Source organism: Mastigoproctus giganteus, chromosome 10, assembly GCF_048544385.1.
Source record: "Mastigoproctus giganteus isolate SK-2022 chromosome 10, ASM4854438v1, whole genome shotgun sequence".
In the NCBI taxonomy this organism is placed as follows: Eukaryota; Metazoa; Arthropoda; class Arachnida; order Uropygi; family Thelyphonidae; genus Mastigoproctus; species Mastigoproctus giganteus.
The window spans coordinates 13,212,569-13,356,747 of NC_143584.1; the positions used below are offsets into that span (position 1 = coordinate 13,212,569).

The window sequence follows — 144,179 nt, forward strand, 5'->3', positions numbered from 1 at the left end:
CATAGTTATTTATTCATCCATGAAATGGTGTATGTTTATTCTCTGGATCAAACGTTAAATTGATGATACCAAAGGATATCGAATTAAGGGCCAGAGAAAGTTTCATGGTTATGGGGCCACTGGTTGCCCCAAATTTTTGCTGCCTACAGGATTGCTGAGTGGATAATTTTGTTCATATGCTTAGCAGTGGCATCGTAACTAGAGGCCTGCAGTAAGTGCTGCCTTGTCTTATTACGGAACTCTTTGCAGATAGGTCACATGATGGTGCTCATCATCGTCATGTGACCCATGATGATGATGGCCACCATCATCATCATCATCATTCAGATCTGCTACTCCCCCGTTTGTGTGTGTACAGGTTGCTATGGTGGTTCAGATCAGCCTTCCACTCACTATTTTCTTCCATGCTCTTTTATTGTCTTCACCCAGAATCTCCTGGACTCTGGAGTTGTGGAAATCCTCGTTGTGGAAACCCTCTCCTCCCATATACTGACTTTTAGCTAAAACTTGAGATTGAGTGGTTGTACGGTGGCGATGTCATTCCTCGAGTTGATATCCGTATATCTCTTTGGCTAAACTCCTCTCCCATCCTCTTCAAATTGCTGTACCATTCTACGTTTGCTTCAATTGTTTTATTGGATGTTTATTACCAAGATTTTTTCTTAATTTCTCAATTGTAATTTGGTCTTGTCATTGCTTTCATCTGTTAGTTCCATTTATCATTTCTTAAAACTCCTTTCTGTGGTTCCAAGTTGTGATCAATCCCTTTATATCTTACCGAACTCTCAGGTTAAAAAGGACTCTAAAGTTGGTTGATGTTTCTCTTATAATGACTGGGATTTAAATAATTTTATTATAACTGAAAGGAAATTGGAGAAAAAATTGTTGAAACTAAATTGAGTTTATCCAATGATAAAAGAAGTTGCAAAAAGAGGGAGTTGAACACCATAAACCGTACTAATGGGAATATCCTTAGATTCAGGGGAGAAATCCCAAGAGGTCGGAGATATGCATACACCTCTCGAGGCTTGTTGGGAAGCAGGTAGGGATGCTGGAACAGATGTAGAGAAGGGGTACTAAAAATTGCAGCATCTGGAGACTGGGCACCCGCGAGGTGACTGATTGAGGTTTTTAATGCTTTCAATAGATTGAGCAAACTCAATGCTCAACTCAGCCACGTTGTTAAGGACGCCTATAACAATTCCTCACGTCATCGACGGGATTCGAACTCAGGTGTTTTCCACCCGGTGTTACGCACGTGGCCTTCAAGAATAGTGTACAGAGTTCGTGCAGTGGTGTTCCAATACTTTTGGTCATACAGTGTATAATCTTAGGTTATCTCATGGATGCGAATCTTTGTCAACACATTTTTGATGAACCGCCCTTCGATGTTGAGTTCAATGGTTAAATTAAAACTCATAAGATTCCTGCGAAATTCTACTGAAGTGTCATCCAACCGATCAAGTCCAGCGTCTTGTTTCAGCAGACGCTCTAAAACATTTTGTCCCGCGTTGGCAACAATGAAGCTCGCGCAGTGGAGTCTCGTGAAAGTGCGCGCTTGGAATTGTAGAAATTACAGGAAATGAACAATATGTCCATTTCTCTGGAACTGTCTGTCTGTCGCGTGCAAGTTTCTGAGCGGGAAACTAAAGGAAGGAATGCGAACCCATCACACGAACGCGGCAAAGTGCGTTTCATCGTGAGCCGTTAGTCTCGCTCTTAATTCTGAACTCCGTCACTGGTCTTTGTGTGGCAACGAGGCGCCACCGCTGATGAATCGTCTGTCAGGGGGTGTCTTAGCGGAGTAAATCGCTGTCCGTTAATTAAATGCTACTCTTTCGTAGTCTGCAATTAACAGATGGCTGCGTCAATACCCGCTAATGCGAACACAACGTGCCGAGGTCACGTGATTACCCGCACGATGCTTAAATGACCCGCCAACCCAGGAAAACCCTTTCCATAGCGTCTCTTCAAACATTACAACCGAAAATGTTCGCGTGTTGCTCAGATGCGCCCTCTGTCTGCTGGACTGCGTTATTTTAATGGCCTTCTCTGTTTCAGCCAATTTTCACACTTCTCGGTCTGTGGATGATGACTCAAAATTGAATTTTACTGCCGGATGCCCTTTCTGTTATAAGAAGCATTTTTTATATTTATAAATTTTTATGGTACTTCCCTATAATTCATTATAAGTAGATAACTGACCATATAATATTCTGATTTTGTAATTTAGAATACTCTGATGAAAGAATTCGTAATTTACCCTTGAAACTTCTTTTGTAATTCAAACTTTTGTTTAAACATTAGTAGTTATGTCAATGGTGAGAAACATTTTAGATGTTTGTGTGGCAGCGCGTGTAGTGGTTTGCGCGAATGAACTCCCGTTTGGTGTGGCGCTAGTATCTGTTTTGTTTTACCTATATGGACTACGGGCACATCTTGTGTTGATTCACCTACAGATACGATTCGTGCAAAACTGCAAGATTTACAAATGTGGATACGAGGACAGAAAATAAATTTCATGGGCTAAAAATCTTCAAGTATCATAACCCATTGAAAGAAGTTGATGGATACCTAGAGTTTTTTTTGGTTAAGAGACTAACCATCTCTTTAACTTCATCAGACTCACGTCTTTTTCTTCCGAAATGTTGCGTGGAGCCAAATCTGACATATAGGGAGGATGGAGGACAACTTCAAATCCTGGTTATGAAATTCTTGTGAATGTTACACGGATGCAGAAAGGCTGTATTAAAGGAACATTGCTGTATTGCCAGGTCTAAGTCATTATTTAACTTGTTGGATATCTCAGTATACCACACTCAATTATTTTAGTCCCTTTTTGAGATTACCAGCTACGAGGCATTACTTTATAAACCGCCCTCGTATTAATTTCAATCTTTTGATATTTCTCTACCAATATTTTTGCCATAAAGCATTGTCCAACCAATAATAATAATTATAATAATTTTTAAAAAATTGTTTAAATCAATTTTTTTACTTTTTCTTTTCTTCATTTTATCGAAACAAAATTAAGAGCAAGTGAAGATGATCCTGCCCTTCAAGGGCCCGTGCACTAGGAAAAATTGTCTCCTATAAAGAAACACGTGATTGATTTAATAGCTGCCAGTGTTTCGACTCCGGGGATTAGTGTAAAGATTCTTATGTCAACAGTAAGATGGATGGGTTAAATCTACCAAGTGGATTCTTTAGCTTACCGATTCCTGTAGATTATCGGTGATTTGATTCCCATTTCTCTATCAAGGCGCCCCCTACAGGTCACAAAGTATTACAGCAATTTTGACACAAGAATCAAGAGAGGTACTTTAAACAGCATTTATTTCTCTTCAAAAAATTTCTTTCTCTTTAACTGTGACGGTTCCAGAACTTCCAGGCTCAAATTCAAACCAAAAATAGCATTTTATCCAAGTCCATACTCGCTTAGTACGAAACACGCTTAAAACAACCACTAGACAATGCATGAGAACAGATTCTGATCTTCTACCATCTACAAATAAATATAAATTAACATCGTTGGTGAATTCCAGATAAAGTTTGGTGATTGTTCTAGAGTGCTATTTTCTTTCTATCCTAATACTTATGTCTAATATTAGAATGTAAAAATGTACAAATCATTTACAATTCTTAAGAACAAAAGCGCATCAAGAGATCAGTTCATTGGCGTACATTGATTTAAGCAATCCGTCCTGGATCCGCCACAATATAGAAACTGCTTGTAAATCTTAGTATAATCTTATCAAATCATACAAACATTTCCGGTGAGGGGGGTGTACAAAGAAGCTGCAGTGAGAAAATTAAAAAAAACAGTTCAGTAAACAAATATTTTGGTAAGTCATAATACACAAATGAACTGTGATATGGTCACGCCCATAAAGTTCTTTAAAATCCTGTAATCTTCGCACTTTACGATGTGGTTGGATGGAACTAATCACATGTCAATGACGTAATCCAATGACACGTGTTATTGTGGTTGGGGATCATCGGATGTAGAAATTGTCCCTTTTCTTTCTACTCAAGACCATCACGGGTTCGTTGCTGGTCTCTTCCAACTCTGAATGAAAAATGTCTGGAAGCCACTGTATCAAAAACACCATAGAAGAGGTAGCCAGGGGTCCACACAAAAATAGTTCTCATTACAACCCAACAAGTCCAACGCGATATTTCAATGTCCAATCCAATGGAAGCAAAACTCAGCCGATGCTAGTTCTTTCTGAGTATTTATCTTCTACAATTTCGTCTATTCGGTCGAGGGTAACGAAGAATGCAGTCCTTTTTTCGTCTCTGAATCCACCATTACTGTCCTGGACGGAAGCGGAGTCATAGGGTCCATCCGATGAACGCTCTTCTTCGTGGGTATAGTAGACAGCCCCTTGCTGTCTGTACATAACTATTGTAATGATAATAACCAGCACCAGAAGCAGGATAATTGCTACCGCTACAATAACACCGACATTGGAATTGGCAATTAATACCCTGGACTGTGGTGAGAAGCTGGAACATGGCTCGAGGTCACTGGGTCGAAGATTCTGAAGTATGCTTTCCTCTAGATGAACAGGAGTGGCACATGTTAGGCATTTACTGGATTCGGAATCTTGGTCGCATTTGTTTTCAAACAATCGCGAGGTTGATAGCCAATTGAGGAGCGATGACACTTTGCAGGTGTAGCAGGACCATGGGTTCGAATGCAGATGTATGCTATAAAGCGATGTAATGTTCTGCAGCTGCTCCAGAATTCCTGGTTCAAGGCTGTCGAACTCGTTGTTAGAAAGGTCAAGTTCCTCCAAGTTTCTTAAGGGTGTAAACAGCTTACCGGATATGTTATGCAAGTGATTAAAAGACAGATCCAGTGTTTTCATATCCGCATTGTTTGAGAAGGTGTCATCAGGAAGATCATTTAGATTCAACCCGGAAAGAGAGACTTTTGTAAGTTTTGGGAGGCTACCAATTAAATCAGCCACCATATCGGATGAGATGATATTACGACTGATGTCCAGGCTTTCTAATGAGTGGGCAATGGGCATAAGGACATCGGCAGTTAGCGACTCCATGTGATTGTCAGAAAGGTCCAGTTGCTGGACAGTTAGATTGCAAAAGGCGCATACGGAGAAGCTGTAGATTTTATTTCTGGACAGTCCCAAATGACGAAGATTATGGCCATCAAAGGTCTTCTCAACCAACACTGTAAGATTGTTGCCGTCAAGGTGGAGATACTTTAACTTTTTCAAATGTCGAAACTCTTCTGGAGAAAAAATTCTAAATTTATTGTCTCGGAGGTCTAGCTCTTCCAAATTCGGAAGCAGTTGATAAATCAGGGAATGAAATCTCGTCAAATTACAAGAAGCTAAATGAAGACGCTTTAATGGTTTCACATCCTTCAGATTTTCGGGATCGACGTCTTTTAGCGGGTTTCCACTTAGATCCAGCCTTTCCAAATTGGTCATCAGATAAAAGAAACGTGGTACCAAGGCCTGAAGTCGGTTCCTGGCCAATGATAGAGAAGTCAAACTGGACAGAAGGCGAAAAGGTGCTGATGGAGTGGCTGCTATATTGTTAAAACTCAAATCAAGGATCTCTAGATTGCTCAACCCATTGAAGTCCTTGTCCCGCAGAAAAGAAATGTTATTATGGCTCAGATCCAGAAGTCGCATTTTCTGACCTGGCCAGAAGGAACTGTCCCCAATGGCTGGGAGATTTGAGTAAGTGATCCTCACTTCCTCTAGATGATGAAAGTCCAAAAAGATTCTCCCAATCGTTAGTTCGTTAAGATTATGAGGAGGCGCTGTGATCACCAATACTTGTACTTCGGTGTCCATGTATAGCGTTGGGATTTCATTCATCCCACCCTTATCACAGGTGACTTGTTTCCGAGAATCTTTGTCATCGCACCTGCAGTTAGTGGGGCATTTACACCATCCAAGTGTCCAACAGTGAAGACAGAGGAGAGCCACTAAAGTCCACACTGCTCCATCCATCTTAGCTGCTCGTGAAATCAGGCCATCCTATAATTGAAAAGAAAACAAATCAGTTTCAGAGGACAAAAATATTCATTTTAATTATTAATTAACTTTGATAAACAGAGATTGGCGATTATTAATTAAACATTATTGTTGACAGAAAGAGGATGGCTGAAAATGTTGCACACATGCAGGAAAATCAACGGATGGAAGTTGTTGTTTTAGTGTTTTGGGCAGATCAGCAATTTAGTCTATTTTGTGCTGTATTAATATGTCTATGAATTGTGTGTGTTCTGTGGTCGATTTGCTGTTTGCTAGACGAAAAACCCTTCTTTCCTGGAGAAAAAAACGATGTTACCCTCGCATGAGATCGATTAACTCAGCCATGTTGTGAAAAAGGTCCATTAAAATTCCTTGCGTCTTTGAAGGGATTCGAAGTAGGGGTCTTTTCCATGTAGTGTGGCGTGGGGGGGGGCGATGATTATACTAACAGTGCTACTCACGAGGGCTATCAGGGGTCGGAGAAAACTTGAATTGGTTGTTGGGTTTTTAGGAGCATCAGCAACTAAGGCCATGTTACTCTGTGTATACTGTCTGTGAATTGCGTGTGTTCTGAGGTCGATTTTCTGTTTACTGGAAGAAAAACCCGAGTTTCCTGGAGAAAAAACCATGTTATCCTCACCTGAGACCGATTAACTCTGCCACGTTGTGAAAAAGACCCATACAAAATTCCTCCCGTCATCGATGGGTTTCGACCCCGTGCTATCCACGAGGGCAGAGAACATGGAAGAAACATTTTTCCAAGATGGGACAAGATGCAGTTCATTTCATTACAGAACATTTTAACTAGAGGGTCATCTCTAATCCATATAGGTTGAATGGTCTCTTGTCCATTATACTCACTGATCCCTCGATCTATAGACAACTATCTGGGACCCTCGTGGGTAGCACAGTTGGTAGAATCGCAGTCTTTCCCACACCGGATGGAAACGAATTGAGTTCCCGTCGATGAAAGGAGGAATTTTTATGGGCCTTTTTCACAAGATAGCTGAGTTAGTCGGTCTCAGGCGAATTTAGCGTGGTTTTTCATCCAGCAACAGAAAATCAACCTCATGCACATTCAATTTACCGACAATATACACGTAGCAATATGGCCTTAGTTGCTGATGCTCCTAAAATCCTACCACAACAACAGCAACAATTGCAAATGTTCTTCTAGAGGGAAGCAGCCAATTAACCCAACTTCCACAGTGCACAATGAATTCAGTCCAGAAATAATCTAACAGCATGCTGTTAGAGGGACACTGATGCAAAGTAAGATTTTAAAAGACTTTTTCTACAATGACACAGATCTTTCATACAATGTCTTCACAAAGAGTTTGCCTTGTAATTGCACTACTATAATAAACTCCATCTGATCGTTTGGTGGAAAACAAACCAAGTGGAATTACAATCCAGGCAAAAGCAAAAAGCACTGCTGAAATTCCGGATGTTATAGAAAAAACGATTTCCAAACAAGAAGATTAGAAGAAACCGGGAGAGTAAACAAATGATAGGCAGGGTGGAGTTACTAATGGTCGCCTGTGTCAACAGACTGTTGGTCTCGCTACTTAAGAGCAGACGCCACCCTTCTGCTCTCGTCTGGATAATCCTCGACAGACAGTGCACGGCTATCGGTAAGATGCCTGACCTAAATTGATTCGAAAAGAATCTTTCTCTTTTCCTTTCCGAAGGTGAAAATGGGAGTGGAATGATATTTCAACCTCCATCAACATCCATAACGATCAGCGCGAAACACACCAAGAAGAATATCATTGTCAGAAATGTCCGCCCCTAATTACCCCCGAAAATAATATTCCGTTCTGAATTTTTTAATTGCTTTTCATTCCAATTTTCCCTTCCGATGAATCCCCAGAAGTGGACTCATAACAATTACTCTGCTGCCCTAGAAACAATGGCTAACGCAAGCGCCATCTGGTGTCGGATAATTCGCTTCGAAAGATTAATATCATCTAATTAACTAAGGCGGAAGTATGGTATTAATTATCCTTGCTGCTAGTGAAAACAATATCCAGTTTGGAATGGAAAGATAATTGGATGTTCATTTTGATCTTCTTTTCAAGGATTCTGTCCAATCAATCAATAAGAAACCTTTTTTCTTGATTCTCATCTGTCAGCTTTTGTCAGTGAAGATACCAATTTTCGGTTAAATTATAGAATACGTAGGTTTAGTATTATAATTAGGAATTTTCTCGATAGGGGGAGCAATGATCGTTAAAATTCTTTGGTAGTAAACAAGTTCCGATTCAACAGGAAAGGAACAGAACAGCAACAAGATACCTTGCCACTAATTCACGCGTAATTACAAACAGGTATTTTTTTTATGTATACTGCCATACCAAAATATTTGAGGACGTACCTTTCGAAAAGCGAAAGGTACGCTTTGTCATTGTCACAGAGAGGTGACACGTGTATTGGTGCAGACTGTGTCCAGGGTATATCAGTGGCTGTAGAATGGAAGAATTAGCAGCAATAAACAGAAAGTATTTCACTTCTTTCTTATTTAAGAAAAAATGCGCAGGGCACCATTCCTTCTGGCTAGTATGGTTCTACAGACATACTGGACCCAGAATGCATCATGGCTTCTGGTGGGCAATGTCTTAGGGAAGATTCTACCATTATACTTGATGTCTTCAACTCCTGAGTTGTGGACTAGGCTCTTCTTGCGCTGTTGACATTGCCCTCAGAGAAAGCCGCCCACATAGAGTAAGGACTGTGCTCATATGGTTTGATGGCCACTTCGAATATGTCGCATCTTCTTTTTCTCACGCCTCAGGATTTGAAACCAGTAGAGCACTTGGGATTATTTGGAAAGATGCATCGGAAGCCCTCGTGGATAGTACAGTTGGTATAATCACCGTCCTCTCCACACCAGGTGGAAAAGACCTGAGTTCGAATCCCATCAATGATGTGAGGAATTATTATGGGCCTTTTCGCATGTAGCAGAATTACTCGGTACCAGCAAACTGGTAAATCAACCACAGAACACACTTAATATATGGACCTTATATACAGCGCAATATTGCCAAATCGCTGATGCGATTAAAATCCTACAGCAACCAACCAACCATTGGGTTGGTTGGTTGGTTGTTTTTATTGTACAGTTTAGGCGCATCAGCTACAATAGATCATATTGCACCTTATATAATATGTCTGTAATTGCGTGTGTTCTTTGGTCGGTTTGCTTGTTTTTCTGGAGGAAAAAGGCGAGTTTACGAGATAAAAAAAAAACATGTTACCCTAGCCTGAGACTGATTAACTCAGCTACGTGTGAAAAAGGCCCATAGAAATTCTTTGCACCCTTTAGGGGATTTGAACCCCAGCCTGGTGTGGGGAGGACGATGCTTACATGCACTATGGCTACTCGCGAGGGCCATTTATCGTTTTTGTGGGAACAGTGGTTACAATCACTGTCCTCCCCACAGTGCGTGGAAAATGCCCGAATTTAAATCTAGTCAATGATCCTAGGAACTTTTATGTGCTTTTATCACTCTGTGCTGAGTTAGTCGGTCTCAGGCGAGAGTATCATGGTTTTTCGTTTGTCTAGTCTAGAAGCGATTCCAACAGACTGTTACGTCATCTGGTCACGTGATATTTTTTAATTGCTGTTTTCTGGTCCGGATTGCTATCAATTAGACATGCTTAGAGGGTTCAGAGTACGAGAAAGACAGATAACGAAAGAGGGCTATTAAGCTGTGTGATCAGGAGCCCCCCCCCCAATGCTGACTGAAGTCTTTGTAGCGAGTGAAAAGTTGAATTTCCAAAATATTGCGATTATTTAACAAAGAAAACTAATGCTTGGCTGAGAAAGGCTTTCAGCACATCTCTTATGAGAGTTTTCCTGCTTATCTCTTCGTTCATTCTTGGGCAAAAAAGGAATTACCGAGATGCGCCTCAATTATACGCTACTGTTGGCTTGCATGCAAGTCAATAACCATTAGAGTTGTGTTCTTTATCTTTTCCATTTGGTCCTTTCTCGACAAGACTTCGATGGGCTTCCCATCAGAATTCCCATTAAAAAAAATCCACGAGATTCGAAGAAAGCTTTTGTAAATAAACTCATAAAACATCAGAAGGACATAAATCGGAAATAACAAACAAAAAAGAAGATAAATTTGTATTAGTAGGCACGGCAAGACCAGTTATATCGGTACTCATTATATCTGCAAGGAAAGTGACAAGTTTATTGTGCAGAGCATTGTTGGAAAGTTTTTGCCAAACGAATATGTGAAACCAATTGTTTATCACAATCACAGAACACAATGGCCTCAGATATTTGGAAGACTTCTCGTTTAATTTGGAAGTCTTATCATTTCGTTTGGAAGTATGCTCAATGTCGTCCAGAGTATGACCTTGAGAAGGCTTACATATGACCTTGGAGCTTGATAAACGGATCATATATGCAAGGAAAGTGACAAGTCTGTTGCAGGCATTGTTGGAAAGTTTTTGCAAACGAATATATGAAACCGATTGTTTGTCACAATCACAGAAGACAATGACCTCAGACATTTGGAAGACCTCATTTAATTTGGAGTTTTAATCATTTCGTTTGAAAGTCTTCTCGAGATCATTTGTCGTCCAGACCTTGGAAGCTTGATAAACGGATCACATCTGCAAGAAAAGTGACAAGTCTGTTGCAGAGCATTGTTTGAATTTTTTTTTGCCAAACGAATATGTGAAACCGGGAAAATATGAAGGTTATTAGAATCACAGAAGACAATGACCATAGAGATTTGGAAGGCGTCTCATTTAATTTGGAAGTGTTATCATCTCGTTTGGAAGTCTTCTCAAGGTAACTTGTTGTTCAGACCTTGAGAAGGCTTCCAAATGACCTTGGAAACTTGATAAACAGATGATATCATTAGAAATTGGACGAGATTGCTGCAATTAATATATACAATGGGACTGTCATAATTGTGGCGCGGAGGATCGCTTCTCAATTAAACGGTTGACCCGCTAGCTGATCGGATACGGCATAATACGTTAAGTACACAGCAGGTCGTCTGCCGTAGCGAAACAGGTCAAGACATACCGGAGCGAATCAATGGAAGCAACTCACCCCGCGCTATCTCATTTATCTTGTGTGCATCTGACAACACACATGCGACCAGTTGTGTACGACTCCGCATCTGGGGGCTGTCGCTGCCTCGATGACGCTATCCGTCGACTCTGCAGATAATGTCATCTTGCATGTTAAACGGTGCCAGCTGGGCATAGCAGTGCGCAGGCGCAGACAAAGTACAACGTATAATCTGCCTCCGATCTACTTATCGAGTCATTATTAGCGGGTCACTCCAATCAATTCGCCGCACGAGCTAGCATGATTACCACCTATCCCCTTAGAGTCTAGACAAGGGGGCTACATTAATCACTTTCGGATATTCTGCAAACAACAGCGCCTTCTGTTGGAGACCAATGACTTTCTGCAGTTGGCAAACATTACCATCGCGTGTTGAGCCTAATTTAGATGCATCTGTATCATTAAGTCGTTTGTACATCTCTGTTATGACTTTGAAAGGCTGTTATCTCTCCCTTTTCTGTTCCCTTTGAGTAGATGCGATACCTGAACTCACTGCTCTCGAGGGAATGGGAGGGAATGTTTCTGGGTCTACTATCGCACACAGTGTAATTCGATATTCGGTCAGCAAATCTATCTGGAACTGGCGGATGACTCAAAGGACAGCTATTGAGGATTCATTAAGCTGTAAATCCTTTGTCTGCCGTTAAAGGGAAGGCTTGGATCCCTCTAGGGTGGTTCGGTATTGATCGATTGTTACGAATGATGACATTGAAGGGAAGTTGCGTTTCTGTACCTCCCCTGCATTTATATCTTTCCGATTACAAGCGTAGCAAATATTAAAATAATTAGCCGTGGGCCAACCCAATTTTCCTAACTTCCATTTGCAGAATTTCAACAAAAGATTCAGGGATAGATCTTCCTATCTGCTGACGGGTTTCTCAGGCGCATTGCTCGTAAATTGCGTGTGTTTCTGGTCAATTTGGTTTGTTGGACGAAAAATCCGAGTTTCTGGGAGAAAATGCCATGCTACATTCGCTTGGGACTGATTAACTCAATCACGTTGTGAAAAAGACCCATATAAAATTCCTGACGTCATTGATGGATTCCAACTCAGATATTTTCCATCCGATGTAGGGAGGATGGTGATTATACCAACCGTGCTACTCACGAGGACTATCGATGTAGTACCAGAAATTTAGTTAAATATTCTGATTGGTAAATTACCGATGTCTAACTGATGTTCACGAGATTTAGTGACAGGACTGTCACGCATATAGAATCATGATGCACCACGCCAATGCAGCTAACCTATGTGATTACTTCCCTGCACAGGTCATTTGCATATCCTAAGTCATTCGCACATAGTTATGCTAGAGCTGTTTGTGTTGCCATTGCCATTATCTTAAATGATCAAAGAGAACAAAGCATGGAAAAGCAATCAAAATGCTCTCCAATATTGAAATTTGGGTTTCAAAATTCAGAAACGAAAGGATGCTGACCATCTTCTTCAATGTTCCGTTTTTACTTCTGAAAGACCGCTTAAATCAGAGGAGTTTATAACTTATTTTTGATAATGCAACGTTACCATATTTAGCAGTCACGTGAGCTCGAACCGCAATCAAATCAAACATGTATACTGCTGCATCCTCCACGCTGACCAATCAGCTACAGCAGGCCCTGGTCCAACAAATCATAAGGAATTTGCTCCACCGGTGGTCTAGCCATCAGCAAACCGACCGAAGAAAAGTGCATTCTGATATGTTACATGATAGTTTCAAAGTGGCCTTAAATGATGTACTCTAAGCGTGAACCGTTGCGTGAGTCTACACTGTCCAATGGTCATTCTGTCAGCGTGGATTTGATTTTGGAGAAAAACAGAATTTTCTGTTTTTCTCCAAAAACAGAATCATCTTCAAATTATTACACCATGAGCTCCATCCATTCGTTGATGTCATTTGGAAAAATCAAAAACAAGAATGGGCCCAGTAAGTACCGACCTTTGGGACCTCAGTTCTTACGTTAGCCCAATCTGAAGAGTAACCATTAATCATAACCCTCTGCCTCTTGCCCTGCAGCCGTTCTGTCATCCATCTTAGAATCTTATTGTTACCCCAAAATGTTCCAGATTATGATTGAATCCCTCATTGAGGGATTCAGTCAAAATAAAGTAGAAACTATTTCGTACACCCAGTTCATGAGTCACTCTATCAAAATAGCTAACCAAGATTGGTTAAACATGATTTTCCCTTTATAAAACCATGCTGTGCTTCTTTCACAATTCCGTTTCTATTCAAATGATCCTGTACAGCAATCTTGATCTTTGGTTCCATGATTTTCCCTACCACTGAAGTCAGACTGATCAGTTGGTAATCACCCACTTCATTCTTAAGACTGCCTTTATGTATTGGCAATACATTGGCATTTCTCCAATCTAAGGGAACCTTTTCACAGTCTAGTGATGACCACATAATTAACCTTAATGGTTCAATGCACTCTTTTGCCGAATCCCTCAAAATTACTTGGTATATAACATAACCTCCAGGAGCCTTACTCGCCTTTTTCCTCGAAAGGTTTTCTAATAATCTTCTGAAATCTCAGTATCTCTAATCTCATGATTTCCAGCTTCACTTGCACAGTTTCCCCACAGCACGAACGGTTCTTCTGTAAATTGTCAATGCAAAGTACCTGTTGAATTCATTCATAACATCAGCTGAGTTATCTAAGACTTTCCAGGACCAATTACACAAGGGTCCGATCTGATTCCTTTTTGTTTCTTTGTATTCACATATAATGAAAGCCTCCTCGTCCCTGTACTTTGCTCTCTTAAAAAGCGATAACTCATTGCCTTTGAAAGCAACTTATTCTAATAATTAACAATACCTTGAAGATGTACTTCAAATACCCTCATCGATATCATTGAGAAAAATCTGAAAGAAGGTGTCCAAACACTGAACCCTGAAAGATTCCGCTAGTTACCATTAGTCCAATGTGAGCAATGCTTACTGATTACTACCATCTGTCTCCTTTCAATCAGCAAGCTATTATTTTGTAGCGATCACGTCCCACTACTTCCTGAACAGCCCCTCCACATAATATCGAATAATCCGTACAGGAACAGTAACACAAAATGAATATTCGAATTGTGACAGATATTTTGTAGTACCAAATATATAAACAAAGGCTACAGGCGCTCTTTGGGGATCAGATAAGTTTGAGGAGGGGCAGAAAGTGATCCTACCTAAGAGGTTATTAGTGACAAAGAACAAGAAAATCTTGCGAGTGAATGCAGACTCAAAACAATGCCAACTTATTTGGTCTTTTCTGGCAGACTTCCATTGCAGAACGCCCTCTATCCACTTTTTTGCCGGTAGTGTGCTTTTATTTGTGCATAATTAATCCATCAATCACCATATTGCCTTAGAACCACATCTTCTGTTGTTGAGTGGCGCGTGATAGCGGTTTAAGACGCGCCTGCCGCACTAATGGACCACATTACAAGCCAAGTACCACTCCAACCATCTTCGACTACATTGTCAACGATGTGCTCCCTCCGAAAACTCTTTGAAGTGATTATAAAGATTTTTACTTTATTTTTTGCTACCAGAAAAGCTTTTGGTATTAATGAGGGATGCATTGAGGCTTGCACGAAGAATAAGAAAATCCACGTGATAAAAAGAAAAAGGCAATAAGAAACGCGAACAAGAAAGTTAGGTATTACCAACTGAAAGTGTTGTCACATATTTTTAAAGTTCTTTAAAATACGCGATCTCCTGTTAGAGGTCCATAAATTATAGAAAGGATGATGCCCTCTAAAGAGCAACAAGATGGAAAACTTTGTGGATGAGGGAAACGTGCTTTATGTCTGACAACATTTATCCTATACTTAATGGAACGATTTCATACACTGCCCTACCAAAATATTACTGAATCGGCCACAACGCCTCCTGCCTGAGAATTCATTCATGACATTAGCTGGGTTATCTAAGACTTTCCAGGACCAATTATATAAGGTCCCGATCTGACTAGTTTTTTCTTCTTTGTATTCGCATATAATGAAAGACTCCTTGTCCCTATATTTTGAAACTCATTGCTTTTAAAAGCAATGAGTTTCAAAGAATTGCATATTCTCCTAATCTTTGGGTCTATCAAAAGTAATCTGTGAAGTCCATCGTGATATCTTCCTACACAAACTCAAAGTGTACATTAGCAGTCAGCAAGGACTATGATTGAAAGCGTATTTTTTACATTGACAGGCCGAAATATTAGAAATCTCTATTGAATTTTTAGTAGGGCCATCTTTTGCTCGAATTACAGCCAGTAGATGTCGTGGTATGGATATTCCATTGGGTGTCTGAAAGAGCCTGTCTCAGATTTGACCATTGTTCTGTCAGGATATTTGTCAGCTGCTTTTGTGGTGGAGAGCTACGAAGCCGAACTGTCCTTTCCAACATATCTCTGAACGTTCTCAATTGGATTCAAATCTGGACGAGGTGGCCAGAGTTGGAAATCTTAGAATGATCCTCGAACCATTCAGATAGACTTTTTGCACAGTGGATAGATGAACTAACTCAGTCCATACCAATAGAACATGCTTCTCACCTCCGCCACTTGAATAGTGGACACGAGAGTCCCCCATCAAAAATAAAAGATTCTACCAACTGCGCAACCCACGAGGGATTATCTCAAATATAAGTGATTATTTAACGTTTCTATTTTAACTTAAACTTCATGTGCAATCCTTATGAAAGTTCCTTGCGGTACAATTAAATCTCAAGTCTCCTGGTGTAGAGATTTCATGAGGCTAAGGATCCACACAGCTAGCATACTGATGGCTTAGGTTAGATTATCCCTCGTGGGTTGCGCAGTTGGTAGAATCGCCCTCCTTCCCACACCGGGTGGAAAAGACACGAGTTCGAGTCCCATTGATGACGTGAAGAATTTTTATGGGCCTTTTTCACAACATGGCCGAGTTAGTCGGTCTCAGGAGGTTAGCATGGTTTTACAGACGTTATACACGGCGCAATATGGCCTTAGTCACTGATGCTCCTAGAACGCAATAACAACAAAAAGTCGCTGATGCTCCTAGAACAACAATACAACAACAACTACAACAGCAGTTTACGTATTGGTAGAAATACTTTAAGAAATTACAAGTGCGGTACAAACATTCTGTTCTTTCGCGAACGCTGTTTATTTCATTTGAGTTGAAGGTTAATCCAGTGTAGGTTGAGAACGCGAAGCCTCTCGGAGGTTCCTTAAGTGAAATGAATGATCAGAGGGTAGTCGGAGATAAAAGGCACGTTTTTCCACTCTTTATTTGCTGTCACTATGAAACAGATATTTCGCCTTTCACCGGTCCTCTGGAGGTCCTTCCAACTGGAAGAAATATTGCCAAAGTTCACTCGGAACTTTCGAAAATCGATGGGGACACCTACACGTGTGATCAGAGCGGCTACGACCTTTGGGGTTTCACTCCCGACCGTAATGATTTGGTACTCATCGTTGGGATCGTGAGGGCGGGGTGTGGAAGGATAAAAAATTTATGATGCAATGGAAGCCCCAAAATAGAAACATTTTTGATGGAAACCGAATACAGACTGAACGTTATCTATCACAGGATATCACGTGGACCACCCCTAAAATTCTTATCGCTACAAATTCACCAAACGATATCGTCACTGTATTTGGTTTCCATGGTTACTATTAACAGCCGACTCTATCTCGTTTTACTCCAAGAGTTTTGAACTTAAACTTCTTCAAGATGGAGAGACATTGCATAAATATTGAGGCTGGATACAGTGAGTCTAATGATAAGCCAGCAAATGTTGCTGCCCATGACTGAACGCGGGATTTTGACTCGCGGATGAATCTCTATAAGTGTGAAGAAGTGTCCAAAGAAAACTTCTTTTATATACATTCCTTCAGAAATGGTATCCATATGAAATACTTTTAAGACATAGAGAATTACTAGGGATCACTCAATGTCACATAAAAGTCGTTTCTCTGCCTGTTTGAATAATTTAGAACTTTTATCGATATCAATAACCATGTAAACAACTAGATGAGAAGCATTTTTAGACAGTTGTATGAAGGCAGTTTCATTGTAACAGCAGTAGTGAAGCAGTACACCATTTACTGGTACCGTGCGTTTTTTCCCCGAGAGAAATCATCTTTATTTTGGAAAAGTAAAGATAATTTTCCAGCAGGACTCACAACTCCAGAAGAGGAATGCTTTAAAAGTGGTGACCCCTGATACATTGAGATTTTTCAGACACTCATATCCTTTATTTCCCCCTAGAGGGTATCACGTACCAGTAACTAACTTCCAAGTTTTATATGCTCCATGACATAAATTAATTACTGTTAGAATATTTTCGATGATCCTGATCCATAATTCATCAGTTACTGTTGTGGTCTAACATGTTCCACTCCACTTAATCACTCAATATGTGGTAAGGTGCGTTCACAGTTGCCATTTATGCCTTGACCTTTTGGCCTCTTGCTTTCTGCTGCACAGTAACAGTTAGAAATGTTAATGGCATCGAATATCGGGTCCTGTAGCGGCTCAATGGCATTCTGGGAAAGCTTTTTACCATCTCCAGGAGCATTTCCCACATAGGATCTAACATAGGAGCAAAGTCCCTGACAACCGCACTCAAGTCTTCAAAGGCTGTTCTCTAAAAGCTCTGTAAAATTCTTCGATAAGCTAGACACTGATTGTGAGTTCTACAAACCCCTTATTTGAGAACTATACTTGGATTTTTGTTTCTGGAAATTTAAAACTTCCGATTCATACTGAGCTATCTTATGATGATAAATTTTCACTAGTTTATACCATCTGTATTCAAAAATTGCATCGCTATATGCTAGGAATGGAGAGTACCTAAACCACTTACGATTTGCAGATGACATTGTGATCATAAGCCATGATCCCGAAGAATTAGAGGAAAATGGTACTCAAGGGGAGCTAAAAGAAAACCTGGAAGACAACAACGAAGATGGACATATGAAATTCAAGAGTTCGTGGGCAGTAAATGGATGGCCATTGCCAAAAACAGAAGGAACTGGAAAGTTGCTGAAGTGGCCTTCATCCTGCAGTGGATTGAAACTGATGATGATGTTGGGAAAATTTGTACGTGACCATGTTCTTCCCAGCAGTAGAGGGTGAGATTAAAAAAAAAAAAAAAGAGCCAAAGAGAAAATCCCTTGAAATAAAACTGCACAGGAGATAATTACCAAGAAGAAAACCCAATATCAGATGGGGACAGTAATCCAAGAGGATTTCGAAAATGCCTTCTTCTCCCAAAACTGGAAAAGAAGAATCAGAAAACTTGAAGATACAATAAAAGTTACAACTGAAATGAAACGATGAGCTACACTTAATGTTCACCAACCATCATAATATTAAGAGACACATGGAGGAAATTCATCATCCCGGAACCGGAAATAATGTCTAAAAAATCCTTTCAAGAAACATCTTGGCCTTGCTGAGAGCAGCAGTTAGCGCAAAAAACGAAATAAATTTCTCTTTCAGAAGATTTCCGAACAGAAAACTTAATGCACATCAGATATATTGTTATAGGGTTGGATAAACGGATTTAGTGCCCCAAGTGCATCAGGACCAATGCTCCAGTTTAGACAATTACAAATTATAAAAGAAACATCTCGAGAACGCTATAAATAAAGTTTCAAAAGATTGCTTCGGAGTACATTCCCGGGAGATATTTTCTCAGAGAAACAATTATTCTATATTAGCACAGCATTAGATTAATGAGACATTCCTGGCTATTCGAGGTAATTTATGAATCGTTGGAGACACTAAAAGGATTAGAGAGGTAGGAATTTTATGGGGAGGAAGAAAGCAGTGGTGGTGTCGCTTTTTATCACAATAAAAACGAAAACACAAAATAAACTGGATTACACGATATTAATCTGCCCCTCTCCCACTCAAAAAAGAAAAGTTTAAGAGAGGTACACCAACAGCAAAAAAATATAAATTCAGTTTTATTGTTTAAAATTATTTAAAAAAAAAAAGAAACTAAGAACGTGGCGTGGGACTTAATAAAAATCATCTTCACAATTCTTTGTTTTAATTTGTGTTTGCGTGAAAATGGTTATAAACTACGCTTTGTAATTTATTCTGGTTTTTTTCAGAGATGTTTTCTCAGAAAAGGATTTTTAAGTACATGTTGGAACACTATTAAAAAGGGGAGTGTGGTAAGGAGTCCACTAAACGCTCACCTCTCATTTTAAAAACTGATTTGCGATGGGCCTTCTACTTTACAGTCCCCTCTTCAGCATTCAGCAATAGTCAGCCATCATATTGACATCCCACCTTTCCTGGTACCCCTTGATGAAACCCATCAGCCTGTTCTTCACTAACACTTCCCAGATTTTCTGGGAAGTAGTCGAGGTGGATCCAAGTCTGGCTCCACAGACTTGGATCCACATCGACTATTCCACGCCATTCAGTTCCCTGAAAACCTCGGTCCCTCATCAATTTGCGAATTTGAGGTCCAACAAAAGTACCTTGTTTTAGCTTCTCTTGGGTGATCGATAGGAACTCAGTACAAAGATAGTTGAAGCAGGGATCTTTCAGAGGTAAAGCTTCCATAAACTGTTTCATCAAACCCACTTTGATGTGCAAGGGTGGAAGGAGGATACTTTTGGAGTCTACCAGTCGTTAATGAATTTTCAAACCTATTTTTTCTTTTACTATTTATTTTAATTCATACCAATATAAGTTATTTTGAAGTTGGCATTCTCCCAAATGTTGGTATTCTCCCATCCCTTGAAGTCTTAGATCAACCTGAAGGAGGACTGCTTAGCGCTGATCATTAACTACTCTCCCAATGTTAGTGTCATCTTAAAATTTTTATATCACGATTTCAATCCCTTCGTCGATGTCGTTTAAGACCATCAGAAACGATTCTTGGGGAACTCCACTCATGAGAGATTGAGTTCAATCTGTTGCTAAAATCGAATTAATGTCGACATTCGTTCCCTACATGGAGCTTGTGAGTAACTGTCAAAATAACTTACCAGCTTAGTTAAACATGATTTTCCCTTAACAAAACCTCGTTAAGTATCCTGCAGGATTCAATTTCTATCTGTTCACCCTTAGAGTTCTAAGGGTGGAATTTGCAACTATTTTACCATAGAGTTAAGGTGGGTAACTCTAATAAAAGTTACCCATCTTAACTTTTAACTTTTATTAGAGTTACCCACTTGGTCCTTAGAACCGTGATTATGTATTGGTGAGGCAATGGAACATCTTTAATCCAAATGAATTACTCTCAAGTCCAATGATGCCCTCATAATTAACCTTAATGGCTCGATGCACTCTCTTGTTGCCTTCCTCAGAATTACTGGGTATATCAACACTAGGAGGTTTACTCGCCTTAAGATTCAAAAGATTGTCTAATAAATTGAAGTGAGGAATTTTTATGGGCATTTTCTTTCACAACATGGCTGAGTAGCATGGTTTTTTCTCCCAGAAACTCATGCTTTTCGTCCAGATAATAGAGAATTTAACACCAGCAATTTACAGACAGTATATATGTTGCAATATGGCCCTAGTTGCTGATGCTCCTAAAACCTTACAACAACAACTTCAGAGATTTTCCAGCACGTGCAGTTAACTTCTCCATAAACACAGCTGCACAGTCTCAGTGCACGTACTAGAAAATAATAAGGGAGGTGACATCTGTATTGGTACAGACCGTGTCAATAGTCCCAATGAGTAGATACAACCGATGTCTCTAGTATTTTGGCAGGGCAGTGTATATATCGTCAAATTTGAATATTATTGATTCTCTAAAGCTGTATTTGAAACGGTAGCAATCAGTGGGCATTGGAAGCGCGATAAGTGCAGATAATCCAATCTCATTCGAAGAGAGACAATGGAAGCTGTAAAATTAAACAAACATCTAGCGACAGGCACGAGGAGAATGAGTGACCTGCCCTCCTTCGCGTGTGGCCGGCGATTTGTTTTACTGTCACATTAAGATCCGTTAATTGTTCCGTAATTAGTGCAGAAAGGGTCAGGTGATGTTGTTAGACCGCCCAAATCAATAGAAAGGTAATTAAACAGAACTGTGTTTAAAGCGTCTATACGGTTTGTGGGTTTTTATGGACAGATATGCAGTTGCTCCTTCCACTCCAAAAGAATATGAAATCTTATTAATGAAGAATTGTCAATTAAAATTACTGTTTTCATTTTCTGGTTTATAAAAAGGAAATAATTAGGCAAAATTAAAATGTTAATTGAAATTGTATTAAAATGAATCAAAGCTAATTGTAGTGAGATTTTTTCTCCCCCTAAATGGGGAGATAAAAACTACATCTTGACGAATAACTTAAGGTTTTGAGAGCAATCCTTCCCTGAGACCGACTAACTCGGCCACACTGTTAAAAACCGATAAAAATGCATCAAGTCATTGATGAGATTCGAACTTGGGCCTTTCTGTCGCAAAAAGTCACTATTGGCAGTACCGGAGTTGACCCCTATATCGACCCAAACAATGTCTGAGTGGGGAGGAGATTTTGAAATCCGAGATTACTGTGGGAAAAAGCAGAAGAATAAAAGAACAAGTCCAGCCGTTCTTAAGGCAAGAAGACTCTCTCTCTCGCTAACCAGGATTGCAAATGTCTGGTCAGCCATGAACAAAAAAAATGTGAAAAACGCCCATAAAAATTCTTCACATCATCGAACTCGAACTCAGGTATTTTCCACCCGATGTGGGGAGGACCACGATTCTACAAAATGTGCCACGAGGGCATGCTTCTTATCACACGATACCAGCAATGGAAGAATACAATAAAAGAATGGTCTGACCAACTCTATGCTCCAATCAAAACTGATTTTTGGACAATCCCCTGCTATTTTAAAACAGTTCGTTTATATTGGTTCGATTTCTAAGGTGCTTTTTGGGATTTTGTGATTCCTACCACTACAAAATAGTCGTAGGAATGCCCCTATGCTTAATTGCGTCACTGGTCCTGGATGATCCAGCCATTAATGAACTGTAAGCTTTCTTCAATCCTAAATGGAATGGCTGTAGAGGACTACGTGGATAGGTTATGTCTGAGATGAGGGGAAGAGATTTTGAAATCCGAGGCAACTTTGGGAAAAAGCAGAAGAATAAAAGAACAAGTGCAGTCGTTCAAGAAGATTCTCTCTCACTGACCAGGACTGCAGATGTCTGGTCAGCCATGAACAAAAAAACCTTGTTGCGAAAAAGGTCCATTAAAAATTCCTCACGGCATCGAACTCAGGTATTTTCCACCCGATGTGGGGATGACCGCGATTCTACCAACTGTGTTACCCAGGAGGGCATGCTTCTTATCACACGATACCAGCGAAAGAATACAATAAAAGAATGGTCTAACTATCTCTATGTTTCAATCTATTTTTGGACAACGCCTTGCTATTTTAAAACAGTTCGTTTAGATTGGTTCGGGTCTTAAGGTGCTGTAGGATTTTGTGATTCCTACCACTACAATTCCAGCCGTTTTAAGGCAAGAAGATTATCTCTCTCAATGACCAGGATTGCAGATGTCTGGTCAGCCATGAACAAAAAAAATAGCGTTGGGAAAAAGGTCAATAAAAATTCCTCATGCCATCGAAGGAACTCGAATCCAGGGATTTTCCACCCGATGTGGGGAGCACCACAATTCTACCAACTGTGGTACGGAAGAATACAATAAAAGAATGGTCTAACCAACTCTATGTTCCAATCTATTTTGGACAATCCCTTGCTATTTTAAACCAGTTCGTTGGGTCCTAAGGTGCTGTAGGATTTTGTGATTCCTACCACTACAAATGGATGTATATTTCAGCTTTTGGGGCCTTCAAATATTGGGGACCATATACATATGCGTAATTGCGTCACTAGTCCTAGACGATCTAGCAACTAATGAACTGTAAGCATTCTTCAATCCTAAATGGAATGGCCGTAGAGACCTACGTGGATAGGTTGAGGGTTGGAAGGAAAGAAAATGGTTAAAATTCTGTTGGTGGTAATTTTCAGAAACGCCAAAGCAATCTTTGACACCGACTGACATCCAATGAAAATTATGTATAAAAATTAATTAATTAATTCGTAATTTTCCCTTAAAACATCCCCTCTAGAAAGCAAAACACCACGTATTTAGAAACATTTACAATATTGTCCACTAGATGTCAGCAGCGTACAATTGTTTTTTGAAAATGTTCACTTTTGTGGCTATCACTCTTCGAAGGAATAAAAATTATCACTTTGAACTACGACACGTTCGAACTACGAACGCAGTTTAACCTTGTCGATACAAGCAACCCCCCTTAAGTTCTAGTGGGAACAAAAACACGCGATAAGAAGAAACATGATCCCTCCGGAGCATCGTATCTAAGAGCATCGTAAGACGGAAGAAACATAATCCCCTCGCCCCCCCCACACTCTGGCCTTTCTCACGGTTCGAGGGGGTATGCGCCTGCCCTAGCTACAACGCCAGGTCAACTGTTCTCTCACAGCAGTAGTCAGTTAAATGATACTCATACTCGGATTTGTTTGCGCTGATTTTTTTTTTTTTTTTGACGGTTTCGTCTTTATGGTGTCGGAGATGGATGCGTCCGCTACACAACTTCCGAGGCGGCATACATGTGTCGAGATGCGAGAGTTCGTTACGGTGGCAATTGGGCAGAAAAAAGTATTTCGAGTTGGAATTACTGCGACCAGTGTTCCGTTGGAAATTTAATATTGCCGCTCACAAGAAGCAATAAACCCTCCCGGGCATAGAAATTTAATATAGAACAAATATGGCCACTCGCATAGTTTTCTTGTGAAGAAAACTAGGGTAGATGGACAGAAAGAATGAAAAAAGAAAGAAAGAAAAAGAAAACTCAAAGACATTTTTATTAAAAGGAGTCTAGTTGAAGTCTTTCTAACGTTTCGAGGAGCCTTATCTCAGCCCTTTCTCAGGGTTAAAATAAGTTGCATTCTACATAATGCTCTGTTTCCTGCATTGGCTGAATTATAATAGAATCCTGGTTATTGGAAACAACAATTATGACCAAGAGCACTAACCTATAAAGACCATAACATGATTGCTGAACGCAATCGACGAATTACTGCACCTGAAATCCGAGCTGAGTCCAACAAAGAAACTCTCGTATCTACATCCACTGCAAAACTTCGTCTGAAACAAGCAGGGCGTCATGGTCGTGTACCAGTCCGAAAACCCTTATTAAAATTGTTAAATCTAAAAAGGTTGGCTTGTGCTAAGAGTCATCAATTGGACAATTAAATGGATGGATCTAAATTTAAAATTTTTGGATCCAAGCGTAAGGTTTATGTGAGACGATCAGCAGAAGGAAAAATGGTGCCACATTGTTCAGTGCGTTCGGTGAAGCACGGTGGTTCCATCAACACATGGAGTTGCTTCGGTTTTTGTGGAGTGGGTAACATCGTCAGGCTATAAGATCATTCTTCTTGGACATAATGCAATATCGTGTGGACTTCGACTCTGTGGAAGAAATTTTATATTACAACAAGCCAATGATCTTAAGCATAGCTCTAAAGCTGCGCAGGGACTTTCTAGCATCTTCACAAAATGTATGGGAAAGCTTGCAATTTTTTGGAATAACAACCATGCGCTATGATTCAAAACTTTTTTTTTTGGGGGGGGGGGACCAATGTAAATCTCGTAGGTCTGCTTGTGCAGTAGCAGCATGTTAAAAGATGGCTACGGATCGCGACTTTCAATGTGAAATGGTGGTTGGATGCCATATCGATATCCTTTCTGTGTCAACAAGCAACTCGTCTGAATCATCCAGATCCATTGTGATGGATGTTATTCAAAGATGGAAGATTTGTTGGGATCGAGACTTAGACCAGGAAGGCTAAAGCAGGTTTAGGACCGTAGAATCCCTTTTTTTTCAGTTTCCTTTCTAGCTGCCTACACCATGGATATGAACAAACACATTTCAATTTTAATCCCGGATCTGGAACGTCATCAACATATATTAATTTAATCAGGGATCTGTGACGTCATCAACATATATTAATTTAATCAGGGATCTGTGACGTCATCAACATATATTAATTTAATCAGGGATCTGTGACGTCATCAAGTTATGATATTTTAATCCGCATATGTGACGTCATTGAGATATAATAATTTAATTCGGATATGTGACGTCATAGAGAAATAATAATTTAATACAGATATGTGACGTCATCAACATATATTAATTTAATCCGGGATGTGTGATGTCATCGAGATATAGTAATTTGATCCGGATCGGTGACGTTATCGCGATATATTAAGTTAATTCGGGATTTGTGATGTAATCGAGATATAATAATTTAATCCGGATATGTGACGTCACCAAGATATATTAATATAAGCCGGGATCTGTGATGCATTGATATATTAATTGAAGATATATAATTTATTTAATTTAAGATATAAGCAAAATATATTAATTTAATCTGGGATAAGTAACGTAATCGAGATATATTAATTTAATCTGGATATGTGACGTCATCAAGATGTATTAATTTAATCCGTGATCTGTGATGCATTGATATATTCATTTAAGATATATTAGTTAATTTAATTTAAGATATAAGCAAGATATATTAATTTAATCCGAAATATGTGGCGTCATCTAGATCCGATCCGTTAAATAATAATTTAATCCGGATCTCTGACGTTATCAAGATATATTAAATTCTGGATTTGTGACGTCATCGAGATATAATTTAATCCGTATCTGCGACATCATCAAGATATATTAATTTAATCCTTGATATGTGACGTCACCAAGTTATATTAATTTAATCGGGGATCTGTGATGTAACTAAGATTTATTCATTTAATCCGGGATATGTGACGCATCGAGATATAATTTAATCCGGATCTGTGACATCATCAAAGTATATTAATTTAATCCTGAATTTGTGACGTCACCGAGGTATGTTAATTTAATCCGGGATCTGTGATGTCACTAAGCGATATTAATTTAATCCTAGATTTATGACTCACCTAGGTATATTAATTTAATCTGGGATCTGTGATGTCACTAAGATATATTAATTTAATCCTGGATATGTGACGTCATCGAGATATAATTTAATCAGGATTTGCGACATCATCAAGATATATTAATTTAATCGTGGATTTTTGATGTCACTAAGATATATTAGTTTAATCTGGGATATGTGATGTCATCCAGATATAATTTAATCCAGATCTGCGATATCATCAAGATATATTAATTTAATCCTGGATTTGTGACGTCACCAAGATATATTAATTTAATTCGGGATCTGTGATGTCACTAAGCTATATAAATTTAATCCTAGATTTATGACGTCACCAAGGTATGTTAATTTAATCTGGGATCTGTGATGTCACTAAGCTATATTAATTTAATCCTAGATTTATGATGTCACCAAGGTATATTAATTTAATCTAGGATCTGTGATGTCACTAAGCTATATTAATTTAATCCTAGATTTATGACGTCACCAAGGTATATTAATTTAATCTGGGATCTGTGATGTCACTAAGATATATTAATTTAATCCTGGATATGTGACGTCATCGAGATATAATTTAATCCGGATCTGCGACATCATCAAGCTATATTAATTTAATCCTTCATTTTTGACGTCACTAAGATATATTAGTTTAATCCGGGATATGTGATGTCATCCAGATATAATTTAATCCGGATCTGCAAAATCATCAAGATATATTAATTTAATTCTGGATTTGTGACGTCACCAAGGTATATTAATTTAATCTGGGATCTGTGATGTCACTAAGATATATTAGTTGAATCCGGGATATGTGACGTCACCAAGATATATTAATTTAATCCGGGATCTGTGTCGTCATCAATATGTATTTCCGGCAAGGATACCGGAAATCAAAAGATTTTTTCTTTAAAAAATCTATTGGTTCGATTCTGTTCCGCATGTGACTTAAAAGCCGCAGCGACTTTTGAATTCGTTAATACGGAAATTCGGTCGCAGTCCCCCTAGGTGCAGAGGAGCCCGTGTCAAGCGCGAAACGACTCTATTGTGCGCAGGAGCGTGCAGGCAAATGAGGGATTGCTACAATTACTATGACAGCGTTCAAAATGACCTCCTTGCGTGCGTGCCGTCAAAAGAACGCTTCACATTCGTCGGATAGAATATAACCATCGCAGTTTCCTTACTGGGCCACTCCTTCAAGAAAGGAGGGATGGAGGGGGGGGGGAGAAGAGGATAAGTCGTTTTGTGAACTTGCACGTGCATTAGGTTGTCCTCGTAACATTTCCAATTATTCGTCACTGTCGTGGTGTTTCGTAGGGGGAGAAGAGGTCATGTTCCTTTCGTGCTATAACTGCGGAACTAGATGGCACCCCCCGCACTTAAAAAAAAGGGTCACGTTTCATGATTAACAAGATCTGCGAAATAAAAAAGAAATCCGCTAAAATCAGAAGCAGATGTTACATGAAAAAGGGGAAGGGAAAAGTTTCTTGACACGTCAATGTGTACCGTGAACATTTTTATACATAATAAAGGCGTCGGTGTACTTTGTAAATTGAGCGTATAGTCCATCTGTCTGTTCGGGATGAAAATCAAGATTTTGTCACTTTATCGAATCCACGTGATGCTTTTTAAGGTAATCTTTATAAATACTTCTAAACCTACTTGGTCCTTCCAGAATATAAACGAAAAATTTTTGTTTTTAAGCCAGTGTTACTTGAAAAAGATTGAGGAAAGTTTCTGAAACGTTATGCTTACAGTTCGACATGTTTTAACCCCAAAACTGACATTATCAATCATTGTCAGAAAGCCATAAGGTGGATAGGATTCCATGCAGTTCTCCGAATAAGACAAAAATAACTCAACAGAGGTTTTTCAACTGTTTGGAACATTGGTAACCATAACAACGGAGTTCAATAGGCACTTAGGCCGAATTTCACGATTAGTAATATCTACAAAGGTCTATGTGCTAAATCAGGAGTGGATGATAAAATCGAATGGGGTTAAATCAGATGAATGTGGAGGAGACTCGTCACTTTCTGACCGATGGATAGGCCAAGGAGTTTTCCAATCCAAACTCACAAGTCCAAGTAGCACTGTTTAGAGATTTTTAGTGGTAATCGTACAAATCAGCAACACCATATCAGAAATTCCCTTAATCCGTTGATGAGGGAGTTTTCCCCGATCTTTGCTTGCACAAATTTTGGGAAAATCGTATTTCCAGGACATAAATACATAATTAAATATTTATGAAGATATTTTAAATTTTATGATTTATATTTATGGGCAAGGAAATCCCAACCAATCAACCGGACCTTGGGCAGATACGAGGGGGTGTTCAAAAATTATCTACCTAAGGTACTTCCCATAGTTATATTTCAATGATTCATGGTTTATCACGTTCCTACATATCTCAACCTGAATCATACTAATTTTGATCCCATTATGTTTTTAGGTTGTGCTGCTGTAACAGAAAGAAGGAAGACACGTATCAAATTATGGATTTGCTGAAATTGGATTTCTTTCTCACCAAAGAAAGAAATGGGCCAAAGTCCATTCATGAAAGGATGGTGGCTCTGTATGGCAACAGCGCACTTTCAGAGTACCAGGTGAACTTCTAGTAAAAACAGTTCAAGTGGGGTTAGAGAGTCCACTGAAGATGATCGACGTCCAGCCTGTGACAGCGACCACTCCAGAAATGTGCTAAGCTGTGGACACTCTTGTGATGAATAACAGGCATTTAAATGTGTCCCAAATCTCTAGCGAATGTGACATAGTTGAGGAAACAGTTATAACCAGGTCAGTGCATGGTGGGTTTCCAGATTTGTGACCCCTGTGTATTCAGAATAAGGTGTTATGAAGAGAATTTAGAGCTTTATGGGAGGATCCTGAAACTTTCATCTCCAAAATTACGGGTGATGAAATATGTGTTAATCACTGGGATCCTCACACCAATCAAGAATCAATGCAGAAGCACAAGAGTTTTGCCCCACCCAAAAAATTTCGGACACAGCTTGTGAGATTATGGCCACCATTTTTGGTACGCTGTCGGAATTTTGTACATTCACTACTTGGAACACAAGCAGACAGTCACTGGGGGATCATGTGCACCCCTATTGTACAATCCAAGGGATGTCACAAAGGAAAAACGCCGTGGAAAACTTTCCAGAGGTGTGCTGCTTCTTCAGGACAATGCACCAGTGCACAGGTCACATGCTGTTGCTGCTAGATAATTTATTGAACGCCTGGAACCATTTGCATATAGCAAACGGTTCCAGACATTGTTTTCAGTTTTTCTCCTAGAATTATGACGTCATCAAGAGATTATTCACCAGTAAGCCATGGCAATCCAAAGCAGATCCTCAGAATGCAACAAAAATAACTCAACAAAGGTTTGTTCAATTGTTTTCGAACATCGGTAACCATAACAACAAGGTTCAATTGGTTTTCGCTAAGCTGGCGCTCCTAATAATCTGGAAGGAATCAAAATGATTTTCCTCCTAAGTGTCTCTGTAGAGAGAGCGAATGCAAGTGCAACATATTCTTCAAATCTCCACGTGTTGGCCGCTATTCAAAAAAGACAGAAGAGACTTTATTCTACCACCCCTGAGATTCACGCGGTAGTCATGACAACGAAATAACTGTCAGGTTTAATAGGCTTTCCGAGGTCGATACAAGTCGCACTGACACATGTTTCTGGACTCAGAAAAGCAATAAATTTTGGGAGGACTTTCGAATACGAATGCACCGGAAGTTGTTTTGATACATTTCCGGTTTTTGATATTGGAAAACAAAGGAGAGTTAAGGGAGTTTGTCGATCAAAGAGCGCTGCAGATCGATCATCGATGCATCTCCATCTGCTTTTTCTTTGTCCTTGTGACAAACAGAGGAAGAGGCTGTTTGGTATCACTACTTCTTTTCCGGGAATCAAAGAAGCAAAGCCTGCACATGAGAGGTAATACGGGGTGACATAAGCAGGTGACATGTTGATAAGCACTCACCAGCGCTGGTCGCAGTGGGAGTCGCAGGAGAAAAGGATTTCGTCATTAGCTTTGAATGATAGAGAGTAGTCCATGGTAGCTTGGCCTTCGTGGGCTATAGGAAAACACATTAAGTGGCACACATTGCCGGTTATTGAAGAACATAACTTGGCAACTCTGTTTGTTACTCTCTTAAATTATAGGGGAACGAGGCTATGTTCAAATTTCGTCTGTATGCAGCAAACATCGGCAGTAATACAAGAGTAGAAATTGAGAAACAACCAATATGGCAATGTCTGCTAAAGTATGAATCGACTTTAAGAAAACGAGATTCCGGTTCTTAATAACTTTTATTCATGACAAGACGCAACGAAGATCCCCCCAGAGTCGTTTCTTTTATTATCTCTTCTCGAAAATTATTGTGTTTAGGTTTTTGTTATGGCTGTCTTCCTTAATGCAACCGTACTGCAATATTTACCAGGGATTTCTTTTGTGCGTCTTCAGCTCATTGTTCTGGAAACTACAATAACCAAGTGGAGTTTGTTGTGGTATTTTCCCTGATGCAACCAATCTACGAAAAGTTAGGGTACTCTCCTCCCCTAATCTAAACAAGAATCTCCAGATTTGAAAGATTCTCAGGTCCAACTAAGAAAAATGTGCCAATAAAATGAAAATAACGTAAATTTATACACTGCTTGGCAAAATTAACAGAACATGTAGAAAACATGGTGTAACTCGTCCAGCTTGGGATGAAACGGGACAAAATTTGGTATGGATGGTGGTGTACCGATTAAGGGACATTTATAGGGGTTGTATAAGAATTACCAAAAAGGTCACATTACAGAAATCGATACAAGATGCTCGAAACATGGTCACATGATATCATTTCTTCACCACTTGAGCTGTATGTGCAATGGCGTTGTGGGCCACGAAAAGAAAATCTGAATGAACTGCATATCAAGCGACACAGCAAGTCACTGGTTACTCCATTAAAGGGAATAGACACTGACTTGCTGTGTCGGATACTGGCAAGCCTGGATTCTGTAATAAATTGGTAAAAAGTATTGTTATAATAATTTGGTAAATAAATTGAAGTGACTACTGAATCCAAGAATGCTCCAATTGGCTGTGGAGAGTGGGCTCTGATGGAATTAAGCCCGATTTCCATTATTTGGTTAGTAGCCTGTGTGCTCCATTATTAACTTTTGCAATTAGTACGATGAATCCATATTTAAAGTGCATCTGAGAGGGGATTTGGTGTGCAATCCTGAATCAAAATGACTTCCAATCAAATTATAACCGTCATTCATTTCAAAATTTTCGTTTGACATCTGAGTGCAGGTGGAGACAAAACATATGACCAAGTTAGGAGAGTGCGCAGTTATCTGTTTAAAAAAATAAATTCACCGCTTTGAGGAGGTTGGCGAACTCCTGCTACATGCATCTTTACCCCTTCTTGTGTCTCCAGTTACAATAAGCACAAAGAAAGAACAGAAAGAGTGGAGTTTAATGCGTAATGGAAAAAAAAAAGAAAAGAAAAGAAGAAAGAAATCCAACTACCATAAGCTCACTTGTCATCCGACCTTCATTAGCAGATCAACCTCTTAATCAGTCAAGGAACAACTGGGTTCGGGGTGTAATTAGCAATGAAGACGAAGGGATGAAAATTAATTGTGGTTCAAGGACAAGCAGCGTCTTAGAACGTCAACAATTTCAGCGAAGTGGTAGTCAAATAAAAGACGTTGCCAAGGAGAGACCGTCGAGGTCATAGAGCTCCCATGAGTAGCTGAATCACTACGCAGTAGTCATTCAATAGAAAAAAACCATTAGGTTTGAAAGTAACGTGTCACGGAAAGCTGTTCACATTCGAAGCAGAACTTTATGTTGCTTCACATTTATTTTATTGTAGGAGGTACGTTTATAGGCCTTTTAGACCGTGGCTGAGTTAGTCAGTCTCTAGCGAGGACTGCATGATTTTTATAACGGAAATTTGGGCTTTTCATCCCCCAAAATAGGCAAGCAGGTCATAGATTAAAACAAGACAAGAAGTGGGAGTTTTTATGAACACTCATCACAAGAGCACGATTATCAGATGCCAGAAGAATCCATTTCTTATCTTAAAGGGCCCTTGTGCCTATAAAAGGCAATGTTTCAAGATGACGGGATATGAAGAGCTTTTTGAGCTATCAAAATCAAATTGGACAAAGTCCAATTTGGTTTTAAGAGCTCTTGCTGTAACATTCAGATATGGATGCTGTAATATCTAGATATGGATCCTGCCTATAATACAGTGTAACTCAAGATTTTATGCTTCTAGAGGCCCATTTAAAGACTGCCCTTGATGGGAGCACAGTGGTTATATTCGCCATCTTTCCACAATGGGTGAAGAAACATGAATTCGAATCGCATTAATGAAGTGAGGAACTTTTATGGGCTTTTTTTCATAATACGACTGAGTTAGTTGGTCTTAGGTTGAGGATTGCATGGATTATTAGTGATGGTTTTTCGTCTAGTAAACAGCAAACCAATCGAAGGACACATTATGCATATAATGTGTATTGTGGAAAATTATCCAAAGATACCTAGTGGAATCCATGCTGATGAGTATGAGATATAATTTGCATGAAAAGTGGCCTCACTAGATACCGAATAAAAGTTTCTAATTTTTTGGGCACTGAGTGTATATCTAGTATTGTGATATCCTCTCATGGTCTCGGATAACTCCTGTTACGTTTTTTGACATATAATTTATTCCATCATCGTTATTATTAAGGGTTCTACAAAAAGGCAATATTTATTTAAAATACAGTATTTTATAAAAATGGCGCATCTTCATTTATTACATACATCCAATGAGTTTTCAAGGCGATTTGGATAATTCTATCTTCTTACAGCAGCTGACAATTATCTTCAAGGAAGAATGGTCAATCAATCATGATAACCCCCACCTACAAGTACTTGACAACGGTCAAGCACTGGTAGGTGGGTCCATGATTGCGTCCAGCACATTGGGTACAGACAAGGCTTTGAAGACTTAGGAACTTTGCATAGCATCCAACGACCTCTTTCTCTCTCAATGGTTTTCTCTTTTTCAATCCAATTTTAACAACAGGATTGAAAAACAGAGAAATCGCTCTGAGAAATAATTTCATTCGCATCATCAATAAATCTTTTGTTTACCATCTACCACGGCAATCGTGGGTAGTACAGTTGGAAGGATCGCTGTTTTCCCACCTGAGTTGGAAAAACGGCGTTCAAAAGGCCTCAGTTCGAATTTCGTTGATGACGTAAGGAATTTTTATGGGCCTTTTTCTCAAAGTGGTTGAGTTAATTCATCTGAGCAGAGGGTAACATGGTTTTTCATACAGCAAACAGAAAATTGAGTACAGAACACATACATATACACGGAGCAACATAGCCTTAGTTGCTGATGCTCCTTAAACCCAACAACAATCATGCGATATCGCATGTAATTTAAAACTGTACAAACACATGGACCACATAAACACCGCATTCTCTGCAATTACTTCCTTCTCCTTCCCTTTGGTCTGTTAAGACCACTTTCTGTGGTTCTTAACCTCACATGGGCATTCCTGGATGGACAAAAAAATAAAATTAAAGAAGGAAACATACTATGATAAATCATCACATAAAAATTCCCCGCACACCCCTCCATGTCAAAGCTTCTCTTTATCCAACTTACACCTCCCCTCCTCAACAGAGAAAAGGGGACAGACATAAAATACCACACGAGTTCATAAAGACTGGCTTTGTCCAAAAAGTTCTCGGATTTCTTGTCTGTTTCTGAGCTGCTTCAAGTTCGCATGTAGGCAATAATTAGCGATGGTATCACTTACCTCTTGCACAGGCTTCCCCTTGTAACCCTGAGCACCACTAATTGAAGTAATTACGGTAAGGGGAGGAAATGGTGGGAGGGTAATATGGAGTTGCCTCTACGATTGATTACCACTTGAAAGCTTCTTTCACGATCTTTGAGAAGAGCACGATTTTTCTCTCTTTGTCTTTGAAGATGTTTCGGTAGATATCTTAAATTCTATTTGCGATCTACACGCTCGAGCAGAAGCTACTTTCTTTCTTTATTTTCCCGATTATTTGTGTGTGGTGTGGTTTCACTTAGAGAAAAGAAACACAGAAGTCGCAATAAAAAAGAAAAAAGAATCTTTTAAAAGTGGAAGGATGGCGTATCCACTGTGCTACAAAGTGGGCCATATCATAATAATTTATGAGATCTTTATGAACTTCTTGATATTGTAATAATAAATACAAAATTTTTTGTTTATACTCTGGGATGGCCACATATTTTGTTTATGACTATATTTTGGCTAATATTCCTTAATCACTATTCTGGAATCTGATTAGGTATTATTATTTTAATAATCCTTATGATTATTAAAACCATATAGATGATTTTAAGAAATGAATTTCTACTTCATGGAGTGTGAGACCACATAAGTGTAGTTTTGGCTGCAAAGGAATCCTTGGATAAAGTCTCAAAGGAGATCTTATCCAAGGTTATGGATAAGGACCAAATTCACTAGTTACAAAGCTACATGTTGGGGTCCACGTATGGACCAAACTCACTAGTCACAGTGAATGGAATCATGAATGCTACACACACATTAATGATCTGGACGATTCGGTGTGCCCAACATTGTGGCAAACTTATAGAAGCAGCCCTTACGCCACACAACATAATATTGCTCCCATACAGAGGGAAAAGGAGGTGATTGTCCCTCTGTATAAGGCAATGGTCAGGCCACGCCCTTGAGTACTGCGTGCAGGTCTGGAGGCCTTATTTTGGAAGGATGTAGATTTGCTTGAGCGTGTACAGAGAAGGGCAACAGGATTGGTGAGGGGAATGAAGGGATCCTCTTACCAGGAGAGGCTTAAGTTCTGCAAATTGCAGCAGATGGAGACTAGGCACCTGCGAGTTAATCTGATTGAGGTGTATAAGGCCTTGAATGGGTTGAGCACGCTGAATTCTGATGTGATTCTTCCACTTGTTCAGATTACGAACCTAAGGGGACATGAATTGAAATTGAGGAAGGACAGATGTAGAATAGATGTGCGGAAATTTGCCTTTAGCCAGCGGGTGGTTAATTGTTGGAACAAACTTCCACCTGTCGTTGCGGAAGTTGATAGGTTAAATAAATTTAAGGAGGAATTGGACAAACATTTAGAGGGAATGGTTGTGTGAAATTTTTTTTTTTTGTTTTGGCTGATGCTGCATAAGTTCATACACTTGCTTTCTTGCATCACATGCCACTACTACTACTACTACTACTATCTCACAAAGCATGGATTGTGAACGCGTGGTTTTAAGAGAACAACACTGGAACATTGCAGTGGCCCTCATGGAGCGAAATCGGAACCTAAATTAATATTTTTGTTATGAATTGGAATGAAGAATTGGGGAAATAACAAGGCGATCCAATTCCTTAATTGGATATAATGCTTTAAAGCAGGTGTTCAGCACATTGGACCGAACCAATCATTGTGGCCAAGGATGGGCAAAGATGTTATTGATTTCTCTGAATAAGCATGTTTAGTTCATAACTACAAGGGTCTCAAACTTTTTGGACAGCGTATATGCAGTGACGATTTTGTTTTAACAAGTCTTAGTTTCCACGTACACCCTCCTAAAGTACGGTTGCTTAAGATAAGTTCAAGCAGGAGCGAAGCGTAAGCTTCATCCCTCGCGCTGGTGTATCTACGCGTGAGAGTTAAGCATTCACAAGTCGATCTGTATCGCTGGCGTCCTCTTTTGTTATCAGAGAATTTTTGCTGTCGACAAAGAGTGACAGAAAGTAGCAGGAGAATGTGACAGCATCCTATTGATTTTGCAATATAAGTGTGTACTGGGGTGGGAGAGGAGGACGCAGTCTTTTTTTTTTTTTGTTTTATTATTTATTTTTCCTCGGTTGTGTTTGTTTTGATGGAGAAGCCTCGATGGAAGATGGGACTCGTTCTTGGCTGCTTTCCTAGGAACCAGTAGGTGGGACTCGCAACGCTATTCTTTTCCACAAGTACAAAATGAAACTTTTCCTCTCTAGCACTCCTCCTTCCTCCTTCAACATATGATTGCAATAACTGTGTCCGTATTTCATATTTTTGCAAGCAACTTAGGAAAAGAACAGACCGATGTATTATTGTTAGCTCCGGATATGAGTACTCTCCATCTTACTGAGGAGAAGTTCGATCTAAAAGTAGTCTTTAAAGTATAAATAATACTTATGGTTGATGACGCTCCTTCTACAGCCCAGGAACTTAATTCTGGTGGAAATTTTGCGTCGATATCAACTTTAGTTCCAAATATATGATAGGTACTATATTTGACCTTTGGCCCTCTCAATTTAAAAGACATCACATTTGGTACAACCAGGAGCAAAAATAACGGTAATAGGGGACTCTTGGAAGAAATTGTCCATCATCATTTTGATTGGGCGAAGAGCTGTCATTCTTTGTCACCTATTGAGAATTTTACTGGCTGGCAATGACACCTATCACAATTGTTATCGGGATCACTTTCAATTGGTAACATGCACTAGTGGACAAAAGTTAAGGTACAAATAATACAAGTGAATAATACAAGTGAATAAAGTACAAATAATACAAGTTTGAAAAATAACTGATCGAAGTGGATGAAATGAATTTAGCGGAACTACATTAGAATATGACTGAACAGTACTACATTGCCCTACCATTAATATCCAGACACCTCTCCATGGATGGGGAAACAGGTCCTATGCATGCAGTTCGTCACAGAACCTGCTATAAAAATGCACATTGGGCTTCGAACAGACAATTGCAAAAGTGGGCGTTCAACAGAATTACCTAAACAGTTCAACAGAACTGATCACCTCAACAAATGCTAGACTCCGATTAACATGATGTAAGGAACGCGAATCCTGGACAACAGTCCTATGGACAGACGAGTCTAGGTTCGCATTCTACCAGACTGATGGCTGTTCCTGGGTGTGGCGAATGCCAGAGGAACAGTTCCTTCCTGATTGTATCCTCCCAACAATGAAGGTTGGTGGAGGCAGTGTCATGGTATGGGGCGCCTTTCATGGTTTGGCTTAAGCCCATTAGTCGTTATCAACAAAACCATGAATGCTGTGCAATACCAGGACATTCCGGACAATTATTCACTTACAACATTATGGCAATACTTCGGGGAGGGCCCATACCTGGATCAGCAAGACAACGCGCCATGCCATACTGCTCGGGTTGTAACAGAGTGGTTTGATGGTGGAAAAGTTGAATTGGCAAGCCCAAAGTCGTGATCTGAACCCTATTGAGCATCTTTGGGATGTATTGGATCGTCGGGTACGTGCACGTCGAGATCGCCCAAAGAACAAGGCCGAACTGGTGGCTGCGTTAAATGCCGAATGGAGGAACATATCACCTGACATTTATATAAAGCTGGTTGAGAGTATGCCGAGAAGATTGAGGACCGTCATAAAAGCAAATAGTTTCAGCACAAAATATTAAATGACGCAATAAAAGCTCTTTTTTGTCTAAAGACAGGTGTCTGGATATTAATGGGGGAAGTGTATGTGCAGTTATTGATAAAGCAGGTCATTTCTGAAATATGCGAATACTTCATGGGTACTCCTATATGACAGACTCAACTCTATTCATTATACTTTCTACCAACTTCGGTAAGTGATGGTCGGAATTTCAGTGAGTTTTTTTTTTTTTTTTGGGGGGGGGGCGTGAGAAATGCGAGTTTTTGAGGCCGTCCAGACCACCTACGGTCTTCTATCTCTGAATATCATCCACCAAAGTCAATTTTGTGGAGGTCCATGATCCATACCAGCTTCTACCGTACTGTTGCACATGCGGATGAAAGCGATTTATATTGGTATTTTTGAGCCTATAAATATGCGCATGCTTATAGGCTCAAATACTCCTCCACAATATTTGTGGAGGAGTATCCAAATACTTTGGGTGATATAGCGTATATGTTACTGTAAAAGCCCGAAATCAGCAATTGGATTTACCAGGATTTATTTACGAAGCAATGATAAATTCCTGGTTAAATTCCGGAAAAATTAACGAACCACTGATGTGGAGCGTTTATCAATTAGCATAAGTAAAAGTTCCAAATCGGGACTTTTACCAAAGTGATTTGGTAAAAATTTGGAATTACTGGTAAGATTTTAAGGTGGATTGCTGGGTGGCTGCAGGGAAGAAGGCAGAGGGTGTGATTAAAGAGTATTCTTGAGGTTGGTGTAATGTCAGGAGTGGGGTTCCTTGAAGATCGGTTCTTGGACCACTGTTCTTTCTCATTTTTATAAATGACATCGACGAAGGGATAGAAGGGGTGATGTCAAAACTTGCAGATGACGTAAAGATTAGGAAAGTTTATTAATGATCAGTGCCGAGCAGCGCTCCTTCAGAATGACTTGAACTGACTTCAAAGATGGTCAGAGAAGTGACAGCTATGTTTTAATGCAGCTAAATGTCTTACACTTAGGGAATAGCAATCCACAAATAAATGATACACTTGGTGGAGGTTGAATTAAAAACAGGAGGAAAGGGATCTGGGAGTTAACATACGGGCAGATATGAAGTTTTCTGAACAGTGTAAATAGGCAGCCAGGAAGGTCCATGGTGTCCTATCGATGATTTATCGAACTTTATCCTGTAGAGATAGGGAGGTCATAATCAGAGTGTATAAGGCTTTTGTAAGACTACTGTGTTCAAGTATGGAGACCTCATCTGAAAAAAGACCTCGAGCTTCTTGAAAGGGTCCAAAGACTGGCAACTCGAATGGTGAGATCAACAGAAGGACGACCTCAGAAGTGACCTGACTGAGGCTTACAAGGCTCTGAGACGGATTCGTAAAATGAATGAAGGTGGAATTGTCACTGTTATAAAGAATTCCAGAACTAGCGGTCATAAATTCAAATTACAGGAGTTGAGATTTAGATTAGATTCTAGGAAGTTTTCTTTTAGCCAGCGAGTTTGTATTTTCTTAAATTTTAAGAAAACACAAACTGTGGGTGCCTTGCACCATATGATGAATACTATTACTATTTACTTTTAGAAAACACGCACTCTAACCTATCATTTTATTAGGTAAGATTTCACCCATGCGAAGCTGTACCACAGTTTGAAGTCAAATCCTTAAAACTTTTCCGTGGCATTACAAAGCCTTCCATCAACCGTCATGCCAAGACAGCAATTTACTTAGAACATCTGCTGAAATTTATGCTCAAAAACAGTGCTTTCTCCTCGATTACTTTTGTTTGCAGAACCTCAGATTCATAATCAGCAACGAATAGAAACATGCAATATACGTGTATATGATGAATTGCGTGCCTCGTTTCAAATACAATACCAATCACAACCCCTTCATTTCCCCCTACGCCAGTCTACTTGCAGGCTCACAATGGATCGTTTATTTTTTCCCATTATTTCTGTCTTGATATCAAACAACCCCATTTACATTTCAATGCGCTCCCTTCGCAATCAGATAACAACCCTCCTGCATCTTGGAATACATTGTTCGTGTCGCTATTGTGTACCAAAACTGCGCATGCTCAATGAACGACCATAATATGGAAAAGCCATGTCAAGGGAAAAGAAAGAAAGAAAGAAAGAAGAAGAAAAAAAAAAAAAAAAACACTAGAGATATACAGAAAGATCAGAGGTCATACTACGGTCAAAGAGCAAAGTGAGAAATATTTCTTACTGTAATCGTTATACCGGGCTAGGAAAAGGCTTGTTTGTTTATACCGGATGTTGACTGTGAGGTCAGAAATTCTCAGTTCGCATCCCTCCCTCCCTACCTCGTTAGAGAACACTTTATTTAGCGTCTATGAAAGTTTGCACAATCTAGACAGGTTGGATGGGACGAAAAACAGAGATGGGAGAAAAATCCCTACACCTTCTAGATAATATTCTTCAATTTAATAATATAAAGAGGAGGGGGGGGTCCCTCATGAGGCAAAGATCTCTAGTAGTGGTAGTGAACCTAAGACAAGTTCTCGTTCAGATGTCAACGTGGATTCTGATGCTGTGACCTGATGTTTGAAATGTAATGAAAACACAAACATATTCTTAATTTTTCTGTTTTACAAAATAGAAAAAATGCCACAGAGTGGCCACAAAACTCTTTGCATGGAATACTGTTCTCAAATAATATGATAATATGATTTGATGTTATATTCTAAAATAATTTATTATATTTTGATCTCAATTTATAATTTTATAATTCTATTTTTATACACAGAATTAGAAGAATAAAGACAGAATATTGTCTTGTAATTCACAACCCTGGGGTCTTCGTCATGTGTCAACCACCAGGATTGCAAATAAAAACGCAATAACGTGTCTCTGTTTCTGACGTAAAATACATGCCAATAAAGGTAGATAACGAAACATAATTCTAACCTAGAGTTATCTTTCGAGCTTTAGATTATGGTTAGATTACTTTTGCCTACTTTCTTACTTTCTTTTCCTCTTATTTATATTTATCTATTTTCTTACTTCTTTTTTTCTCTTATATATGTTGGCGCCTGTGTAAATTTATTATTTATTGGCTTGTAATTTTGACTCTATTTGTCTTTTATTTAATATGAGCTTGACTTGTGATGTGTTCCAAGGCTAGTTAAAATTCGTGCGGTTATCACAGCAAGGATTTGTTAAGTGGCGGTGCTGTGTGACCAATCTGATTGGATACTGTGACGCGGTAACAGAGGAACTGGATGCAAAAAATAATTTTGATATTATTTTTTTTGCATTTATTGCTCCAATTTGCTGTACAAATTGGAGCAGTGTGGCATTAAGGACAAATTACTGCTGTGGATAAAGATATGTTTGAGTACGAGAAGACACAGGGTTGTTATCAATGGGCACTGCTCTTCGTGGACTAATGTTATTAATGGGTTTAGTGCTGGGCCATTGTTGTTTTCTATATTTATTAATGATATTGGTGAAGACATATCAGGCTTAATGTTTAAGTATGACAATGATACAAAGGTTGGCAGGGTGGTTAATAGTATGAATCCAGATATGTTACTGCAACAAGAACTGGAGAAATTGGGCAGATGGGCTGAGAAGTTGAAATTAAGGTTTAAAATCGATAAATGCCAGCTACTGCATGGGTAGCAGTAATAATCCCAATTGGGTAGACCCCACTAAAGTCACAGAGACAGAAAAGATCTATGAGTAATTTTAGTTCGACATTAAGTTCTCCGAGCAGTACAGATAAGCTACTAGGACAGCTCGTGGAGTTCTGTCAATGATGTGCAGCAATTTTCCCAATAGGCAAGTGGAGGTGATTATCGCGTTGTATAAGGCAATGGTCAGGCCACCATGAGCACTGCATAATAAAATCACCCCACGGATCCTCGTTTTAAGTAGGATGTAGAACTGTTAGAATGGGTGCAGACTGAAGAGCAAGACCAAGAAAGACTTTAGTCTGCAAATTGCATATGTCTGGAAACTAGGAATCTGCAATACCTTATTGAAGTATTTAAGGCTTTAAATAAATTGAGTAAATTAAAAAAAATTGCTTTCGACCAATTAGCAATTGATCGTAGGAACAAACTTTCACGAGTTGTTGTGGAAGTGGGTAGTCTGAGTAAGTTTAAGGAAGGGTTAGACAAATTATTAGAGAGAATGGGTGGATGGATGAATTTTTTTTTTTTTTTTTGGTTGATACTGCATAATGTTGTTTCCTCACATAGTAGTAGTGGTAGTATTAATGGAGGCATGTGATGCAACAAAGCAAGCGCATGAGTTTATGTAGCATCAGCCAAATTTCATACATCCATTCCCTCTAAAAGTTTATCCAGTCCCTCCTTGAATTTATTTAAGCTATCAACTTCCACAACGACAGATGTAAGTTTGTTCCAGCAATTAACCACCCGCTGGCTAAAGGCAAATTTCCGCACATGTATTCTACAACTGTCTTTCTTTAGTTTGAATTTATGTTGCTCCATATTCATAACCTGAGCAAGCGGAAGAATCCCATCAGAATTCAGCGTGCTCAACCCATTCAAGGCCTTATACATCTCAATCAGATCACCTCACAGGTGCTTAGTCTCCAGCCGCTGCAATTTCCAGAACTTCAGCCTTTCTTGGTAAGAGAACCCCTTCGTTTCACCAACATTGTTGCCCTTCTCTGTACACGCTCAAGCAACTCTACATCCTCTTTAAAATGAGGCCTCCAGATCTGTACGCAGTACTCAAGGAGTGGCCTGACCATTGCCTTATACAAAGGGATAATCACCTCCTTTTCCCTATTAGCAAAATACCACGCAGTTGGTACGTTTCTCTGGTGTTACTGCTACCCATATGCAGTACTTTGCATTTGTTAATGTTAAACTTCAGTTGCCACTTCTCAGCCCATCTGCCCAAATTTTCTAGATCCTGTTGCAGTAGCACACTGCCATTAACAACCCTGCCAACCTTTGTATCATCTGCAAACCTCGACACTAAGCCTGATATATCTTCATCAACATCACTGATAAATATACAAAACAAGAGAGGGCCCAACACCGAACCTAGGGGGACTCCACTACTGCTCCAATTTGTACAGCAGTCTTCCGTTTGCGACAGTATCAAAAGCTTTCCTGAAATTCAAGTATATGATATCAAAATTATTTTTTGCATCCAGTTCCTTTGTAACCACATAGTATCCAATCAAATTCCACATCATTTTCCACTGCTAATATTGATCACACGAAGTCCTGCTATTACAATTTTAATGCACAATTCTTGACTCCATTCGCTGACCTTGAATATACCAAGTAGAGATGGTCGAGAAAGGTCAAAGGAAATAGTGCTGTTAATTCGTGACAAGCTGTCTGCTCTTAAAAGAAAAGCTGCTGGGTTTTATACGAACAATTTTCTTACTTTGTATAGTGAAGTAGCTCACGAACTTGCACTCAAGCCTGCGTGAGTTTGTTTCTCAATTGCCATTTAAGTCTTATTCTAAGTCACCAATGGCGCAGTATTGTTCTTAAATTTCTAAATAGCGAACTCAGAAAGTACTTTTTTCCTCAGCTTGCATTAATAATAAAAGTTCTTTAGAGTGTTTGCAAAATGAGCCAAGAAAAAAAAAAAGTAATCAAAGTTTCCAAAGTGAAGATAAAAACGAAACTTTCCTCACAAAATAGAAATTTTTAAACCAAATTAACAACTTAAAAAAATTTGCATTTCCTTTTCATTTCCACTGTCGCTTAGTTTACAATTTCGAAACTAGAGGGCGCACTATGATTATGCTAAATTCATAAATATCTCAACGTAATTAATTTTATATTAGGAAACAAATGCACATAAAAGCTATTTAATTCAGCGTGTTAAAATTATATTTAAACATCTTAATGATGTTATTTATATTATATACCGTATATAAATTTTAAATTATTAAAATAATTTAAAATGGAAGATTACTCTTAAATATTTAAATTATTAAAATAATTTAAAAATGCAACCGACAAATGCAGAATGATATTGTCTACTTCGAGATTAAAGAGAACGCCACAACGCCCTCTCACGACAAGCTACAAATGAATATTAAAAATTAAATTATTAAAAATTATCTCTGGGTAATTAAATTATGAAAGGTAATTAAGCTATGCAAAATTATGACATTTGTATAAGAAGCCAAATATATTAAAATTTATTAAATATATTTTAATAAATTTATTTATTTATAAATAAATATAAATGATCATATTCCATGGTACCTCGGAACTTCTTAAGATGGCAACATTTGAAGAGACAAATTGTATAACTTGGCTTTTTAACTCGTACAAGACTAAAGGTCCATGTGTGGCATGTAGATGTAAAGAAAGGAGAATCAAGATTCTCCGAATGCGAGTTTTCACAGATGGAAAACATCTGCGTTTTTATTCTGAGAAATGATGCTCAACGTTCAAATGAATTCCAGTAGGTTGTGTGATCTGCTGTATTGAGAAAAATATGGCGCTCATATACATTTCAAAATGGAAGATTACTCTTAATAGAATCGTTTGATTACCATTATGGTTGGTTGTTGGTTTTTAGGAGCATCGGCGACTAAGGCCATCTTGCTCCGTATATATTATCTATGAATTGCGTGTCTGAAGTCGAAAAACCCAAGTTTCCGGGAGAAAAAACCATTATGGTTAATACAATCTTTCCCTTGTGGTCTCAATGCAAAATGCAGGCATACTCCGATTATTATTGGGTGGGCCACCAATCGTGCTATTGATTTTACAATAACATTAAATATATTGTAGTTGAAAGATTCAAATCGGACACCAAAGTAAAATAAAATTCATGGATTTCTTTAGTGTCATCTACTGTTTCTTATTGAATTATTTTTTCATTTCTTTTGAATTCTATGGATTGATTTTACATACATGATCCCTCTAAAATAAAATCTTATGAAGTTAAATGAGTGATTTTGCAGAAAAGGGAATTGGACTATTCCTTGAAATTAGCCTTTGACCATATTTTGATAAAAAAATCCATTCTATACAACTCCACCTTACTGGAACTATGTGTAGCTTCTTGGAACCTTAACTATGGGTAGTTTTCAGAAAAGAACTGTTTTAGTAACATCTCTGAATTCGCTGGAACAGCATGCATTTTTACTTGTTTGAATAATTTCAGAACTTTCGTCTTATATATGAAATTCTTTTTGTTGACTTGGCATTCAAAGAAGTTCCCCACATCTTCCTGTGGAGAACGTTCAAAGAATCTCATTGTTGTTCAGCGGCCGAATTAACCTTTATGGTGTAATCCTCTCTTGAATTTGTCTTAATGAAACCATGTTTCAAATGAATCCTTCGAAATTTAGTTGTTAGGGAAAATCCCAGGTATCTCCACCGAAGTTAAAATTGCAGTTCAACATCTTCAACACGAAAAGGAAATTTAAAAAAATGCAGTTAATACTGAATAGAGACATCAGTATATGGTGCTTTTAAGTTGCATACATTCTACGATCTGTATGCCTGTTTTGTGGGATGAAAAACCCGAGTTCCTGAGGTAGAAGCTTTTCATTGAAAAATGATGACTTTGCGAAAGAATTCACCCTACTGATTTCTACCACGCTTTGTACACAAGCAATTAATTAATAGAACGCAGAGAAGAGACATTCAACTTGCGGATTTAGGTAAGAAACTACATTACAAACTTATCCAAAGGCTGATAAGGAAAATTGTAAATGTTACGGGTTGTTGAGTTGCCATAGCTACCCAAATCTTCCAATCTCATTGCGGCGAAACATTCTGCTACTTTTAAATCATTCCAGAAGGTAAAATAAAAAGGGAAAAAAGTTTGTGTGAGTGCCAAACTGGCTGCCAACAAGACGTTAATTTTTTCTCATTAACTTGATGTTGGAGTTCGTTAGAGTCATTTTGCCATTTGATGTTAATGTACCCTTGCCAATAATCCCTTTAGCGATTTTCCGACTTCTCCTTGGGATAATTTAACTAGTTAGATACAGACTCCTTTACATGGACTATATGTCTTCTGTCTCGGTATGTGGTGAGTGGATTAACTGAAGGAAGCAGAAAAAAATCCCTAATTTAACTGGCACACAACACCAGCTGGGATTCGCTTCTCAATTGTGCTCTGAAAGTCGTGACTTCTACTCAGTTACAGTCTCTCTCTGGAAGAGGTGAAAATGCATCAAATACTGACAAGATGTGAAATACCAGTATATTTTATTGACAAAAAAAAAAAAAAAAAAAAAAAACGGAAAAAGAAAGAGAGGTATAAACAGAGAGAACGAAAAAGTGAGCGACAGAATACAGCAGAAAAAAAGATAAAAATAACGGGAGTGGTAGAAAGAAAGAAACAGCAAGAAAGAAGAAGTGGACTACTGAAAACACACACACACAGCGAGAGCGATAGAAAAAGCAAGAAAGAAAATCGGCTGCCGTAGCTCAGTGGTCAGGCGCGATATACGTGCTTTGAGTGACAGGGGTTCAAGCCCGTGACTGCTAAATACGGTGCTGTTTCTTGTATCCTCTCAACCTTGTTAACTCCTCTGACCGGGTCATCCCGGAGTATAAACAGAAAATTTATTTTTATTTAAAAGACAGAAACAAATAGTGAGAGAGAGAGAGAAAGAATGATAGAATTATAAATAGAAAGAAAGAAAAAGACAGAACTAGAGGAGAGAGAGAGAGAGAGAGAGAGAGAGAGAGAGAGGTATATAAAGGAAGAAAAATATAAAGAAAAATGCAGAGGAAAGAGATAGAAATATGAAAGAAAGAGAGAGAGAGAGAGAGAAAGGAACAGAAAGATAGAAAGAAAGAATGAGAGAGAAATGGAAAGGAGAAAGAGAATATATGTCATGGAAATAGGAAAGTAAAGGGATAGAAATAGAAAGGAAGAAGAAACACAAATAGAAAGAAATAAGAGCGCGAAGAAACAAGAGTATGAGGAATCAAAGTGCAGAGGAAAGAGAAAGAGAAAGAAAAATAGGAAAGAGAGAGAGAGAGAGAGAGAGAGAGTTTCGAAAGAAAGAGAGAAGAAATATGATAGAAATATGAAGAAAACAAATGATAGAAATAGAAAAAATGGGAGAGAAATAGAAAGAAATAAAAAGAAATATAAAGAATGGAAATGCAGAGGAAAGTGCTAGATGGCTGTGGCTCTTTCTTTCCATTTCTCTCTGTCTCTTTGTTTCCATTGCTTTCTGTCTCTTTCTTTCTATTTCCCATCTCTTTTTTTCCCATCTCGCTCTCTTTTTCTTTCCTAAAGAAAATATTTCTAAATTTCTATCCCTTTATTTTCCTATTTCATGGAAATCAGAAAGTAAAGGGATAGAAATAGAAGGGAAGAAGAAACACAAATAGAAAGAAGAGAGAGAGAGAGAGAGAGAGAGAGAGAGAGAGAGAGAGAGAGAGAGAGAGAGAGAGAGAAAATATGATAGAAATATGAAGAAATAGAAAAAGTTCTAGATGGCTGTGGCTCTTTCTTTCCATTTCTCTCTGTGTCTCTTTCTTTCTATCTCTTAAATTTTTCTTATTTCTCTCATGTTTATTCTCTCTTTCTTTCTTTCTTTCCCATCTTGCTCTCTTTTTCCTTTCTTATTCATGGCTCTTTCTTTCTCTTTCCTTTACATCTTCCAATCTTTTACATGTTAATTACCTTTGCTTTTAGGCACTTTAGGATATATACTTCACCATGGCCATCCGTCCGTCCGCATGTAATAACACTACTTCTAGTGAATGGATCTTCACAGATTTTATATTTGGCGCTTTTAGAAAAATTTGCCGGGACCTCCAAAATTTCATTAAAATCAGACCAACAGAAATTCAGAGCCCCAAAGAAGGAGCCCTCAAAACTAACTGTGCACCCTGCTCTCCTGATATCACTGCACGGCCCTGAAATAGTAGCACGGACTTGTCGAGCCTGTTATCTTCAGCATGACTTTCCATCCATATTTAAAGCTACTACAATATGGACGGACAGTCATGCAGAAGTTAAGAAGCATACTCACTATCCAATGCCCCTGATTAGAATCGAGTTCAATACCTTTACACAAAATAAATTGATTAAAAAACACACTTTTCTTTTCTTTTCTCAGTGATGCCACACAGAGAGAAATAAATGGAGCATCCTATCCGAACCTAGACTTATAAATCCGAATATCTCTTTAACATTCAATTTTATCGGGACCAAATTTGGATGAGGTCGAGAGGTTCACTTCCTCTTAGGAACCTCGAAACTGCTCATTAAACATTCTCAGGAAATTACAATCGTCTGCAATTTCCTGAGAACACTACAACCAAATGCATCGAATTTAATTCGCGCATTTCCGTTATAATGAGTACGAATATAACAATGACAAAGGGGTGTACATGCATCTTTGACACCTCCATAAACTGACTGAGCGCGCTTGCAGGAAACAATCACTAATTACGTACACATTCCAGCAAATTTAGCCCGAATATGATAGAACCACTACATAATATCCTCTGCTGATCGCAGTGGTGATGAGTATTGGAACTAAAAAGTTCCCGAACTCGCCACCAGGAGGAGTGAGACTAGAAATTACAGGCTCATTGTGTAAGTAGGCACTCTCTTAAACGACTAAATTGTTATCTCTCTATACATTAAAAACGTTTTCCTGCTAGCGATATTTATTCGAGCCAATGGGAAAAGAGGTCGCGGCGATTACGTCACTACAAATGCGCAGGTAAATAATTACATTATCTTCCATTGAAAGACAACTGCCTGCATAACGTTCACCAACCTCGTGCACGTGCTTCACTCTGTAACACATGACCACGCATGGCATCATTTGATGTTCCGTTGTAATGTCAGCTGATGAAGGGACCCAATACAGTTTGTATATTTGTAAATAGTTTAAATATTTGTATAGTTTGCAAATATTTTAGTTCTGCCGCGTGGTGGGGATGGGGTAGCCAATGAGAGAAGAGGGATGCGGGTCACGTGGTACAAGTGGGCAGGGCAATTATGTCACTACAAATGCACAGGTAAATAATTACATAGGTCATTTCCTGATTAGGTATCGATCATAGTGGCATACTGTTTGGGTAAGGCACCACCTGTGGTTTCCCACATCTGTGCCATCAGTACTCTGTTAGCCAGAAAAGTGTTGTGTGTTGCAAGTGTAGTTTAGCGTTGGGTTCTGTGGTTTGTGCTGGCTTCTTGGTGGCAGGTCCCCCAGTGGGACTCCACATTACCCGTCACCACCACTGTGAGGTGAGCCAGGCTGTCCACAGTACTCTGACTGCTCTCCATCAGAGATCGCCCGAGCTTCCTCACAGAGAAAAAACAGCAAAAAAAAAAAAAAAAAAAAAAAAAAAGCATGAGTGAGGGAGATGGCTGAAGGATGAGAGTAAAAAGGGGGAGGAAAAACATCAGTGCATTTCAACAGGTGTGTCTTTTACACAGAAAAGATTTGACTTACTCCGTCATACCTCTACATTTTACAGAGAAAAGCGTGCACTCGGGCTAGCGAGCAAACCCCCCTATTTTCCATTAAATATATTCAATTTGCAATTTATGATGGCTTATATCGTGACACCTGGTGGCATGTACTGGAACTATTTTTTTGCACAAATCTCTTCGGCAGTTTGTATCTGTTTCTCTAATGAATGGTCTGCTCTATAGGGATCTCGAATAGGCTGAATCTATTTTGTTCCCCCCTCCTTTCACCAGAACAAGTACAAAGCGACGCGAAAATGGAATGAAGAATTCTGGCAAAAATGTTTGTAATTCTCTGATGCAATCCCGTGTGTGTGTGCGCGCGCGCGTGTGCACTTTAATTAGAGCCTATTTTGCGCATAGATGATTACATACGTGGTCGCTGGAAGAAAGTTTTATAAATATTGAATCTGAGTTGTTTGTTTTTGAAGAGAGAAAGCGAAGGATGGAGAGACAGGACACGGTGCAAGTGAGAAGATAGTGGGGTTTGACGTATCGTGGCTGCACGTTTTTTGATTTGATCGGGATTAGCGTAAAAGAAACTGGCGTATCGCACATCGATCTCCGGAATTAAACGTTTGTATGAGGCGATAATGGGCATTACAGACGCCAGACATATGCTGGATTCTGGTTGGATGAAAGTAAATTAAGGCCCGGGAGACCGTGTTTACTCTTTCATTCAATGGAATGATCATTTAAAAGAGGAAGGTGAAGAACCCTACTTCGGCAGCCTCATCGATCCTGTTGATAACTGGAACGCGCATCACTTCGGCCACCTTTTTAAATCGACGTTACTGTTCGGGAAAGGACCAAGGTCAAAAGTCACGTTATTAGATCAAGCACAGCTACTCACCAGGTATAACACTTCTTTTTCGGTTTATTTGATACGCAATCTAAAACGCAAGCTGCAGACTTGAACCACACGCGAATGGAGCATTAAAATCAGATAAATCAGTAGGTATGACAATGACGTCACATCCGGTAGTGCAGTCTTCCAGAACTTTGAAAACCAATCTTGGCCAGACATGGACCGTGTATCCTCCTGTGTGATTTCTCTACTAAAACGGAAAGACAAGAAAACAAAGCCCTCTCATTATCTAAAAATTCCCAAACAATATTCTGTAGGAATCCTTATTTTCTATTATCTTTCCCTTAAATTTATCCATTGGCTTTCTCATAAATCTCCCTATTATCTTCTAAAATTTCTGTATTAGCTGCATTTAAAAATCCGTAAATTTCTCCACTGCCTTTCCCTTAAATCTCCTTAAAATTCCCCACTGCCTTTCTCCTAAATCTGCCTAAATCATTCCATTTGCTTTAAATGACTCTAAATTTCTCCTTTGTGTTGTCTCCGAATCTCCCTATTATCTTCTTTTTAAATTTCGCCATTATCTTCCCTTTAAATTTTCCTATTATGTTCTCTTTATATTTCTCCATTAGCTTTCCTCTAAATCTTAAATCTCTCCATTGATTTTCCCTAAATCTCCCTATTATCTTGCCCTTAACTCTTCCTATTATCTTTTTAAATTTCTCGATTGTGTTTCCTTTAAATCTCCATATTATCTTTCCTTTAAATCTCCATATTATCTTCCCTTTAAATCTCTATACTATCTTCCTTTTAATTTTCTTCATTGCCATTTCTTTAAATTTCCTCATTATCTTCTAGTTAAATTTCTCCATTGGCATTCTCTTAAATCTCCCTAAATTTCTGCAGTGCTTTCCTCTAAAATCCTCTTAAATTTCTCCATTGGCTTTCTTTTAAATATCTAAATTTCTCCAGTGTTTCCACCTAAATATCCGTAAATTTCTCCTTGTATTTCCTCTAAATCTCCTTAGAGTTCTCCACCGCATTTCCCCCTAAATCTCCCTAAATTTCTACATTGAATTTTCCGTAAATTTCTCCATTGGCTGTCTGCTAAATTTCAATTTCTTCATTGGCGTTGTCTAAATTTCTTTACTGAATTTTCCCTAAATCTCCCTAAATTTCTCCATTCGCTTTCTTCTAAATCTCTGTTTCCTCAGTGTTTTCCCCTAAATACCGTAAATTTCTCCTTATCATTCCTCTAAATCTCCTTAAAATTCTCCAATGGATTTTCCCTAAATTTACACATTGAAGTTCCCCTAAATCTCTACATTGAAAATTTCCCTAAGTTTCTACATTGTATATTTCTAAATTTTACAATGGCTTTCTCTAAATCTCCCTAAATTTCCCCATTGGCTGTCCCCTAAATTTACACATTGAATTTCGCCTAAATCTCTACATTGAAAATTTCCCTAAGTTTCTACATTGTATATTTCTAAATTTTTCAATGGCTTTCTCTAAATCTCCCTAAATTTCTCAATTGGATTTTCTCTAAATTTTCCTAAATTTCTTAATTGGCTTCCTCCTAATCATTAAATATCTCTATTGCTCCCGTTAAATGTCTCTAAAATTTTCCATTGGCTCTCTTCTAAATTTTACATTGGCTTTCTCTAAATCTCCCTAAATTTCTCCATTGGCTTCCTCTAACCACCCCTAAATTCCTCCATTGGATTATCCCAAAATCGCCCTACACGGGTTGTAGAAGCTGACAGTTCGGGAAACTTCAAAGGTCACCTACGGGATAAAGAAACACATAGGTTGTCTATTCCCTTTTCGTTTATCATTTATTAATATTATTTTATTCTTTCTTTCTTTCTTTTGGCTGGTGCAGCATAAGCTTCCTTGCACCATGTGGCCATTACTAATACTAAATTTCTCCATTGCTTTTTCTCTAAATTTCTTCATTGGCTTTCTCCAAATCCTTAAATGTGTCCATCGCCCCCACCCCTAAATATCTCTAAATTTCTCCATTGGCTTTTCCCTAAATTTCTTCCTTGGATTTCTCCTAATCCTTAAAGGTGTCCATTGCTTTCCCCCTAAATATTTTGAATTTCTCCATTGGCCTTCCTTTAAATCTCCCTATTATCTTTGATTTAAATTTCTCCATCGCCTTCCTTCTAATCTCCCTGTTACTTTCCCCTGAGTGCTTCGACTTTTCCTAGTATTGTGCAGTTTCAATTATATTTACGCCTATCCAATTACAACTTGCACGATCAACTCCTCTAGCGCCCTCTACTGGTACATATTTTCTGTGTTAATTTGCAGAGGATAATTCAACTGAGAAGTGGTAATAATTTCTCTAATTTGGTGTTCATCTCCGAATTGTAATTACATCAATTTCTGCACGTCATGGTGCACACCACAGGACGAGGCTATTCGCGAAGAAGAACATTTAACTCAAAGATATTCACGATCGATATTTTCCCTCTAAAGTTTTAGCAACTTTGTCACTAAGGTTTGTATCAAGATGAGGAAGAGGTACTCCTCATTACTCAAGGAAGCCATGCTACTGATCCTCAGATTTTCATTTGGGCAAATTGTTCTCCCTAATCGCCTTATAATGACCTTATTGGGCCTGAGGGCCCAACAAGATGATTAGTCATAATAATCTCGTGGGAAACGAGATTTACTCCTTTGTGGTATAAATCTCCTCTGCTAAGATTTGAAGAATCATCTGTACCACAATTTCGGGTAAAACTAAGTCACAAGGACAATTGGTGGTACATCCAGATTATTCTTTATCTCAAGAAGTGATTTATCCAATATTGGGCAAGCATTAATTTCTAGAAGCAATGCTAAGACAGGATCTAAAGGTCCTTTCTGTTTCCACTCTTGGGAACACTTCTGGAAAGCTGGTTTCGAAACCGCCGAAACTCCTTGCAGAGTTTTTTTTCTTCAGTCTGGGAAACAAAATAAGTCACATGGAGCCATATGATGAATATGAGGGTTGATGGACTTCAGCGATTCAGCATTTGGGCAAAATATCTATGAACAAGTAGCTGTTAATGAGACGGTGCATTATCGCGGTGAAGCAACCAGTGGCTGGAATTCCACTTTTCGGGGATTTTTTCTTCAGAGATCGAAAAAGTACTGGTTTCTGGTTCATGTTCAATAAGTATGGTACCCTTAAGTAAGTATGTATGTTTTATATATGGATGTGTACGCCAGTAAATACGTTATTTATTTTTGAGCATTTTTAAAATACATACATCAAATTATATGTCGTGAATTCCAGTAAGATATTTAAATTTATAATTAGTAGTAATGTAAGGATTGAGTTGTTGATGCTAAAAACTAGGCCATGCGGCCATGAGGCATCCTACCCATAAATTGCGTGCGTTTAATTTTCTCATCTGGTGCCCATCAAGGAAGCTAGAAAATTTGGAATTTTTTCTAGCTTAAATTACACATAGTAATTTAAATCAAAAGAAAAAAAATTCCAAAGGGTCCATCATCCAGGGATATTTTAGGATTCTCTTCAAGTAATGCCACCATGTTTTCCATCTTTCTTTTATTTATTTATTTTTTTTTTCGGGATGAAATAATCGCATTCTCAATTTTGAGAGGGGAAAACAATTTCTAATCCTAGATCATCGCGGGTCAATGGAAGGCGCGTTGTCTCCCAACTCAGTTAATGGAATCCAGTCGACTTGAAGCCATCAATGAAGATGAATTCGATTTTCTCATTACAGTTCTTGGAGCAAGAAGAAAACTATTGGATGCGCAGTAGAAGTGCCACCTTTTGCCCTACGAATTTGCTTTAAGATTACTGCAAGAGGAGGAAATAAGTTAGCGAGCTAATCTTGCGCATGATCTGCACATCAATGACATTATAGAGAGAGAGAGAGAGAGAGAGAGAGAGAGAGAGAGAGAGAGAGAGAGAGAGAGAGAGATTGGTGGATAGTTTACTAAACAGAACTTCCAGAAAGATAGCGCCTCATTTTACAGAGAAGGATGTCTTCATCTAAAACCCCTATTATAAATAATTGGGCATCCCTCCCAGCACTTCACCTGAATCCTAGGGTTGGTTGCAAGAGTTCATCCTTCAGTTGGGGGGGGTTATCTTTCGGGGGTGACTATTTTTTGTAGTCATTAAGTCCATATTTACCCACATGATTTTCTTCGATGTCTTGTAGCAGAATATAATTTTAGGATGTCCCACAATGCTATCTGACCTTCATAATCTCCCGGCATGCACCACTTCGTAATAATGACATCCAAGGATGAAAGATTCAAGGATTGATTGGCGCACGCGAAATAAGACGCAAAGCTGATGACCTTTGATAAGATCGCGCAGTAATCAGTCCACCTATTCATTACCATCCAGTTTTGAACTTTCAAAAGCAATCTCCTTGTAAAGTAATGAAATGGTAAACCAAAAAGTTAATGAGGACATGAGGTGTCACTGTCCACTTCATCAAACAATGTTTAATTCTCTCCCCAGTTTATTTGCTGGTCTTAATATCCAAATGACATATGGCGGTAGGTCTGCGTATTGCAAATATCAGTGGATATCAGTTAAAAATTTTAGACCTTAAAGTACATTTAATTTACGTGTAATTAGAAAGCAGACTTACTTTTGTTTAGCCAATATCAGGTAGCTAATTGTTGATGTTCGGAATTCTGTTGCGTGAAACTCATGCTTAACGAGGTATTTTATTCTAAGAGAACTTTAGTTTACAATGTCTTCAATATCATGAAGAAATATGGCTACACTTCTCTTTTTAAAGTCTTTAAATTTAAATTTTGTACATCGGTTATCCGAACAAATCGATTATCCGATGTGGTTTCGATAATCATCCAGCCATGTTTATTCTTTGAAAGAAGAAAAGATCTTCCACGTAGGCCTAATGCAGATTTGAATATTCACCCAAGATTAATTACATCCCAGATCTTTTGGGAGATCTTTATTCCAATATCTGTTGATGTTCGGAATTCTTTTGCGTGAAACTCATGCAAGAACAAGAAATTTTGCTCTAAATGGACACTGGTTTACAATAATGCCTTCAGCATCATGAACAAGAATGGCTAAGCCTCTCTTTTTAAAGTCTTTAAATTTCAATTTTGGACATCGATTATCCGAAATGGTTTCGATAATCATCCAGCCATGATTATTCTTTGAAAGAAGAAAACATCTTCCACATAGATATTCACCCAAGATGGGAATAAGGATCTCCCAAAAGATCTGGGAAGTAATTAACCTGCTAATTATTATTCAGTGTTATTTGTGTTTACATTTACAGCGGGCTTACTTTTGTTTAGCCAATATCAGGTAGCCAATTGTTGAGGTTCGGAATTGTGTTGCGTGAAACTCATGCAAAAACAAGAAATTTTGCTCTAATTGGACTTTGGGTTACAATAATGCCTTCAGCAACATGAACAAGAACGGCTACGTTTCTCTTTTTAAAATCTTTAAATTTCAATTCCAGATATCGGTTATCCGAACAAATCGATTATCCGAAATGGTCAATTCCGAAGTGATTTCGATTATCATCCAGCCATAATTATTCTTTGAAAGAAGAAAACATCTTGCATGTAGACCTAATTCAGAATTTCAATATTCACCCAAGTTGGGAATAAGGATCTCCCAGAAGATCTGGGATGTAATTAACCTGCCCATTATTATTCTTTAATGATGGAATAATTTGTGTGCGCTGTCTCTGGGGAGACGAAGTCTGTCTTTAGCTGGGGAAGGACACATAATTATCGCACAAAAGGAGGACAAGAGAAAATTAAGGTGTGGTTATTTTGCTCAGTGTATGACCAACTCGCCATTTCGGTGAACTGGAGGAGGCAGTTACATAAGGGTTCCCTCAGAGATGAATAACCTTAGCGACATGATCAAACAACTCGAATGTTTTTGTTTATTGCAATTTCTCTTTGGAGCTACTAAAATCGGACAAGAGACTCGTTCATCCGTGTTAAGAATTGATGAGGACAGCAATCCAATCATTGAACTGTCATTAAAAAGGATTGCCAAAGTATTCCAAACAGATACATCTGTACGCAAGCAGTTAAACTCTCTGTCGTTCAAGATAACGAGCGTAGCTTCCTTAATGTGGAGATCCCCCAGAGAACTGTCCAACAATCGACACTCAAGCGTCTAGGGCATGGGCCATTACTGATATTAGCAGCACCATTGAAGTCATCAAGGCCGGTATTATAGTCATCATTATCGCATCTTTCCACCGCGCGCGAAGTGTCTTACAGGTGCATTACATGTCCAATGACCCTGTTAACAGCACGGGGATGTCCTTGGAAAATGTTTTTCGGGTGAAATAAATCTCCCATGATTTACGTTCATTGCTGGGAAGAAGACGATTGAGTCTCCAGTGAAGATTTAAGTAAATCGAAATTAAAAATAAGCGTGTTTATCCATTAAAAAGCGAATACTCAGAGTTCAGTATAAAACGTGTCGGTGACCTCTGTCTGTCCTTCTTCAAGAATACCTTTCGGGAAGTTTATAATAAAAAGACAACAAAATGATTTTTAATTGTCTTCAACGGTTGTTCGTAAAGGATGGGAGAGCTTGAATTCATTAGGTTTAGCAAGTGCGTGTTTGAGAGTTATAGTGAAGGGTCATTGGAACTTCTCCAACCAATTACAGAGCCTGGAGGGATCAAGCAGGGTGACAAGTTAATTTGTAAAAACGGACGAAGCATCACGCCATTTTCATTTACTCTTTATTCGAGTCCGCCCAAGCTGCCAAAGTCCATTCACGCACCCTTCACAGCAATGAAAAGTGGAGGAAAAATGGATTCAACTTACATGCACAAGAGGAAACTTTGCGTAGTTGAATGACAAAGGGACATCGCTTAACCCCTGAAGATGACAGAACACCAATCAGCGAATGACTACGAAACTTTTTATTGGTTATTCCATTTATGCCACAGCTCATAGATGGCGCTGTCGCCTACTGGGTTTTAAAGCGTTATGGACCATTAGGACGTTAGACCGTGGCCACGAGGAAGGCTCCCCTTTTGGTCTTCACGTTCCCCTTTGGTTTTGCCCCTCGGTTGAGAGAATGGCAGCACGCGAAGTGAGCCCACCGTGGCAGGCGATAGGGATGCGGGCCCGTATCAAGACGTTTGGCTGCGACGCCGTCATTAGCGATGGAGAGCGGACACACGGGTTTTATCGCTCCATTACGGGGTGCGGAGCTGTAACGATGTCCTATCGACACACCGTGATTTGAGAGATGGCCGTGATAATTTTTTTCCCTCTTCTGTCCATTTGTCAAAAGTGCGCATGAAGGAAGAGAGTTGCTTCCCAGATGGCGGTTTAGCACGCGACTCGAGCAGTGTTCCGAGGGTGGGCGGGTGGGGGGGACACGGAAGAAATTTCATTAGAAACTCTTCGTTCATTGTGAGAGGCAGTGCAGTTCTGACGTAAATCACACACTCTTTCTATCAAAATATCTGTTTCGACGTTGATCTGTTTACTTTCTCTTTCTCTTTATTCTTTCTTTTTATCTCTCTTTCTCTCTTGCTCTTTTCATTTCTCTCGGTGCTTCTCTAATTCGGTTTCTTTTTCTCCTCTCTATCTTTCAATTCCTAATTTCCTTTCCTATTTCATAATCTCTCTCTCTCTCTCCTTTTTTAATGTCTTTCACTTTTTATCTTTCTGTATTTCACCTTCTTTTACCATTTTCTCCTCTCTTTCTCTCTCTCTGTTATACTTCTCACACTGTTTCCTTCTATGTATACCTCTTTCTCCTTTCTTCTCTCTTTATCTTTCTTTCTTTCATTTTCTTTCTCTCATTATCCTCCTCTATCTATCTCTTCGTCTTTCGCCCAGTTTCCCATTCTGTCTTTATTTCATTTTATTTGTCATTCTCCTTCTTTCGCTTATTCGCTCTTTATCTCTCTTTCACTCCTCCTTTCAATTTTTCTCTCTCTTTCACTTCTTTTTACCTTTATCTCTCTTTCACTCCTCCTTTCTATTTTTCTCTCTTTTTCTTTCTTTCTTATTCTCCTTTCTTTTTCCTCTCGTTCATCTATGTGTATGTCTGTCTGTCTGTCTGTCTGTCTCTCTATCTCTCTCTCTCTCTCCCCCGCCCACTCACTTTTTTCCAGTCTTTCGCTCCATCTTTGTCTTTTCTCCTTTTCTCACTCTCGTTTTCTTTCTTTCGTTCTTTGTTTTTCTTTTTTCATTCTTTCTCTTTCTTTTTGCCTTTCTTTCTTTCTTTCTTTTCTCTTTTTTTCATCATTTGTCTTCTTGGCTCTATCATTTCACTCTTTCTATCTTTCTCCCTCTCTCTCTCATCCTTTTCTTCTCCCTCTCTCTTTCTTTTCGTCTTTCTCTGTCTCTTACTCTGCCTGTTTGTCTGTCTCTGTTTTATTCTCTTTGTCTTCCTTGCTTTCATTCCCTTTGTCCTTTTCTTCCTTGTTCTACCTCTCAATCTTTTTCTCTGTTTTTCCCTCCTTTGTACCACCCCACTTTCACTTCCCCCATCTCCCCCTCCTCATTAATTACTCTTCTTCTTTCATACACACTTCTTCACTTTCTTTTCTTCCGTGCCAGTATAGTGTCATCTCTACGGAGGGGATTGAATTCGAATCCAGTCAAAGACAGGACGAATTTGTAATGGATTCTCCAATCCAGTTATCATTGGCAACCTCGAGGAGGGAGTAGGGTTGCTTCCACCATGCGAACTGGAGTTCCATGACCAAAGCAATCAATCCATCGAGACACTTTTCAAACAACCAACCATCTCACTTTCTCTAGCATTTGAAGAAGAGAAGAAGAAGAACTCTATTGTATATTAAAACTTTGCAATTCTCTCATTTGCTTATATCTTTGCAATATATAAAAGAAGGAATCCCCTGATGAGAAAATTTACCACAATCTTGTGTCTGTGTACACTGTCTTGCCAAAAGTACTGGAGTCCTTAGAGGAAGGCAAACACCTCTTCTGGCTTTCTCAATGTCCCCTTTTGACTATACTACACTCACGAACTCTAACGGAGGTGCAGATCTGTATGATATGCAGGAGTAGGGGCCAGTGTGATAGACTTAAAGAATTACAAGTGGAATGTCAGAAAAAAATAAATAAGAGAAGTGGCTGGTCACCTGGGGTAAACTGTACGTGACTGAACCACGAAATACGTTTCCTGTAGTTGATCGAATATACTAACGTGAACGTAGGAAAATTCGGCGAGTAAATACGGTAATCATGGCTAGGCCAAAAAATGGAGACAAATGTTTACTTATCCATCTATCCCCATTTTTTAATGATTTCTGAAGTCATAGAGAGAGCAAAATCCGCACTGATAGAGGACGAGTTCATTTGACTTTGTAGGTGGGGGAAAGGAAGATTGTGGATGTTCTTTTCAACACATTCTAAAAATAGATAAGTCAGTTCATTGAGGATGAAACAAACTCCCTTTTTTGCGTCCGAGGGAGGGAGAACAGCATTGGGGTCGGCATCTCCGCTCCTCTGAGTGTCACGGATCGTGATAATTCCTAAGGGGGAAGAGGAGGTTAGAGGTTCCTCATCTTCTTTCCTACGAAACGCAAACAAATGATGTTGTTCGAGAGGCACGTGCTTCGAAAAAGTCCATCTGGCGCCTCGAAGGTTTTTAGACGACCCGCCCATCGAAATGCGGTTAAATACGAACGAAGGGTGTTTGCAGCTAACAATAATTAAGTGCACGTGCTCGGCGTATCCACGCTTTCCGTCCATAATTCGATTATCGGTCGATAGGAGAGATAAAAGTACCGGAATATTCGACGGAAGTCGAACAGGAAGTGGAGAGAAGTGGTCCGCAAACCATGCAAGTTGTTTGGTGCGCGAACTTCCCTCTTATCCCCCCCCCCGAAGTGGGAGGAAGCGCACGAAATTCCTAACAGCCAAAGTTGTGCGGCCCACTGCACAGAATTAAAACAAATGACACGTATACTCTCGCTCCCGGAGTGATTCTCTCTGAAGGAGAGCGTGAATTATAGATCAGGAGTCAGCTTCGAGGTGTTACATTGAGTTTGGGGTGGCGAACATCGGCAGAGGATGAAAAGTTTCTATCGTAGAGAAAAGACGCGAATTATTTACGAGAGGGTCCGTTAACAAGGAGCTATTATTATAGGAGTCGCCCCGAAAATGCAGGAGGGGAACTGGTTTGGCGAATTTTCACTACTGTACTCCTCAGACGTGACTCGCTACTGCCAGACAAAGTTGATTATCTAAAATAACGCGTTATAGTGGATAAAAACAGCGTACACATAGGAGACTTTAAAGTCTCCTATAAACTAAAAGATGCATTTCATGTCTTTTGATGAGGGGGGCGCTGGTTTTCAGTTAACCAAAGCGAAGTAGAAATACACAGGATGATTGAAATTAGTTTCATGTTTAACCGCATGGTGTCTCCACTATCCTGTAGGAGACTGTTGTTGTAGGAGAATTAGCGACTAAGACCATATTGCTCCGTGTATACTGTCAGTAATTTGCTTGCGTTCTCCGATCGATTTCCTGTTTGCTGGATGAAAAATCCGACTTTCAGGGAGAAAAACCATGCTACCCTTGCCTGAGAACAACTAACTCAGCCACGTTGTAGGAGACTGGAGAGTTAAAGCACATTTCGGCCAATCGAATGACTTTGTCGTTGAGGGGAGAGACAATTCTTAACAATTATTTCACTGAATTTCCTCATAACAGTCAATTATCGTGGTTCCCCTATTCTGCGTTTTTAACTCGATCTAACGTTCGCTGTACAGTTTCTTTAAAATGAGCAAAACTGCTAATCATTTGGCGTGTCCTAAATATGGTTATTTTTTGGTACTTCATGCCTGAAATAACCTGACAGTTTTTGGCGTATTGGGACTCATCAGGTGAATATTAGTGGATTGTTACCTGACTCAATCCATTAGTGGTAAAGCATCCTTAAAATATTTGGTTTCAGTATCCAAGCCGAAATTACTGCACTGATTAGATTCAGTTAATGGCCAAAGGCCCTCGCTCAATTGCATTGTATTTTCAAGTCATCCATTTTCTTTTCTTTCTGAGCTCTCAAGAGCATTTAACATATCTGCATCCATTATCGCTCTCTTGCTTGCTATCTCGTGGAATATTTCGAGTGGAAAACCACATTCGCTTTATCGATCCACCTAATTAATTTGCTTTCCCCAATCTCTCCAGTCCATCCATCGATGGCTGGCATTGCCGATAGATGGCGTTCGAATCTCTTCCGGCCTTAATGGATCATATTATTGATACTCAATAAAGGTGCAGAGGGAGGGAGATCGACAGTCCACTCTTTAAAGATAGTTTTGTTATCAAGACCATTTATATTCAATAAATGCATTTAAACGAAGGTGTATAATAAAAAAAATTAAATAATAATTAAAAATATAATAATAAAGTGCATTATGACGCCCTGATTGTGACTGCGCGCAGATGACCAGTTGAGATTTCTACTTTGCTTGATGCACAAAGATCTATAAAGATTAAACTCTTCTTAAGAGTTTCATCAATATCACCAAAGTCATATTTTGATCAAAAAATTCAAAAATATTGAAATCAAATCTGCGCATGTCTGTTGGCTGAATTTTTCGCAGGATGCAATCACTGTTGTTGCAGTTGCGAAAACGGAGTACTTTATCAATTGCTATTCACTTTGCGTGTGGGCACTCATCTCTAGCAGGGCCGGGCTGAATAATTGAACAAGGCCAGAGTGTACAGAATAAATAGAACGCTCTGGCTCAACCAGAAGGTGTGTGTGTGATATTATGGCGTGAATTTTATTTAATCCAAAGGGAAAGGGGGGGGGGAATATTCAAAAATGGATGGAATGCAGTGGATTACGTCATCAATGATATCACATCCCACATTTAACGGAAGTGAGTGAAACGTACAACAGACACTGCTGTCACAGAAAACTTCACATTGTTACTACTTCCATATCTGATCACAACAATCAGAACTGGTTATATAAACCACGCTGGTTGCTAGGCAACGGATAATATTGGAATTCGTTTCTGTGCAGTGAATTAAAGGTATGTAACACGCGTTGATTCTATCGTTTGGTACTGAGAACTGCGTTCTTTTTTGTTTTTTAGCGTTGCTTTTTAAGATCTCATAGGGAATGCGTGGCAATACACGCATTTTTCTTACCGGTGAGCAAAATTTTGACATGAAAATGCTATTAAGTTATTTACAGCGAACTTTCCAACTTCCCTTCGGCTGTTTGGTTTCTGTTTTTATAACCTCGCTCCCGCATTAAATATCAAAAGAGAAAAAAAAATCTCTCGGCAATATTTTTGCCACTTTCAAATGTATGCCACACGCAACTGTATATTTAGAACTACCTATGATTAGCGATAAATATATGCCTTTTTAGAACGCGAGCTGCACGTGAGATTGATCGTAAGTGTAGCAGCAAATATTTATCTTCACAATCGAAAAAAAATTATATTTTTGGAACAAACAATATTTACAGGAGAGATGGATTTCTATACACTGCCCTACCATTAATATGCGGACACCTGCATAACTACACTGATCAACAAAATTAACAGAACACGTAGAAAATGTGGTGTAACTCGTGCAACTGTTCTCTGATGAATCCCGTTTTAGCCTATAAACAGGTCCAAAACGTTATTTCATCTGGGGAAGATGAGGACTGCGCTACCCCCCCCCCCCCAACATCAGAGTTCCACGGGAAGGATCAACGGCTGCACCCCTCTTCATGTTTCTAATAGGGGTACCGAGAACAGATTCTCAACCCTATGTGCGACTGGTATTCACGACAAACCACTGCAATGGAGTTCAAATGGTGGAGGAATCTTGAAACTGAAGATATCCAACGACTGCCGTGGCCGGCACGATTACCAGACTTAAATCCCGTCGAACATGTGTGGAACGCCCTTGGGAGTCGCATTGCACGCCAACTCCGCTGTCACTTGGTGAGTTAAGGTCTGCGATGGTGGAAGAATGGGATTTGTTGCCACAGAATCTTATAGACACCCTTATATCGAGCATGGTTCACCGCTGTCAGGTCTGTTTAGCCGTTAGAGGGGATCATACGCCATACTGAGGTCATCTGACCATGTTTCAACCATCTTGTACCGACTTCTCTAATGCGACCCTTTTGGGAATTCTTATACAACTCCTATAAATGTCCCTTATACCTGTCCGAAGTTTATCGCTGTAATCGTTGTTCTATGGTACACTACCATACCAAATTTTGTTCCCCTTCATCATAAGACGCACGAATTACACCACGTTTTCTACTTGTTCTGTTAATTTTGTCGAGAAGTGTACAAATAGCCTTTATTTACAGGAAAACCAATAAAGTGTGCTGAAACCTTTAGCCTTTAAATAGCCTCTAGTCTCTGAGGAACACCCTCCACCAGTTTTTTTGTAAATGTCCTTCGATATTTTCCACCAATTAGTCCTTCAAAGTGGCGACCAATTCAGCTTTTTTTTGGTCAGCCTCTCCTCACACGATACGATTCATCCCACAGGTTCTCTGTAGGATTGAGGTCAGGGCTCTGGACTGGTCAGTCCAACCTTTCGAGGCGCCTCAAACTTTGTGGTTTGTTTTATATGTATTTTGCTAGAGATCTTCCTTTTTAATAACTAGCAATAATCAATGATGATGTTGATATTTCACCTACTCGGATATCTCTTCTCCATTGCCTTGATGTCCTGGAATCGTTCTTAATCTTCGCTGACACCACCAAGATGATTTATATAAAATTCCCAAGAAGGTAAAAAGAACCAATTTCAGTTTCTCTGTTTTAAAATGCAGTTCAGTGAAATAAAACACTACCTTACATACGCCCTCTAGCGTTTTCGGGCGTAACTAATAGATGCAAAAGGGCACGAATTATTGGAGTTGATACTGCGAGTGGAGATATGAACGCATCACGGAGCCAAACCATATTTTGAATCCATTTGCAAGTAATTAACCAATAAACTTTGAGCAGTTAGGTGGAAACCACACCAAATAGCGGTGACTCATTAACTGTAATTTTGCCGGCCCTAAATTTCTCAGTAATGGTCCCACACTGGAGGTCATTACGGTTGTACTCCACCATCCACTGAACTTATCTTCGCTCGTTACACCACGTGGTATTCTACGTCCCTCCTTTCCCATATAAAAAATGGCCGAACATCTGTAATGGGCAAAGTCCAAATGAAGTTTTTTTCTATTGAAATTATTTTCTGGGGGAGCGATCAGGATTACTGCACAACTGTTTAAAAAAAAAAAAAAAGAAATCAAAAATAAAAGGTCAGATCCATAAATTTTTCAAATCGAGTCCTAGAAGTTAATATATTATGATGATCCTTTATTGTCTTGTTCAAGGAATTGAAGTTGTTATAGTTGTAGGGCGACAGATCAAGACTGTATGCTGGGTGTTGCAGCACTCCCAACATTAGATTTAAAGCGAGGTTTTGCGTTCTAGTTGGGCAACACTAAGCCAGGTAGACCACTATCTCTGCATACCCTTCTTATACCGATGAAAAAAATTCCATGAAAACATGCTGGGAACATTTGGACATCTCCACGTTGTTCGCAGCACGAAAAGTAAATTGTCATTCCTGCTAGCGCTGATTATCCACACTAGTACATAGAGAGCGTTATTATCTTGATAATGAGTTCTTTTCACATATTCCACATTTTTTGGACCTCTTAAAGTGTCCAAAAATGTGAAATGTCGATGGCTCCAGATCAGGACTGTACCACGACTGCCACTGTCTCAAATTGCAACTTCCACACCAGATGGAAAAGACCTGGGTTCGAGTCCCGTTGATGAAGTTAGGAATTTTTATAGGTCTTTTTTCACAACGTGACTGAGTTAGTTGGTCTCAGGCGAAGATAATATGGTTTTTTTCCCCCCGGAAATTGCAACTTCTGGATGAATGCCACCAAATTGGTCTGGGAATATGGAGATGAGTAATGTCCTGCTTCAGGATAATTTCTGGTTGTTAAGCAACCACTCACTGTAGACAGAACTGCTGTCACTATTGAATTTGTCAAATTTTCATTTAGAGTAATGCACCAGTGTTTCAGAATAAGTTCAATCAGCAAGTTGAAGATGGCTATCTGATCTACCAGGTCGATATTCATCCACTACACTTCGGCGAATATTTCTGATCAGATTGACACCGTGCCATTCAAGCATTCTATGGAAAATTTCATTTTCCACTATTAAGTACTCTTGATACTGTCCGGATTTGTCTTTGAACAAGAGGAAGGGCAGGAAGTGCTGGTGTGTTCTATCTTCATTCCGCCCCTAATATATGATGTCGTAAGTGGCCACAAGACTTAATAAAACTGTCACCACCCTTTGTCTTGTTTACGCAAATAATTGCACGTGTCGCGAGCTGGGAATGAGCGAAGAAAGTAAAGAAGACAGAAATTCACCAACCTCTCGACACCAGGGTCACGTCATTCGTCAGCTCTTTCATCCGAAGATGGTGCGAATGAATTAGAAGGGACACTCTCATCTCAGTGGAGGAGTACAGTGCAAACTGCACAAAACTAATTTCTGTCAGCGATTAAACACAAAGGGAGTTAGTTAGCAGCTCGTGATGTGACAGAGGTATTGATTGTGGCATCTTTGCAGAAGGATGTGGCATCTTTGGAGAAGGATGTGCAAAACACCATCTCACCCTACTCCAATGGATGGATTCGTGGTGACGAATGTTTAATCGCACGTGAGGAAGGTTTTCACACTCTCCACTGGTACGGCTTCACAATGAGGGATGGTGAGGGAGTGGTTAAAATGAGGGAGGGAGGAAGGGAGAGACAGAAAACAGGTGCATGAAATAAGTAAATAGACAAAACACTAGTGAGAGAGAGAGAGAGAGAGAGAGAGAGAGAAGAAAAAAATAGAGGAAAAATATAAATTATAAGGAAGGTGACAGAGAGAAAAAGAACAAAACAAAGACAGAAGAAAATAATAGAGAAAAAAAAAGCAAAACGCAAAGGGAGAAAGATGAAATGGGAGAAAATCAGAAAAGAGATAAATAGAAAAAAGCGGAAGAAAGAGAGAGAGAGAAGAGAGAAAAGAAAGAAAGACAAAGTAAATGACAAAAATGTAGTGAGAAACGGGAGAAAAAAATAGAGAGAGCGCGCGCGAGAGAGAGAGAATGAAATTAGAGGAGGAAGTCATAGGGAGAAAGATAAAAAGAAATAGTGAGAGGAAGGAAAATAATAAAAGCAAGAAGAAAAGGAAAGAAATGAGAGAAAAACAGACGAATAGATAAAAGAAAGAAACAACAAGCGAGAAAGAAAGAAAAAGGAAAGAAAGAAGTAAACAAAAAATCAGAAATAAAGAGAAACAAAGACAAGAGAGAGAGAGAGAGAGAGAGAGAGAGAGAGAGAGAGAGAGAGAGAGAGAGAGAGAGAAAGAAAAAGGGAATATAAAGGAGAAAAAAATAGAAAATGAGAGAGAGAGAGAGATAAAATTAGAGGAGGAAGACGGAGGGAAAAAGAAAAAAAGAAATAGAGAAAGGGAAGGAAAGAACAAAAGCAAGAAGAAAAGGGTAAAATGAGAGAAAAACAGGGAAATAGAGAAACAAAAGAAAGAACAAGGTGAGAAAAAAAAGTAATAAAGAAATAAAAAGCAAAAGAAAGAAATAGACAAAAATTCAGAAAGCGATGGAAACAGAGCGAGAAATAAAGAAAGAAAAACGAAAGAATGAAGAGAAAAAGGAAGAAAAAAAACGAAGAGAAAAATAAAGTAGAAAAAAAAAATAAAATAAAGAAAAAAGAAAGAAAATAGAGAAAAAATCAGTAAGAGAGGAGAAAAGGTACAGTTCGTTATCAAATGGAAAGAAAAAAAGGAACACAGAAAACGAACAAAACCGAGGTGTGTGAGAGAGAGAGAGAGAGAGAGAGAGAGAATATAAAGGGGGAAAAACGGGGAGAAAGTGAAAAACAGAAATTGAGAGATAGTGAGAGTTTGTTTGGATTTTTATGGTGAAAAAACAACTGTGGTCATAATGCGCCACGTCATCAGAGAGAGAGAGAGAGAGAGAGAGAGAGAGAGAGAGAGAGAGAGAGAATTAAAGAAAGAAAGAAAACAATTAAAGAAAGAAAAAAGAGAGAAAAGCGAAAGAAAGTAGTAAATAGAGAAAAAAGCAGGAGAAAAGGTACAGTTAGTCATTAAATGGAACGGGAGAACGAAAAAAGAAACAGAGAAAAAAACAAAAGCAAAAGAGATGAACGGTAGAGAATGAGAAGAAAAGAGATACGGAGAGAAACAGAGAAAAGAAAGATGAAAGGAGAGAAAAAGAGAAGAAAATAGATACAGAGAGAGAGAGAGAGAGAGAGAGAAAAGAGGAAAGAGAACATAAAGGAGAAAGTGGGAAATTGAAAATGAGAGAGAGAGAGAGAGAGAGAGAGAGAGAGAAAACAGAAAGTGAAAAGCAAAGAGAAAAAGAGAAAAAACGAGGGATAAAGGGGAAAAACAGAGGAAAAGAGAAAAAGAAAGAATGAAAAAGCGACAGAGAGAGAGAGAGAGAGAGAGAGAGAGAGAGAGAGAGAGAGAAGAAAAACGAAGAAAAACTTAGGGAAAAGGAGGCTAAAAGACAGAAAGAGAACAATTAAAAAAGAAAGGATAATAAATAATTAAGGAAAGAGAAAAAATAGACATACACTGGAAGAACGGAAAAGTAGATAAAAGCGGAGGGAAAGGTTGCGTTACAATAAGTGCTGAGGTAGTTGAAGCAAAGTTTCATGCTGCAAAGACGTCTTGCTTGTGGAATGAAAGTCCAGAGCTTGTGGGAGGGAAAACCACGCAATCCTTACCTCACATCGTTTGGGTAGGCCACCGTGTGATAAGTGCGACTGAAGGGTCCTTCTGTGGAGACTGAACTCGAACCTAGAAGGGTGCTGATCGTAGCCACTATGAGAGACAAATAACTTTTAAATGATATTATACTGTGGCCATTTTATTAGGCACAACACTGTACATAAAAGCGCATTGCGGACTAATCAAAGGGATAAAGGCAGTGATGACAATCGGAAAACAAACAGAGGGGAGGGGAGGGGGAGGGGTGTATAAGCTGCTACGACAGACGCACACGAAACGGATAAAATCGACGGATGAAATTAAGAGAAGGGTTGTTCGCACGAAAAAGTGCACGAAGATGAAAGTATACGAAACGGAACGAAGCCGACATGGGATGAAAGACAATCAAAGATACGGGGGGGGGGGCGGCGGAAAATGGATAGAACGAAACTTAAACAGGCGGATCAACAGACGGACACACGCAAGAAGCGAGTTCATTTGTAAATGATGCGGCGATACGGAGATGACGGGGCAGGTACTTTGAAGAAATAACGATGCCGTATGAGCGGGTCGCCCGGGACGCTTACATTTTTGCGTGCGTCTGTGTGCGCGTGCATGTAGCGAGGAAGTAAACATCGCCTGATTAAAGCGCTAAATTACGCCGCCAAAGAATCGTTTGACTTCCATTAGCGAACCGCAATTGTTGCTGCCCCCCCAGGTGGGCCTTAACGAGGGGGCAGCTGCCGGTTCCCATCTCCGATCCGAACGGCCCCACCCAACGAACGAAGGGGGGCGGTTTATTAGCGAGGAAACTCGTAGTGCCCGAAATAAAACAACGTGACGTCACGACGGAGTTACCTGACCTCCGATCGCCGAAAACACCTCTAACGAACGACACTTCACGCCACCCTCCAATCGTCTTCTGGTGCAGTCCTCCCCCCCTCCCCCGAATATTTTTGAAACACGGCATCCAACAACTTCCTGACAGTACATCGTTTTATTCCTAGATGGCGCTGTCCGTGTAGTATTTTAAATATTATTTTTTTTTTTGCAATTATTTGCTCTTAGATAACCAACATACTTTAAAATCCAAAGAGATCACCACGAAATCCAGAAACCTTCAGCATTTGCAGCGCCCCCTTGTGGTGTTAATAAGTCGTTTATTTATAAAAATAATTGAGAATAAAATATTTACTTTCTGTCACTGTTCACATATTGCAGTAGAGTTTTTTTACAGACTCGAATCCGGTTTACAGAACTGATCTCCACGTGGAAGCAAATTTAGTTAGCATTTAGTGATGGTGGATTTTAAGCGGTGTACTCAGGGGCGGGGCCTTCCCGAGGGTAAGGTGTGCACTGCACTCGGGCGTAAGCGTTCATGGGGGCGCCTGAAAATATGAAACTTACATATACATATGAAGAAAATTTAAGGGGCGCTAAATTTCAATTGGAACTCGGGCGCCACACACCCTAGGAACGGCCCTGGGTGGACTAAATGCTGCGCGTAATGATCGTACGTTGCCTTTTTGCTGTTGGGCTTTTTTCGGGACGCGCGAGTTGGAAATTGTAAAGCGGCGACGTGTAAACAATAAATTGTGGCGAGAAAAGTCGTCTGTCATAAACGTCGGCAGCCATTTTTTCGCTGCATGAAGTGTCCGTTTAGTCGAATGGGCTGTCGCACGTTCCTCGGAGGTCAACTGTGCGACGGAAGTGGAACGTGATTTTGGCATCGTATCAAGTGAGGATGGACAGAAAAAGTGGGCGCTCGTTCTTAGAAGATTCTTTGAAGAGAAACTTTTCTTGGCCACCTTTCACTCACCTCTGCACCCGCACCTTGCCTTACCAACAAACTTTCACGTATTTCTAACGAATATCTTTTGCTTCCTCTTCTTTCATTCTTTCTTCTTCTTCTGCTTTTTCTTTCTTTCTCTGTATTTCTCACTCTCTCTTTACAATCCTCACTTTTTTTTTTTTATTTTCTACCCGTTTCTCTGTCTGTTTCACTCTTTTTCTCTATCTTTCTCTCTTTTTAAATCTGTCTACCTTTCTTTCTCTCCATCCGTCTCTCTTTCTTTCTCTCTACAGATAGTCTCACTGACACTCTCTCTATCCTTATTTTTTCTACCTATCTGTCTTTCAATCTGACCTGCTTTTCTTCGCTCTCTCTTTCTTTCTCTCTATCCTTCTGTTTTCTTTTACTCTCTTTGTCTGAATTTCAATCTGGCTATCTTTATTTTCTTCTACCTCTGTCTTTCAATCTGCCTTTCTTGTCTCTATCCACTCACTTTCTTTCTTTCTTTCTCTCTCTCCTCTCTATTCGCCTCTTTCTTTTTATCTCTCTCTCTCTATTCGTCTCACTTTCAGTCTGTCTATCTTTATTTTTTCTATCTGTCTTCCAATCTGCCTACCTTTCTTTCTTACTTTCTCCCTATCGCTCTCTCTTTTTCTCAATATTTGTCCCACTTTCAATCTGCCTATCTTTCTTCCCTCTTTCCCTTTCTTTCCTTGTCTCTATCCACTCACTTTCTTTCTCTCTATCCGTCTCTCTTTCTTTCTCTCTCTCTTTCTATTTATCTCACTTCAATCTGTCTATCTTTATTTTTTCTATGTCTTCTAACACTGCCTGCCTTTCTTTCCTCTTTCCCTTTCTTCTTCACTATCTGTCTCACTTTCAATCTGCCTATCTTTTTTCATATATTTCTATCTTTCTTTTCCTCTTTCCCTTTCTTTCCGTTTTTTTTTTTCTATGCTTGTCACTCATTCTCTTTTTTCCCTGCCCATTCTCTCTCTCTCTCTCTCTCTCTCTCTCTCTCTCTCTCTCTCTCTCTCTCTCACTGCCTTTTTTTCGCATTATTTCTCTCCGTTTTGTTCCCTTGTTTCACTTTTATTATTTCTGTTTGAATCACGAACTTTGTCATTTTTTCTCTTTCTTTTTCACACTTTCACATTTTATCTCTTTTACACTCTCTCATATTTTCTTTCCATTGTGTTTTCTGTCGCAATCTGCTTCTCTCTTTTTGCCTCTCTCACTCTGACTCTCTTTCGTCTTTCTCTCAGTCATTCTCTTCCACGCTCTCTCTATATATAGCTCTTTCACTCTCTGTCTCTATCTATCGTTCTTTCACTCTCTGTCTCTATCTATCGCTCTTTCACTCTGTCTCTTTCTATCTGTCACTATTTCATTGTCTTTCTGTCTATCGCTCTTCCTTATCCTCTATCCAGTTTCTTATTTTCCTTCCTCTAATGTTTCTCACTGTTTATTCAAGTAGCTATCTCTAACATTCTCTTTCTTTCTCTCTTTATTAATATGTTATCACGTGCATTGCACCTTCCAATGAAGGGTTGTCAGTTTTATCCTGAAAGTGGAAATGTAATCCCCACTAAACGTTTGTAACATTTTTCATTGAGTACAGCATAAATCGCGATTTCAGACAAGTCTTCAGGGATAATGTTTTCGTTGCTTTTAGGAGCGCTCGCATAAGGTGTGTATTGTATTCACCATGTCCGTCCACATGTGAAAACTAGAATTCCAGTGGACCGATAACTCAATTCCTAGTGGATTTTCATGAAATTTTATATTTCGGTTCTTTTATAAATATTTGTCCAGCTATTTATAATTTCGTTAAACTCCATTAGAAATCTAACAATTTTACCTCTGCATCTCTGGTTATCCATACTCTGCATACCTCAGATTATCCATACTCTGCATAACTAAGTACTAAAAATTCTGTTTATTGCAGTGCGCCGATTGGAGGAATAAATGACAAATATGGCGCATGCGTGGGAAAGAAAATTCTCAGTTCACGCATTGCGCATCTCTATTTTTATATATAGATGCTCAGCACGTATAATTAATTAACTGACTTTTACAAATGACTTGTACTAAACGAATGGCAAAAAGAGGAGATCGCTTGGCTATAAGCACCCTTCTCAGATCCAATGACCACCCCTTTTTTCATACCCCCACACAAAAATGACTACAAACGGCACCGATATAACTATTGCATCAATAATGAATCTGCTTAGGTAATTATCAAGTATATTAATTAAATCGAATAACATTTTTATTATCCTTTTTAATTTAAGAGTTGTTGCCATCTAAGATAATTAATTAAATGGCAAACGCATTAAGAACGTATTGTTACGACGATAATTAGCGAGAAACATTGTCAGGTGTAGACAGAAAAGATTTCGGAGTATCGAAAGCAGTTTCATTTTTATATTAATAGTTTGCCCATGAGAGTCAATTGGAATGCGATTTCAATTCGTCTGTTATTGGAAATTTCGTTGACTTTGTATCCGTTAGGTGGCACTTTAGAAATTAAGTTAACTACTAAAAGTATATCGTGTTGAGATGTTTAGTGTAATTACAGGAACTTTGAACTCTTGAAATTGACAATCAATCTTAAACAATGAATTTCGAGAAAGGTTTAAACAATGCACTGCAAGAAACATTTAAACAATGCGCTTCAGTAAACGTTTAACAATGAACTTCAAACTTTAACAATGAACTCCAACAATCGTTTAACAATGAACTTCAACAATCGTTTAACAATGAACTTCAACAAACAGTTAACAATCAGTTTGAGCTGTTCGGCTGCTGCTGGTAGCAATTTAATTGTTGCAAAACGTTGCGCGTTTCTGGAAATATATAGAATATCTGGAAAAAAAACTAAAAATACTTATATTAATTATAAAGCGCTCATGGACTATTTTTTAAATTGGATTTCAATAACTGCACGTAAAATAACATTTCTTTTAGTCAATTAGATTTTGGAGTATCGAAAGCAGTTTCATTTTTGTATTAATATACGATAGTTGCTCGAGAGAGTCATTGGAATGTGATTTCAATTCATCTCTTATTTATTGGAAATATCATTCACTTTAGGTCTGGTAGGTGGCGCTTTTGAAATTAAGGTATCTACTAAAAGTATATCTTGTTCAGACGTTGAATGTAATTCCAGGAACTTTGAACCCTTGAAATTGACAATCTTAAACAATGAACTTCGAGAAAGATTTAAACAATGCACTGCAACAAACATTTAAACAATGCTCTTCAGCAAACTTTAACAATGAACTTCAACAAACATTTAACAATGAACTTCAACAATCGTTTAACAATGAGCTGCAACAAACAATTAACAATCAGTTTGAGCTGTTCGGCTGCTGCCGACAGAAATTTAAGCTAATTGTTACAAAACGTTGCGTATTTCTGGAAATATATAGATTATTTGGAGGAAAATCTCTCGAAAAAAAGTAAAAATACTTATATCACATATAAAGCGCTTGTGGACTATTTTTTAAACTGGATTTCAATAACTGCGCGTAAAATAACATTTCTTTTATTTAATCGCGGAAAAAAATTAATTCTTTTTTCTTTTCCTAGGTCGTCATGTTTCGTTGCCGTGAAGCAAAACCCCGACATTAATGCCTCCGTCAAGCTATGTGCGCATGACAAATCAGAAACAAACGAACCATCAATCAAATTATAAAAGCTAAAAATACTCCAAGACTTACTTTCAAAAGTTACTTCGGTGGGATCCTTAACAATAAACCCAAAGTTTTGTTCACTGAGACACTACCGATACACACACACAACACTTCACATACAGGTAAGCGTCCGTCCCGATCGCTGAGGGCAGGTGAACGTTAGAAACGCCGACTGCCGACCTCGCTTCAAAGTATGGCAGTTTTCCAAGTACTTGGCGATCACTTTTTGCAACTGATGGGCAGGACACTACGAGGTGACCTAACTTGTGCGCTGAGGAAACACGCGGCTAGGGTAGAGTCGACACACGGAGCGCGTCTGTAGATTCGCTGGCTGCATCTGTCTCTCCGCTAGCGTGTATGAGAGCGGTGGAGAGGCGCTGGTGAATGACAGACTTCTTCGGGAAGGTTGGCCGCTGTCGTAAATGGAGCCCCGCCTGTGGAGGCCAGTCGACTGCCAGTGTAGGGAATGCCAGACGGCACGTGGCTTTCAGGACATGCTGAGGTTCCTCGGGGATCGGTTCGACACTTAGGACTGGCAGAGATTCAAATCGAATCTGAACGTGGCACTGCAAGAAAATTATGGCCCAAAGGGTAGTGAAAACAACTTTCAGCGCATTTCTAAGGCGGATTCATGTAAGTCTAGTTGTATCCTTTTTTGGATCTTTATTTTAAAGCTTTATAATTTTAAAAGACGATTATTTTTAAAAATCTAATTACTTACGGTTTTCACTCTTCTAGAGATTAAATGAAAAAGATTTTTTACAAATGAGTAAACTTGAATGTGGTTCCCCTGTGGGTCTGAGGATGTCAAATCGGTATTCTGTCATACTCCATACGTTTCATAGCACCTCTGATGAATTTGACACAACTGCTTCGATGTCTACTACCCCACCGATGAAACCCCAAAAGGGCAAAACCTGGATATGGGGAATGATAGACATATTAAATAAATGGCAATATACTTCTCCATTGGAGTAGTGCGTTTTATTTAAAGTGCAGTAGCTAAGCAACACGTGGCGAAGGATCTCCACAATATGTCTCTACGTACAGATTGCTATGCTCTACTCATCAATTGTAGTAATGGATAAACTAACATACCATAGAGATTGTCCTCGTAGGTAGCACAGTTGGTAAAATCGCCGTCCTCCCCACACCAGGTGGAAAAGGCCTGAGTTTGAGTTCCATCGACGACGAGAGGAACTTTTGTGGGTATTTTTCACAACGTGGCTGAGTTAGCCGGTCTCAGGAGAGGATCGCATGGTGTTTTCTCCCAGAAACTCGTGTTTTTCAACCAGAAAACTGAGAATTGACCACAAAATACACGCAATTTACTCAGTTTACACGGGGCAATATGGCCTTAGTAGTCGATAGTCGCCGACAGTCACCGCATTTAACCACTTTATACTTACCAATCTTCATGAAATTAAACATTCATTAACATATCTCATGCATTTGATTCTGCTCGCTGCGATATTTGCCTCTTTAAACTTTTTACTTAAGGTGCATATTTCTCTTTACTACAAATGTTTGAACATCTGCTTTAAAGTAGTCGTTTATCTGTTGCTGAAGAGGCTTCAATTCCTTTTACTGTATGACACGGAGTCCCAAAAGGTTCTCCCTTAGGCTCCTCGTGTTTATACTATTGAAACGCCGACCGGACTAACCAGGTGGGTAAAGTGCCTGCCTGGCAACCCAAAGGTCGCGTGTTCGAATCCCGCTTCGGGCTTGGATCAGAGTAAAATGCAAAAACTTTGGGAGGTGCAATATGGCCACAGAAGCCGATGTGCCAACAACTAACAAAAAAAAAAAAAAAAAACTATTGAAACAATCTGCAATGTTAGAAATGTCTCCCATTTGCAGTGTTACAGCTGTCTCCAGGAAGCGATTCCTGATAAAAAATCAATCAATCGATCAATTACTCAGAAAATATTTCACCAAGTAAAAACTACAAAATAAAACAAATGTAAATTGCTGTGTATTAAAAAGAAGGAATGAACTCAACACGTTTTAACACAACAGACCTTTATATGCAGTGCAGCAACAAAAAGAAAGGCAAATAAAATTTTGTTAAATTTGGTAAAACACGTTCCTTCCACATGCCCTTCCATGCCTTACTTCACAAGATGAGCATTGTCCAGGGATCCCCTGGTCACTATAGCAACTAAGGCTGGCGAGAAATTTGAAATTTTACAACTGATCCATGTTACTACCGATCTCAGTCGTCTCTACACCATGACTTCATGGAAGTGGAACTTCATCCTTTTAAAAAATGATGTTTGGTTGGTGGTATTCCTTCAGCTGTGGAAACACATAATTTCCCAAAATGTCAAACCCTGTTTATGACTTCTCAGCTATAATTCGAACTTGGACTGTTTTATTTTCCCGGTGATGTCCAATATCTTGGATGAAGGGCCTACAGATTTTGCGTAAGTTAATTTGCTTCAGATATTGGGGAAATGTATTGAAGGAAAGAAGGTGGAAATTGAAGGCATGGATTTAATTAAACTTATCCTTCACGTAGATGGATAACGCAACGTAAAAATAATAATAAAATAAACTGAAAATACCTTTCAAAACATTTTTGAATATTTTTTTTATCCAATTATTTTCAAAAAATGGAAATCTTTACTCTGGAGAGGCACCATCTGAGAAGAATTCAGAGCTTCTACAATTGACAGTAATGAAGACTGAAATATAATCTTATACAATTGATTGTATTTTCTGCTTGTTAAGACTAACTGACAGTTGAGGGCTAATTGAAATACAATCTGAAATAAGTAATTGTTTCTGCCTGATAAGCCTAACTCAGAGTTTTGAAGTTTTCTATCTCCATCTGTTACCTTTACGTAAATATGCCCAAAATATCATCAGGTGTCTACTTTATCTTAAACACAAGCTTGTAGGCTGTTTCTGAATTTTTTTTCTTCTGAAATAAAACATGCCGTTTTATTTCGTTTCTGATAATTAAGCTCCCATTTGAACACAAACATTACTAGAATTCGACCATTCTTTTCGTCCTCTGGAGACATCAGATATATTAAAAATAAATAAATAAATTGATTATGGAAAGCAGAATTACTCCCCAGAGGTCTGTTCAATTCGAAATTCAAGCAGCCATTATCCTAACGTCATTTATGGCTATTTATAAAAGAAAAATGGAGCAGATATTTTGCCATTGCGATCACAAAAATGGGTTTCATTCAAGTGGTAAATTATCGCCAGACTTTTCAATTAATTCTCCAAATTTCTTTCTCTTCAGTCTTCAGTTTCCCAGCTGTGTAGCATGCTTTCAAAGTTCATACTGTTCTTACTTTATAAATACTTAAGGAGTTACTGTTTTGTTATACTGATATTTCTCGAGTCTCCCGGGGTAACTTCCCCTCTCACTTGATCTCTGGAGAGTGTCGAGTAAACAAACATCGTGTGAGGAAGGGTTTCGCTTCAAGTGGTGAGATGCATTATTGACGACACGTGCATTTGGCACTTCCCCACTCTTCTTTCTCCACTGTTTCTTTTAAACAACACCATTTGGGTTACAAGAAACTGATGCTCTTGAATCTGTATGCAAATTAAATCAGGTTGAGTCTGCTGTTCACTTTTGTACGCCATGAATTGATTTCTCGATAATGGAAAATTTGTTGGGTATTCCGTTAGATGTCTGAGTTAGAGGTTACGTGGCTATATTAAAATTCGTTTATAATTATCAGAAAAAAAGAAAGTACCGAAGTAATCTAAAAATATTTAAAATAAAAGTAAAAATTTTATATATATACAAAAGAAGAAATTCAAAGAAGTCTATCAATTCTTTCATCATCGTGAATAATGGAACCAATTTTAACCTTGTTTCAAGATCGAGTAAATTTTTATTTATATTAATTATATTTATTTACATTTATTTATGAATCATAAAATAATCATTATCATAAAATAACCATTTTATGATTTATTTATATTTATAATTATATTTATTAAGAAAATATTATTATATTTTATTATTATTATATATATTGAAATCCGAATTGAGATCGATGGAGTAAGAATAGAAAAAGACTTGAAGCCTTCGAGTTGTAGTGCTGGCGCAGGATGGAAAAAATTAAATGGACTGAAAAAGTGTCCAATGTGGAAGTATTAAGACGTGGCCAATAACAAAGGAAAATTCTAGGTAGAATAAGATCAACTAGACCAACAGTTCTCAAAGTGGGGTCTCCGGCCCCCGAGGGTCTGCAGTTCCAAGGGGTTCGCGAAGCGACCCTCTGGAACTGGTCAAATTATTCGTTCTACGTATAGCAAATTGATGAAAAATAAAGTTATTATTATATATTTATGTAAAAATAAGAATAAAGTTGAGGTGTTTTAAATATTAAACTTTGAAATTTATTTCCAGAAAACCCACTGTTCACACACACAGAGAGAAACATATGCATATATATTATATATATAGGGGGTCCACGAACTTTTTTGAATGAGTCCAAAGATCTCAGTAGTGTGGGAACCAATGAACCTCAAATTGGTGGGCCACGCGATCCGACATGGTGGTTTGCTTCTGGACGCCATGGAGGGGACTGGGGAGGAAAAACGCCCTGGGGAAGACCAAAAAATACCTTCATCGGGATGTTGCTGGAAGAAGCAGGACTTCGAAATTTTGAGGAACTAAAACAAACAGCACAGGGGAGACAACTCATCAGAGGAACTGACCAGGATGATGATGATAATATATATTTATATCAATTCTTTTACCATCATGAATAATGGAACCAATTTTAACCTTGTTTCAAGATCGAAATAAATTTATATTTATATGAATTATATTTCTTGATTTATTGACATTTATATTTATGAACATTTACATTTATTTTTTTAAATATTTATTTATTGACATTTATATTTATTTATTGACATTTACATTTATTTACATATTTATGAACTGCATTTGTTTATTTATCTTTAAAATAATATAAATTTTTTTACATTTTTTGATCTAATACAATCGTTTGACATGAGGTGACATTCTGCTCCCATCATGCACTTCGCGCTGCCAAGTAATTAACGGTAATTGTATCAGAATAAATTGTATCCATACTAAAAATTATTCAGTGAATAATAAATTTAAATATAACAACTCAATAACACTAAAGCTTTCAAATACAAGTAATAATTTTAAGCCTAATTTTGATACCTACCTCAAATCTCGAAAAATATTTAAATCACTTCAATATCTCAAATTAATTTTTAAAATATCTCAAACATTTCCACCACTTTTCACTGATGTCTAGTTAATCGGATTACTGTCAGTTAAGGTACGTATCCTAGTTCGTTACCCTCACTAACATAAAAAAAGAATTTCCAAAAGCATTCTTTAATTCACTTTAAAAATGAATAAAAAATGAACACCTCTTTATAAAAACCAATGGTTGGTAGTAGCTACAGACGTTGACAGACGTTGTTTACAGCGCCACCACACACTTTTAGGGAATTCCTTTGAACCAATTCAGAGAAGAGAAACAAATGGACAAAAAAACTGTCGATATAATTAAAACAGCAACGATGTCACGCGCACGATTAACCTTGATGTCGCGTGGCACGGAGGAAGGTTTTGCTGCCCACGAAATAAGACTCACGTGCTCGCTTTGTCGGGGTTAAAATTAGAAATCCTTACATTTGTTGAACATACAGCTCTAAACACGAAGTCTGAAGCTCCACCTACTGGCAGTTTGAATTTGTGTAATTTTCCGTTTTGGTGTGTAGACAGAGTGGCGTCGTTTATAATCTTCTGCAAAATAAAATAAAACTGTGCTTTCAATGCTATTTAAATTAAAAATAAAAATTAAATTAATGATTTTAAATACACAACTAAAGTTAGAAATAATCAAAGAAAACAAAATAATAAATATAGGAATAAAAATTAGAAGAAGAACTCTTTATTGTATACAGAAGGCAAACTGCTGTACACACCACCCTTAACGGCTACAAGGCAGGGGTTTACATAATAAACAAGGATGAGAAGAATAAAAGAAAACAAAAAAAATTATGACTAAAGGTTTGAACACTGGAGCGATGAATCCATGGCAGTGATGGACAGATCCTTTGGAGTTCTAATGTCCTGTGACGTAGTCCTGAGAAGGAAGTCGTTGGAGTACATTCTGCCTATATTTCTGATCGATTGCGAACTTGTAGAAGTCGCCGTCCAAGGAGTGTATGTACTGCAGCATTTGCACAGATAAGAACCGATCGGATAACTTTAACCGGTTTGGAGTGGCCTGAAGGTCCTAAGGCTTGGGACCAGGATCTTCCATCAACAGTTAGCCCAGAAATCTGGTTCAGAAATAATGCCAACCATCATTTTGACGGCATAGATGAGTCTTCTCTCGTGAATGATGGCAGGAACACGTCTGATGCTGATGCTGAAGCTGTCGCCATCTTGGTGCAGGGGCAAGCAGAAATTTCCATAGGCCCATTTCAATAGTCAGAATTTCCCCGCGAAAATCCGTCTAAGACATGTCGTAGCAGTTGAAGTCTAGACTTCGGCGTAGAGCATGACCGGATATACACATATCTTAATGTATCTGCCCACCCAACAGCCTGGTCATGGATATGTGTAAGAACTTTATTTGCAGGTTGTCTATCTGCGGTAGAAAGGAGAGCTTATGATAAAAAATAATGCCCAGATCAGTATGTTGTTGGACGGCAGAAATCACTAATCCCTCTTAAAATGGGTTGCACTATTGTTGGGTTCCGTTTGAGCGAGAAATTCAACTGTTTCGACGTCTCAGGACTGATGTGAAGAACGAAACCAGAGAGGAAGGCCTTGAGGTTCATTAGTCCGACACAATATTACAACGAGTTGTGTTGGATGTTTGTTTAATTTTGCAGTAGTACGTACGTATGGTCTTCATAAGGAACACCAACTATTTAAATAATAATGCAAAAAAAAAAAAAAAAAAACGCCTCAAAATGTATGAACATGAAAAAGTAACAACAGAATAAGGTGTGTTTTTTTTTGTGGATTCGTATTCAGAGCACTAACAGAATGTCTTTTTGAAATTTCAATTGTTTTTCGATAGAAGGCGTGGGGCGATTTAAGAAAAAGGACGGCGCTTGTATCGCCATCTATCAGCAATGTATATATTCACACACACACACTTCAGCTAAACTATAACGCCATCTGCATTTATATAGACATGCAGGCCCAGATTTTTGGGTCCAAAAAGATAAGTTTGGAAAGTGCTACCGGCTAATTTGCATATATGTGTGTGGAATAAGCTTCAATAGTTCTGTATGGAGGTGAAAGAGTGTGGGCGTCCACAGAAAACTTTGCTCTGATGGGAATGAAGTATTCAATTCAGTGGAAATCGTTTTGGTGCAAGGCGTATTTCATTCATTGCCCAATTCCAGAATTACAATATTTAAAGGCAGGAAAATTCATACTGATGACGTCAGTATGCTCACATATTGGTTAAAAAATTCTTATGTTTTTCGTTGGCATAGAATAAAATTTGTGATGTTGTGATCTAACATAAAAATTCGTGATGCTGTGATGTAATAAAAATTCAATTCTTGATGCGTTTCTATCGTACACTGGTTTCCAAAAGTAAAGGGACATTTTGAATATATCGTTTGAGTAATCTGTTTATATTCAACCTCTTTTGGGCAATACTTAATTAACAAAAATTCTTTTCTTTTTTTTACCACCTCCACTGCAATTTTCATGTCTTTTTTGGAGAGGGGCAGCGATTATTTATCTCAACAAATTGAAAAAAATTCAAATTAAAATGATCAAATATTTAATTAAGATTTAATCAAACACTAAATTAAAACTTATTGCCTAACAGATTTTGACCAACATTTACATCAAATATCACCTCTAGGAAGAACAACTTGGGCTGAAGTTTATATATAAAATCTTTAATGGTAACCATGAAAAAAACTCATTTTTACAGTATATCTCTTATTATATTCCTATTTAAATTAAAGAAATAATAAATTATTTTTTTAAAGTACTGGACTAACTATGGGAAATAATGTCCGATATTCTATTTATTGAATATTTTAAATGTAACAACTACGATCCAACGATTTCTGGTATAAATTTTACTCTTCTTTAGTGAATGGATAACAATATGTTTACCCTCAATAATATGTAAATATATCTTGTAAAATAATTTGAATTTATGTTTTTGTTCTGTGTCTATATTTGTTTATTTATGTCTATCACAGTTGGTTTCACTCATTGTAAGAGGGCCAAACTGCAATGTGTGATGATTCAAATAAAATAAAATATTCTTTCTGTGAATTGAGTTAATGAATCTTGGTAATTGGGGCTAGTGTGAAGAAACGGACTATCCAGCAATAGTATTACCATTTCAGGAAAAATCAGCTGATTTTGATAAAGGTTTATATGGTGAAATCGGTCTGACACATCGAAACAGAGCTGTGGTGAGAGGTTAGTTTTCCATCTTTGAAAGAACAGTTACAAATATCAGATAATAAGGTGTCAACACATGAAAGTCTACTGTCAGCAAAAACAGAGTTAATCTCCTTCATGGACGCTCCCAAGAAAGCCCAGATGATCGAAATGACAAATTAACACCAACCCAAGTTGTCACATTGAGCAAAGAAAGCAGAGACAGAGCGCTTGTTTGAATCACTGATTAATGCCACAGTGGGTGAGGAAAGCTTTTGTAAAAAAAAGTGAACATTTATCCACAACTTTTCCGCATTGGCAGGCAAAGTTATAGAAACATTAGTTTCAAAATAAAATGGTATGTTTCGGTTCTTTAATTCAAAACTACAGAGAGTTTTCTAGGATGAAAGACAAATTTATTTAGAACTAACTTTATTAGCTTCCATTTTGCTAAATCATCATCAATCGTCCGAAAGCTTTTCAGTTCAGAGAACAATATAAAATTAAGACAATTAAAATGCTTTAGAACATTTTTTCCTCAATCTAGAGCCGTGCCAAGACTTTTAAGCGCTTGTATATAAATAAGAAAACGCTACCGTTCCCCACTATGTCAAAATGTTTCAGTAACACTAAAAATTTTGTCAGCATCACACTGTGTATAAAGATTATACTGATAGAATTCATTTTTCTGCCCTTGACAAGTATTTGGATATGGTTGTCGCTTTTCTGCCACTTTCAGGCTTCCAACTATTATTACCAAAAACCATTACCGCACATCTTATCTTAAACAAAGACCAGTCTGCAGAGCTCAAAGAACAGAAGTATGCTGAATACCTGTTCCTTCCTAACTCCATTGCAAAATTCTGATTCTTTTTGTATCTTTTTTCAGTTGTTGTTTTGGGGTTTTAGGAGCATCAGCGACTAAGGTCATATTACTCCCTGTATATTGTCTGAATATTGCGTTTGTTCTGTTTGCTGGACGAAAAACCCGAGTTTCTGGGAGAAAAACCATGCTACCCTCGCCTGAGACAGACTAACTCAGCCACGTTGTGAAAAAGGCCATAAAATTTCTTCACGTTATCGACGAGACTCGAAATCGGGTATTTTTTCCACCCGGTTTGGCTAGGACGGCGATCCTACGAACCCACGAGGGCTCTTTTTGAGTTGATCAAATGGCGAGAGCTATTGGCTTGGTGGCCAGGACTTCGCACCGTAGAGGGGCATCACACAATTGTCAGTCTTCTGGGTTTCATTGTGCAATAACAACCAACGTTCTGCCAAAGTCTGTAGTAAGTTATTGCTTCCTTATCATGCCTTCTCGAGGAGTACAGATGTTATAATTACTCTTCTCCCACACCAAGTAGAAAATTTCTGAGTTTGTTCCCTCAATGACCAGTGGAATTTTTATGAACTTTTTTAGTAAGTAATAGTTGAGTTAGTCGGTCTTAGACGAGAGTCGCACAATTTTTTGTTTTTCTCCTGGAAACTCTCGTTTTTCGTCCAGCAAACAGCACTGCATATTGTATCTGTAATTGCGCATATAATTGAATAATATATGCGCAATTACAGACAAAATATGCCGACGCCTCATAGCCTCAGCTGCTTTAGCAATTTACGCCTGATCTACCTGACATATTTCAGCAATGAAATCTTTTTGCGTCTTGTTGGTTTTTGTTTAAATGGTGGAGCAGTTGCTACTATAGTGTTTTGATTGCCACTTAATTGAATTTGCACAATTTTATTTGTTGTGCATGTAAGTGGTCAAGAAAATCAGTTTTTGGCCAGTGATAACGCGTAAATTTGTGTGTTTAAAAAAACTGTTGGAACGTGGACGTCTTGTAAGGAAAGACCTGATGTAGTCTTTCTCGAAATTGTATCAGCCCACGACAGATAACCTTGATACTAAAACGATGAGCAGCACACTAAACTCCTTTGTACATTCAACAGAAACTTTCAGTAATTTTTAATAAACAGAGCTCATTTTAGAGAAATTAGAGAAATTTATCATTCACATTATGCAAGAGTTCCTAGGGTTTCCGGCGCCTCCGTAGCCAGGTGGGAAGGAGCAGCAGTGCGTAGCACACGCTTCTTGATTAGACCGGGGTTCGAGCCCGTCACCACCAAATACGGAGGATGCGGAAAGGTCATTCAGGGAATGACCACCGCATATCCCGGAGCAATATGGCCTTAGTTGCTAATGCTCCTAAAAACCAACCAAATAACAACTAGGGTTTCCATGCTGCTGCTTCTTTGTAGCAGCCATAAAGCTCTTCAATGATAACGCAAGAGAATTTCAATGCATTCCTATACACAGATGGTCTAACATTATATTTAATATCCAACGATTGAACTAGAAGGAATTAATGTAAAAAGTTCAAAAGTCATTTCAATCAGAAAATAAAGTGGTCTCAAAATAATATAAAATAGTTTGGCATAACTTGCATTTACATTTGTATCTTCTTTCCATAAATAGAAAGAAGATACAAATATATCTTCTTTCTGCGTTGAAGAATCAAATTCCTTAAACGTGTTGAGATGTCGAAAGTAAAACATAATTGTCTCCTTATGGATTATCAAACAATAACTTGTAGGATTAATAAAGACCCAGATAATCCCCTATATCATAAAATGTATTACGTCCATTGCCATGTTCGTCTTTTCATGTGGTCCTTAGGCTAAATTAGGAGAACTGATCAACCTCTGAGGATCCATGATGTCTAACAACCTAAGACTCGCATTACAGTAATGTATTTCTCACTTTGTTTTCAAGCTCCTCACACAAATAGGAGAGCTGAACAGAAGCAAGAGAAGATGCAACAATCTCCTAGCCTCTAACCATGAACTCTACCCAATTCCTTTACAGTAGGTTCCTGCTGAATTCATGCTTATTCTTATAAGCTCTTCTATTTACTTGATCTGATAAGAGCTGGATTTTGACCAGACTGTAAAAAAGGGGCTCAGCCGCTGAGCTTTGTTGAAGATATTCAGTTTGATAACTCTTCTTCTTTTTTTTTTTTTTTTGAATTTTCATAAAGTGCTGCGACGAATGTAGCCGAAGATCTGGATAAACAGATGAAGGCTGCACCTAGATTTATCAGTTCCTCAGTCAGACAGTAAAAAAAAAAGAAAAAAGAGAGAGAGAGAGAGAGAGAGAGAGAGAGAGAGAGAGAGAGAGAGAGAGAGAGAGAGAGAGAGAGAGAGAGAGAGAGAGAAAGAGAGAGAGGGGGGGGGGTCTTACTAATGTCCAATTAAGTTACATTAAAGAGGATTCCTCTGTCTAACTATGGTCTATTCCGAAGTTGTAACCATATTTATCAGTCCACGCATTTGTAATCAGCAAACCAGTCTGGTTATGGAAATAAGACGGATGTGGATTCCATGATATCCATTGCTGACATTTACCTGATCCCCCCAATAAATAAATAAATAAATAAACATTTCGGGTCGGGAGATACAGTTCTTATTAGAAACTTAATGGTTTTGGTCAGTGATAACTGATAAGACCTGATAAAGTTGAACAGCAAAGAGAAGGAAAAAGAGGTATCAAGACAGGGAGATCGAGGCGTGCTGTTAGGTGTGTTTTAAGCGCCAAAGCAAATCAGACTATGAGCGTCAATATTTTGTGTCTGTAACTGCATGTATTCTTCGGTCGGTTTGCTATTTGCTAGACGAAAAACCCGATTTGGGAGAAACCATGCAACCTTCATATGAAACCGATTAATTTAGCCACGTTGTCAAAAAATTCTCATAAAAATTCCTCACATCATTGACGGGATTCGAAATGAGGCCTTTTCAACTTGGTGTGGGGAGGAAGGTGATTCGACTGTGTTATCCGCGAGGGGATAATAGAGAGCTAAAAAGGACGAAAAGATAGAAAAGAACGAAAGACAGAGCGATAAAAAAAGATGAAAACAGCACGAGAGAAACAAATGAATAAAAGAAAAAGGAAAAGAACGATTAAAAATAGATAAGAGAGAGAGTCTGTAGCGGATGTTATTCTTTAGACCGTTGCCAGGAACAGAAAAAATTCAAATGTCATTAAAAACAGAAATAAAAAAAGTGCAAAAATTAATAAGTGTCCACAATATTTGCGAACCCTAGAGACTTTTTGCAGAACCTGGAGTAAATGCAGAAACGGCAACTTAAATGATCAATGGCAGTGTTAGTTACTGCGTATTAATTACTGTTTATTAATTAGCACGATCATTACCGTATTAGTAGTAGTAGTCGTCCACGGGCTGATTGTAGGTGACGGGGATGGATCCAGTGATGGTTAGCAAGACCTGTGTTTTCACAGGTGTGCGGATTCCCTACTAACCTTCCTCAAATTGTTATGTAACACGTCACAACCGGATCTCTCACTCGATATTTTACGAGCGACTATTTGCGCGCGCCTGTCAGTTCAGCGGAAACTGTAACGACTCTTTCCTGTCAGAAAGTGAACATGTGTGTTTACTCTTCGTTCTCTGCACGCGATTGTTATTGTTGTGCTTCGCAATTGCTCACCCCCGCTGTTCTTGTAAGCCTTTCGTCTATCAAGGGACGATAGTGGCAAACAGTAACACCAGGAAAACGTCTGTTCAAAGTATTTCGACAGTTTTACCTTGTGTTACAGAGGGCGCCGCAATCTTCCTCAAAAATATACGAAATGTTAGGAGCTGGAGTGAGAATTCACACTCGCGATGATATTAATAATTGATGGTGCTGTGATCAGCAATACCCTCCAGTGTATTGCGCCTAGTATAAGAACCACTGAACCATAGTGCTCACTTTCGTCTATCTCCAAAATGTTAAACCCATTTGGACTCCACAAAAACACATTTTGAGAAAAATGCGTGCAAAATTCTTTATAAGAGAAGAATAAACTATGGAAATGCATCCTTTTTTTTTTAAAGAAATAGTTTCTGGTATCGGACTGCTGTTATATGCTTTGTGTCTACTTTCATGATGATCCACAGTTCTGTTGAATTTGTTGGTAGAACCCGTTACTGAAGAAATAAAAACAATAAAAAAGAATTTCGTAGAAACAGACCACAAAGGAGAAACTTCAAAGCACAAATAAAATATTCTGTGAATTTGCTTCCTTATAAAACAATACGTGGAATGAAACTAAACGATTGTTTAGTTTAGCTGCACGTGCAAGGCTGACGTCATGAGATAGAATGAAAGAAATACGTATTTTTTAGATATTTACTATAATCTTATTTTCCATAAAAAGTATTGCTCTAATAAGACAAAACTTTCATTTAAGAGTATTTTTAATGTTTTAATCGTAATATTTTTAATAATTATGATTTTGGTTGATTAATTATTTCACAATAGAATTATTTTCTTTGCAGGTAAGCTGCTTGTGGCGCTACCTGCAAGCACTAGAATGACGTCATAAGCCTCAATGTAATTAGCTTAATAAACAATTTGCTGAATATTATTTTACATCAAAAATTAATGCTGTGATGCGTTTTATATGACAATTAATTCCTTTAAAAATACTGTATATTTAATAATGTTTTATGTGTTAAGAAACATCTAATAATAATCTGGATTTTGATTGATTTAATATTTCACAGATTTGTATTTTTTTTAAGCAGGTAAACTGCTTGTAGCGCTACCTGTAAGTTCTAGATGACGTCATAACTAATAAATATGTATTTGCTTGTAGAACAATAATTGTAATTTTGTAAAAATCATTACTTGTGCAGATGTGATGGATAGTGTATATTATCGTAATAATACTGCACAATAAATATTTCCTATTAACCGGAATTTTACATTAAATATTAATGTCGGTAATATCTTTTATAAAACAATTAATTCCTGTTAGAATAGTTTATATTTAATAATGTAATATTTTGTGATAGGCATAATGGAATGATTATTAATCGAGATATTTAAATAATTGAAATAATCATTTGTAGTTAATAATGAAATAAAGATTAGTTATTAGTCACTAATCATTCGAATGAACAATTGAATGATTTTCCATAATAAAAAGAATCATTCAAATAGGAGTATAATGGAATGAACAATTGAATGATTTTCCATAATAAAAAGAATCATTCAAATAGGAGTATAATCGAATGACTTATCGCAATCAAACGATTTTCCATAATCGCTTGAAGCATTCAAATCATGAGAATAATTGAAATAACCGAATGAATCATTCAAATGATATGAATATAATTGAAATAATCGAGTGAATAATGCAAATGATACGAGTATAATTGAATGAATCATTCAAATGATACAAATATGACTGAAATAATCTAGTGAATCATTCAAATGATACGAGTATAACTGAAATAATCAATGATTTCTTGCAATCAAATGATTTTCCATAATCGAATGACTTGTCTTAATGTAATTATTTTCCATAAAATGGATCGTTCAAGTAACACGACAATAACGGAAATAATCGCATAGTGGAATGATTTATCTTAATGTAATTATTTTCCATAAAATGGATCATTCAAATCATATGGCTATAACGGAAATAATCGAATAATTGAATGATTTATATTAATGTAATTATTTTCCATAAAATGGATCATTCAAGTCATATGACAATAACGGAAATAATTGAGTGATTTATCTTAATTATCTTCATAAAATGGATCATTCAAGTCATATGACTATAACGGAAATAATCGAATAATTGGATGATTATACCATTATGATAATCGAATATCGAATAATTATACCATTATGATATTCGAATATCGAATTATTATACCATTATGATAATGGAATATGGAATGATTGATTATCGATAATCTAATGAATGATTATATAATCGAATAATCGAAACATAATCGAATGATTTTCCACAATGGAATGAATCATACAAATCATATGAGTATAACTGAAATAATGGAATGAATCATTCAAATCATATGAGTATAACTGAAATAATGGAATGAATCATTCAAATCATATGAGTATAATTGAAGTAATCGAATGAAACATTGAAATCATATGCGTATAATCGAATGAAACTTTCAAATCATATGCGTATAATTCAAATAATCGAACGAATCATTCAGATCATATTGAGTATAATTGAAATAACGGAACGGTTTACCACAAAGGATTGATTTTTTTTTATAATCGAACGATTTTCCATAATCGTATGACTTGTTATATTCCAATGATTTTCCATAAACGAGTGATTTATCATAATGGAATTATTTTCTATAATTGAATGAATCATTCAAGTTATATTAATAATTGAAATAATCGAATGATTTCCATAATCGTATGATTTGTAATTTGTAAAAATTGAATGATTTTCCATAATCGAATGACTTGTCATAATAGATTCTTTTCCATAATTAAATGAATCATTTCAAAGATGTTAGTTTAATCGAAATAATGTAATGATTTGCTTTATAATCGATTATGACATCTCGATTCTGTCCATCACTAGTTTTAATAATCATATTCAATCTTAAAAATTTTAATTTTAATGCAACTCTAAGATCAAATTTCTTTTCGTTGTATGAAAATTTCTTGTAGCGCTGGCAAATACCTTGGTTACCAGGTTGGCAACAACCACTCTTGCAATGGTGTTGTGACAGATCAACTATTTTTTTGTCTGATAGAGAAGCAGAAATCCAATATCCCTTCATACACTTGGCGAATCTCTTGTGATTAGCTCGCAGCTGCTAGGTCGTGGAGGAGGAGGTAAGTTAAAAGAAAGGAAGGCCGTTGATCAGATGCGTCACAAAGACGAATATCGACATCGGATCTGATTGAAAGAACGTTTGAGTCATGTGACAAACATTCTTTTCTTTGCATGCTTTTACGTAGTTAAAGAAATCGATACTTTATTGCGCAAAAAGCTACGAATGACGCGACATTTCAGTCAGTACTTCCAGCTGCCGTTTGTGGCCCGAAAGAGAGAGAGAGAGAGAGAGAGAGAGAGAGAGAGAGAGAGAGAGAGAGAGAGAGATCAAAAGAAAGACAGAAAAAGGATTTCAAAATTTACTTACAACCTATGTCATTTCTAGCTATGAATAGAAAACGCTCAGCCATTCTATAATTGACTCTGGAGATATCGCAACTTGCTTTCCTCTGCAAAATGCCCGGATGTTGGGGTCCATTACGCTAAACGACCAGGTACCTCTAAAGCTCATTTTCCCTCTTCTTTGGAACCTCGCGATAAATTCCAGAAGCCACTAGTAGCTACAACCTGCAGATAAAAGCAGCACCTGGGGCCCAAACTATTTTTTCTTAAGAAATATCGCCGGCCAAAAAATGTTTGTTTTACGTCTTTAAGTAATAAACTTTTCTTTCTCTTTTTTATTTGCTCCATTCGTTTGTTTCATTTCTTCTCTCTTTCGGAAGCCAGAGTTGTCTGGCCGCAGTTAAACTCTCTAACACAGCGCATCTTGTTTGCGTCACAAGTGTAAGAAGTCCCATTACGAGAACATCTGGGAAAGGAAAGAACTATATTTGGATGTGCCTCCAAAATAAAAGGTCAGCTGCTAAATCCTTAATTCCTTTCCTATAAAGATACCTTTATTGCCACGTTTCTTCTCCTTCTGGAGTGCATTAAGTCCACAAGGCTAAGTTACTGCCATCTTCAAGTTTCTTTCAGAATTTATTCATTTCGTTTTTAACCATTTTTATCATTAGAATTCATCAGCGCTTATACACAAATTAAATACCAAGTTAATCTTGGTTTATACGTTTAAATTTAATCTCCAGGATTATGTTCCATTGTTTTTTTTTAAATATTTAAATGAAACTTAGGGTTAATTAATGAACTACACTGTGTTAGCTTTGAATTAGCAACACCCTCTTGTGTAGGAATGGATTGATTTGTGACGCTGTTGAAGGCCCAAAGTAGTGTCTCGTCTCACAACACGACAGAAACGCAGCAGATAGTGGCCCAGCTAACCAACCAGTAAGACCAATATCTACATAACGTTTGCACCGAACATTAGACCGTTTAGGCTAGGGCAATTGATGGCCATCCGGGTACCCATCCTCACTGCAATACACAGGAAACTACCTTGCACTGGCATATCAGCACCAACACGAGGAAATTGTTGTCTGGTCTGATGAATTCCACTTCCAACTCTATCACGTTGTTGGACTTAGGCATTTGGAGTAAGCAACATCTGGCATCTGGATGCATTGTCGGTGTTCTGCAGACTGGGTGGTGTTAAGTTTTGGGGATTGTTTTCGTGGCATGCCCTGGATCCTCTGATCACCGTTAGTCAACGGCTCAATGGGAACATCTACCTTCCTATCGTTGCCGACCAACCATACCCCTTCAAAGATGACAGTGTGATCAGACAACGCGCCATGCCACAAGGCCTGACAGTCTAACTGGTGTCAGGAACACGACAATGAATTTTCCTTCCATCCATGACAGCCAAACTCAACGATTTCAGCCAAATTGGGCATGTCTGGGACTTATTAGACCTATTTAAACGTATTAATTAAAAGAATTTTATCAGGATAAACCGAAATTAGGAAATTCGAATATTTAGGAGGAAAGGACTCAGGCTAACAATTCTATTAGTCCTGGAAAACATTCCTGGAATAAACAATTATTTAAAAGGATTTCATTACCATTGCAATAGGTTGAAGAAGAAATCAAATGTGGTGTAGTTAGGAACAAAGTAAAAGTGGCTTGGAGTAAAATAGCTCTCAGTCAGTGTTCCTCCAATTTCAAAACCTCTTCTCTCTCTTTTTCTCTTTTAACTTAATGAAAGATATATTCCCAACGGCTAAAGGCCCATGTTAATATCCGAAGACATTACTAACTTCTCAGACGCTTGGAACAACATCTAAGGGGGGGGATGTAGGGAGTTGAAAGACCATTTATCTTCCCTCCAAGTTCTCCTACGTAATACTGACATTATCGGCTACTTCTTCAAAGGGCCGTTAATATCATTTGGTTCCGGAGAGAGTGAAAGAGAAAGGGAGTGAGGGAGGGTACAGAAAAAAGGGGTGTTCATCGAAAGCGCCGTTCCTAATAGCAACAGATATACATAGATGAAGTGATGGAATATTAAAATTTATATAATGGACGACTTTAAAAGTTTCTTCACCGCCCGAAATATTTCTGCCAAATTGGTGGAGAGATAGATAGCCGCATTTGCTGAGTAACTTTTTTCCTCATTTAGCATACTTTGCGCGATAATACGCCCTCTGTCGTAAACGGCACGAAACTCATTTTGTTTTTAAGAATGATGGCAACATTTGTGATTTTAATGAAAAATTGGAAAAATTAATTTCGTGTGGTTGGGAACTAACCTTTGAAATGGCGAATTAGTATTCCAAACGATACCATTCGAAACTATAAAGAACAAAAATTAACTGACAAAACTCTGAACTCTGAAGAAGGGAAGCAAAAAATGATTGTGAAACGTCTCACATAAAATTTAACAAACTAAGGTATTCAAGATATTTAATTTATTAAAGTTTGCTAGTAATACTGGAAGTAAAAAAATGAGGATTTTTTTCAATTATTTTCTATAATAGATCCTGCAAAATAATGGAGAATGAATTGCTTTATGTCGATTCAATTAATACAATCCTTTGGGTTTGATTGCTGACTTCAGTGCATTAAGAATCAATCAAGCCATCGAAGTGCATCAAAGCCTTCTGTCGATCTGTTCTTTCTCGTAATGTAATCGCTTTACTAATAACATCATGGGTGAGGGTGAGGGTGAGTGGAAGTTTATGAACTGTCTGCAGAGGTTTAACCTAATAACAAGCACTGCGTACTAAGCTTCCACTGGGGTCTTTATCTGATGGGAAATGCGTTAGTGATTCAAACTTGCAATTCCATTCTCTCAAGTTTCGTCTTTCGTGGTTAAAAAACCACACCTGGAAGTCGAGTTTTCTATTCTTAGCAAAGCCATTGGCTGACTTTCATTTCTTTAACAGGATGGGAGCAAAAAATGTCATTTAGATATCGGAGATCGCATCAGGACAACCTCAAGTGTCTGGCTGTAGTGACGATAAATCAAAAGGATTTATGAGCTGGGATATGAAAGGGCTCGAGGAATAAAGCGAGTGACACTCGGTTTGTTCTTTAAGAAACATTGAGTGCCAAGCTAAACTGTTGTGCGTCTTCCTCACTATAAAAAGTCTTCTTTAAAGACTGCAGGCAATCAAAAACAAACTTCTACATCTTAGAAAGCTCCAAAGCCCTTTGTGGCATCCAACATCCGATGGGGTCTTGTACTCCTGCCAAAAACTGGCAAGCTAGCAAAGATTAGCAAAAGCATACAGATAATCATTTGTCATCGTATCAGGGCCATCCGTGAGCTATTTACTATCCTTCGAATGTGTACACTAGTAGCTGAAAAATCAGCTTCCAAAATAAAGATGCCAGATTTATGATGGTATTTGGTAGGACAGCGAATATTTATTTATTTTATTAATGTTAAAAACAACTGGTAATTGAAAATAAAATATTCAAATATTAATGAATCGTTGCGATCATAGGAGCAATGTGGTTGAACCATATAGAGATGATTTCAGTTGAGTAATCTATGATATCTTACAAAGTTTGATTTTTTTGTGGTTAATATCTTTAAATAGAGTCGGCTTTTCAAAAGCATCGATTATCTACCAATACTACTATTAAACTGGACTACGATGTGTAAAAGATTCATCAAAATGACGATTATGAAAGCGGAATCCTTTCTCCAACCCTTTATCAATCTATGAGGAGGGTTGCTTGTCAACTCAGCGATGTATCTAATGGAATGCATTTAGCAAAACGATGCGGATGATTAATACGGGTAATTAGAGGCGCCATCTGACTGAAATTCACTGGACATCATTATGGTGTGGCATGACGCAAGGGCGAATAGCAGTCACCAGTCGTAACATCTGTTTATTGGGTGGAAAACGTTCAAAACCTTCAATCGATTTTCGTCGAAATGGAGAATGTACTACCGATTCCTGTGTTTCTTGCACAAAGAATCCAGCACTCTTATTTTTAGAGCTTTTAAGTGGTCTATGCGCGTAGACTCTGCATGGATTTGATGAATCACAGGTGCAGTACGTTCAAATAGAGCGGCTAGTAATGATAAGCCGGCCATTTACTTCGTTTGAACACGGCAGACAGGAAGTCGGACATTAAAATCTCGGGCCCATTAGCCTGCCTTTAACACACACACGCGTACCCAAGGTGACTTTAATGGACTTGGTAATTCGTACTGGTTTTGGTGACAATGCAGATGGCGTGTCGCTGGAGTGAGGAAGGCAACGGTCGAATGTGCCGGTTGGTTTAACTCTTTCGTGACTTTGGGAGATCAAGAAGAAGATAAAGCGATGTCACAGCAACTATAAGAGTCGAAAACAGAGCGAGGGCGTACTTGTATCCCAAACAGAGACTATTAAGGGGTCAGTGGTGTTGAGGGCACTAAGCGTTTTATGCATGACCCATTTATCAGTGCCTGAAGGCAACATGAACTCCAATCTAACTAGTTTAGATTTAAGTAAAACTTCTACACGCAAAGTGAAAGGATGGGGTAAATGAATGCAATAAAAGTCAAAAGGGATTTTTATATTTTATTTTTGTGATGAATACGTTAACCAGGACGAAGGGGATGCTGTTGGGTGATGCAACAAGCAGAGGATGTCTGGAGACAATAATTATTTTGTTTTCTATATTGTCTGTGTATGAAAGGTAAGAAAGGTTCAATGGTTACCCTTTCTTACCATTGACTGTCAGAATTGCTAATTCAACCTTTGTTAAAAGCTCCATGAGGTTAGTTACTGTAGATCTACATTGTATGAGCCATACTCAGTCGTGGTGATTTAAGACAGAAACAATGAGCAATTAACTTGAGGAGGATGGCTTTTCCAAATATATTAAAGTGTTCTCTAACAGTTGTAAAATCTTTGTACGAATTTGGTATTAGGGCTATTAAACGTGTTTCCTTCCTGATAGTAGGAATGAAACCTGTTCGTAAGATGCAGTCAATTTATTAATGGTTCTAAGATGCATGGACTACATGCGCTCACTGGTCAAAAAATTAGGAACCTTTTGCAATTGGCGTAGAGATAATTAAACCACCAACTTCACCCTGCAATGCTTCATTTTTACATGGATTGCAATGGATTCTTTCAAGACAACAACACAACTGTGTACCTCGCAAAAATTATATCTGAATCGTTGGAGGAACATTCCCAAGATTTACAACATCTATCCTGGCTGCCTAATTCTGCAGTTCTGAATGCAATTGAGAACGTTTGGGAAATATTGTAAAAGGCAGTTTGACTTCGTAGCACTAACGACCACAATACAGCAGCTCAAAAATATCCCGATGGAAGAATGGTCAAATCTGGAGCTAGATTCCCTCAGACACCTAGTGAAATGTATTCCACTTCCTGTACGTGCTGTAATTGGTTGAAAAGGTACGTGCTGTACTTGTTTGAAATTGGTTGAATTGTTTGAATTGGTTGAAAAGGTACGTGCTGTAATTGTTTGAAAAGGTGGCCCTACTAGGGCCACCTTTTCAAACAATTACAGCACGTACAGGAAGTAAACCCTAGTAATGAATAAAGGTCTTTAATTTTTTGACCAGAGACTGTATTTTTGTAAGGAAAGTGAAAATGCCATCTGGCCCTACAGTTGATCTTCAGAGCCCATTTATTATCTCGGTTCAGTCTTTAAGCTTTTTATCAGTATCCTGTTTGTTGGTTGGTTGAACCAATGGCGAGGAACCCCACTTTCCCGTAATGAACAATTATGAAAGCTTAGGTCTGGGTGTCAGGTCGTTTTCCTGGCATGCTAAGAGATCCTTTTGGTTATCTTCCTTGAAACATGTTTTTATTCCCAAAGAGCCTGTTGAAATTTATATATATAAGGTGACCAAAAATTAAGTATTGATTTTTTTAGGATGGAATTAAAACGTAATATTTGTTGTTTCCTTTGCTGGTGGAAGTAAGTGGAAGCTCGTAACGGACGATACCAGCTGTATTCCACCAGGCAGAAAAATCTTCTGTTGGTGAAATGGGAGACTTCGATGTGTGAGTTCCATATTCAGTGGATGATGTAGGCCATTCTACTGATACGCACTTCTGCTTGCAAGACATCAACTGATTCAGTGTCACTCATAATAGTAATAGTAATAGTAACAGTAATAGTAATAGAGGCATGTGATGCAAGAAAAGAAGCGTATGAGCTTATGTAGCATCAGCCAAAAAAAAAAAAAAAAAAAATTCGCCCAACCATTCCCTCTAAATGTTTGTCCAGTTCCTCCTTGAATTTATTTAAGCAATCAACTTCCACAACGACAGATGGAAGTTTGTTCCAGCAATTAACCACCCGCTGGCTAAAGGCAAATTTCCGCACATCTATTCTACAACTGACTTTCCTCAATTTGAATTTATGCCCCCTTAAGTTCGTAATCTGAACAAGTGGAAGAATCCCATCAGAATTCAGCGTGCTCAACCCATTCAAGTCCTTAAACACCTCAATCATATCACCTCGCCGGTGCCTAGGCTCCAGCCACTGCAATTTACAGAACTTGAGCCTCTCTTGGTAAGAGGACCTCTTCGTTTCACCAATATTGTTGCCAGTCTCTGTATACGCTCAAGCAAATCTACGTCCTTCCTAAAATGAGGCCTCCAGACCTGTACGCAGTACTCAAGGTGTGCCCTGACCATTGCCTTATACAAAGGGATAATCACCTCCTTTTCCCTGCTAGCAAGATTCCTGTATATCACTGCCAAAATCACATGACCTGCTCTTGCAGCTTGTCTACATTGCCCAGAAAACTTCATATCTGACTGCACAATTACTCCCAGGTGTTTTTCATTTTCTACCACCCTAAGTGTAGTACCACACATTTGGTACGTTCCTCTGGGTTACTTCTACCCATATACAGTACTCTGTATTTATCAATGTTAAACTTCAGTTGCCACTTCTCAGCCTATCTTCCCAAATTTTCTAGATCCTGTTGCAGCAGCACACTGCCATTACTGTCATTAACAACCCTGCCAACCTCTGTATCATCTGCAAACTTCGACACTAAGCCTGTTATAACTTCATCAATATCATTGATAAATATACAAAACAACAGTGGGCCCAACACCGAACCCTGTGGACCTCCACAAAGAGCAGCGCCCATTGATTACCACCCTCTCTCTCTTCTCCCAGTCAACCACCCTTTTATCCATTGTATCAATTTACCATTAATACCATTCTGCTCCAATTTGTACAGTAATCTTTCATGAGCAACAGTGTCAAAAAAGTTTTCCTGAAATCCAAGTATATGATATCAAAATTATTTTTTGCATCCAGTTGCTTTGTGACCACATCATAATATCCAGTCAAATTGGTCAGATAAGACTTCCCCTTAACAAAACCATGCTGTGTCCGAACTATAACTGAAGTCTTGTCTAGATGATCTTGCAGTGCTTCTTTATCCAGTGCCTCCATTAATTTCCCTGGAACAGATGTTAAAGTAACTAGTTTGTAATTACTTGTATTACCCTTCGATCTCGCTTTGTGAATTTGGGATACATTTGCACATCTCCAGTCCGTGGGGACCTCCCCTGAGTCCAAGGATGCTCTGATAATTATGGCTAAGGGTTTGCTTAGTTCCTTTGCTGCCTCCTTTAATATAACTGGATCGATCCCATCCACCCCGGTGCCTTTCTTATGTTTAACTTCAAGAATTTCTCCTCCACTTTGCTCTCAGTTATTACAAAATCATTAAGCACCCTGCTACAATTTGATAACCTTCTGCCATTTTCAAACCTTAATAACTCCTCATGTGTGAATGTAGATGCAAAATACTCATTCAGTTTGTTTGCTATCAGAGCAGGATCATCAACAGTCGACCCACCAATATCATGTGGACCAATCAGATTCGTCCCCTTCCTTTTAGAGTTTATATAAGTAAAGAAATCCGTGCTGTTTTTCTTTGCATCCTTTGCCAAAGATTTCTCGTAATCTGCCTTCGCTTGCCTAATCTCCTTTGTGACTTGATTACAGACTAACTTATATGTGGATGTACTTTTGAGTTCATCCACAGATAATCGCCATCTACAATAAATTGCACATGATTTTTGTCAAAATATTAATTTTGTGAAAAATTTTATGCCACTTAAGTTGCTAAAATAATTTATAATAAAGAAAAGCTTTTGATGCGTATTCTATTTTGCTTAGTTTTCGAAGAAAGAGAGCTGAACTTGCTTTTATTCTTGCAATCGTTTACTTCCACTTCGGCGCTCTCATAAAGCCACAGCAGCAAATTGTGAAATCTCGCACAATACGTAGACTTCACTTCGACATCAGCAGTAAAATACGTTGAGTGACCCCAGTTTGATGTCACCAGTCGCTGGTGTTCGCCTGCCCTTTACACGAAGACCAATCCACTCCCGGTGCAATAAAATACACTCTCAGACCAGTACGTTGCTACGATCAACAAAGAAACAGACACGCGCACTTTAGGAAGATGGGGAACAAGGATGACATTTAACCCTTCCATAGACAGCGTTTTCCCGATGCTGCAATTACAGTTGGATGTGTAGTCAATAACACTTTGATCTTTCAGTTTTCAGACTTTGTCTAAAAGCTCACTACCCAGATGGTAACTTTACTTATTGGTTTTGACTTAAAGACTACAATGACTACAACAGAACTAAAATACACTGGAACTCAAAAGTTTAAAGACGAACACCAAAAACATAAAAAGTAAAACTTCTGATTTGATGAAACTCGTTTTAATGTCTTAATAATTAGAGTTATGCAAATTAATTAAGTGCATTGAATCAGGTTTCCTGTTTCTCCCCAGTTGAAAGCCTTTGAGAATTCGACTGTATCTTGGCTCATCAGTCTTCTAGCAAACAGGATAATCGACCACAGAATGCACGCAATATACGGACGCCTCAGTTGCTTTGGCTTTTAACAAGCACATCAACGTGCCCTGATGGAATTTGACTGTATTCAAGTACTGTGTTGAAAAATCCCTCCATTCCTTGCAGCATATCCCACACATTCTCAATAGGATTGAGATCAGATGAATGTGGGAGCTAGGTGTTGGAAATCTGTGTCATGTTCTCTGAACCATTCTTTCACGATTCTGGAACGATTTTCTGTTGCATTTTCATCCACAAAGTGACCATCACAATCCGGTTAAAAGTGTTACATTGCAAGGTGCGGGATCTGATACAAAATTCAGGTACTCCCTGAATGACATTTGACCTTCCACCGGTATCAACGGATCCAGTCTTTGCCAACAAAATATTCCCTATACCATGATACCACCTCCAGATGCTTGGATTGTCTTAACAAGGCAAGCAGGAAGGTAAGCATCTCCTACAATCAATACAAAACAAAGTTTATCATGATTCGTCTGACCACTTGACTTTCTTCCATTGTTCTACTGTCCAATCACGACATTCTTGGCAACACTGCAAGCGAATTTTTTTGTTTTTCTCTGAAAAAAGTTGCTTCCGAATAGGCAGGCAACTCCCAATATCCATATTCTTCAATTCCCTGTGCATGGTGCTGATTAAAATAAAGCAGTTCTGGGCTTGATTGAATTCAGATGTTATTTTCTGCGCACTGGATGTCTTTATTTTTCCTTTCAGCCCTTTGAGATTTGGAAGAACCGCTTGCTCTCCATTCATTAAAAACTTTTGAGATGAATGCTTTTGAGAAACTAGTTATGTCTTTCGTTTCCTGAATCGTGTCTCCTGCTAGACGTGTACCCGCGATAAGGCCTTTTTCAAAGTCTGATACGTGTTTCCCCATTCTGACTTCAGATTATTGCAGTTGAACACCCTTTGAAGCCTTTATCCTCAACGAGACAGCATGTCACCATCCCACATCATAGTTTTATTTGCATTTCTTCTGTGACTGTTTTAATACAAAGGTTCGTATTTTTTGGCCAGTGTGTGTACAAACTTTTAAAGTTTATAGTATGTACATTTAAGATGAGGAAAGAAAGATCTCTATATCTATCGAGTAAATTGTTATGGAACATATGTGGATATCTCTTTGGCCGGATTTGGTTTTTCGTTGCTGGATTTATCCCACGGTAGATCAACAATCTTCTGTACACCTGCGTCGATACATGGGCGAACTCCCCTAATACATATAACGATGTTCCCCCCCCCCCGGAGGAGCATCTATGATTATTCCTCTGGTTTTTGCTAATGTTACCTATCTTTTCCATGGTACATCTTTAGTGATCCAACTAAGGCACTGCTGCTTTTTTTATAAGTTTGTTGTACTACACTAGAGTAACTTTAATTTGAAAAAAGAACATATGCATTATACACCATATGTTAATGCTTTAACCCGAATTTTAGCGAATATATCCGAGTAGGAGTATCCCTGGTAAAACTTCACAAATATCGGCTTATGAATGCATTGCATTGCATTAGGACGTGCTTGCTAGACATTCATACAGAGGAACCCTACCTAATCTAAATGTACGAACATTTGTGTGCTCCCGCAACCCCACCTTCTTCGGGTTCATAGTTATTCACGGCTGTTACAACGAGGGATTGCTGCTCCAACTGCCTATTCACAGCCTCCACAACACAATACAAAGGTCTCAGCGACCCAAACACGTCCAGTCAGAGCGTTAACCAGCCAGCACACGCACGTGCGTGAAACGCTTACCGTCGTACTTGAGCTAAGCGACTCTCATTGTCCTGGGACGACCTCTTTTAGACAAGATCAACGTTTCCGACCCCCCAGATTCACAAACCCAATCTTTTTCTTGGTCCAATGGAGCAGCCAAGCAGAACGTGCAACGGATATCATGGCATTCAGAAGTTTAGGGTCGTACAACTTCCTGACTATCGTAGCTCACGTGCCAGCTGCCCTTAAAAGACATCTAAAGAGTGGTGAAGAATAAAAGTGAGTTCTTTTTTTTGTGTCATAACCCTCCCAGGCATAGAAAACACATCTGGCAGCTTCTTTTACGTTCTACACAAACAACAATTGACACCCATATAAAACGTACTCCACAACAACACAGAGACCCCTGAAGAGGACCTTTGAGAGGGGTTATTAATATTCATTCAGTAGAAACTACACATTCAATTGGCTGAAAAAAAAAAAAAACGAATAGGCTAGATACCAACTTCTCTTGTTGTCAGTACTTATAAATACGGAAAAAAATATAGAAAATTCATAGTTCAATTTTTTCCCCAGAGGTGGTGCTATTGATATCATTCAGATTTTGATATTTAATTACTTAGAAAGTAACACTATGTCAGAGAAGGTGGAAAAGACCCGAGTTCGAATTCCATCGATGACTTCGGGAATTTTTGTAGGCCTCTTTCAAATCGTGGCTGAGTTAGCCGTTCTCGGGAGAAGGTAGCATGGATTTTTCTCCAGGAAACTTGGGTTCTTCGTCTAGCTAAATAGAAAATTGATCAATGGTTTACTGGGCACTTGTGAATGAATTCAAAGTTCCTTAAACTAAAACTGACATGAAAAAAACAGATATTTCGATAGATTCAGAAGATCAAACTCACTTTATGGAAAAGTCTTTGGTTTAAATCCGTATCTTTGACCATTTTCAGTCTGTGGTTGAGTTAGCTGTTCTCAGGATGCATTTTATCTAACAGAAACTGAATTTTTCGATTCGGAAATGTGGTCTTTATCCATTTTCCCCAAATTTTCAATGTAACACAGAGATGCTAATTCTTCGAACTCCTTTAATGTTGAAAATTTTGTTCTTTACATCTAAAGATATTAATCTATAACATCTTTATTTCCTCCTTTTTTGTTTTTCAAATTCAGGATCGCAATTCTAAGGAGCCCTACAAGATTTCACAAAGTTGTTTTAATTTTTAGAACACATTTTCAAGTTGATGGAGATTGGTTGAATTTAAAGACAGGACACTAACGCTGGACTTCCCTCGCTTTGTTTAAAAGTTAGGAAGTTTTGACAAAGGGACGCCCCAGCAGTGATTTGTTGAAGTTTAATCTTCCGAAATTCTACTCTTTGGAGTTCATTGATGTGAGTTAATCGGAGTAAGCATAAACTGAATAGGAGAATTAAAATTCAGCTATTAGATCATCAGACGGGTTAGATGCTTTCTGCTACTGCATCTCATTAAAGAAATATTTAATGTGCAACGCTCCAGCTTTATCCATGAACCTTTTCTGGTCCTTAATGAAGAAATGTGGCCTCACACACCCGAACACTGTTTTATAAAGTGGGTAACGTCCCTGTATTTGCACGTTTTTAATTGCTGTTAAACATAACAGAAGAAAACTCATATGAATTCTCTGTAATTAATGGATACCAAAGAACCATGTTCTTAAGGATCAGTATTCTTTTAATGTTGACTATTAGCAGAACGGGTGAGCAAATGCAGATTTGTTTTTGTTCCAGAAATAACACATCTAAACGAGTGTCTTATGGATAGCGTGGTTAGTGGCAATGAAACTAAGGCTAATGGAAGGAGCATTTAATTTAGCCTCTTTTATGACTTTAGTTATATAACCCTTTGTGGGCTATAAAAATGATGCAAACAGAACTTCTATTCTTAGTTAACTTTCTTTGGTAACTGTTTTATGTAATTAACTAAGTGATATTCTCATTAAGTACCCGAAGATAAAAAATTTATTTTTTTTCTGCAGCAAATAAAATTATCATATTCGAAAGATTAGCGTGCATTTCTACCCCCGAACAAACATTGGGTTTGTAAGTGGAATGTTCTGATTATGCAAATCAGAAAGTTAGAATTAGAACGGTGGAATTCTGCTTGCCGTTATCTGATGCCGAGTTCATTTAGACCTACGTTTAATACACAGGTTCCTAATGAAAAGCAAACATTTGGAGCATCTTTTTGAAATCGATTTATGGCATTTGTGCATAGGCCCATGAATTAGCTTCTTAATAGTCACTTAGCGATCATGGATGCCATTGCAAAGGAGTCTCCGACCTATCATATTTACTTTAATAACCAGGGTGACCATCTGCTATCGGAAGCCAAGGCATTGATTCATTTTGCTACACAACAGGTCACTCGTCTTGATTGCAAGTCGGAATAAGTTTAGGGTCCAAGGGTTGAACGCAAAAATTGAAGCAGTTTCTAAGCCCATCCATATTAACTGTATTGAATCGTTTTGAAAGCAGAAACATTGACTTATTCTAAGACTGCTGCCCATGGTCTATTTTTAGAAATTTCTGATAAGTTCTATAAAGGGCATGCTGATAAACGCCAGTTGCTGTTATTTTTATGATGCTAGTTCACAATAAGGTCATAATAGCTTAGAAAATCTTTCTGGGCTTCTTTACCTCAGCAGTTGGCTAATCGGCAATGAGAAAGGATTAGGTTTATCTTTAGGTACTTTGGTTATCTCCTCATGCAGACAGATAAACATCAAACAGTACACGTACTATACATAAACCGTGCGTGGAGACCAACGACCCTCTCCTTCGATTAATAAAAAACGAATAGCTAAAAGTTGGCTGGATATTCGTGAATAGTTTTATCTACAACTGTTACACCATCTTTGTTCTTTGAAACTATTGAAAGCCATCTTCGATCTCATTTTTAAACTTCGTATTTCAACTCCCAAAAGGGTACCATCGAATAGGATAAAGGAATAATATGTAGTTCACCCCTTGCAAAATGCTGTTGACAGTTTCTAGTACAAAAAGATCAACCCATAGCATCGTAAGATACTATATTCATTTTTTTATCAATTCACAAAAGAAAGCTATGCAATAAATATTTAATGGAAATTCTATCATTGGATAGACAAATGACAATTTTAAAGTTTCATCGAGTCTTTTCACAAAATCGATATTGAAGAAACTGCATGTTCTCTGTTTTCAAAGAAATTGCATCTTTTATAGAGAATTTATGTTCGCAGAATGCAAAATCCGTCCTTAAATTTCGAATGAGCCATGTTCATTATAACGAAGGCAATGAATTATAGCTCATCTCATATCAGTTCTTTAATCTTTAATTCAGTTAGCAAATTAAAAAGGTAGAGTTATTTCTCTTTCTGGAAATAAAAAAGGAATTACTCATGCTGAAAATCTTAATTAGAAGTATATCGACTGTTAAGAGAGCTTTCAATTCTTAATCCCTGTCGGCAGTTTCAATGACTTTCTCTTGAAAGAGAATATTGCACATTAAAATTTAGAATTAACACTCGAGTCAGAAAAAGAATGGTAATTAAGAGCGAATTCATAATCGACTGTGATCACATACTCAAATATGCTTCGTTCTGAAATGAAAAATGAAAATTAGCATAAATAGTAGTAGTAGTGGTGGCATGTGATGCAAAAGTTTGTCCAGTTGTTCCTTGAATTTATTTAAGCAATCAACTTCCACAACGACAGATGGAAGTTTGTTCCAGCAATCAACCACCCGCTGGCTAAAGGCAAATTTCCGCACATCTATTCTACAACTGTCTTTGCTCAATTTGAATTTATGTCCCATCAGGTTCATAATCTGAGCAAGAGGAAGAATTCCACCAGGATTGAGCCTGCTCAATCCGTTCCAGGCCTTGTACACCTCAATCAGATCACCTCGCAGCTGCCTAGTCTTTAGTCACTGCAATTTGAAGAACTTAAGCCTTTCTTGGTAAGCCCACCCCTTCGTTCCCCTCACCAATCTTGTTGCCCCTCTCTGTACTCGCTCAAGCAACTCTACATCCGTCTTAAAATGAGGCCTCCAGACCTGTACGCAGTACTCAAGGCGTGGCCTGACCATTGCCTTATACAAATTGATAATCACCTCATTTTTCCTACTAGCAAAATTCCTGTATATCATTGACAAGACTCCATAACCTGCTCTGGCAACCTGTCTGCACTGCTCAGAAACCTTCATATCTGACTGCACAATTACTCCCAGGTCTTTTTCATTTTCTACCACCTTAAGCGTAGTACCACACAGTTGGTACGTTTCTCTGGGGTTACTTCTACCCATATGCAGTACTTTGCATTTGTCAAGGTTAAACTTCAGTTGCCCCTTCTTCGCCCATCTGCCCAAATGAACAAACAAAAAGAAAAACGAAAATAGGATGCAGTTTGTTTTTTTGTTGTTGTTTCTGCCCTTTCTAGAACCAAAAACTATAAAATCGTTGAAAAGACTGAAATTAAGAGTATATTATTCAATATAAATTATTTACCATCCATTTGTATTTAAAATTTTAATTTTAATTAATTTTTAGAAATTAGTTTAAAGTTGAAAATTAATTTCGACCCAATTAAATATTTTTACTTGAAAATTTATAAATTCCCTAGAATTTTGTTTACAATTTCATTTTTTACTGTGAAGACGATTAGCTTATGACGTCACATTTCCATAGCAACATACGCAGCGCTGCCTGGAATATCTCGTACGTTTTGTCTAAATTCTTTTATTTTCATATGTGGGATGAAAAAATATTATTTATTTTTAAGATTCACACAGGTAAAAAGCCATGTTTCTTCCCAAGAATGCTTATTCTCTTTGGCTATCTGCTTGCATTTTGAGATCTTTTTTGTAAATCCCATTGCTAACGCTTCATGGAACTTGTCAGGGTGACCTTGTTCAAAGGCAGAGCACACCAGAAACCATTTTATCAAGGGTATCATTTTTAAATCGTCTGTCAAAGTAAAAAGGTGTCTCTTTAATCTCTCGTTCTCTCTCTCTCTCAAGAATGCTTGCTAATGCCCGCGAGACCCGTACAGCCTGAATCATGGGAGATCAAATAGAGAAAACGAGGGCTCTCTCTATCGAGACAACGCCCAGCCAGAGACTTCGCTCTACACTGGCGCGCAAGGAAAATGGGCTAGGGTTGAGACGAGAGGAGAGAATGAGAGGAGGAAGTAGACTACACCCGTCATTGTGTATGCCAGAATTCGACAGCTTAAACGATAAAAAAGATGACGCGCAATCAGCACCGAAAAGAGGCTGTCGATGATGTTTTTTCCATATTTTTTCTGTTCTTCACATCACTATGATGGATTGAACAAAAAAAGGGGGTGGAAGCTGTTTGAATAACATCGAAGCTTATACTTGCATTTATTTGGGTGGACTCAATGATTCTCCGTGCTTCTTATCTCGTGCTGAAACACATATATTAAGCTCTGGTTCGTGTTTAATACAGTATCATGTTTGTTAAAGAGTAAATTGAAAACAAGATACACTGGCTCCCATTTAATAGTAGTAAGCCTTTGTGGTAGAATGTCCCAAATGTGCCACTGTTATCAAATTAATTGCTGAGATACTGCACCCCACTGAGACCACTGTCGTGTCCTACAAGACTCCAAAAAAATGTGATAATGGTTGATCTAGTATGTAAGGTATTATATTTCCCTTGGTATGATAAAATCTGCTGATTGTTAACTATAATCAGTCTCTTTAATGAATGTCCTCATGAAACACCTACTGGATTTAGATCAGATTTGGCCTCCTGGGAATTGGCCATCTGAGTTCGCATCACTCATTAAATATCTCACACTAGTGCTAGACGCATGTTTATAGGGTGGAGCACCATCTTTGACAAATGACCCGCTGCATACCATCAGTTGCCAGTTGCATTATTGGACTTTGTTCACTATGATCATTCACGAACATTGGAAAAATCATTCTCCTTATTGTGCTTTTCATATAAAATCTTTAATAAGTAGAATTAGGAAGAAAATTTTAACTAAAAAAATATTAAAAGAAAGAGCTTTCGAAAGCTAAACAGTTCAGAAGAAACTGTTGGTATACGCAATCCTATCGTAATCTGTTGCTTTTGCGAGTAACTATACTCAGAACAAATAAAATATGGATTACAGTTAGATTGCGCGTTTGGGCCATTTTAAAAGAATCCTTACAGCTCAAAATAAATTATAACGCCAAGGTTATTTATATATATTCTAGTTGTCATCTGTAGTTTAGATAATTAGGAGAAAAACGCCAAGTCCAATTTATTGGGTTTAAATATACAAAAATTCTTTGGGCGTTTGTTTGTCAAAGTGGGACATGTAGGGCGACTCCTGGAACGTTAGTTCAACTCCACCTCGCTAACACTGTGATGATACTGAATTCTGTAAAACGGCAAGATAAGTGAATTATGTGTTGCTTGTGTGAATAAGTGGAGGGTTTGTTGTTTCTGTTGTACTGGACGTTTGGCTACCTGGATGGCCAATTCTGGGTACTGGATAACACAAACACACCCATTAGATCAGGGCACCTTTATTGCTGGAAATACTATTATGCGTACTAGCTATAAGGGCGCGTCTTCTCTGGAAAGCATTCCTAGCGATTAGTTGTAAAGCCTGGAAAGATTCTGCATCTTGAATAAGTAAAATGGAGTAAAATTCTCAATAGTTTCTCAATGCATCCCTTAGATAATTATACATAGGACAATGATATAGAATATGCATCCAACGCTCACTAGCACCACAGCTGCATAAGTCAGTCCTAGATAAGCCTAATTGGAAGAGTTTCTGATTCAAAGACCCATGGCCCGTTATAATGTATGATGTGACTATATCAAAAGAAAACCATTTTGTCCATTTTTTTGATTAATAAAAATGTCACTTCCGGGAGAAAAGATCTGGTCACCAATCCAAGAGCGGTAGTGTCCCACCGGGTTTGTTAGATATTGAGAAACTCATTTCAGCCTCTGGCACGTTCCCTTTTAATATCAGTTTGTATGTCCAAAGTAATTCCTAAGAGTTCTGTCAAAGTTCCTTTCTTTAACCGATAACAGAGACCCTTGAAAGCCAAAGACAGACGGTACCTTGACTGGGAAACATTCATTGTTCCAGGACGACACCCAGTGGTCCAGGCTAAAACGAAACACCTCAGCCTGTTATTGGGTCTCAGCCAAACTTCACAATACATTGTGGGAAATAACGTTCTCCGGGCACTGGCAGGACCCAAACACACCCATTAGATCAGAAAATCGTCTACCTTAATTCACCAATCTACTAGGGATAACATATCTTTCTAAAGTTGCAAGAAATTTCAGGGTGATTTAAGAGCATTAAAATTATAGTCGATCCAAAAACAAGTCCATCAAGACAAAACCAAATTCAAATGGTGTCAGAAGCCACTAGTAATACGTTATATATATTGATAACCATACGCTATGCAGAAGATGGACGAAGACTGCATTGAACTGGAGACGCTTAAGGAAGAGCTCAGAGAAATACAACATCTGATAAAAACCTTGGTGTGTTCTGGAAAAGCAGCAAAAGATCATGAGGCCATTGATACGAAAGCGAAACAACAGAATGATCATTTACTTTTATGATGTGTTTACAATTAGATTGCTCGCATTAACATTGAGGTTGAAGATCTTCCTACCATTAAAAAGAGCACTGCAGAAGGTTTGAAGCGCCTGGAAATTTTTGATAGAATAATCGAATAGTTCCTCACATCCAGGAGAAAAATTTGGAACTGTTGCTTTTCAACCTTAGGTCCTCATAAAGATGGCACTCAAAAACGACGGGAGAAGTCTTCAGGTAGCTCGCATCGACAAGCGTATTAGAAAGTCTAGACTTGTAAAGTTTAGTATTAGAAAGTCTAGACTTGTAAACCATGTCCACTTAGAAAAACATGAAACTCTCATCTGAGACTGACTAACTGAACCACGTTGTAAAAAAGTCCATAAAAATTTCGTGCATCATTGAAGATTCGAACTCAATACATCTTTTCCATAATGACATTGTTAGTCTATAGATTATGTACCAAATGAAGTGAATAGAAAGTTGCCAAAAACTAATACAGGGAATCAGCAAAAACAAGGGCAAGGACCTATCTTCAGAATCCCCTTCTACTCTTGTTGTTATTGTAGTTGTAGTAGGAGCATCGGCGACTGAGGCCATATTGCTCCGTGTATACTGTCTATAAATTGCTTGTGTTCTGTGGTCGATTTTCTGTTTTGCTAGAAGGAAAACCAGAGTTTCTGGGAGGAAAAAACCATGCCACCCTCGTCTGAGGCCAACTAACTCAGCCAAGTTGTGAAAAAGACAAACTCAAACTCAGGTCTTTTTCACCAGGTGTGGGGAGGACGGTGATTCTATCAACTACGCTACCCACGAGGGTCCTCTACTATGATGTGAAGCGTGGCAGATCCGATGAGGTTCACCACACGAATGAGATCATGAACCCCACATCTACGAGACAGAGAAACGATTTTCCAGTTCACCTGTCCACAGGGCGTGACCCGAGATGCACTGTCTGTGGGCCCACTTACGATTAATCACGCATGTTACGAGTGACGCCGGGTACTTCCACGCACTCTGCAATATTTTCTTTGTCCATCTGCTTTTGCTGGGATGGCTCCCTCGCGACAGCGAGATGTTTACGAGATTTTTCTCCCTATTATTACCGAGGTGACAAACCGCTGAGGACCGGACTATTATGTACACGTGCGGTTTGTGGCATAATTGATGTGACTTTTGCCGCTACATCGCCTGTGCGTGTCGCACTTTGGGAGCGGTCTGCCAACTTGATGTCAGCTGCTTTCGCTCGAGGTGCCTTTTATGGCTGAACTTTATTCTGTTTTCGCCCCAGCGAAGTTGAAACCAGCCATCATTAGGAAGGCTTTGTTTAAATATGTCACACGATGTAACAAACACTCTTTCTCGGGGAGAGAACGAAGATTTCAGACAGAAAAATCTATACGAACAATACAAAATCCTATTTAAAGTGGAACGCGCGCGTAATTTTTAAGATGTTTCGTTTCCGATGATATGTGAGGGGTCCCTTTTAGCTTAGGGGCCCCGCAATGAGTGTGTAGGAGTATAAAAATCACTGATTGCTGTTAAGTCGCACTTTAGATTGCTAAAAAATTCACTTAGAACAAAATGGTAAACAGTAACATCCAATTCACTGAGACCGATTAACTTGGCCACGATGTGAAGTCCATATTAATCCAACACTGTACGAGAATCCAGCGACGCTGTCCACTGCACTCCTCTGGAGGACGGAATGGGCGTAGATTTATATCGTTCAGATAGATGATTAATTGGGAATGACAGAAAAAAACAACAGTGTCCTATTAAGGCTACCCGAGAATTACTTCAGTTGCCTATTTTTCCTTTCTGTCCTCGTCAGAAACCGACTAATTGAGACATGGATCGAAAAAAAGCCCGTAAAAGCTCCTTGGGTCCTTGACGAGATTCGGACCCAGGACTTTTCCACCCGCTGTGCGGAGGACAGTGATTATAACCACCGTGTTACCCTCGAGTGAGTAGGATTCATAAATAAGGTGAAACACTCAATCAACTTCTGAAGTTCTGAATCGAGATTCTGGACAATGCAAAGCTAGTGAATTTTGACATAATGACTGGCTTCCTCATCATGGCAATGTCCTGCTCATAGTGCACTTTTTGTCAAACACTTTCACCAAAAACGTATTATCAACCTCGATTCCACCTTATTCATCGAACTTGGCTCCAAATGACGTTCAGTAGTTGTACAGCTTTTCAAGTTGCCTACTCACACCAACAACAGTAATTTCGATGTATACTATATGACCAAAAGTTTGGACACTCCACGCATGCGTATCAGCTCAGACAAGTCAGTCAAATCTCTCTGCGCAGATGGGTCATGGATCGAAATTTACAGACTTTAAATATGGGAAACAGATCTGTGCTACATTTTGTCACATGGTTTAGTGTTTATTATTTTTTTTTTTATTAAAAATTCATTGTTTTTACTGTCTGTTCGAATACTTTTGATCTTATTGTGTATTAGTTCAGGCATATTTATTAAAAATTCAGTTTAATTACTTATTAGTCATCTATTACACTACCTTGCCAAAAGTTAGAGGTTCTGGAAGTGATTAACTCTTGGTATATTCGCTTTAATATTGCCTTATAATGGAATATAAAGAGACTCTAACCACCTAAACAGTGCACTTTTATAGATTACTTCGCAAACAACTCTGAAATGGCGAAAAGCCATTTATCACGCGCTTTCCAACTGGCCTCAGTGAAACTTTATGGACTTTTGGGTTTAATGTGACTGTACATTCTTCCATTACAAGAGAATAAAAGTGGAAATGATGGTACAACACGCCCTTGCCCCACCCCGGTACTCTTATAAAGCGGTCGTGTTTTAAAACACAAAGCCAGATATCGATATCCACGAAAACATTAAAGGCTTCACACTAAACCCTGCACCTCAAAGAAACCACAATGACAATGAGGTGCCTAACTCCATTATGTCACGTGCTTGAGGTACTTGGAGATATTCTGTCCAATTTCTTAATTCTTGGATGGATTAAGACGTTTAATGTATGGAAAGCATATTCTGGTGTTGCTGAGAAATCTGTATTCTTGACAAAGCACTTTAAGGGCCGGAGTTAGAGCATTTATGTCTTTTAGGCAGACATTCGTCTTTAGATAAGAGACAGACGTGCCCTGCCCCTTCTCTTTAACCACGTTATGACAATTTATGACCACTCCAGTGGAGAGGTGGGGGAAGAGGACAAACAAGACATAAACACAAATCAAAGTCCGCCCCCTGCCCCCTGTCCTTTGCAGAGAACGCGACATCGGCAACAACCAGTGTATATTTACGACTTGTAGTGGAATAGAATCGGGGATGCATCTGCACCCCAATTGAAAATAAAACGAGGAGGTCATAAAAAATGGAATGATCAGTATGCAGAGGTTGATTCTTAAGGGATTTGTGGGCTGACTTTTGAGGGGGCGAATTTTATTCATCTCGGATGTAAATTTATAATCTTTTTTCGAAACCAGTTGGGTGTGTTTATTTTAAGGGACGTTTAAAAAACCATTACGGATACGCCATGATGAGAGATTTTCATCCAAGCCAGTAGTAACACCAGGAATATTTTTTATTTCAAATAAAAAATCCTCTTAGAATAATCTTTTAATGTGCCTTTCTTGTTGCAATCCCCCCCTCCCCTTAAGGCGTATTGTTTTGACTATTTTCTAACAGTTCTGCATGACGTGCCATCATTGAATACGAGAGTGGGTTGGTGTTTCTGGAAATTTATTCCAGCGAAAGAGAAATCGTGACTCGATTGCTAATGCATTCCTCGATGCACTGATGACGAAATAGTTCCAGGAAGTGACGCTACCTACTGGAACTCTGATCGTAGAAGAGAAACTATTGTTAGTTCTCTCGTAATCAAGTGAATTCTTCATAATTAGCGACTCAACTTTCATAGGTGCCAACTATCACACCTCGTTTGAAGTTCCAGCAAAATTGTTGGACAGTTCAGAAAGAATTATCCAAATAATAAAAAAATACTGAATTGTGTCTAAAATGTTTTGCTAAAAATGGCTTTTTTTGTACAGTTTTATCTTCCACCAGAGGGCGTAATGGTGCAGATATAATTTTAACATCTTACTTTCTAAAATTCTTCGTATTTCTTAGCTTAATCATTCAGTCGTTTCCATTTCTGAAATTGTGGTTATGATATCGTAAGCAGCTTTGGGGAAGGCTTAAATTGGACCTCGACACCCCTCCAGTTCGCTAAAGATAGAAACGAAGGAATTCATTTCCTACTTTCCTTCTTTGCGGGGCCTTCAGTTTCAACAAAGGAATGTCGAGAAATATTTGCAAATCAGATAGTCAATGTTTAAGTACTTGAAGAACGGAAGCCAGTTCCGAGAGGAGGTTTAAGTAATTTAAATCCATTTGCAGTCTGTGTCATAATAAAACGAGCTGGTAAAAGCAAGCCCGGTCCTTTATTTTAGGAAGGTCAAAAAACCGACTGGTTTTTCTAAGCAAGATATATCATATTTTCTTTTATAACTTATTATGTGGTTTGATAACAGCTTTGAATTATTAGAAAAATTAATTTAAAAATCCTCTTATGGGGGTTGTTTAAAAAGTAAGGTGACATGATTTTGGTTAAAAGACATTTAATCACTGAAATGACATGAAGGCACACAGATACCTTTCGACATAGGTATTTGTCCCATCGTGTCACGAGTCACGGAAATTACGCACATGACGTCACTTCCTAAATGACTCTAGTAACGCTAACTCAGTCACTAACGTTGATTCAGTAGAGTAAGTAGCGGTCGTGAGCATAAACCGACTTCATACTTAATATTTTGGACTGAAGTAAAACCGATTGGTAATCAAAATGCGAGACTTAAATGACGTCACTTCAGACGCTAACTCAGTCACTAACGTTGATTAGGTGGAGTTAGTAGTGGGTGTGAGCATAAAACGTTACATCGGTCAACTAAATGTACTGAAGTAAACCTATTAGTAACAAATATGCGAGACGCAAATGATATCACTTCCTAAATAACGCTAACTCAGTGATTAATGTTGATTCGGCGGTAGAATAAGTAGCGGGCGTGAGCATAAAACGTTACATCATTCATAACTTCGGTTCTAGCTGTTCGATTTTAAAATTTTAAATTTCGACAAGGATGTTTTCATAAAATAAAACATTTTTCGTGCGTACAGGGTGCAGACGCAGTTTTTTAAAAGTCGAACAGATGAACAGCCATTTTGGTTTCGTCACGAAATGTCAACAGAGGTGAATAGCGTCCTAATTTGTTAACTTACTTTTCAAACAGCCCTCAACCAACAAACCAATGAAAATCATTTAATTATGAATTATTTAATATATAGCTGGCCAATCATTTTAATATTTATTTTAATGATTTCATATAAAGTAAAGCAAGGATCATCTGCAGTGTTCTTCATAATGGACCAATTATCCATCAGGCTTTCGTTGCCATAGTAATCACTAATCTACAGTGGTAGTCTGATTAATATAGATCAGCTGTAGAAAGAAATTAGAAGAAGAAAAACAGAGATGTCCACCTACTCTTTAAGAATAGATCCTTTCATTTTGAAATTTTTAAACTGTTTCTTTAGTGTCATTTGCTGGTTTTCTGCAGATTGGTCATCTCTGGACAGCTTCCATTGCCTTTCATCATTGATGACATCCATCCACTGGGACCGTCTAATTCCCAACTGGTAAATCCTCTCTCTGCAAGAAAGCCATCAACACTGATAAGACTTCCAGCAACAAGCTACACACTTTCTTAATTGCTAAACTTTTGTTAGTATCTCTGTTCTCGGTGGACACAAAGAAAAACTCAAACATCTTAGTTTCATTAGGAAGTTAAGATATTCATTCTTTGCTCGTTAGTAATCCGTTCCCCTCTCCCCCAATTCACTCCTTCCCCCCCAGAAGCAGGGAAAGCCGATAATGAGCCTGAGTGGATGCTAATGTTGTACACACAAAAACTATAAAAGATATCGTTGTTAAAATTACTTGTATTTAGGGCCGGGTAATGTCATGACACGTGACTCGGTGTATATGCACGTATTGCACATAAATTCCCCTTAGGGTGGCTAATATACCCTTGGGGAGTACAAGTAGAATCATTCCATGTTTTTAAGAAGCCATATTTAGGTTCTAAGCTGCGAGGGCTGTTTGTAAAGTAATGTATCAGACGAGAGATTTAATTACAGAAAATTTTGTTAAGTTTATGACTTGTTTTATTGCTCCTGGATAGGGTCTGTTGTTTCCAAAGGGCTGTTATTTATGCAGGGGCTCCTGTCTACCGAATAAAAGGGGTATTGTCCATTAAGAGACAAGTGCCTAAAAACAGAAACAACATAAAATAGAAGTCACGTGCACACCCTGGTGGTGAGCACTTGTGAGTAGGAAACTAATGGCAAATTGCAGCTTCCCACAATGGCTGCGAGTCCTTTCTCTTATCAATGCCTTGCACGCGGAGGTTTATTGTGGTTGGTGACGTCACGATCAGCCCGGCGCCATCTAATGTCTCTTTGGTAGCCGGCGTGAAAGGAGGTTTCCGACGCAAACATCTCGGTCATGGCACTGCTAATGCGCGCCCATTATACGTCTTGGATGCAAGCGGTTCATCATCCCCCTCGTGCTTCAGACAGGGAGTTTAAGAAGACAGGGTTAAGGCGGCTGTCGGAAGAGATATACGACCAAGTTTTCTTGACCTGGTTCTGGGAACAACCCACCTTCGAAACAAAAGAAGTTCAGGGAATAAAAGAGGGAGTTAAAGGGGATTCTTATTAGAATCAGCAGTTCTACCTCATTCCAACGTTCTCAATGAGTGTGGTGTTGGTAGCCAACAAGTGTTGGGTCATCAGAAACACGAGGGTTGACCTCGCTACTGAGTTGACATCATCATAAACGCTGTAGAATATAAATGCACAGTTGGCAGCACTGTCCTGATGATTCAGACTTCAAGGTCGAGGTGAATGCCACAGACATGAGAAGGAGCAGGATTTAATTACGTCAGCTCTTGAATTCCATGTAATCTGTCACAGATATTTTCAACTTCTAGTACTTTAAAGAATTTCTTAATATCACCAGACAGGAATCCCAGCTTGGTCAAGGATTATTTAGGTGTATGTGGACACCATTTAGATCTTAAATCTTTATGGACACCATTTAAACAATTTGAAACATTTTAAACGAGCACCATTAAGTTTCTGACTCCAAAAACACAACCAATCTTCATCGAGGCTGTTTCAGATTATGGGATAAATGACCTTGAAGGAGATTGTACCTCAATTTCTCAATACCATCAGATTATGTGCAGTAGCGATACCACAATAAAACCATTAGTGATATTGGGGGGATGCATCGAATCCTGTGTTCCTCCCATGGATGGTCAAATATATAAATAATATCTTTAAACTACATACTATTGTTATTGAGTCTTCTGAATACCATCTTTCTGGATGTTTCCTAACTAATAACTTCGATGACGTACATGGCCTGCTTTGACCTTGAGAAACCTGCCTCTTCCAGAGAGCGCTACAAGTCTCTGGCAGCAGCAACAAGAATAAAGAGAGCCTCACTGGGGTGATTGCTGATGCGGAACTTTGAGTGATGCTATTTTTATAAATCAGCGCGGACATCCTGTGACAGCTCCATCTGTTGGAAACCCAGAAAGATATTTAATGTTAGCCCACAAAATTATTAACATGGACAATTACTGTTCTTTTCACGTTCATCTGCAGTTTCCATCCAACTTCATCTCCCCCCCCCCCGTCAAACACAAGCTGCCTTTGTAACTAATGATCATCTCCGATCACATCCAGACCAACGAACACCCTCACTCCGATGACGAGTTCTCCCACACTCTCACGTTCTGTCTTCCATTACATCAGCTGCCTGCGCAGATCGAAGATCATCAAACCATTAGCTGGATCCCTCGCTCACCGAGAGAGGGTGTGCTTTATGAAGACAGTTTCTTAAACTCACGATAATCAAGTAAGGCTGTTGTGTGTACCAAAATTAGACATCTCTGTTAGGAACCATTCTTGATAAGGAAGAAATGGAAAGAAAGATAGAAAAAAAATGATTGGTTATACACTTACTGCCATAAATATTCAGATATCCTCCATGCAGTCATACCAATGGGTCTGTTGCACTCTGGTCTGGTTGCTTATTTTGTTGGATGAAAAACCTTACCGTCTGTCCTCCCCTGAGACTGACTAACTCAGCCATGGAGCGAAAAAACTAACCTGAGTTCTTGCGTCATTGATGGAAATGTATCCTAGCCTTTTTCTAACCGGTGTGAAGAGGATGGTGATTATAAATACCATGAGAACCCTCGAGGGCAAATGGCAGTACGTTTGAAGTTAGTATGTGTCGTTGATTAGAATTTGGACTTTCAACATGGGATAATGGTTGGATGCCACATAGGTAACCGTTCTGCGCGCTCATCTATGGCTCGTCTGAAGCTTCCAAAGTCTACTGTGTAAGGGATGATTGTAGATGATAACTGAACAAAAAAAAAAAGTGATCTCATAAACTCATGGAACACTTTCCACGAACTATTAAGAGGGTAATTCTTGTTTCACGCATCCATTCGTCAATACTCTAACCATCAGTACCGAGCTACATATCCTTGGGTTCAATAACCTTGGGTTGTACATTGTCTGTAAGTTGCGTGTGTTCTGAGGTCGACTTTCTGTTTTCTGGATTAAAAACCCAAATTTCCGGGAGAAGAACCATGCTGCCCTCACTTGAGAACGAATAACTTAGCCACATTGTGAAAAAGAATCTAAAAATTCCTCCCATCATCGACGGGATTCGAACTCAGGTCTTTTCCACCAGGAGTGGGAAGGACGGAGATCCTGCTAATTGTACTACCCACGAGAGCCTCAATAATAGGTTAGTTGCTCATAAGTGGAACAGTGGCAGAAGGTGGTACGCAGTGACCAATCTCGATATATAAGGTTCTGTTCCAATGGACATGTTTCGATGTGAACATTGCCAGGAGAGAGTTTTCTGTTGGAGTGAGGCATTCCAGAAACGCACCCTGTTAGTAACAGCCCAACAATGCTACACGTCATATTTGGGACCACATTGGACAATGATAAAAAATTTGGAACAGATGGTTCAGAGCTCGGATCTTAATCCCATTGAAACCTATGGGACGACTTGGAGTTCCGGATGGCTGGGTTAAACGGCTTTCTTTTAAACCGACTCTAGCAGTTGGAGGAATGGTGGCTAATTGCAGCCATCACCCACCGGAAATTGATACAAAACATGTCCAAGAAAGTCGGTTGCTCTCATACAGAGCACCAGACTATTACAATTGGCTATGTGAGGTCGAATACTTTTGGTCACATAGTGTATAATTTTCGCAGCGTTCAGCAGATATGAAATCGATTTAGCTTTTTTTGAAAATCTTAAAAATTTAGATTATTAAAAAAAACTGCTTTCAGACCAGTCCTTTGGTAATGGTCTTCTGAACCTCAATGTACTCTTGAATTAAGATCTCTTTACAATTTTTTGGGAAAAAAGTAAATGTGAAGAGAGAATGCATTTGAACTTTAACCCTCCAGAAAGTAATGACTTGTGTCCGACTTTCTTAGCCATTTCTTCGATCTCTTCCTCAACAAAGGAGACTCTTATTGATTCGTAGACCATAGGTAGGTAACGTGAGCAGATCACCTAGATGTCTCTGACGACGTGGCCCAATGAAGCCGAAACCAATCGATGAAGGAGAAATGGGAACTTGCCGCTCTCGCGGGGGATCATCCGCGCATCTAACAAAGCTTGTTTCTACTTCTCAAGGTGCAGCGTCTCTCTAGATGGATCACCGTATAGGAAACTTAATCTGCAGATGTGGTCCAGACTTATGTAATCACAGCTCAATGAGTTCAACCAGAAAAAAAGCATCCTCTAAGCAAGTAGAATTTCTACTGGAGGAATTCTCCAAGGAGAATTCCTTCAGGTTTTGCCCGGAAGTATAGAGACAGAGCCACATTTACAGGAGTTATGAACTCTTTGTTAAGTGGAGTTACCACTTCCATCATTGGCCTACACCTTTGTTTCCATGTGAAAGTACGACCATCATTAGTTTCTTAGCTTTTCTGAGAATTTCCTCACCATTTTATGAAGGTGAATTAGAAGAAAGGGTCTTTGTACAACAAATAAAACGACTTGAGTTGCATATTTCTTTGTGTAATATTTGGACCATAGATCAAAGTGGCTCTTACAAAGATACAAAATAGAACGGTTTTCAACAAGTTAAAATTTTTTTATCCTCTGGTGCGATGTCTTCTAAAGATGGTGCGAGATCCGGGTGAAAAGCATTCTGGAATACTCAGGAAACGTCTCATTCTCTCCACCAAACGAGTGAAGAGTGGCGAAACCACTATGCCATCACAAAGGATCTACCTTGTGACATACGCTGCGCAGTAAAAAAATTATGTTATAGGGTTTTATGCACATCAGCAGTTTTGTGTTCTGTGGTCGATCTGCTGTTTGTTGGATGAAAAATTCAAATTTGTGGTGTGGGGGGTGGGGGGGGTGGAACATGCTGTTCTCGGATTAGACCAATTCAGCCATGTTGTAAAAAAAATTCCTAACATCATCGACGGGATTCGAACTCAGGTTTTTTTCCACCCGGTGTGAGGAGGACGGTGATTCTACCAACTGAGCAGCCCACCAGGGCTCAAAACATTCTGAATACCTACCTAATAGTGGATATGTCCTCCTACAATGGAAGGGTGGTGTTTAGCATTCAATGTGCAGTCTAGGAATATGAGGGTTTCAGGAGATGCGCAGGACGACATTTCCCATACCAAAACAGTACCGCCCTTGCCTATTTCTGTTGGATCAGGACATCGGAGTGATTCCTCTTTCAGTTTGACGTCATACTCTCTATCTGCCTTCCACAGGGACCTTGGTTTTCCAAAAACCTCCTGTCGTTTCCTTGGTCAGTCTACCGGCTCACTACGACCATTGATGAGCTGTTGGCGCCCGCTGTTCTGTCCAATGTCCATCCATTCTTGCAACTCCTTAACTACAGTCCGCATGATTCACAGTTTTTGTTAACACCCTCACCCTTCAACCGGTACCCGATAATCATTCCTTTTTCGAAGTCCATCAGATCAGACCATAGATTAATCAGCTGATTTTTACGGTTTGAAAAAAAAAAAAAAAATAGGGAAACCCTACTCTCTTCGCGATGAGCTGTGGTTATAATCACCATCTTCTCCACACCAAGTGGAAAAGGCCCTAATTCGACTCTTCAAGGATGCGAGGAACTTTTATGGACTTTTTTCACTCCAAGGTGATGGTCCCCCTTTCCCTCCCCCGGATTTTTTTAAAAGAACGAATTCTTTCTATAGTTTGTCCAGGATTCTTCAGAAATATTAAGGTTCTCTAAGACCCGTGCAATCGACTTATATAGACAGACAGATGAGTGACTCTTCAGCACATCGCTGTCAAAAGAAAACTTTACATTCACCACGCATGCGTAACTGCTACAACAGACGAAAAGCCCTTAATAACCCAAGGACACATTCTTTACGACCAATGTCTGGAAGTCATTGACATCGGGATTAAAATCTAATATCATGTAAGATTGCTGCATACGCTTCTACTGATTTGTTGTCATGACAACCATCTCGAGCATCACTAAGACGAAGATTACGATTCGAGAAGAATTTGGAACACACTGGCGACCCTGAAATCAACAGGGTCACCAATGAACGCGAATTTCACTACAAGACAAAGCAGAAGTGCGCAAACTCCATCTTTTGCAAGTTTTTTTTTCTCCAGCTCATCCAAGATTGATGAGAACGCTGGAACTGTAATTCACAGAGAGGTGGATGCAGATCGGGGGGTGACTCACTATTTTAATGCACTCGGTGGACAAATAGACGCGTGTTAAAAGTCCCCACTTCCTCCTACCCCCCCTCTTCTCTATAAAGTTCCCCCACTGTTTAAATTCTGTAAGATCGGCGCCACAAGGGGAGTGTGGAGACGTACAGGAAGTGAGTACACAACGCAGTTGCTCTGGAAACATCTCGGCTGCTTTAACGAGCGTTCGTCTGTTGAACGCTTAGTAATACGGGCGGAGGGAAGCCGTGGAGAATTTGGCGACGTCGTGTATGGAGTGTCGGGAAGGAGACACTTACTTAAGTTGTGTCCAAGCTATAAAAACAGGAGGAAACTCGAGGAGATGTCAGCATCAATTCTTCATTTTCATAGATTGATGGACACCTCATTTGCATATCAAAACAAGGAGCCACGTCTTCTGATTACAATCTAATTCCGATCTGGGTTTTCATAATTGCCACAAAAACCATTATAACCATATTGAGAACCCAATTTTTTGAGCTATTAGTATATAAATGAGTTGGTCTTGGAGAAAAGGAAACTATTTTTGGTAAGGGATCGCGGAAGTAATATGGAGCATCCATCTCCGAGCTACTTTACAACTCAACAAAGGAAAGACGAAAAGTAAGAATCTCCGATGACACAACAACTTCGAGGAAGATTGATGGTGAGATTGGTGAAAAACTGAAGATTAAGTCCACACCGCCACCACAATCAGAAAGCCTGGAACATATCTTTACTTGTAGAGACATGGTTGACCTCTTTCACAACGAGTTTTCCATGGTCTCCATTACCGATCTGTATTGGATCACTGCCAGAAATGATCTCTGGACGAATATAAAACCTTCCATGAAGATAAAAGATGCATTCGCTCCCAAATGATAAAAAATGATCCTTTGAAAAGACTTTTTTTGTTTTGTTAGTAAAACTTGAGTGACAGACCGGGACTGAAAGAAACAGCAACAGTATGTATTTATTAAGGAAGTGTCCATTTTGGATGTCCATGGGGGTGTGTGTGAAAATATCCAATCCCGGTATTAGGGCCACAAGCTTCTTTCTTTGGCAAATTACGCAGTAAGCTGTTTGCAAAATCTTTGAATAATAATAATGATTGAAGGACAGCTGTTTTTGACCCTTGCTTTCAATGTACCAATTCAATCCCTATTTTGGATGTTGGAAAGCAATTTTATTTTCTAAGGGGAGTACCCATTTATAGAGCAACAGCAGTGGGATTTGAGGAGCAGCACAGCATTTATTGGTGCGGTACGTAGTATGGTAATTTCTTGAAAATATTTGTCGGAAGATTACCTTTCATTCAAATCATTCATCAACAGTGTTCCCAACAAGTCCATCACTAGCCGTGATGGATTCCCTGTTTTTATGATGAAATTATGCAGAGAAATTGTCTCTCCTGTCCCAAAAAAGTCTAACCCAAAATCGCGCAACGATTAGTCCAATTGCTGTAGGATGCACCTTCCTTAAAATCATGGAAAAGGCCATTCTCTCTGCTCTCACCCATCATATGTTTGGCCATAACCCTCCATAACCCGGACGATCCACTATCACCAACCTCATGGACACACTATTGAATAGAACGTACCCTAAGTAACACTGTGGATAAGAAACCAGAACCATCATCACCGAATTGTCTGCTCCAGAGGACTTCCCCTCAAAGGGGTGCTCGCTCTGCCACCCTCTTCGCCACATCTTTAGAACTATTCATTCTCTTCAAAAAAGAGACTGGGGGCATTGTTACAAAATGCCCTTAGTCTCTCCAGCTTACCACAGCGATCTCCAATTGACAGTTACAAGAACTTTAAAATTACTTCCACGCGATTGGGCTCTCCATAAACAAAGTGCTCAATTTACTATCACCAAGGAGAGGATTATCAACGATGTGAACATCATAATTGGGAACTATCCAGTTAAAAAAGTTAAGCAGCATAAAGATTTGGGCATCACTTGGGACAAAGACCTTATCTTCTTGCCTGATTTGAATATCACTCTTAATCCGTGTCTTATCATCAACTATATTCTTCATTGCATAATCCTTGGACATGGTAGCATATCCTGGAAGTGAGGAGGACACTTCTAGCATATTATAACAATTTAAATGTTTTTAAACTTGGGCTGCATTTCAATTGGTTGATTTCAAAGGAACCCTTCGAATTCATGATTGAAAACTGTGCGCATGCGTCTTATATAATGCAGACGATGAGAATTAATATTCTGGGATTATCGAGGAAACAACCCGCTGTAGGAGAACTCCGAAGGAGAAACAAATGGACGCAATTGATAGGAAAATCGGAACGCTCCTTCCAGCAATGAGCATTTTAGGGCCGGCAGCCCATCTTTCTTCTCAGTAAGTTATCAAGCTATCGTTTGGGAATACTGCATCATTAGACACAAATCTATCCTCGAACCCAGTTACACATACATATTCAGCGAAACTAACTTATCGTTTGGCAGACGGAAGCAGGCGAGGGTGGTATTTGGTAGCGCGGAAAGGGAGGCTTGCTCTTTCATCTCGTCAACTAGCTGTTAGAGCAGCGACAGTGTCTTGAAAAGGGGGCTCCGCATCGGCAGTATCCCAATATTGGGGAGTGAAGAGGATGAAAGAGGAGGGGAGAATCGCCGGTGGGGGAGAACGAGGCGAACAAGGGAACGCTTGCAGATAGGTTGCTCTTCTGCGCTCCGCCAAATGAATAGGGTGTTCTGAGAACTATCGATTCCGGACCAATCTGGGGAAGAAACGGCCCTCTCAAGATGGCGTGAAGCAGACGACATCCCGCTATCAATAATCGTTCTCTGGATATTGAGGAAGTCGTCTGGAGGGATCTATAAAGGGGGGGGGGAAGGCGAAGACCGCTTTGATAAAAGAAGAGAACTTGGGGACCGCAGTGTCCCCCTGTGAGTGGGATGTCAAGACAAATTCTACTGTCTGTCGTCGGTCGTCTCGGTGGTAGTTACAGGGGCCGTTCATAGAGGGGCGCTGTTACGTCTGCTGTGTGCAGATTTTTCCTGTGATTTGTGGCTTTCTATTATAGGCAGGGACGTCATCCAGTTAGGCCCCCTCCCATGCACTTTCGGTAATGCTGTGTTGTCGATCTTTCTGTGTGCGATCAGATGGGAAATTGTTAATGGTATCTTCTGAGATTCAGACTTCAGGGACCAAACTACTGCAGTTATCATTTCTTTACTGATCCAGAGTTGTTGAATTATTAAATAAACAAATAAATATAAATTGTTTATTTTTTATCTAGGTGGCGCAGCATTCTAAATCAGACGAAATGAAGCAAAGAAATATAAAAAATTGGACACAGTGCTCCTGGTACTCTCTGTACTTCAATGGCATGACTCAAAGGACAGTTGACCCAAAACAGAGTTGGTAAAAACCACGGGTTGTTTGATCACCCTCGAAGAAAAGTGGCAGATCAAGTGATGAAAGCGTATAAATTATGACAGCCATCTATACTGAGTGATCACTGAATTATGACCATCTACCTGATACCGCGTTGGGCCACCGATAGTAGCTGCTATTCGCTTAGGCATTGACTCCACTGGATGTCTGAAGACGACATGCAGCCATGCTATCTGCAAGTGTTTCCAACGAGTTGGAATAGATGATGAATGCTTGTCCAACTTCACTTCCCATTATAAAACATCCCACAGGTGTTCAATTGGATTGAATTCAGGAGGATTTAGAAGCCAGTTAAGATGGGTGATGTCTTCACTCTGTTCCCCGAATCGCTCGTGCATAGTGCCGGCCCGATGACATGGCACATAATCATTTTAGAAGACCTGTTTCTGTCCTGGAAAAAGTGCAACTGGGCAGGGTGCACATGGTCTGCTAAGAACTGCCGATAGACCTCACGAGTGAAACATTGGTCCTATTTCTTGCCAGAAAACATGCCCCATATTAAGCAACCACCGCCAACTGCTTGGACAGTGGGTACCGTTCACGATGGGTCCATGGATTCGTGTTGCTAGCGCCACACACGAAGGCATCCGTCGGCGTGTTCCACCAGGTATTTGGACTCATTGGAACAGCACATCCGTTGAGCCCTTGCAATGCGCACCCTTCGCTTACCACGAACATCCTTCTTCAGTAATCCTGTCGGTGGGAGATGGTTTTACTCGTTCAACACCATTCTTCGTACACCTTAACCACAGTGGGCAGTGAGGAACCAAGACATGCCGTTTCAAGTGAACCCCACAATCATGCCCTTTTGAATCTTTACCATGTCCCCATAACTGCTACTTATCACCTGGACCTGCACGACCAGATGCAAATTACCACCATAGTCCATTATTGATGGGGTGGCCATAATTTAGTGATCACTGAGTGTATGTGTGCATAGATATCAACTTACTACACTAACGCCAAGGATAGAACTAATGAAAACTGGTATGTACCTAAATTACAGTAGTATTAATTTTTTTTTCTAAGAGTGTACATGTCAAAAGTTGCGCATCTATTGTTTTAAATTTATTTTGAACAATACTCAGTTTTTTGCTTATTTCAGGTGGCGCTATTCACCACCCAAATGCAATATAAAAAGGTTAAGAAATCTGCTGCCTTAGGAGAGTTTAGTGAGAACCACCAGTAAGAAGATGGTTAGCAGTTGCGAGATCTTGTCTAGTATTGTTTGTATCTTCCGATTTGGATCTTACTGGAAACCTACAAGTCTCTCTCTGGACATCCTCGAAACTCCACAGGAGATGCGAACGCATCAGCTCTTTTAACTGTTTCAGAGTGGACATTAATGGAAGGTGTCCATTTGAAAACCGATCAACCAGACCACTTTTGGGTCCAGCAACACGGTGGGTCTCCTTAATTTCTGCGGGGCCCTGTCAATTTTATTTTTAATTACTTGTTTTTCTTTGGCATTCGTGTTTTTATCAAGGAGGAAATAAATATGAATTATTTAGAAGAGCAATCGAAGTAAATGTTTGAATAGAGGAGAAGAAATTATTTTTATTTATAGAAACCGCCCGGGCTATGTGGCGCCCGTGCAGAAAAGGTCAAGGGTAACACGTTTTCTAATAATAAAAATGTTCGTAGCGAAAAGAAATGGCCACTTTACCTGTTCATAGGGAGCCTGCAAACTCCCTAACAAGATTACAGAAACGAAGAATAGAAAAACCACATTTGCCAGCAGCGTTTACTCCTGGTCTCCAGAGGGCGCTACCATAGACATAACGAAATAAATCTTAAAGAACAAAGGAACAGAATTCGGCAGGAGGCAAATGTTAAACAAAAACAAAAGGGTCTTAGAAGCCTCAGACGTTGATTACTTCTCAAGTCTCTGGTTGGAAATGGTAAGAAAAAAATGGGCCTTTTCAATAGGCAGAATGAACGCCGGCTACCATCTCTTTGATGGTAAAACGACTGCAGGAAGAAAAAATTGCTGCAAAGAAGAATAAATGAAGAGAGCAATGAACATGCTTTCTAAGAATTAAAAAGAAGAAAAAATTACGTGGATTTGTAACTAATGAATCTTTTAAGATTCGTGGTTGTCCATCGTGGTTAAAAACTGCAAAAGACAGCAAAAGTTCACAGAAAAGTGCATTTATTTGTTTTAAATCTGGAATGAGACATTCAGACATTGCCTTTCAGTTCCTCCAATATGTGGGAATTATTTATATACACTGTCCAGTCAAAATATTGGCTGTTCCTCCCCGGATGGTGGCATACGTGTCGAAGGTGAGAACCAGTAAATGTGATATTACAGGTTCGTGACTTGATCGACATGGGCAAGGACCATGATCTGCGGACTTCGAAAAAGGGAGGATTATCGGATACTGGTATTGCGAAAACTGCGAATCTTGTGGGTGTTGATGGGTACTGTAGTTAAAGTGTTCCAAGAGTGGACGGACAGTGGACAGAGAAGCAGTCACCTTAATTTTCTGTCTCTAACTGCGAGTGATGATAGATATTCATCTAGTTGCATATACTTGTGATGCACTGGATTCATTTATGAAGATATCCACACCTGAATTTGCGTTTCAATCTATGTTGTGGGTTGAACTCCTTTATGCAGTGCTATTCCGTATGATGACAACTGTATTGATGGGTATGATATTAAATGAATCAGACTCGGTTTGAATCTGCGAAAGCATTTCTTTTTATTTCATGGATTGGTGATGACTGGTGGAGCTGATACTGCTTTAGTGAATTAACCATCTACTGCGATTGCATCTTCTACAAGTGATGTTACTTATGGACGAATGAGCATTATGGGGACTCATTCGGCTATTTGGGGTTCAACAAATATCGATCAGACTTACACGGACTGGAAACTTCGGTGACTCATTAGTTTATTCTGGTCTTCAAATTTGACAACTTCAGTGAGTCATTCATCTATTCTGGACTTTATCAAATCTGGACTGGACTACGTGGACATCACTTTGGTCATTGTTTCACAATTTCGAACTGACTTTGATCTTCATTCTACATTTATATTGATCACAGGATAAAAGTTGTCTTACCCATCAATCACAATTCCTGTTATTCTGTGATGACGCTAGATGGAGGGTAGGGTGAAAAAACTTGGAGAGGAAACACTTTGGTGTCCTGGTCCAACAGAAAGAGGCATCTGGCAGCAGCAGTGTTTTGGTATGGGGATGTTTACCTAGGAATCTCTTGAAGTCCTCATATGTTCCTAAATGAACAGGTACATCCCTTCATGATCTGTCTTCCCGGATGGCACAGGCGTGTTCCAGCAGGATGACTTCCAGGCTGTATACCAAGTTGCCAGCTGTCTTAGATATGAATTTAATCCATGAGTTTTTGTAAGTGCAACCTACCAACCATTGTTCTGCATTCAGTGGTATACACCCTCGCCACCAATGTAATTTTAAGAGATGCGCATGTTCAGCAAAATGAGAAACATGGATCTCCTATATTTTTGATGACGATAGTATATGACAGTTGTCGATGGTATTATGAATCTTCAAGGAAACAGAAACAATCTCTTTTAAAACATTATAAAAACAAAGATGGAACTCCATTGTCATGGATCTCAGGAGACAGAAAGAGAGAAAGAAGTGCTGGCTTACTAACGATCCAATAGACAGAGAGGAGGAAGCAGACAAAGTACCTCCTGTAGGAGAACACTGATTGGCTTTTAAACTTCGCTCACTCTATTAATAAATGAAGCAGGGCTGCAGAAAATTACAGTGATTCACCGCCTTAACTTGGTAAAGTGTCTTTTTTCCTTGCTGAGCAATTTCTGCCAGTGGGAGTGATAGATAGACAACCATAGAACGAAGGGATCAATAATGGAGATTTCTTTTAGATGAACCAAGTGGGTAATGATCCATAAAAGCCACACATAGGGGGACGGGAGGTGAATTCCCACAAAGGCATTTTTGAATCTCTTATCTTCCCTGGATTTACATTGCGAAACATCTTAATGGGATTTCGGAAAAGTAGGCCATTATGCACCCCGTCTGCTTTCTAAGGGCAATTTGGTCCCTTGGAGAGCAACAGGTGCAGTCTAAATAAAAAGGGTCTATTCCCCGAATGTATGGACGCTTCTGCAGATGATCATCAAATTTGAGCATGCGCAATGTAAAAACATTAGATAGTTTCAGACAATATATACACTACTAGACAAAATTAACAGAACAAAATGTTTTTCATGAATATTTTATTGTGAACAGTGTTGCTGAATGAGGAATTTGATGTAATAGGCATCCAAATTCCGAGTATCCAATAGAAATCGATCTATCACCTGACAGAGCCGTCTCAGCACCATGGAAGCAGTTTCAGGAGACATGAACCATTACAAGAAGAGCTGGCCAAGGTCGCCCGAATGCCATGGCAACCAAAACTGCCGCTATCTGTCTCTAACAGCAACACGGAACCCTATGATGCCCTATCATCAAGTGTCTCTTGAGGTTGCTCGGACACAGGTGAAAACATTTCCAACCGGGCACTGTTAAGAAGGCCAAATTCAAGTGGACTCTACGCAAGGCAGCCAGTGGTTTGTCCCATTAACCCCATTCTAGAAGTTTTTTTTCATCTGGAGACAACAAGAATGCCTTGAATCTGAAGATATCCTCACCAGACTTAAATTCGATCGAGCATGTGTGGGACGCCCTTGGGCGTTGCATTGGACGCTGACAGCCAACTGTTCAGTGACTTGGGCAGCTAAGGACAACTTGGTGAGCTAGGTGGTGTAAGAATAGGATTTGTTGCCACAGAATCTTATAGACACCCTTATATCGAGCATGGTTCCCCACTGTGAGGCCTTTTTTAGACGTTGGAGGGGATCATACACCGTATTGGTGTTATGTGACTTTTGAGCATCTTGTATCGATTTCTCCAAAGTTTGGAGAAGATGCCATCACTGTCTAGTGTTGTTTTGGTCTTCGATACTGGACCATTGAATGCCTGCGGTTAATAACATTGTGAACAACTCCGCTCTTCCTAGTGTGGCAGCTAAATGGACAGGGCCCTTTTTTCTGTTTCGGCATGACATATCATACGTCTGTAATGACTTCGTTTGAAGATACTGACGTGCAAAAGCTTCACTGTCCTGCACAGAATACACTCATAACCCCACTGAACACTTTGGTCAATGCCACGTGCCTGAAATCAATAACCGATTTAATTGTGTAATTAAGACCTGGGGGGACACGTTATTAAATATTGTATTAATAAAATAATGATGTTATTATTGCCAGAGTAGTATATTTATTGATAAAAAAAACAGGTTGAAAAACGAACTCTCTCTTTCATTTTCTCTTTTCAAAATGCTTTTGTCCCTATCTATATATCTTCCTCTAATACATGTATTCTCTCTCTCTCTCTCTCTCTCTTCTCTTCCCTCCTGTCTTTCCCCTTTTGTTGGATCCTTTATTACTCTTGCGAGCCTCACCGATGTTTTATCCCAAATGCCCTTAACCCATCACCGTGTCTTGTCCTCGAGCCACGCCCTGTGTTTCTCTTGTCCGAGCAAAACATGACAAACGAATTCGACATCCGACAGCTGATTGCCACTCGCTGAGGTTACCTGAGACTCCTTTAATCAGATGGCCAATGTAGAAGCCCGTGAAAATGTTCTGACAACGCTGGACTGCAAAGATTGCTTACTCGGCAGGGATGCTGCGGTGGGTGGGGCCACACCGAGTCGGAGAACAGTTTAAAAGCTAATCGGTAATAAATCTTCGAAGATGGATTCGCCCATTAAGATTTCTGTCTGTCGGTGAGTAAAATAATTCTCTCGGGTCGACGAAGATGGAAACATCTGATGGTAAGAAAGAAAAAAGAACTTCTGATGGCTCTTTGGTAAGTTAATTTATTAACATAGATCGCCCCCTGTTGGTAATAAGTTTTAAAGAATCCACGGAATGTGATTTATTCGTATAAGGGGTGGTGGTGAAATCCAAAAGGTTAATCGTTTGAACTCCAAAAGTGATCATGATTTAATTTTTAAGTTTTGGAACTTTAGCGATGGAGGATATTCACCACAAAGACAAAGAGAACTGGAGTTTAATTTATTATCGGTCAAGGTCACATAGTTCGGATTTTGAATTTAGATTCTAAATTTTATTGAGCATTTATTTCTATGCTCAATAAAAAAAATCAAACACAGAGCCATCTATTGGATTAAACCACTCGGTAAACTTGAATATTTCAAGTTTATGGCAGTCTGGCTTCAGTTTCGGAGATTACCACTAGTGGGCGCTGCAGTAGTGAAAGTTAAAATGGCGTCCTCTGCAGATGTAGCTCAGTGCGTGTTGTTTGAAAAAAGTAGGTGCGTAATGCAAATTTAGTAGACATTACCACAAGAATCCTGGTATCAGGTAATCTGTCTGAGGATGGTAAAAACTGTCTGCTGTTTGAGTCATGTGAAGAAAAGTGGTAGACCAAGCGCTAGTGATACAGGAAATGGAGGAAATATGATGGTGATTTTGGAAGTTTTTTGATCCCAATGCAACACTGGTATCAGTGTTGACCCACTGATACCAGTCGGTCAACATCCAAATTCCTCACTCTACTTGAACATTGTTTCCAACCAGGTGCATCCCTTCACGTTCGCAGTTTATTCATCTGATAACGGTTACTTCCACAGGATAATCCGCCATGTCACAAAGGCACAGATCATTTCAGGAATGGTTTCAGAGCATGAGGGTGACCATGCAATACTTCATTGGCCTGCTCAGTCCTCGGATCTCCACTCATTTGAGCATATGTGGGATCGGATGGAATGTGATGTAATCTGAGGCAACTACTCGAGGCTGTTCTGATGGCTAAACAGTGCCGGATTAAGGAATGGGCTAGTAGGGCCCTTGCCCGAGGCGTCATTCTTTAAGGGGACACAAAAACAGAAGAGCAATGAGTCAAGAAATATAGTACATATCCTTAGTAAGAGGGCGCCGAAAAAAACTTTATGCCTGGGGCGCGAAAATACCTTGGTCCGGCTTTGCGGCTAATGTTGCTAATCGCTATTAGGACCTAATAAAATGCCACTCAGTATACAGATTAGTGAAGATACTAGGATTATTAGTAGATTAGTGAATTAGTAAATGATCAGTAGTTAGCGTATAAGTAGATGATTGGCAGAATAGTATAATAGTAGATAAATGGATTCACAACAGTTAATAAAATTGGTGGACTAGTAGTAGATCAGCAGATTAGTGTATTAGTAGTAGATTGGTAGATTAATATATTAATGGATTAGCATTCGATTATTGGATTAACAGTAGATTAATCGATTAGTGAATTAGCAACAAATTAGCAGTAGAGTAAGTAGTACATTAAATGATCAGTAGTAGATTGGTAGATTGGTATATTAGTGGATTAGTAGCAGATTAGTGGTTAATGGATTGGTAACGGATTATCGGATATGGATTAGTATTCGATTAGTGATTAAAAGATTAGCAGTGGATTAATATATCAATGGATTACTAGTAAATCAATGGATCATTAGTAGATTAATGGATAAGTAGTAGATTCGAAGATCAATGATTAGTAGTAGGTTATTAGTAGATTAATAGATTACCTAGTAATTAGCGATTAATGAATTGGTACTTCATTATTAGTAGATTAATGGATTCGATCAATGAATTAGTAGTCGATTATTAATTAGTAGATTAATGGTTTACTAGTAGATTAGTGATTAATGGATTAATACTAGACTAGTAGATCAAGGAATTAGTTGTAGATTAATGGATTACTAGTAGTAATGGATAAGTAGCAGATTAGAAGATTAATGAATTAGTAGTAGGTTATTAGTAGATTAGTGAATTAGTATTAGATTATTAATAGATCAATGGATTACTAGTTGATTAGCGGATTAATGGATTAGATCAATGGATTAGTAGATTAATGGTTTACTAGAAGATTAGTGATTAATGGATTAGTATTAGATTAGTAGATACGAATTAGTGGTAGATTAATGGATTACTAGTAGATTGGCCGTTTAATGGATTAATATATTAGTGGATTAATGGATTACTAGTAGATTGGCCGTTTAATGGATTAATATATTAGTGGATTAATGGATTACTAGTAATTAGTGGAACAATGAATTAACAGTAGATTTTTAGTTCATTAGTGTATTAGTAGTAGACTAATAAATCAATAGATTAGTAATAGATTAGTCAATTAGCATAATAATAGTAGATTAATTGATTAGTGAATTAGGAAGCATATTAATAGATCAAGGGGTTATTAGAGAAGCATCTATAAATGGTGAAGACGACTTTTATTTAAATTTTTCAAAAAAAAAAAGATATTAGTGGATTATTGCCCTAGAGCCTCCCCTCATGTACCTTCCAGTTATAAAGTTGTGGTAAGTTCTAAAACTCTCACTGACTAAACTGAAGTGACGGAATCAAGAGAAAAATGTGCCTTTTTCGGTAATCACACTTACCCCCCACCCCTATCTCGGCAGAGGCATTAGATTCGGACATTCAACCTTGTCTTTAATCCCCCACCAATTTTCTGCTTTTTGGGTCATGCGCAGAAGCTTCGTACGACAAAGCGGAATTACCCCTCATCGCCGCTTCGATAGGCGGAGATGTTGCGAAGCCTCCACGATGATGGATATTATGGCGACAAAAATGTCCTTCTACCAGGTGGTCCTGAGGGCAGCGCTATTGATTTTTCATCATCTCGGTGGTGGTGTTGACGGACAGATAGACACTTCGCGTGTGCACGTGGCCTCCAATCAGGAGCGGCGGCGAGCTTACAAATGGAAGGGCGAAAACCAAAAGAAGGTGCTGACGTCGGCCCAGGTGTACATTCTATTCCGTCTTCCCCTTTCGGCCTCCTTTGTAGTCACTCGATGCGTATTACATTCCGATGAGCAACTTAGGCAATCAGGATGGGGACGACGGTGCTGCCATCTGGTAGAGGGCTAGTGCTACAAGAAATGGATTATTTTCTGATCATAATTCGGGCATTTGGAAACTTAACTCAGTTGATGCATTGAGTCCACGAGTGAGGATTAATAAATAAAGGCGATATATAGGTTTCATCCATTCTTTCTATCCTCTGGCCAAACGACCACAGGGGATAATAAAGTATTCCCTGGTGTTTTAATTCTACGCAAGGTTGGTGAAAAAAAGACTCAAAAAAAAAAAAAAAAAAAAAAACAGTATTTCTGTTCAAATTTCACGAATGTTTTAATTTTTTCCGCAAGAATTTTTGGTCATCCATAAAGTCCCTGACAAACAGTTTCATTATTTTTAACGATGACCACGTAGTATTTCAGATTTCGATGGGGGTGAAGGATGGTTATCCTCAACATCTTTAGGGTTGAGCTCAACTTTACTCCCACTTCCAAACAAGTTCATCTGTTGGTAAGTGGTTTTTAGCATCTCACATCATTTTTTAAACTTATATTGGATTCTTGTTAGGGAGTAGTTTGCTGTTAGTGAAGTTTGCACTTTTTGCCTGAAACCACGATTCCACTTCCTGAGTCCAATCGTGGTTTCAGGCGTCACGCAATGGTTTCTTCATTTCTCGAAACAAGAAGAAGTCTGATGGTGCTCAGTCAGCAGAATAGGGTGGGTGCTGTAGTAGTTTGAAGCCGCACTGGGCAACAAAGTTGGTGGTGGCAATGTCCGCGTGAGCCGGTACATTTTCTGACCGAAGACGGGTACTTTTGGTTAACATTCCACGCCTTTTCATCTTCAAAGCATCGCGTAACTTTTTCAAAAGATTTCTGTAGTATTCTCCAGTATGTATGGAACCACGAGGTAGGTAATCTGTCAGGATAACCCCTTTTCTGTCCAAAAACATGGCAACATCGCCTTCTTCGCAGATGGAGTGGTCTATGCCTTTTTGGGAAGTGTGGAGGAGGTGTGCTTCCACTGCTTTGACATGTCTTTAGTCTCCGGGTCATATTGGTTCACCTACCATTCGTCATTTGTCACCAACCGATCAATAAAGTTCTCAACATCCGCATTACACAAATCCAACAGTTGGCGAGAACATTGCATTCCACATTACTTCTGCAAAGTCGTCACCAATTTGGGAACCCATCGTGTGGAGACCTTAGACATGTGCAAATGGTCATGTAAAATGCTCTGGGCAGCCCAACTAGTTCTCACTGCATTTGCGATGAACTGAATTGTCACACATCTGTCACTCAGCGCCAGTTGTTCAACCTTAGTAACCGTCTCACTGACTGTGGATGTTGATGGCCTTCCTTCTCTTGGCTCGTCAAAGACTTTGTACGACCGCATTGGAACTTGTCCATCATAGAATGGACAATCTGCCACACACAGCTTTCATTTCTTCGTCAATTTAATTGAGCTTTCTTGGTATGCAAATGCAGGAACTTGATCACTGCTCAATACTCCACTTTGTCAACCATGGCGTCCTTCCTCAGATTCCTGGCTCCACTTCTGGTGTACGATCACCTACAGGAATGAAATTTCACAGTTAGTTATTGAATATGTAGACAACATATATTAAAAATGGCATCTTCCTACTGATGTTTTATCTAGGTCAGGGTACGAATTTTTGATACCCCCTCGTATATTGGCAATAAAGTTCCAGGGCTGGTGCTGTGGTAGTCATGTTCGATGAGTTCGAAAATAAACGGAAGTAGTATGTTGTGGTTCAACCTTCCTCCAACAGACCGTGGTACAGAAATTGTCCAGCAGGCTGACAGGACGATTTCCGTACCACGTTGCTTCTGCTCAACCTCACGGATGAGGAGAAGCAACGAAGAGTATTATCATGCGAAGACGTCATCCAGACTTGTCAAGATAATCCTAATTTTCTAGTCATCACTGCATATGAGGGTTGGGTGTTTCAGTGTGGCCCAGAAACGAAGAACACTTAATAAAAACTGTGTCATTTTACGTTCTCTAAACTTAGTCGTTCTGTTTAATTGCAGCTGTATAATATTTATTACTCTTCTCCCATATACTTTTAAGTATATGGGAGAAGATAATATACGTCTGTTCACAAGAAATACCACGTTCATGAGTCGTATATATACTGCATTGAAACTCCTTCCACTGGGAGTTGACTTGCTACATGCGGACGGACGAACAGGGTAAAAAGCAAAGGGCGCTTTTGCATATCCACAGAATACTCGAGTTCCTGAGCATGCGTGGAAGTGTTTACCGATATCTCTTCAAGCTTCACGTCATACTGAATTCATTCATCTAAAAAAAGAACACGAAGCAGAAAGAAAGAAAAAAAATCGCATCAAAAGGAAAAAAGAAATGAACTTCCTGTTGGCTTATAAACAAATTTTCTTCCTTTTCCTTTACAGAGTTTCCTTCAGAAGACAACGTAATTACAGCTTCATCGGCTATTTTCAGATAAGACATTTTTACTGTCGTCCAGCGCTCCTTTGCCCGGTCCTGATTAAAAAGTTTCGGCTGTTGTCAAGCTAAATTGAAATATGTGCCTTATATAATTATATCTTTTTATACAGCCAGTGGGGGTAAAAAGAATCAGAGCGATGATTTAGGAGTAAAGTACGTCGCACACCTTACTCAGTGCATCCCTCTCCATCTTCCCATTCTCCTTAAAACAGTCATCATTCTACAGCATCATTGTTTTTGGTGGCCACAATTTTTGCCAGTTTTTTCCTCCTCCAACTATCTCCCAAATTATACATGACAGAGAACACATGTCGTGTAAGACTCATCAATCATCTCTACGCCGTGGCTTGGAACAAGCGAGTCCTCCACTAGCTTGTGGACGGTAATCTATAATCCCCCCACCCCCCACCTTCCTCTGCCTTGGCTAGATGAAAGCGAGTCTCGTTATCAGGAAGTAAGCCGACAAATGTTTGCTTTTCCTGCCTCTTCTAGTTGGCCCTTAATGCAACAATTGTGGCCAACCAGCCTTTTCCGGGGTACTAAGGCCGATAGTTGACGCCGCGTTCTGTAAGGTTATTGAAGACGCTGATAATCGCTAAAGGATGAAATATTCAGATTTATTTTTATTGCGACTGGAGGATTATAGTATGAGGTATCTTTGGAGATATCGGATCCACGTGTTATTAATGTTCTTAAAGGAAAATGCTTATTTATCTTTAAAAATAGCAGTTTGTTTATATTTTCGATAGGTGGCCATTTTTCAGACTAAATCTGGCAGTTGAGTAAGAATATTTAAGAAATATTTAAGTATGGAAGGATAAATTAGACTTTCATAATTCGGATAACAAAATAAAGTTGGCTACGTTTCGAATGTCTTTATTTAAATCCATTTTCGGGGCTTTTTTTGAAGGAAGATATTTGTTGGCATTAGACTTGAACTTCTGTTGATTGTAATTTTCAGGAAATACGTATGAAGGAAGGTTGTTCCAGAAAATGGCAGTTCAATGAATAAACGAGGAAGATGAAAAGTTGGTCCTGTGAGTTTGGAGTTGGACAGTAAATGGATGTCAGGAATTATAAAAGCCTATTCAGAAGAACAGTGCCCATGGAAGTATCTGTATAAAAAGGCATGCAGCAGAAACTGAGATAAACCAAAAGAGATATATCATTTTAGGAGCAGAAGGATCCTTTTTAGGAGATATAAGACAAGACTGAGTTTTAGAAGGATTGAAATTAACCAAGTTGTCTTTGCCCCACTGGAAAATTACCTGGAGATCGACATTTAAGGAATTCGTAGCGGATATTCGAGAAGTTGAAGCTGATTGAGCAGGGCAAGATTTCTGAAACTGGAAGGTGGAATGCAATATGCTGTCATCAGCAAAATTATGGATAGGATTTCCGGTTAATGGAAGAAGGGCATAAATATAAAGAGGAAAAAGAGTGATGGAAAGAACTGAACCTTGGGGAACGCCAGCATTAGTGGAGAAGTTAGAAGACAGAGAGCCATCTACCATCACCTGTAGTGAGCGGTCAGAGAGAAAACTGGATAACCAATTACAAAAAAACAGTTGGCAAACCATAAGAAGGAGGAAAGAAGACCTTTATGCCGAACACGATCAAAAGCCTTTGAAATGTCAAGAGCAACTGCTTGAGTTTCACCAAACTTTTCCATTGAATTTGTCCATAGATGGGCAACATGAGCCAGAATATCACCAGTGGATCTACACTGCCAGAATCCATACTGGCAATCGTTGATCAGATGGAATGTTTCTAGATAGGTTAAGAGGGGTTAATTGATTTCTCCATTCCTTTAGAAAGAGTAGAAGTAATTGCAATGGGCTTAATTTTCAACTTGAATACTGTGATATTAAGTTATTGTTGATAGTACGATATACTGTATTAAATGTATTCGTAATTGCAATTATAATATTAGTTGGTTAATGATTATTATATTTGGATTTCTTCTCTTCGTTTCTCATAGTTCCCCTGCGAAATTCGAATGCAAGCTTTTTCTAATTTGTGAGAAAGAAAGCGACCATATTTTTGATGGAACCTATTTCTGTATACATCAATGGCAAGCGCCTACACATCTGGTAATGAAACCTCAAGGTCATTCCCTGAAATGCAGTGGATATTCTGTTTCTTAATCCCCACCGCTCCAATTAGTTTCAAAATGGACATTCTATTTAGTTTTATATTTTTATTAAAACTGGCGATTTCCTCGTTTCTTATCATATGTGCTGAGACATTTGAAAGAACGAAAGAATCAATGAACCTTGGCTACTGAATCTTATAATTCATTGCTTTTAAAATATCAAATTCGAATTATGGCAAACCCGCAAGGGCATATTTGACTTTATCAAATTGTGTTCAAGCTTTCGTGTTATCTTTCACATATTAATGAAGGTCACCCATTATCAGTTTCTTAATTACATCGGGCAAAGGGTTTAATATAAATACAGTACACTTCAGAGACTGTGAAAGATTTTACCAGTAACCACCAATAAAGGAACTCATTCGTATTACGATTTTAATTTAAAAACAAATGTGGCCACAAGGGGTATCGCCAGTCCAGAGAGAAAGAAGATGGAACTAGAAATGAGCTCATTAATTTTCCCATCTTCGAACACAATGAAAACAACTCATCATTATTACCATCACCTTGGCAGAATTCACACAACTCGAAGACCTTCCCATGAGGGTATTTAAAACTTTGTTTAATAGATGAGCGCAGACCGTGTGGGCCACCATCGATCGTAGCCCTTAACAACTGCACAGAAATCTTTGAGGCAATATTACGCTGAATGCTATTTAGCCCAAGGTATGGAGGACAAATTACTGAAGATTTTAATCTGTCACATCTTATTCATTTGGGTCCCTCAGGGGAACTACCGCACGTTTATGTTGGTCTAAGGAAAGGTATTGTGAATGGCAGATATTGACAGTGACAGCCTTTGGGATCTTTGGTGGTTGATTAGTGAAAGAGGATAATTAAGTCCACGAATTGTGTGGTTCGGTGTGCTAATTACTCGGATGTCCCCAACAGCAAAGATTTTTTTAAAAATTAAGCAAATAAAAATCGCTTACAGCTGTTTGACAAACAAAAGATCCTTCCAAAATGCTATTTGGAACGTCTACTGGACAGTCTATTTACTCTCCTTCCTCCCCTGATGTTCTTTTTCTACTTACTATGGATCTTCTGTTTAAGTTCTGTCCTCCCTGCTACGCATATTAATTTCTCAGTGCAGCCATTCTGTTTATTCTTTTTTCACCCTAATTTTTCATTTTCCTTCAGGTCCGAAACATAAAAATGATTTTCCTTTTTAAATTAAGCAAATTAAAATCTCTTAGATCTATTTTAAAAGTAAATGATCATTTTAAACCATTATTATTTCAATCTTCTAGTGGACATTCTATTTACTCTCCCTCCTCCTGCCTGATACCATTTCTACTTACTGTGGATCTTCTGTTTAAGTTGTTCCCTCCCTGCTCACATATTAATTTTTTAGTGCGGCTATTCTCTTTATTCTTTTTCCTCCCTAATTTTTCATTTTCCTTCAGGTCCGAAACAGCAGAATGATTGTCCTTTTTAAATTAAGCAAATTAAAATCTAAGAGATTTTAATTTGCTTAATTTTAAAAGTAAATGATCATTTTAAAACATTATTATTTTAAACTTCTAGTGGACATTCTATTTACTCTCCCTCCTCCTGCCTGATGTCATTTCTGCTTACTGTGGATCTTCTGTTTAAGTTGTTCCCTCCCTGCTCGCATATTAATTTATCAGTGCGGCTATTCTGTTTATTCTTTTTCCTCCCTAATTTTTCATTTTCCTTCTGAAACAGCACAATTTTTTTAAAATTAAGCAAATAAAAATCTCTTAGATCTATTTTACAAGCAAATGATCCTTCTAAAACATTATTTTAAACTTCTAGTGGACATTTTATTTACTTTCCTTCCTCCTGCCTGACGTTCTTTGTACTTACTATGGATCTTCTATTTAATTTCCTTCCTCCCCGCTGTCAAATTAATTTCTGTGGCTATTCTGTTTATTCTCTTTCCTCCCTAATTTCCAATTTTGGCCAACTTTCCTTTTATATCAACAATTCTATTTACTTTCTTTCTTTCCTTCTCTAATATCCTATTTTTCTCCCTTGTGGAGAAGTTCCTTTTATTGTTCTTAAAGTTCCTCCACCTATAATTTCATTGTAAATCTCTTTTTGGTCTTATCTTTCATTTTGTGTTTCTTTCTTGAACTTCATCCGGCTCCCCCACCACCCGCCCCCCCAACAGCATATCGCGTCCGTAATGGTACACGTATGGTCTTTCCGGTAACCATGGTAACACCCCACTCGGAGGTAGGAAGAGTTATGTCGTAGCGCGCCATAAATAGCGTTTGGAGAAAGCCGATTTATCCAGCAACAATCCAAGGAATCATGGGAAACTTTGAAGCCTTACAAAAGCGTAAAATAGAGCAACGAAATTTAATTTTCTTCTACAAAATCTTTTGTTGAGAGAAAGATTTTTCTAAACATCAGTTCCACGCCATTTCTTCTCACTGCTGACATAATTTTGCGACCAAGCGAACCCAACTAACGTCCGACAGACAAGAGGTGAACCCTGAAGAAGGAGCAGTTTGAAACGTACTTTTGGTACAAAAAAAGTCAACGAACATTGGGCCATAATAAACATCTCAGATCGGAGGCCAGGGCCATTGTAAAGGTATTTTATTAGCTGGCGCCACTTACGTGCAACATCACGTGGGGGACGATTACTGTTGGCACGAGCCAGCCATCTGTAATGGAGAATCTCCCCCACCCACACTTAGAAATTATCAGCTACGCAAATATAGATTACACCAACATAAGTGAACCCACACGCAATCTCTGATAATTTCCTGGCACCGAACTGCGCATGCTCGAACAGTAGTAAAAAATGTAGACGTCTGTACGATAAATGGAAATATTTGCCGTTAGATGGAGCACTTGTTTAGTTTCACAAAGTTTTGAATTTTTCAAAATTATTTTATTTTTATAATTTCTGAAAATCCAGTAAGGTTTTATAAATTATTATGGTTTGATTAATTTTATTAGCAGAAAAACAGTTTAGTTATATTACGATGTTTAATTATTTCATTAAATTTCAAGGAATTATAATTAAAAATCTAAATTATAATTTAGATTTTCAATTAAAATTAGAGGGAGACCAAAGTATAAGATACAAGTAAAATTATATGAAGATTCGAAGTTTTGATTTTTTAGTATAGTTTAGTAGGTAGTTTAAGAATTAGTGCTGAGGAAAGTAAGGTCATGAGGGTCAGTACTGTGTTTTTTCCCTGTGTGCGTTTTATGCCAACCTGAATGTATTCTGGGATGAAAAGCTATTAAATCCTTTCCAGAGATCGTATAACTGAGGATGCAACAACATTATCCGCTGTGCTATCGGCAAGGGCATGATGCTTGATAAGAAAATAACCCAACTCTTGTTCGAGGCCGGTTAATTTGGCCACGGTGGAAAAAAGGCCCTTAAAAACAATTGGCAATTTTTATTCTACCCCTATAATGTTCTAGATCAGTGTAGTTATATTTATTTATGTATCCTTAATCAACCATCCCTTGCCCCAATCAAATTTCTTTGTACACCTCCCATAATATAGATTAGTATTAAATGCTGCGGTGCTGAATCCAGTTCCCAAATCTCGCCGAAAATAAATAGAAGAGTAATTTGGAACAGGTAAGAATTAGACCACTCCCAATTCTGCACCTAGATGCAGGAGTACACAAAACTGTCATTACTCTATTCTTTCTGTATTCCTGTTTCTTCAGGGTGCAGAGTGTATAATCACATTTCAAAATTTAAAAAAATTCGATCTCACCTCAAAGTTTGTCGTAACATACAGGGGGCTGTGGTTTCTGTGGGTTGATTAATTCTCCAGACGACTGGCTTAGAGTATAATTTTGGACATAATATCAACCTTTGGGAATAGGAATCAGTTCTCGGGATAAATTATATGAAATATCAAGAAGAATTACGAAGACAGAGGAGTTCCAGTTGATAAGAGTCTGTATAGAGAATAGCTACAACGAATGGTTTAATGCCAAAATTCTTCAGGCGACTTACTCCAAATAGCTCCTGAAGTTCGACTTTATTTGCCACATGGGGATAGAATAGTCCTCAAAATTATGTTTATGCCCTAATGGCTGATTTAACAGCCTCCAAGCAATGTTAACTCGAGCGTTTAAATATCGCTTTTCACAACTGTGAGCCTGGAATATTGATTCTAGTATTCCATCCTGCATAAAATCACTGATAAGTGTGCCATAGTTCTCCAGAGCAGTCATACATATCCGGATTGTCAATAGCAGTCTACAGCGCACAAAGCAAAGTCAGTCGATATTTTAGTCGATATTAGAAACATGTCTTCAAAATGAATGAGTTTTTATTGCAGCCTTCATGACCGAGAGGAAATTGTAATCCATCATATCATAACTTTATTCGATGGTACTCGTGATGGATTCTTCTTTTGCTTCATTCCGTTTCCTTTCTCATTTATCTGCTTCTCATATTTAAAAGCTGTTGCAGGGAAACAGTTTTCTGTACTGGCCAATCCAGACAGTTTCTTGTCAATACGACTCTTCTTAGGTCATTCTGAATAAACAAATATTTCCACAGTTTCCTAGACATATCGTGAGTAAACTATTTTACAGCATTGATTAAGATTAACGATACTTATTTTTTAAACTTCAAATTCTATTTACAGATAGTAATCTCCATTGTGTCGAGCAATTTTCAATAACAACTCGCATTACCTTCATTGCCTATAGAACCTTCAAGATCTGCCCTCGTGAGGAACACAGTTGGTAGAATCGCCATCTTCCCCACACCCGGTGGAAAAGATCTGAGTTCGAGTCCCGTCTATGACGCGAAGAACTTTAATGGGCCCATTTTTCACAACGTGATTCAGTTAATCAGTCTCAGCCGAGAGTAGCATGGTTTTTTCTCTTGAAAAGTCGGGTTTTTCATCCAGCAAAATAGAAAATCGATTACAGAATACGATATTTACAGACAGCATATACGGAACAATATGATCTTAGTCTCTGATGACCCTAAAACCCTACTACAACAAAAGCATCAAGATCTATCAAGAAAGGGAGCTAATGAATTATTAATATTTTAATATACTCATTGGCTAAAAAAAATTATTGAGCCTCTAGTAGTAGTACGTTTCCCGAATTGCAACCCATACATGTCGTAGTATGCATTCCAGTAGGTGTCTGATGAAGCCTAGCTCTAGATTTTACCACTCTTCATCAGAACATTTGTCGGCTGCAGTATTATGGGCAAAAGACCCAGCCAAACTGTCCTTTTGAACACATCCCAATATATTTTCACTTGGATTCAGATCTGGAGAATTAGGTGCTAGGATCGATGTTCGGAGATTGGGAATGTTCTGGTTTTTAGGCGCATCAGCAATTCAGGCCATGATGTGCTGTAGAATATAATATATCTGTAAATTGCAAGTGTTCTGTGACCAATTTGCTGTTTGCTGGACAAAAAAAACAGAAGTTTCCGGGGGTAAAACCGTCCTTGCTGAGACCGATTAACTCAGCCACGTTAAGAAAAATTTTATATCCTTAAGCAGGTTTCTCAAACTTTAGTGAATCTCTTAAGGAATCCGTTTTAAGTTTAAACATTTTTCACAGATCCCCGAAGCTCAAAGTCCTATGCTGTAAATTCCCAATGTTGAGTATTATTTGCGCACTCCCTGGACTCCCTGGCTGTATGGCCGTTTTCGAGGTTGAGTTTTATTCCTCAATTCAATTTAAATAAAAATAGAAAAAGGTTGGAAAAAACTAAAAAGCTCGAACTTAATTATAATTTTTTTCATTTATCCTTAAGAATTTTATTGATGAATGATTGTTATAAATTTTTGAGGAAACAAAATCAAAACCATTAGGGCGAAATATTGTTTTTGATATGAGAGAGAGAGAGAGGGAGAAAGATCACAATGCAATCGTAGCTTATATAACAGTCTGAGAGTCAGCGTAAACAAAGAATATTGGATTTCAAAAAGGGAAAAGCTTCATCCAACGGTTCAAAGGACGGTTGTGACGCAGCTGTTTATAATTCCTTCCCGAATCTCCCTTGCCCTCTCGACCTTGACCACGCTGGTATAGACACCGGGTTTAGTAATAATGCAGGTTAATGATCTTTAGAAAAGGCAGATGGCAGCTGGTAACTTATCCGCTGCTTGTGGCGTTGATTCGTACAAGATTATAGTTCGCGGGTGCTCGTCAATGGGATTAATAGCAACCCAAGCACAAGAGGTGTGATAGAAAGGGCACCGACGCTTTTTCATTGCCATATGGGAGAACTCCCTCTCGAAGTTAATGGGACATATTGGATACCGGTTCTCCTTTATGACCCAGAACAAACCGCTAATGGCAAGACCTAATAAAATTACAGTTATTTCTACGTACTCCATTCAGGGAGTTGGTTAATTTTTCCATCCTTGCATATGGCAGTAATTTGTTATTCTGTTCAGGTGGGTTGCTAGAAGATTTAATAGGCTAGCAGGAGAGTAAATTATTTTTATCTTGTAAAGTAAAAATTATTCGCACCCTAGAAGCAAAAAAATTATTATACTAACATTTTTGAAACTGTTTTTTAAAAAAATAATGCTCAAACCTTTCAACATCCTTTTAATGTCCTACTTCAAGTTCACAGAACCAGCTTTTCTTCTTCCTTATTTATCCCTTCGACTTCCGCTTTCTGGAACGACATCCCTTCGCACGTATTTCCTGAAAGTATAATGTCAACAAGTGTCTTCTCTCATTATCTCAACATCCAGCATGGTACTAAGTTCTGTTAGGGTCTAATACCTTTCGTGTTTGGGGGTTTCAAAAAAAATTCCCATGGTTCAAAGAAATCGCTTATATGTGACTATTTTCAAAAGATGGTCTAATTAATGCACCAAATGGGCCTGGATTGGTTATGGATCATGGAGGCTCTAGATAATTGTTTTATTTACCTAAGCACGGATCTTGAAACAGATGTACAAAGCAATGGTGAGTATTTTTGCAAGTTGTATTGTAAACCATAAAGTCTTACCAATATATTTCTGTAAAGCACTTAAGAACAAAGAAAACCCCATTATGGAACTATTTCCATTAGTGGGAGTAGGCGATAAGGCACTTAAGGGATATGGTAAACAAGAGTATGGCCAAGTGAGCAGTAGGTTAAAATTAAAAGCTTCGGAACAATAGTTTAATCCCTCTTTTACACCCTACTTGAGGACCCGATACTTAGTGCATATTGGGAAAGGGCGTCGATATGGAGCATTCAAAGGTATGGTCAACAGGTGATCTAGAGGTAAAAGGTGAAAGAGTTCCATTGTGTTGAGGAAAACAGGGAGAGAAAGTATCGAAAAGAGTAAAGTGACATGATACCTGCCTTGTCCAGTTACTCCAAGTAACGTTATTAGGGAAAGTTTAACTTATCTGTCCTGAGGAATGTTCCTCTGCTAGAAGTTGATCCGGAAGCTGAGTAACAAGCCAGTCAGATAATGCCTCTGGCTTCTACTACTGCTGAAGTAATTTCCTTCAGTATTACCACAGAACTGTTCCCAAAATAAGACAGTACTGGAAGAGCTATATGGCAGACTTCAACTAAGAAGAGAGACTTCACAGAACTCCGTGGAAGGAATCCACACAAAGAAATCCCACCGTGAAGGAGAAAGAACATAAGTCCTACGAACTGTTTGTAGATTATTTTAAGAGTAAGGTTGAGGTTGAAGAAATTACAAGAAATATAAGGAAATGTTTAGTATTGAGTTGGTTTATTGGTTGAAGTTATAAA

The 144,179-nt window shown here is 38.7% G+C and overlaps 1 protein-coding gene across 1 annotated transcript; it reads right to left on the reverse strand.

Moving 5' to 3' along the window:
- Positions 1-4,208: 4,208 nt before the first annotated feature.
- LOC150078733 (uncharacterized) lies at positions 4,209-73,358 on the reverse strand. Its single transcript, XM_090382304.1, has 2 exons — positions 73,106-73,358; positions 4,209-6,017 (listed from the first exon to the last, which is right to left on the reverse strand). Exon 2 carries the CDS (start codon positions 5,988-5,990, stop codon positions 4,209-4,211), a length of 1,782 nt encoding a protein of 593 aa, XP_090238430.1. The 5' UTR covers positions 5,991-6,017; positions 73,106-73,358.
- Between the last annotated feature and the right edge of the window lie 70,821 nt (positions 73,359-144,179).

Coding starts and splice junctions, on each gene's coding strand:
- LOC150078733 (XM_090382304.1), bottom strand. CDS start 5,990: ATGGATGGAGCAGTGTGGACTTTAGTGGCTCTCCTCTGTCTTCACTGT.